This window comes from Stenella coeruleoalba (assembly GCF_951394435.1).
Source record: "Stenella coeruleoalba genome assembly, chromosome: 13".
In the NCBI taxonomy this organism is placed as follows: Eukaryota; Metazoa; Chordata; class Mammalia; order Artiodactyla; family Delphinidae; genus Stenella; species Stenella coeruleoalba.
The window spans coordinates 81238860-81383038 of NC_137159.1; the positions used below are offsets into that span (position 1 = coordinate 81238860).

At 42.0% G+C, this 144179-nt stretch overlaps 1 protein-coding gene across 1 annotated transcript; it reads right to left on the reverse strand.

The window, feature by feature from the left end:
• Positions 1–26198: 26198 nt before the first annotated feature.
• Positions 26199–27009, reverse strand: LOC307196354 (gamma-aminobutyric acid receptor-associated protein-like). Its single transcript, XM_079941216.1, has one exon. It carries the CDS (start codon positions 26973–26975, stop codon positions 26607–26609), a length of 369 nt encoding a protein of 122 aa, XP_079797342.1. The 5' UTR covers positions 26976–27009; the 3' UTR covers positions 26199–26606.
• Between the last annotated feature and the right edge of the window lie 117170 nt (positions 27010–144179).

A 144179-nucleotide genomic window follows, 5' to 3' on the forward strand; every position in this document is an offset into this window, starting at 1 on the left:
ACCAAATGCTGTTGAAAGATCACATAAGAAGGGTATTGAAATTGTCTATTAGATTTAGCAACATGAGTATGTCAGATTCTTTCAGTATATATATAAAGCCACAAGAACCCTAGGTTAGCTTCGTTATGACTTAATTGCTAGAATAAAGGAAAATAAGGAGCTATGTTAGAAATAGTCACCTGAAAAAAAAGAAAAAAAGAAAGAAATAGTCACCTGAACAATGAAATGGTCACCCCAAAACCAAGAGGCCTTATAGAGGAGGCTTTACTCAGAAAATGAATTGACTCAAGAGACCACTTTCTCTCTGGTCCCACGTGTAGTCCTTCAAGAGGATATATGGTTGATGTGGGGTGGTTTGCAGTATCCAATGTGGATGGATGGTTAATGGTAGTCAGTGCCACACCATTTCTGAGGATTTGACCACCTCATGCTCATACTGGTAGCTTCTCACTAACTTCTAGGCCAGTTAGCCAAGGTCAGGAAAACAGGATGGGTATCAGAAGCTGCATAAACGTCTGCAGTAAAGTATTTCTTGCATCACCAAAAGCTGCAAGAGTCTCTGACAAGAGCCTTTACTCTTTCGTCTACCTTCCATTCTTGCCACTCAACCCCTTTGGGAGTAGCAGTACTTAAAACATTTTTCCTAAATATACTTCTTTTAAGTGTTTTCCTTTAATCATCCATGTATAGAGAAATGCTAATTTTACAGTGTAATTTGGGCTAAGTTGCACCTACTTTAAAATATGAAATGATTTGTATCTATTTTAAAACATGAAGTGAACTTTATTTTCTTAAAACTTTCTGAGCACGAAAGCAATATTAATTTTACTTTTTTAGTTTGTAATCTTGAACCACAGGTGAAGAGTTTTGAATTAATTTCTGTAATTGCCTGAAATTAATGAAGAAAAATAATGGAGACACTCTAAAATTTGACTTGGAAATTACTTTGGTTTAGGAAAGCAAATCTGTGCACTATCACTTTTGAAAATGAATAGAAAGTGTTTTAAAACCTATTCAAAACAATAATTATGGTCTATTGCACTTGAAACAATTAATTAACTTGTTTTCCTGTTTGGCCGTACTGAGTGAGAACCATTGCTATTCAATTTATTTTAATATAATTTAAAATATCTTGGTTAACTTTTTATTGATTAAGGTATTTCTTTCTTTTTTTCTGATTCTGTAGCTGTTTAGTCATATGGAGGAATTATAAGATGCTTTTGAGCTCCTTTGTTATTTCCTTGCAATCAAGTCTCTGGTGTTTATTGTATTACACATGTGTGCATAGAAAACCACGGTGGTTTTCTTTTTCAGATTTCCTGTTGAAAATCATCTTTTTGTCTTCAAACAGATCACAGATCCACATTGTTAAGCATAAATGGAACATTATAGATCTAGTCTAAATGTGAGCTGAGACCAGAGAATGCAGTCACTATAATAATCATATGATGTTTGCAGAGGTAGTTCTTCCCCATTCTAGATATTTCCTTCCACATGGAGAGAGTTTATTACCTTATCACTCCTGATCTCTCTCCATTCTCCCACTTAACTCTGCCCAGGAGAAGGTAGTGAGATATCAGACTGAGGTGCCTGAAAAATGAAACAAAATATTCATATCCTTTCCTTTCCTCTTTCTCTTGGGAACAAGAAGATCCAGAGATACAAATGTATCTTTGTTGCTAGAATCCAGCTCGAGACACACTCACTGTTTTTCTTGCTGCCTGTTCTAAAGGAAGATGAGTCTCACTAATTTTGGCATTAAAATCAGGAAGCATGCTTTCCATCCCAGTGATAATGGTAGTAATTTGGTCTCCACCTGACAATTCTTTGTCTTATTTGTCGTTTGATTTAGAACTAAAGTGGGGAAAGAGGAATGTTTTTATCGGGCCATTCAAAGACACCAACAATAACAATGATATTTATTAAGAATTTCTGCATGCCAGAAACCTTTTTAAAGTTTTTGTATATTTCATGTAATCTCCATCACAGCTCAAATAAAAAAAAAAAACAGCCTTTGGATTTGATAAATAGGTCATGGACTAGCAAGGTCTATTTGCAGAGGGTTGAAGAGTGAAGGACAGGAAGCTGTTACTTTACATCACTCAGGTCATTAAATCTTTGCATATGAGATGTGACTTCCAGTCTTTCATTATTCTGTTTTCCCTTTTCTGGAGTTTCTTCAATTTGTGAATAACCATGTCATCCTCCAACATTTAGACTGGGCAGATGATACCATATGTGGTATGTCCACCAGAGAATGGAAAAGACTGTAACTTACCTTATTCTGAACTTTCTGAACTGCCACTGAAGCCACCTAAGCCACTTAAGTTTGTCCTAAAGTTTTGTGGACATCTCATTATATATATATATCATATATTATATCACCTCATTATATATATTATATATATATATCACATGAGCAATAGCAGCTAAACAGAATGATATTATATATATAATATCATGTAATATATATATATTACATGATATAATATATCATGTAATTCTCATGTGATATATATATGTGTGTTAGATAATATATATAAATCACATGAGCATTACATGCTTATTTTATTAAGCAATCAAGCAACAGAATGCAAAAATATACAAAGTTAAAAATCAACTTCCCATTCACTTTAATTTCACTCTTCCGTTTAGCTGCTATTAAACTCCCAAACTGGGGTTACTAGGGAAAAGTGTTTTTGAATTTTTACTTTTACTAGATAGTTCTAGATTAATTTTAGAGGCAGTATAGCAATTCACACCCTCACCAGCCCAAGAGTGTCCAGGCCTTTACATCCTTTTTATATTTTTGTCAGTTTGAGAATTGAATATCATATTGTTTCTTTAATTTGTGTTTATTTGACTACTAGAGAGTATGAATATCATATTATATGTTTATTGGCCATTTTATTTTCTCTTCTATAAATTATTAGTTTAAATAGTTTGCCCAAATTTCTATTTGTTTGTTTGTCTCTTTTATGAGCTTGTAGAAGTTCTGCATGTATTAAAATATTTTTCTATCATCTGTGTTGCAAATATTTCCCTATCTCTCCTCTTTTGACTTTTTTACAATTTGTCATAAAATTCTTACAAATTTTTATTTCTTTTTAAAATTGGTTGAAGTTTGTTTCAGCAGAGTCCACAAAAGCATTAAGCATGAAGTCAAGGAAAGTACAAGCTTCAGGTACGTGCAGACGTGGGGCATACAGAACCCTGGGTCTGCCATTGTTCAACTGCACATGCCATTGAACTCTGACTGATATGGCAGAAATTAGGATAGAATTGCTACACTTTAATGGCTTGTTACTACGTTCCAGGCTCTATGCTTTATGTGGATTATCTCACTGAATATTCACACAACCTTAAAAGGCTCCATAAGCCCATTCACAGAGCCCTTGTGAGGATTAAGAGTAGCAAAACTCAAAGTGACTGTCAGGGGGCATCTGCAGGATATTGGGTCTCTGCAATAATTGAACTAAACATTAAACGTTGCAGTGGTGCAGACAATAGGGCAGAATGGGAGATGTGTTAATTTAGTGCTAGGTTATTAGAACAAAAGTCATAGGAAATTGGAATCTACCATGGAAATGAGATCTTTACCTAACCCTAGTTAAAACTCGTTAGTTGTAGCTGAAGATAATTTTTTTAATGAAGTTACAGTAAGAAATGCATTATACAGGATACAATCATTCTGGAAAGAATAGTATTATTTAACACATTCTCCATGTGATATGGCTCCAGATTGTAAAATGACTTTTCTTTATTGAGTTCACTCAAATCCCACCTTGGGTACAATGTGCTTACAGATCTGCTTCTAAAAATATCCCTTTGTATTTTGGAACTTATAGCTAGTCTACTAAGTGGGGGGAAAAAGAGTTGCAAGCTCGTCATTCTCTTATTTCTCCTAGGTGAATTGCTAAAAAGCACATCATTTATTATCTCTGTTCTGCCAAATGGAGAACGTTTTTCAAAGGCTCAAGGAAATTACTTGAATGTAGGATTGTTCAGGAGCCATACTCAAAGAAATACCCTTTTTCCACATCAGTTAAGAGTGGATGTTCTGTTTCTGAACAGATATTCCTACATTCTTGAAGATTTTTTTTTTTTGCCTGATGATCCTGGATTTAGTGCCAGACTATGGAAAATCCCATTACAATCAAAAGCAGCCATAACACAGCCAAATGGTTTTTTATGAAGCCAAACTATACTGAGGTTTTGGTGAACTCTCTTTTTTCTTGCAGGATATTCTTTGTGTATTTCAGTAGTCTGAGTAGAAGTACAAATCCAGAGTATGACTTGAAGGTATCACTCAATTAAAAAAAAAAAAAGTTCTCCCATCTCCCAGATGGCTTTATTTTAGAGAAAGAGTACAACAAATCAAATCCAACACACTTGGACAAGTATGTACCAATTCACGCAGCCAGAGGAGATGTTTGTATTAACTGGCTGTCTTTAATAGACCTATTCTGAGTAGTGAAGTATAGGAAAAGAGTGACTTTTTTTCCGAATCTAAAATTGACAGCATGGAGGAGGCAGCCCTTTGCACCTGGTCCCCAACAAACCAGCCTCATGTGTGCCTCTGTGATTTTGCAGATACTGTTCCCTAGAATTCTCTATCTCTAGCCTCTCTAAAGTCTACTCCCCACCCTCCACCTTCAACACTATATCATATTCAAAGCACAGATTAAGTAGCATTTCATTGGGGAATATTTTTTATTTGGCTGCTCTAAACAGCCTTACTGTATCGCCATGTACTCATATCATTTAGATATACTCCTGTTTTCCCTACACACACACACACACACACACACACACACACGCACACACGAGAAATTTTTGCTAAATCTTGAAATGCTTGATTCCTAACAGTTCAGAATATTGTCACTTTAATTGTTACAAAAATTAAACATTTTTTAAAATGAATTCAACTTGTAAATGTGTACATGTGTAATAACAGTTTGCTTTAGCTACGAAATATATGCCTACTATGAAAACTTAAAAATGAAATCTGACTTTAAATTTATAAATGGTACTCAAAACAAGAGATGCTGATTTCAAATATTCTACTTTTTAATCCCAGTTTTGAAGGCAACAACAGGCTTCACATTTTCTAGAAATATTTTTGAAACTTTTGGACCTCTTTGATTTGGGGTCTCATATCTTCCTCACAAGTTTCATCTCTTTAAGGGGTATCCATGTCTATTGCTAAAGGGAACCCACTCTTCAAGCCTATGTTTTTAGGATTTCATTTTATGTTAGTTTTCTTTCCTTGCTATAACAAATTAACACATACTAAGAGGCTTAAAATCACACAAATCTATTATCTCCCAGCCCTATAGGTCAGAAGTCCAGGTGGGCTTAGCTGTTGCTCTGTTCCATATTTCACAAGGCTATAATTAAGGTGTCAGATAGCTGGGTGTTTATCTGGAGGCTCTGGGGGAGAATTCACTTGTAGGCTCATTCAAATTGTTAGCAGAATTCAATTCCTGTGGTTGTAGGACTGAGGTGCACATTTTCTACTGGCTGTCAGCTAGGAGTCTCTCTCAGCTCCTTTGTCAATTCCCTTTTTCTTTGCAAAGTAACATATTCCCAATTCCAGGGATTAGCACATGGGCATCTTTGGAGAGTCATTCTGCCTACCACACACAATATTCACAACATGAACCCTTTATCATGTTGTTGAAAAAACTTCCAGCTCTTGTGTCCCTCTGCAAAATAGCCATGACAGGCTGGCTTTGCTGGTACTGGTGGTTTACAACCATACATTTTGCTTGCACTTTGGAACATAAGCAAGGGGAAAGGGTGCTTCTGTTTGAGGAAAGCATGGGGAAAAAAATCTACCTTCCATTTTTATTTGAAAGGAAACTGGGGTTTCAATAAATATTTGTGAGTTATTGCCCTACTGCCAATCACATCTTAATTTGGGATGGCAAATACTCTTAGCCTGGTGCCTGGATTTATTTTTAGCAGTTGTTCTGGATCATTGGAATCTAATGGAAGAGGAATGAAGTTCACCAATTGCTGATACAAATAAGTGCACAAATAATTTTTTTAACCAAGGGATTTCACTTAGACATTTACTGAGCAACCATCCTGTTGTAGGCAATGACCTTGGCACAGGGTTCAAGGATGTATAATCTTGTGTGGAAGCTACATGTCTATATTCCTCATGTTGTAAAAGTAAAATATTTTGACCCTCTGGAGTTTTAATTATTGTCAATGGTTGGGCACAGGAAAGCATGAACATCTTCAGTGTTTGCAGTACTGTAGTGTGAGTAGTAAAATCTTTCCATTATACAATCAGGAAGCCAAGCCTCCAGGTAACTTACCTCTGGTCATCTAGCCTGGAATTTAATTGCCAGTATCACTGATTCCAAAAGCAATGTTCCTTTTACTAAATCGTATTTAAAAATAGAGACTGGCTCATTTTGAAGGCATGATAAAATGTTAGGGAAATCTTTTGGACTATAATCCTGGGCATGTTTATTTCTAAGCCTTGGAAGAAGTCAGGAGCAATGAGAGTGGAAAGACACGGTCGATCCTCCATCTACATTTCTCTGGTTCTTTAAAAATTAGGCTTTTTCAAACTAAATGCCAGCATGTAGCTTATTGTCCATTTTTCCTGCTTTGTCTATGTTTTTTTGCTCCTTAGAACTGAAATAGTGTGGAAAGATGCCTGCTGTGTTCTAGTCTAAAGCAGAAAAACACAGCTGTTTTTCAGCTTGCATATGTACATATAATATTTAATTTTGTGGTCTTGATAAGTAGCATCTATTTGTTTTTAAACAAGTCCAAGTTCAGCAGTGCTTACCTGACGTGTATGATGTTGAACTGAGTTATTAAATTCGTCTATATGAGAATAAATTTGCTTTTGTCTTTGCCTTGGTCTCTTATACTGCCTGCCCAGCCTTTGACATATAGTCATTAGTCCTTATCTAAAGGAGGCAAAATGTATCTGAAGACCACACAGAACAAGGACCCTTCCCCATGCTTTTCTCCTCTTCCTGCCCTGGAAAACTAATGGACCACAACACCTGCTGATCCTGCCTCAGCATGGTCTTCTGGCTTCTTCCACACCCACTTCTGGAATCCAGATGTCAGTGGGGTTTGAATCTGGAGTTACGAAAAACCTGAGGCAGAGTTTCCTAGCTGATGTCTAGTCTGCATATTAGACAATGTTCTCCCCAAGCCCCCATCCCCGGCATCTGCTTCGACATCTCCTTCCCACCCTAGAAACATTCTCTCTACTTTGCCTCTCACACCAAAGCCAAGTTCCTCAGTTTGGTATTCCAGGCTAAGTTCCCTGAATCCTCCACTTTTTCCCACTTTCCCTGATCTCAACTGATAGCCAGAAACCCCTAGAAACAAAAAACTTGACCTTGAACAAATACTAACACTGCCAAGCTCAATTCCTTATCCTATAAAGTGAAGAGACTAAATACGGTGATCTGACATTCTTGGCGAATCATTGTGATCCCTGTTAGGTTAGTTCCACAGCTGAGCTGAGCTAAATGTAGGTCCAACTGATAAATTAAAGGTACAATTCACAAAATAAAGCTATATTTTGCAATATAAGTAATTTATTTACTATATTTAGCAATGTAAGGTATATTAAAATATAGGTTCAATAAAATATAAGTACCGTTGATCACCAACGGTAAATCTGAAAAGATTACTTTGGAGGTTTTTACCATCTTTTTTGAAAATGGAAAATTTTAAATACATACACAAGTAGAGAGAATAGTGTGGTAAACTCCATGTGTCTGTCACCTAGTTTCCACAATTATCAGCCCATGGCCAATCTTATTTCATCTAACTCCACCACTCGCATTCTTCTTTGATTATTCGAAAGCAAATCCCAAGCATAATGTCCTGTCACTATATAAAATTCAATATATAAATATATATCTGAGATAAAGTTTTTCAGAAACATAAGCAAAATACTATCCTCATACTTAAAACATAATTTCTTAATGTTATTAATTACCCAGTCTTGCCCAACCCTCCTCTTGGGGTATTTTTAATGACACATTGAGTGGAAATCTGCTTCCCAATAATACACAAGCCCCACTGAACCTTGCTCTACACCACACCAGAAAACTCAGTTAATTCATCGACTTATAAACAAATGACCCAGACTTACAGAAAAAGCAGTATGGGTCCAGGATTAACCCATTAAAAGGTGTCCATGGTTGTGTTTTTGGTTTTGGTGGGGTTTTGGGGGGTGGGAGAGGGGGGAGATTTGGTTTGTTGCTTCCTTTTTAAGAAACAAAATAGTATCAGAAATTATAGAGTCAAGACCAATAAAAACAAATGATCTAAATTGGAAGGAGAACATTTCATGCTAAAATTCTGTGATTTTAATAGGTATGGGGTTCGTAGAGAAAAGAAGCCAGTCCAAATTAGGGAAAAGAACGAATTAAAGAATGCTTTATAAAATGAGGTTACAAATTGGCTCTCCCAAGGGCTGAATCAAGCCTATAGAAGTGTTTTATTTGACTCAATAATTCATATAAAAATACTTATTATTTGTTCACTGTGCCAGCTACAGTTCTAAGTGCTAGAGATACAGCAGTGAAGAAAATCAACAAAAAATGTCTGTCCTCATGGAGCTCACATTCTTGTCTATAATTTGAATGCATGAGGTGAGCCATGTACCTCTTAGGGATTTTCTTTTATGTTTTCTCTCTTTTTCTAAATTGATTAAGAAGGATTTTAGGGAAGGCATGCCCTCCTCAACTGGGTCACAGGCCACACACTCTCTTCTTGTTTTTGACCCTGGCCACCAGCATATCAGATTCATGGATATATGAATTTTTTAAGCATTTGACTTTGTGACACCCTGTTCTACAGCAAAGCTCTTTTGCCTTCAAATAGGTTTAATTAATACTGCTATTCATTAGTGGTCCTTTATCATTTGGGGGAAGAACTTTTCTATCCAACATGTAATGACTGAGCCTCTAATGTGTGCAGAGCTCTGGGCCAGAAGCCAGAAATACAGAGAGCAGTAAGTCCTGGCCGGCGATGTCCTGGAGCTCCAGGTCTAGTGGGGAAAACAACCCACAAACCTCATCCTGCTGTCATCTGACAACTACTGCATAGCCATGCAGAGTGATGGGGTAGGTAGGGAGTCCATTCTTTCTGGCACAGGGAGGGAAGGAAAAAGAAACTTACAAAAATTTCACTCATCTTCCAGGGCAACAGAAGAGATAGATATTAAATGTACTGGTATCACATTTATAGATATCTTATTAATAATTTAAAAGTTTGCTTCAGAAAGGGCTACCTGTCCATAAACATGTTTCCTTACCTACATCATTCTTCTATTTTTCCATAAACTTCTGCAAATGTAATTTCTAGGTCTACTTTAATTCAGATAATCACAAATTATAAATGAACGGGACCTCCATTTAATGTATATTTTTCTTCAGGCTGTTAATGCTCACTCATATCAAGTGATTATTTCTTCAGAAGGATGAGAACCATCACAAATACTGTAGGAACATTTGTATGGTCATAATTTTAATTAGAGGCAAAGATACAATTTCTCCTCCTGAAGATGAAATGCCTGCTTTGGCTTTACCCTTCAGCAAACATAAAAGGAGCCTCACCGTGGAACGAATATAAAATTTCAGAGCTGAATGGATACCTGAAGTCATAAGTTCCCATCTCCAGTTTCCAGATGAAAAAGTTCTTAGAGCATCCAGGAGAGCCAGAGGTATCTGAGGAGATTCCAGAGTTTCAGCCTCAACGCCATCCTTTGCTGGCAGTGTTCAACCAAGCCTGAAGGCATCCTTCCTCCTGCTCACTGATCAAACATGCTAGCTAGGAAGTAAGACCATTCATTTCTCCTCCACCCTTCCTGGAGAAAAAGTATCAGACAGTATCCTCTCCCAGGAACAACTTACGTATTGGAAGTCAGTTGTTTTGGTAGCTCCATGATAACAAACATCTGAATGTAAATGATTGTGCTTGAGTCTTAAACATTCCATTTAAATATTCCACTTATTCCATTTAAATATTCTACTTTTTGCCTTCATATGACCCCAACTCCCTAGAGCTTACTGGAAAGTCTCTATCTAATGTAGCTCTCATGTTGCTCGTCTACAGACCTGCTGCAATTCCTAAGCATTCTGTTTTGAAACAGGAAATGACATTTATCTCTTTATTCTAATAATGGCTTGATGAGTATTTGACCCATCCAGGTATAAACTCATACTAATCAGGAAATGAGACAGTTTGACCAAGACAATTATTTGTTCATCCCTTTTAAATAGATGATGCTAGTTATTTGAAATACCTGCAGACAAGTACATAAACTGGGAATCTCACCTCTTCATCCACCAACACTCAATCAATCCCCAGTTTCTATGATTCCACTTCCTACCATATCAGATATCTCCTTCTCTCTAGCTTTATCATCACTGACTTAAGATATACTTTTTTTGCCTTTCACCAAACGTACCTCCTTTGCTTCATTCCTTCCACTGAAACTAGAGGAACCTTTCTCAAATCCAAATCTGACTATGCCATTCCCCTGTGTAAAGACAACAATTTTCCATATCCAAACTTCTTGGCATGACATATGAGATTCCTCAAGGAATCCTGTTTATTTAGATTTCATCCTCATTTCCCAACACCCACTGTGATTTAAGCCCCAGCAGCACCAACCTACATATGTGCTCCAAACCCACTCTGGGGTTCTACGCATCCATTCCTTTCAAAGTCCTCTCCAGACCTCCAGCCACGTTCTCGTCTCTCCACCCTTCTACTGGTTTGGCCAGACTTCTCCAACCTGGGACGATGTATAAGGTCACATTCCCATTAAATTCTCACACTACAAAGGAAGAGCTCCTCCTTCGGACTCCAACCTACCTCTGGGCTCCCAGTTCCTTTCCTATTTCAGGTGTGCTCTGGAATAAGTATCTCATGTTTTCCCACTTGACTGCATTTCCAGACCCCATGCTTTCCCCTAACCACAGCAATACCCTGAGGATAACAGAACAACACAGAGAGTAAGTTGCAACCATTCAAAGATCTGACAACTTTCAATGTCTACAGACTCAAATCTACCATCTGTCTGTTCTATATAGGGCTCCCTCTGTGATGCTGGCCAGTCTGCAAGCTGCTCTGCCCACCATAAAAGTTCCTAGGGCCTGACCCTCATTATGGTCTCAGAGAGAAAAGAGGGTCACCTTTCTCTGGTCTGAAGCCAGCCTTCCCACCCTACTTTCTTATTCCCAAATTTGTCTCATCCTAGGATGAATGATAGTGGGAATATCACTTCCCCCGTTGGGGAACCCTATTCTTATCCACAGGGGTGTGGTTCTAAATTGCAGCCCCAAAAGGAGAACAAAATTCCATCAGCACATAATGGCTGAAGTCCAGTACATGTTGGGTTATTCAGTCTTAAATTCTGTGCGTAGGATGTTAAGAGTGGGACCGTGAGTCTCCTGTTTCACGGTCTCCAGCTAGAGGTAAACAGAGAGCAAACGTGCATGCAGTTCCCTGTGCCCTGGGGGGCTCGCCAACAATGAACCTCAACTGACCTGAATTCCAATGAATACATGGAAGAGGTAGGCTGCCAGTTTGCAAATTCTTCCTGTTTTTAGGGAGAACCATATCTCTGCAAACTTTGTTGCAACTTCAGGAGTAATACTTTCTTTTCATGTGTTCCGGGGGTCATTGTGACACTTCTTCATTTGCAGAAGAGACAGATTCATGGTGCTCAGAATAAAATCCCCTTCCCCCAGAAAGCTGTGAGCACCCGGACTTTGACTATTCTCCAGTACCCCCTTTTGCTGCTCTCTGCTTTGCCGTCTGGATCTTCAGCTTCACGGGTCCCCCTTCAGTCCTTGAAAAAGGTAAGCAGCTAAATGATTCCTTACACTAGAGCCTTTGCACATGCTGTTCCCACTGCCTGGGACACCATTCCTCCCCACCCTGCTACTCATCCCTGAATCTTGCAAATTCCAGATGACCTTCTGAGACCTCTCCTCTAGCATCCTCAGACAAAGTCAGGACTGTCTCTCTCATAAGTCTGTGCTTATCCTTCATGACGCACATAATGCTTGTCTTTCCAAACAGGCTCCTGACCTCCAGCGGGGGAGGAACCACATCGTTTCTGTTTGCCTCTCCCCTGCGCCTGGCCATAACAAGTGTACATAATTAGCAATTCTGAATAAAATGATTTTCACCAACCAATGGATTATCCTGGTCCAAAGGTAAATTCTGTTTTCCTTGGTGGATAACAAATATTAGTTTGAAGCTTTGAAATGTCAGGTTTTCTTTTCCTCTAACTGTACCTATTTGACATACATTTGGGGCTTCTTTTCAGCCACGGAACATTCCGTTACACTTAATTCAGAGATTTATTCTCCCACAAAATCTCCAGCTAGACGTGACACAGATCTTCAGTAAGCTTTTCTGTCATTTAGGCAGCCTCCTCCTTGCCTGCAGTACTCCTTCTGCTCCACTGCCAAATCTTACCTGCATTTCAAATCCATCTTCAGTGTCACCTCCTCCATAAAGTACCCCTGGTTCTATTCAACCACAAGTTCCCCGCCCCTGCTTTGGACTGGAATCCCATGGCATTTTCTTTAAGGATGCCATCACACTCTACCACATGTAATCATCAGCTGGGGAATGGTTTGACTTTTTCTTCCTCACTCCATTAGCTTGTAAAGTTGCACTGTGACACTTGAGACTGAAGGCAATGGAGAGCTTGAAAGAGATATGATGTTTTCTATGAGTTCAATTATGTTTGTTATATTTATTTGTTTTATTTTTTAGATTCTACATATAAATGAGAACATACATTATTTGTCTTTCCTTTTCTGACTTATTTCACTAAGCATAATACCCTCCAGATCTGTTCATGTTTTTGCAAAGGGGGAAGGGCAAAATAGGTGAAGGGGATTATGAGGTACAAACTGCTTGGTATAAAATAAAGAAGTTACAAGGATGTAATGGGAATTAGGGATGCACAGGGAATATAGTCAATATTTATGATAACTGTGTATGGAGTATGATCTCTAAAAATATCAAATTTCTATGTTGTACAAATGAAACTAATACAATATTGTAAGTCAACTATACTTCAATAATAAAAAGAAAAAAAAAGAAGCATGATGTAATGAAAAAGACAACAGCTCTGCAGTAAGAGTAACTTAACTGTGTCTGAAACCAACTCGCCTTATGACCTTAAAAACGTTATGAGCCTGCACAGAGCTAGACTTCCTTAACCATAAATTCTGACTATTATTACCTACCTCATGGAGCTGTAAATGTTAAGTGCAACCATGGTTGTAACATGCCAGGGGCCCCTGGGCACAGGCTTGTGTCCCTTCCTACTCTTGTTGGCATTGGTAGGCATAAAGAGCTCAGAAGAGGGCTTCCCTGGTGGCGCAGTGGTTAAGAATCCACCTGCCGGTGCCGGGGATGTGGGCTTGAGCCCTGGTACAGGGAGATCCCACATGCCGCGGAGCAACTAAGCCCGTGTGTCACAACTACTGAGCCTGTGATCTAGAGCCCACGAGCCACAACTACTGAAGCCTGCGTGCCTAGAGCCCGTGCTCCACAACAAAAGAAGCCACTGCAATGAGAAGCCCACGTACCGCAAGGAAGAGTAGCCCCCGCTCTCAGCGACTAGAGAAAGCCCATGCACAGCAACGAAGACTCAATACAGCCAAAAATAAATAAAATAAATAAATTTATTTTTTTAAAAAAAGAGCTCAGGAGAATCACTTCCACTTTCCTGTTACTGGATGATAATTATATGACTTGACTTTTGCTGAGGCTTTCTCTAGTTGGAAGATAAAGACATTCTGGCCCCATATTGCAATTTCTATTTCCAAAAACTGAAATTCTTGCTCAGTTAAAAGGTTTTCATCAGTACCTGTAGTTAAAAGCATGTCACTTCTACTAGTATAAAATAGTAACTCCTTGAATTGAACACCCAGGCCATATGAGAACACTTTCGTTGAAACAGGCTCCGTGGGATAGGGCTTCCTTTGATTTCTCTGGGGACGTTCTTGCCATAATTTGACAGATAGATCTAGTCTATTGGAAAAGCTACTAGTTTTTGTTGGGCAGGTGACAAATGATTAAGTAACCATTTGTGATTATGACATATATTCTGATCTCAGAAACTGCCTATCGTCTTTTTTTTCCTTCTGATATTTTTTGCTAATCCAAATATGCAGAAACAGTGACTTTTAATTTATTTCCTGGCTACAGATAATATAGAATTCCTTATGCCTCTTTGTGCAGTCTCCAGACCCTTCTTGTCTAATCCATCACACACAAAAAAGCCATTTCTGGGACTCTTTACCTGGCCATTTCTGTTCTCTCTACCTGGAATTCCATTCCAGAATCAACACAAATTCATCTTTGCCATGAAGAAATACCTGACTTTTGCCCTGGCCTTTTAAAATTACTTTTGAATCAATATAATTATAAATAAATGAGTAAAATAAACTATTACATAGTCCAAGTTTGTACCACTCACCACATGACAGGCCAATAAATCGAGAGAAGATTTGTTGGGGAAATGAATAGCGATTTCATTCAGGAAGCCAGCAGGTGGAGAAGATGGTGGATTAGTGTCCCAAAGAACCACCTTCCCTGAGTTAGAATTCAGGTTTCTTTTATACTAAAAGGGGAAGGGGATGTGGTTGGTTGTCGCACACTTCTTGGTGGCGGAATCCTTTGCTCTTGCAGCTCTCCACTTAGCTCAGGTCATGATGTTCCTGTAAACCTCCAACAAGACAAATGCTATTCTCTGTTCTGCAACTTTTTATCTCTATATGAATAGAAAAGTGTTATACCCTTAACAATGGGCTCTCCTGTATATTTCAGGCTATAGGCAACGTTCTTAACTTGTAGCAAAAGCAATAGAATACAAAGGTTAAAGTAAAAGAAATAGATCTAATGTGGAGTCAGATTTGGTCTTCCTTATTATAAAACTATTCCATCATCAGGTACATGTATATCTATTCTCGTTAAATTGTGTGTGTGTATTACTAAATTTAATTCTCATTTTATTCTGAATACTTGTGAACCCAGCTCAGCTACTATGAGGTAGTAGGTGAGCACATTTTTTTATCATTTTTAAAAAAACTATATAGTATCTGCTATCCTCCAAAGAAACAGATCAAGCAACTTCTAAGACCCTTAATAGATATTCAGGAAATATTTTTAATTGGATGAATGCATAGCTAAGCTACCTGATAGGGTAGTCACTAGCCACATGTGGTTTAAATTTAAATTAATTTAAATTAGATGAAATTAAAAATTCAGCTCCTAGCCACACTAGCCTTATTTCAAGTGCTCACTAGTGTCTAGTGACGGCAGTATCAGTAAGTGTATTTCTGGGATGCATCCATCATAACAGAAAGTTCTCTTGGACAGTCCTGGATTCAATGAATGAATGAATGAACAATCCACCATGAGGCTTTCAATGAAGCCCCTCTCCACCACTCTGCCTGATTTCTCACATGGAACATTTTGCCCACTTTGGAGATGAGCTTCCCAGGGCAAGCTTCACAGCTTGGATTATTTAAAAAGAGCTCAGGAAAGCAGTGAACACATCCTGCAGGTGTGGTTACTTCCTTTCCACAGACCCATCAACCACATTATGACAGGAGTGCTTTCCAGCTCCAATTTGTCTAATTCTCAGCTGTTCTGTTAACAAAGAATGCCTGGCCAGAACATGTCAGTCATCTCCACAAAGAGTTATTTCCGTCTTCTCTCTTTTTCCAAAACTGCAAAGATTGATTTTCGGCAGATAATCTTTTTTGTGTATTCCTGCACACAGACTGCAGCTGTTCTCAAATGCAACATCAATACATGTTTTATGAGTCACTTTTTTTTGTAATGTCTGAAGCTAATCATTTTTATTATGACACAAAAAGTATTTGCCTTGAAATCTCGAGTGCCGTGTTCCTCGTTCGGTCTTGCCGTGAGCGTGGCACTCCTTGGAATGTCTATTGTGTTGAATCTCAATTTCATAATGCAATGATGCAGCAAGGTATAAACATAATAAGCACCTTTCTTTTAAAAAAGAATGAAATTTTGCCATTTGCAGCAACATGGATGGACTTGCAGGGCATTATGCTAAGAGAAATGAGTCAGAGGAAGACAAATACTGTATGATATCACTTATATGTGGAATCTAAAATATACAACAAACTGGTGAATATAATAATAAAAAAGAAGCAGACTCACAAATATAGAGAACAAATTAGTGGTTACCAGTTACCAGGGGAGAGTCATGACAGGAGGGGCACCATAGGAGCAAGAGAGTAAGAGGTACAAGCTCTTGGGTATAAGATAGGCTATAGGTATGTATTATACAGCATGGGGAAATATAACCAATATTTTGTAATGACTGTAAATGACAAGTAACCTTTAAAAATTGTATAAAAACAAAATATAATAATAATAAGTCCCTTTCATATTGGGCTTCTGCCTTAGCCTAAGTCATCTAGAAAACAGACCTAAGACTTTATTTGGGAGGTGCAAACCCAGGGTAGAGAGAATGAAGGAGAGGCAGGGTAAAGAAACATGGGAAGCCAGGTTGAAGTTACCATGATTCTGCTTCACCATGAACCCTGAAGATACAGCAGGCAGCCCAAACTTGTGTTCCCCAGGCACACAGGACTTGTCAGGAAGACTGCAACACAAATCTGCATTTTGGAGTAGAACAGGGGGGAAAGGAAAGAAGGGGATGTATCAACCTAGGACCTTCCCATCTCCTCTTTCCGTTGATCTGTCCATTCCATGAAGAGTTAACACCTCCAAGATTCCAGGTTGCATTGGGCCCTTCAGCAGCAACTCAGATATCAGATCTCAGCCCTGTGTGGGGTACTTCATCCATGTCTGGAAGTAGACAGGCATCTCACTGCAGATGGGCTAAGTGTGTGGCCATATGGGCCAGGCAGGCTCAGGGGTTCCACTGCCTAGGGCTGTGCCCATAAGTGAAGTCTGGGAGGTGGGTGGTGCTTTAGAAGGAAGGACAGTCAAGGGAACCCAAAGGGGCACATGATTTCTTGGTCCAGTACAGCTTCTCTCATATGCTTACAGGATTCACCTTCAGGTGTAGGAAGTATTACTTTTTAAAGGAAAATATATTCTTCTCCAGACTCTTCAAAGGGATGCCATTTTGAGGGGAAAAGCCTCAGAGGTGATCAAATCCTTCTCTTCATATGTCACATATACAGAAATTGTTGTTGAATAATTTGGTGTTTGACAGACTTAAGTCCCCGTAACCTGGAAAAGTGAGTTAAATGCTTCTGTCTCTTCTCTGAACAACAGGAAAATAATATCTACACATCCATTGGTGAAGAAAATCAGCCTAAACCTGGAAGGCTTCACTGGATTTGATCCTAATGAGTCTGAGAGCCTCCTGGGCAGCTGGGGCCATTAAAACCTGAAAGCATGAAGAGCAGAGTCTAGATGGGTCTAGATGACCTTCAGGTAGGCGAGTCCTGGGGCTGCAGGGAGATGAAACATGAGGAATGGCACTTCCTAGAAACTAAGGTCTGTGCTTCAGATAACTCTGAGTGTGAGGAAAAGGAATTTCAGTGACAGGAAAGGAGGCCTGAGTTCACAGAGAGGAGGTAAGAGCATTGTGCATGGTGAGGAAGGTCCCAGGGGTCCCCAAAGACTGTGGGATTCAGCACTCAGGGGACAACTGAAGGAGGGGCCAAAAGTGCCCCCAGCTTGGAGCAGTGAGAGGAGCACTGAAGCTGTTTACACAGAAAAGTGATGTGATCATTTTTGTGCTTTAAGTCAGGGATCCCCATCCCCCAGGCCATGGACTGGTACCAGCCTGCAGCCAGTTAGGAAACTGGCCGCACAGCAAGAGGGGAGTGGCAGGCGAGTGAGCAAAGCTTCATCTGCTGCTCCCCATCACCTCCCATCGCTCGCATTACTGCCTGAACCATCTTCCCTGCCCTCCCCCACCCTGCCTTCCATGGAAAAATTGTCTTCTATGAAATGGGTCCCTTGTGCCAAAAATGTTGGGGACCGCTGGTTTAAGTCACTCTGGCTGCTGCGTAGAGAATGGAGTTGGAGTGAATTTTCTGGGCAGAAAGACCAGTGTGGAGACAGTTGTCCCAGACCCAGTGAGAGGTGATGAGGGTCTGAGAATGGCCCAGGTATGGTACACTGGCCTCACAAGGGAATGACTTTATTTTCAGATATGTGACAGATGAGCACACCTGAGGTCACCCAAAGTCCCTAAAATAGTGAATGGAAGATGCTGTGTCATCTTAGAGCAGTAGGACCAAGAAATCTCAATTTAAACCCTTAACTTTATAGGTGGGAAACCTGGGCCCTGGAGAGGAAGAATAGCAGGAAAACTGGAAACCAACAGTCGAGTCTCCCCATTTTTATCTCCATGCTCTCTTCACTGTCTCCTGCCCTCAGTTGTGATCACTATGGCTACAGTTAAGTCAAATTAACCATTCCCCATCTCTTCTCTCAGAATCCCAGATTGTGCCATGGAAATAACCTAAAAGAAGCATCATTGTCCAGGCAAGTGGACATAAGAAGGCTTATGAGATCATCAACAATTAGAATATTTCACTAGGGTTTGTTTGGAGATGTGGTCCATGGACTCATTTGAGATACACCTTTTTGACTTCAGCAGTGTATACGTTACCCTCTAAGAATGATGTCAAGAGACTGACACACAGACTCAATGACAGAATCTCCCAATTTTTAGGCTACCATAAGTAAGAGTTTTCTAAGACATCACAGACAAAATAAATAAACTTTCTTCAAAAGCAGGCACATGGAGGAGACCTTCAAGATGGCAGAGGAGTAAGACGTGGAGATCACCTTCCTCCCCACAGGTACATCAGAAATACATCTACATGTACAACAACTCCTACAGAACCCCTACTGAATTCTGACAGAAGACCTCAGACTTCCCAAAAGATATATTTTTTTTTCCTTTTTCTCTTTTTGTGAGTGTGTATGTGTATGCTTCTCTGTGTGATTTTGTCTGTATAGCTTTGCTTTTACCATTTGTCCTAGGGTTCCGTCTGTCCATGTTTTTTCTTGTTTGTTTGCTTTTTAAGTAGTTTTTAGCGCTTGTTATCATTGGTGGATTTGTTTCTTGCTTTGGTTGCTCTTTCTTTTTTTTCCTTTTTTTAAAATACTTTTTAAATAATTTTTTTTTTTTTTTTTTTTTTGCGGTATGCGGGCCTCTCACTGTTGTGGCCTCTCCCGTTGCGGAGCACAGGCTCCGGACGCACAGGCTCAGCAGCCATGGCTCATGGGCCCAGCCGCTCCGTGGCATGTGGGATCTTCCCAGACTGGGGCACGAACCCGCATCCCCTGCATCGGCAGGCAAACTCTCAACTGCTGCGCCACCAGGGAAGCCCCTAAATAATTTTTTATTTTAATTATTTTATTTTTTTCTTCCTTTCTTTTTTTCCCCCCTTTTCTTCTGAGCTGTGTGGCTGACAGGGTCTTGGTGCTCTGGCTGGGTGTCAGGCTTGTACCCCTGAGGTGGGAAAGCTGAGTTCAGGACATTGGTCCACCAGAGACCTCCCTGCTCCACATAATATCAAATGGCAAAAGCTCTCCCAGAGATCTCCATCTCAACGCTAAGACACAGCTCCACTCAATGACCAGCAAGCTACAGTGCTGGACACCTTATGCCAAACAACTAGCAAGACAGGAACACAACCCCACCCATTAGCAGAGAGGCTGCCTAAAATCATAATAAGGTCACAGACTCCCCAAAACACACCACCGGATGCAGTCCTGCCCACCAGAAAGACAAGATCCAGCCTCATCCACCAGAACACAGGCACTAGTCCCTTCCATCAGGAAGCCTACACAAACCACTGAATCAACCTTAGCCACCAGAGTCAGACACCAAAAACAACAGGAACTACAAAACTGCAGGCTGCAAAAAGGAGACCCCAAACACAGTAAGTTAAGCAAAATGAGAAGACAGAGAAACACACAGCAGATGAAGGAGCAAGGTGAAAACCCACTAGACCAAACAAATGAAGAGGAAATAGGCAGTCTACCTGAAAAATAATTCAGAGTAATGGTAGTAAAGATGATCCAAAATCTTGGAAATGGAATGGAGAAAATACAAGAAATATTTAACAAGGACTCAGAAGAACTAAACAGCAAACAAACCATGATGAACAACATAATAAATGAAATTAAAAATTCTCTAGAAGGAATCAATAGCAGAATAACTGAGGCAGAAGAACGGATAAGTGACCTGGAAGATAAAATAGTGGAAATAACTACTGCAGAGCAGAATAAAGAAAAGAATTGAGGACAGTCTCAGAGACCACTGGGACAACATTAAACACACCAACATTTGAATTAGAGGGGTCCCAGAAGAAGAAGAGAAAAAGAAAGGGATTGAGAAAATATTTGAAAAGATTATAGTCAAAAACTTCCCTAATATGGGAAAGGAAATAGTCAAGTCCAGGAAGCACAGAGAGTCCCATACAGGATAAATCCAAGGAGAAACATGACAAGACACATATTAATCAAACTATCAAAAATTAAATACAAAGAAAAAATATTAAAAGTAACAAGGGAAAAACAACAAATAACATACAAGGGAATCCCCATAAGGTTAACAGCTACTCTTTCAGCAGGAACTGTGCAAGCCAGAAGGGAGTGGCAGGATATATTTAAAGTGATGAAAGGGAAAAACCTACAACAAAGATTACTCTACCCAGTAAGGATCTTATTCAGATTTGATGGAGAAATTAAAACCTTTACAGTCAACCAAAAGCTAAGAGAATTCAGCACCACCAAACCAGCTTTACAACAAATGCTAAAGGAACTTCTCTAGGCAGAAAACACAAAAGAAGGAAAAGACCTACAATAAGAAACCCAAAACAATTAAGAAAATGGTAATACGAACATACATATCAATTATTACCTTAGATGTAAATGGATTAAATGCTATAAGCAAAAGACATAGAGTGGCTAAATGGATACAAAAACAAGACCTGTATATATGCTGTCTACAAGAGACCCATTTCAGACCTAGGGACACATACAGATTGAAAGTGAGGGGATGCAAAAACATATTCCATGCAAATCGAATCGAAAGAAAGCTGGAGTAGCAATTCTCATATCAGACAAAATAGACTTTAAAATAAAGACTATTACAAGAAACAAAGAAGGACACTACATAATGATCAAGTGATCAATCCAAGAAGAAGATATAACAATTATAAATATTTATGCACCCAACATAGGAGCACCTCAATACATAAGGCAAATGCTAACAGCCATAAAAAGGGAAATCAACAGTAACACAATCATAGTAGGGGACTTTAACATCCCACTTTCACCAATGGAAAGATCATCCAAAATGAAAATACATAAGGAAACATAAGCATTAAATGTTACATTAAACAAGATGGACTTAATCGATATTTATAGGACATTCCATCCAAAAGCAATAGAATACACTTTCTTCTAAAGTGCTCATGGAACATTCTCCAGGGTAGATCATATCTTGGGTCACAAATCAAGCCTTGGTAAACTTAAGAAAATTAAAATCGTATCAAGTATCTTTTCCAATCACAACAATATGAGACTAGATATCGATTACAGGAAAAAATCTGTAAAAAATACAAACACATGGAGGCTAAACAATACACTGCTTAATAACCAAGAGATCACTGAAGAAATAAAAAAATACCTAGAAACAAATGACAATGAAAACACGATGACCCAAAACCAGTGGGATGCAGCAAAAGCAGTTCTAAGAGGGAAGTTTATAGCGATACAATCCTACCTCAAGAAACAAGAAACATCTCAAATAAACAACCTAACCTTTCACGTAAAGCAATTAGAGAAAGAAGAACAAAAAACGCCCAAAGTTAGGAGAAGGAAAGAAATCATAAAGATCAGATCAGAAATAAATGAAAAAGAAATGAAGGAAACAATAGCAAAAATCAATAAAGCTAAAAGCTGGTTTTTTGAGAAGAAAAACTAAATTGATAGACCATTAGCCAGACTCATCAAGAAAAAAAGGGAGAAGACTCAAATCAATAGAATTAGAAATGAAAAAGAAGTAACAACTGACACTGCAGAAATACAAAGGATCATGAGAGATTACTACAAACAATTATATGCCAATAAAATGGACAACCCAGAAGAAATGGACAAATTCTTAGAAAAGCACAACCTTCTGAGACTGAACCACAAAGAAATAGAAAATATAAACAGACCAAACACAAGCACTGAAACTGAGACTGTGATTAAAAATCTTCCAACAAACAAAAGCCCAGGACCAGATGGCTTCACAGGCAAATTCTATCAAACATTTAGAGAAGAGCTAACACCTATCCTTCTCAAACTCTACCAAAATATAGCAGATGGAGAAACACTCTCAAACTCATCCTTTGAGGCCACAATCACCCTGATACCAAAACCAGACAAAGATGTCACAAAGAAAGAAAACTACAGGCCAATATCACTGATGAACATAGATGCAAAAATCCTCAACAAAATACAAGCAAACAGACTCCAACAGCACATTAAAAGGATCATACAACATGATCAAGTGGGGTTTATCCCAGGAATGCAAGGATTCTTCAGTATACACAAATCTATCAATGTGATAAACCATATTAACAAATTGAAGGAGAAAAACTATATGATCATCTCAATAGATGCAGACAAAGCTTTTGACAAAATTCAACACCCATTTATGATAAAAACCCTCCAGAACGTAGGCATAGAGGGAATGTACCTCAACATAATAAAGGTCACATATGACAAACACACAGCCAAGATCATTCTCAATGGTGGAAAACAGAAACCATTTCCACTAAGATCAGGAACAAGACAAAGTTGTCCACTCTCACCACTATTATTCAACATAGTTTTGGAAGTTTTAGCCACAGCAATCAGAGAAGAAAAAGAAAGAAAAGGAATCCAAATCAGAAAAGAAAAAGTAAAGCTGTCACTCTTTGCAGATGACATACTATACATAGAGAATCCTAAAGATGCTAACAGAAAACACTAGAGCTAATCAATGAATTTGGTATAGTAGCAGGATACAAAATTAATGCACAGAAATCTCTTGCATTCCTATACACTAATGATGAAAAATCTGAAAGGGAAATTAAGGTAACACTCCCATTTACCACTGCAACAAAAAGAATAAAATACCTAGGAATAAATCTACCTAAGGAGACAAAAGACCTGTATGCAGAAAACTATAAGACACTGATGAAAGAAATTAAAGATGATACAAACAGATGGGGAGATATACCATATTCTTGGATTGGAAGAATCAACATTGTGAAAATGACTATACTACCCAAAGCAATCTACAGATTCAATGCAATCCCTATCAAACTACCAACGGCAATTTTCACAGAACTAGAACAAAAAATTTCACAATTTGTATGGAAACACAAAAGACCCCAAATGGCCAAAGCAATCTTGAGAAAGAAAAATGGAGCTGGAAGAATCAGGCTCCTGGACTTCAGACTATACTACAAAGCTACAGTAATCAAGACATTATGGTACTGGCACAAAAAGAGAAATATAGATCAATGGAACAGGATAGAAAGCCCAGAGGTAAACCCACGCACATATGGTCACCTTATTTTTGATAAAGGAGGCAAGAATATACAATGGAGCAAAGACAGCCTTTTCAATAAGTGGTGCTGGGAAAACTGGACAGCTACATGTAAAAGAATGAAATTAGAACACTACCTAACACCATACACAAAAATAAATTCAAAATGGATTAAAGACCTAAATGTAAGCCAGACACTATCAAACTCTTAGAGGAAAACATAGGCAGAACACTCTATGACATAAATCACAGCAAAATCCTTTTTGACCCACGTCCTAGAGAAATGGAAATTAAAACAAAAACAAAAAAATGGGACCTAATGAAACTTCAAAGCTTTTGCACAGCAAGGGAAACCATAAACAAGACGAAAAGACAACCCTCAGAATGGGAGAAAATATTTGTAACTGAAGCAACTGACAAAGGATTAATCTCCAAAATTTACAAGCAGCTCATTCAGCTCAATATCAAAAAAACAAACAACCCAATACAAAAACGGGCAGAAGACCTAAACAAACATTTCTCCAAAGAAGATATACAGATTGCCAACAAGCACATGAAAGGATGCTCAACATCACTAATCATTAGAGAAATGCAAATCAAAACTACAATGAGGTATCACCTCACACCAGTCAGAATGGTCACCATCAAGAAATCTACAAACAATAAATGCTGGAGAGGGTGTGGAGAAAAGGGAACCCTCTTGCACTGTTGGTGGGAATGTAAATTGATACAGCCACTATGGAGAACAGTATGGAGGTTCCTTAAAAAACTACAAATACAACTACCATATGACCCAGCAATCTCACTCCTGGGAATATACCCTGAGAAAACCATAATTCAAAACGAGTCATGTATCACAATGTTCATTGCAGCTCCATTTACAATGGCCAGGACATGGAAGCAACCTAAATGTCCATCGGCAAATGAATGGATAAAGAAGATGTGGCACATATATACACAATGGAATATTACTCAGCCATAAAAAGAAATGGAATTGAGTTATATGTAGTGAGGTGGATGGACCTAGAGTCTGTCATACAGAGTGAATGAAGCAAGTCAGGAAGAGAAAAACAAACACCATTTGCTAACACATATATATAGAATCTAAAAAAAAAAAAAAAAAGGTTCTGAAGAACCTAGGGGCAGGACAGGAATAAGACACAGACGTACAGAATTGACTTGAGGACACGGGGAGGAGGAAGGCTAAGCTGGGACAGAGTGAGAGAGTGGCATGGACATATGTACACTACCAAATGTAAAATAGATAGCTAGTGGGAAGCAGCTGCATAGCACAGGGAGATCAGCTCGGTGCTTTGTGACCACCTAGAGGGATGGGATAGGGAGGGTGGGAGGGAGACGCGGAGGGAGACGCAGAGGGAGGGGATATGGGGATGTATGTATATGTATAGCTGATTCACTTTGTTATAAAGCAGAAACTAACACACCATTGTAAAGCAATTACACTCCAATAAAGATGTTAAAAAAAAAAAAGATTCCACATATAAGGAAAAAAAAAGCAGGCACGTGGGATGGGAACTGTATGAACAATATGGAATTATTAACGCTACAGACATCTAAGGCTGCAGAAGGTATTTTGGAAAATGGGGACAGTAATCCCAACAAAACAGGAACTGCCTTCAAGGAACATAATGCCAACTTGTGGAGACAAAATATGCATGCAGAGTAGCCAGAATGCAAAAGAGAAAAGGACTCTTATGCCCTAAGAAATGTAGTTACCTATAAAGTACCTTAAGACAAGAATGTTTCCACTGGAAGTTTGAGACAGCATCTCTGGAGGATGCTGTTCCTGAAGCAACTATGGACCAATGGTTCAGATTCTGACAAGTGAAGGTGAAGAAAGAAGACACTACAGGAAAAGCTGGAGCAAAGGTCTTGAACTGGGGAATGAGGAGGTCACTGAAGAAAGAGGAGCATGCAGTATGGTCTTTGCTTCAAGGACTCTGCCATCTTATTTAGGATAAGTCTTAAAAAGATATTAATCTCTGAGGGGCAGAAGAGTAAATTAAGTGAGGATGCAGGCTCTACAGGCAGACTGTCTGGTCGTGTAGGCTCACAATGTTCATTTCTTAGATACATGTCTTTAAACAAGTGACTTCGTCTATCTGTACCTCATCTGTGGAATGGGGATGATGAAATTACACCAGAGGGGTACAAAGTGCTTAGTAGAGATCTGGGCACAGAATTAGCATTGAATAAAATGTCATTATCATCATCATTATCATCATCATCATTTCATCTGGGATCAAATCAAAACGTAGGCTTAAATACTCGTTGCCTAGTCTTTCCTCTAATTTGTTGCTGATAACATTAATCTTCCCAATTCAACAATGTTCAGAAAGAGTTTATTGAGCTTCTAGATCTTCACTGCCCAGTGGAAATCTCTTCTGTGACGAGCTTGCTCTAGACCTATGCTCTCCAGTATGATAGCTGCTAACCACGTGTGGATACTGAGCGCTTGAAATATGGCTCGTGTAACTGAGGAACTTGATTTTTAATCTTACTTAATTTTAATTAATTTAAATTCAAAAGCATACTGATTTGGTTATTCGAAAACTTATTTATTTATTTTTTGCTTGGTGGTTTCCTCTTTATTAAAGTGCCTCCTACCTTCCTCCCACAATTTCAGTCCCTTCCATCTACCCCCAAAAGAGAAGGGAGTGAAAAGAAGGGATTGTTGGGGTTCTGAGCCCCTTGGGCAGTTAGAAAGGGAAGAGAAACCAAAACAATCACTGGATGTGAAAGAGATTGACAATCAAGAAGTTTAAAGCAGAATGGGAAAGGTGGTAAAGAAAGGGGAAGAATGGAGAAAGAAGAGGTACTAGAGGCCATCCCCCCCATTAACCCTTGTGTTACGAGGAGCTGGAGGAGAGTCTCAAACATTAGGAAGTGCAGGTCCTGAAGACGGGAGGTGGTGTATGACCCTCAAGGAGGAGTAGGTCAAGGAAAGAGGGCCCCCTCTCTCTTTGTAGAATGGGACCCCCCACACACCTTAGGGACAGCAACTGCACAGACCGTAGACACTTTCATCACTGGAGGCAACATATAGAAAGAAGTCTTCTTCATGGTGTTCCTGGTATAGCTGACCCATCCCGGCACTCGTGGGTGGAATGACATTGTTGACAAAGAAAAACAAGGCATCCTCAGCTCGGAGATGAATTCGCTTCTGGATCAAGAAGTAGAACTGACCAACTGTAAGATCAGAAGGCAGCAGGCATTTCCTTTTGTCCAGGTCTCCTATCCGAGATCTGGGAGCCTTTTCAATGATCACCGGGAACCGGTCCGGGTATTTCTTTCGGATCTTCTCGCCCTCAGAGCGCCGCTTCTCGAAAGGATGCTCCTCTTTATACACGAACTTCATCCTCCGGGGAACCGGGCTGAGGGAACCCCGAGATGAAGGCTGTGACGTTTTGGGGCGGGGCGGGGGGGGGGGCGGCAACGCGCGGGCCGAAAACTTTTATGTTTAGAACAATTTGGGTATGTGAATCTACACTTATCGTTGCATAGTTTACGAAAACTAAGTATAGATAAAATATTTACAACGAAAATGTAGCTTCCAAATTGAGATATTCTGTAAATAAAGTACACACTGGATTTTGAAGACTTAGTAGGATAAAAAGAATGCAAAGTAGCTTATTGACAATTTTTATTTTGATGGTATATTAAAATAAGATTTGGGCTATATAGAGTTTAGAAAAATTATCATTAAAATTAACATCATCTATTTCTTTTATATATATATATATATATATATATATATATATATATATATATATTTTTTTTTTTTTTTTTTTTTTTTTTTTTTTTTTGCGGTACGCAAGCCTCTCACTGTTGCGGCCTCTCCCGTTGTGGAGCACAGGCTCTGGACGCGCAGGCTCAGAGGCCATGGCTCACGGGCCCAGCCGCTCCGCGGCATGTGGGATCTTCCCGGACCGGGGCACGAACCCGTGTCCCCTGCATCGGCAGGCGGCCTCTCAACCACTGCGCCACCAGGGAAGCCCCTCTTTTATATTTTTAATGTGGCTACTAGAAGAAAATTTTAATTACATTACAGTATACTGCTATTGAATAGAACTAAACTAAATCAATAAATTCAATCAATGCATTACAAAATAAAGTTCAAAATTATTTTTGTGTTTAAATAAAATTTTAAGTGAATGAAAAATAACAGTAATGCTCCAGGCATAGCAAATAGATTAATATGGAGTTATTTTACAAGTCTCATGTATACCAATGTCTTTATATGTACACATTTGAAAATCAAAAGTATTCTCAAAACTACATCTTTAAACATAAAGATTTGGTGAAATGACTAGAATTTTCAAGTGCATTTTTCTATGGTATCTATAAACCAGCTATCAGCTGACCTTGTTCACCCAAAAATGTGGGGAAATGTCTCCTCACTCCAAATCAAAGGATTCCCATACTTAGATTAGAAAGAACATGATAGTCACAGGGACCCTCGTAAACTGAATTCTAAAGATTGTTTTTTGTGAGAGTAAGAAAGAATAAGCCTCACTGAGATGATTTGAGCAGCCTGGTCCTTGAGGCCAATGAGCCTAAAATAGCTCTGTTAAGAGATGACTGTGATGGCATTGGGGAAGAAGAGGTGTCACTCAACTGTCAGAGGCCAAGATGGAAGTAATTTCAGCTGCTCACTCCTGTTGCATTCTTGGAGGTCATTCCATGGTCTTCCCAGGAAAGCAGGATAAATAACACTTGCCTTAAAAGGGCGAATAAAGAAGGGTAGGAAAAATAACACTTGTTTTGATCTGTATTAGAATTCCAGATGCATTTCTACTAGCTTGGGCAAATTACTTCACCTCTGGGAGGCTCAATTTCCTCATCTATAAAGTAATAATACTATGCATCTCAGAGTGAAGCTGAAAAGATCAAGTATTCAATATGTTAAAGTTCCTGACACATAGTAGCTTTGGTGGAAAGACTCTATGTTGGCCCCCATGACTTATTCCTCCTATTCTTGCCCTTGTATAACTCACTCTTTGTGACTGTAGGTGAGACCTGTGACTTGCTTCTAACCAATAGAATACAACAAAGGTGACAGGATTTCACTTTCTTGATAATGTTACATAAAATTGTAAGGACTGTCGTGATGAAAGACTCTCTTCCCTCTTGGCTTTGAAGCAACAAGCTGTCACGTTGGGAGCTGCCCTAAAGAACAAGGCACATGACAAGGAACTGAGGGAAAACTCTGGCAGCCAGCCAGCAAGAAACTAAGCCCCTCGGTCCAGCAGCTCGCAAGGATTTTAAAGATGACAACAACCATATGAACATGGAAGTCAATCCTTCTCCAATCGACCCTCGGATAAGAACTCAGCCCTGGCTGACACTTAGTTAGCAGCTTTATAGAGAGCCCACCGAACGCATGCTCAGACTCCTGACCCACAGAAGCTGTGAGATAATAAATGTGTGTGGTTTTAAGCTTCTGCGTTTGTGGTAATATTATTCTGCAGAGTAAACCATAATACAGTGGTCTCTCCGCAATCTTTAGCTCCCACACCACGGGACTATCCTATCCCTGCACTGGCATGGTGAGTGCGAAAAATGTTATTGATATCATTTATTCATTATCCTTCCCTTTCAATATATCCATAAAAGAACTTTAAGTTTTAGAAGAATTTTAAAAGTGTGTGTCTGTGTGCGTGTGCGTGCATGCATGTATTTGGGGAAGGGATACAGACACACTCAACATTACTTACATGATGAATTGTGCACTGTAGCCACTGGTCTTCCCCTGAATTAGAACTAGTGACAAGTGCCAGCATCTCCTCCCCAGACTATGAATATAGCTGTTAAGGTATATGTACGCTCTGCACCTGTGTCAGCTTGCCTGCATTTTAGCATTTTAGCTTTGGCAAGTTCTTAGCCTCTCTGATTGCCCAGCTCCTGTCTCAAGACTTATACACAAACTGCTTCAGTGCCTTTAGCTGCTCAATTTTCATTTTACAACAATTGCCCAAGGGACCTGGGCTTCCTTGTCCATTCTCTTCCAAATGCCCTCTACTTGACTACCGTGGTGGGAGGGACAATCCCATCCTCCTTGTACGCTCGGTGGGAGGAAGGTCAAAGTTCTGTCTGAATGATTTCCCCCTACTTCTTACGTGCCCTTTTTCCTGTGCCTATTTACAGTGCCTCACTTTTTTTTTTCCTCTTCTATCTCACTTCCAGATATCCCTCGAGCTATAGGAGCTGGAGACAAATGTTCTCTTTTTCTGGTAACATTCTCCTTGGGGTGAGAAACCATTTCACGCTCACTAGACAAAGTTTATGCCTATGCTTTGGATATTCAAGATGGGGTGAGATTTTCCAGACTGTTGCTTTTTTCATTTTACTCAACACAACAATTTTATTAGTTATATTTATTATGTCTACTTGGGAACAGAATTAGAATCAAAATTTCACCACTATACTTCCCAGACTGAGAGTGATAAAGTTCGCCATAGTTGCTGATAGTCAAGGGCCTCAGAAAGTGCCATGCATGTGCTGTGTGTTTAGCATGCCATACTGCAGCTGGTTCTTCTTGACTCCTACAGGACGAGTTCTGTAAGAATCCCATTTTACAGATGAGGAAGCTATTTGGACGTTTGTGAACTTCGGCTGGTCAATGGTAGAGCTCCTTCAAGTTGGCTTTGAACTTTCAGCTTTTGCTCTGCTGGAAGAGGTGATTTGGACCCTGAAAAGAGGCACTGAATCCTGAACAACTCCATCATCAGTAAATCCCAGAATTGTTTCCATTACTCTTTCTTGTGATACCAGTGTCCTATTTTTCATTATGCACAAAGTTTCAAAACTGAAGTCTGTTTTTACTTCAAGATGTTTCAGAATCATGGTGAAAATTGTTTTGGGTCATTCTTTCTAGATTTATACGCAGGACCACACAGGTGAAGGTGATAACCATCTCCGAAATTATGATGAAGACCTCCTCTTATAACACACAAAGTGACTAAGGTCATATCTCGGCAATGCTATCGTGAGAGCACCTCCTCCCCTTTTCTTATTCTTTGCCCTTCTTTAAGAAATGTAGAGCAATTTGAACTTCTGAAAGATAAAAGTCAGTAATAAATATGTTCAATATCTATAAACATCTGTATTAAATAGTTCTCTTAATTTTAATAAACTGTACAACATCTGGTTCCATAGAACACTTCAAAATTGCCCTCAAGTTCTTGTCTGACAAAATCCCTCCTGCCACTTTCAATTTGTATTAAAAAACCAAAAAAAGCACGTACATCCCCAACTCGCTGAGTCATTTGATAAAAGCAACAGGGTGCAGTTTGTAAGCAGATGGAGAATTCAGTGAATGGGCTGGCCGAGGTCACAAGATCTCATGACCCCTACAATTTCTGTCCCATGGCTGCCAGGAGTAACACACACTACTGAGGGGCAGATCAATCGAAGTCGCTGAGACAGAGAGCAACACAGATTTTCAGTACTTTCGAGGGCAAAAGCACAGTGATGCCTTCTTATTTTATCGTGAAGGAGGTCATAAGGGTGAGTGTGTGCCATGACATGGAAACTGTGTGGCCACCAAATGATTCGCTCCAGCTCCGTATGGGAAGGTCCTTTTATTAAAGCCAACAGAACCAGAAAAGGTTCTGAAGAAGAGTTGCTCTGATCTTACACAGGGAGAGTGTGAGGCAGTGAGTGACCATGAAAGCAGATCTATTGCTGCAGAAAAGGTCACACAAGTCCGCCAAGTTAGTGACACAGTTGTCAGCTGCTGGCGATGCCTCCAGCCTGACTTCGCATCTTGTGGGGTAAGATGAGGTTGAGGTTGAAGAGGAAATTTTTATGGGAAGAGATGATAAGGATCGTCTAGCCACCATCTAGCCATCTGCTCTACCTTTTCCTCAGTAAAGGAACTGCAGCTCAGAGAGGACAGTGTCCAAGATGGTGTAGCCAAAGTTACATTCAGATACAGGACAGTAGGTCCCTGCCTTTGAGATTTGAACTGCGATGTCCCAGATCTGGGAGGAGAGATTAAAGCGAGGGTTTAGCGTTAGTTAAAAGACTGTGGCCGTCAAGATAATAATCTGTTTGTGTTAAAACCTCACAATCCCTCTGCTGGCTGAAAAAGAAAAAATTTTAAGTATATTCATGATTTATTGGGGAGGAGGGCAGGTGTCAGTTAGATACCATAAAAGTGATTACTATCCCACTGGCAGTGTCAGGAACCCTGCACAGCCCAAAGGGCTCAGTTGCAGCTGCAGCAGGCTGCTCTCTGCATTCTTGCTGACAAGGCTGTAAGTGAGCTCGGAGAGGCCTGTGGGTTGAGTGGAGGTGACTTGTGAATGCAGAAACCTGCTCTAAGGAAACGCAGTAACATTCCCATCACATTTTTAGCTTCAAGGATAATAACCATGAACTGCACAGCCAGTTCTCCTTACAGGGGGCTGATGAGTGCTTGCAGGGCCTCCAAGCAACCATTCCTGCGCTCCAAGTGGAGCTAAGCAAGGAAGGAGAGGAAATGGAACTTTCCTGAGGTTTTCCAGTCACTCAGTTATATATAATCCTTTATGGGAAATGCTTCTAAACATGGAAAGTATGCCAAGGTTTTATGCCTGACATCGTTTCCTGTTTTCTACTAGTTTTTGTTTTGCGTTGCTTTAAATCAATCTGGATTTTGTTTTTCAGTGTGCTTTGTCTTTCTTGCCCAACCAGGCAAGCTTTGTAATTAAATGACAGTAACAACTTGCAGATTTTAAAGCGTTTTCACAGACCGTATTTTGTGTGGTCCTTATAACAACCGCGTGAAGTATGTATTTTCTCCATCTTCAGATGAGGATGTTATTCAGAAAGTTTCAACAACTGGCTCAAGGGCACTTGTTTATTTGACAACACGTTATGCTCAAGCCCAGGCCTCTGACGCCAAATCCAGACGCTTGGCTCTGTACGGTGATGCTGCTCATTAGGGGAGCTGCCCCCGCCGCATCCCCTCCTATTGACCCAATGCTTCTTTAAAGATGTGAGTTAGTTTGCTTCTATCCCCTGTTCTTTGTTTCCGATTCTTCCGTCATTTTGCATTCAGTCTGTTTCTGGTTTTCTCCCTTAGACGGTTGGGCCATGTGTAAGACTTAATTAATTGACCATATGCTCTTTGCCAAAGTGCTATCCATCAGTCCGTGAAGAGGTGCTGCGGGCACACTGGATGCAAGGCCCAGAGCAGGCAGAGAGAAGACTGAACTCAAAACAATTGTGTTGCATTCATGGGGAAACACTCCTGACTTACAGACAGAATAAACAACATGGCCTCTGCTCCTGTTAAAGGGATTATGAGTTGCTGGAGGAACAAGGGAAATGGGAACAAATGCAGCATTAATGAGGAAATCAGTTCAGGACTCTGGGTGATAGCCAGCCCAAGGAAGGGGAACCTCCATGGAATGGGCCTGGTCTAGCTGCCATGATAATCTCCCTACTTCTGTCATAGCCAAATACCAACAGTGACTCAAGCTTGCCACGCACTCTCAACACACAATGTTTTTCTCCTCCCTTGGCCCAGAATGCTCTTATACTTTATCTTCCAGAATAACCCTTTTGCCTCAGTCTTCCCCTCTGGACCACTGTTCTTCCATATCACAGTAATTCCTGTGCTTATTTCCTCATTATGTGGACTTCTGTCTTTCCCACCATAGAAATAATCACATTTTACTAAGACATGAATACATTAACAAAAAATTTAAGATAATAAAACTAATGCTTTTGTATACACTAACAGATTTGCTTTGTTAACATATAACTGAAGATTTTTAATCTCTATGTGATAAAAATTTTGTTTGGGTGCTGAAATCATATTGGCTGATAAAATAAGTTAGATAACTGTTTTCATACCTTCTGCATCATTTTGTTTAAATCACTGTTCTCTAAAGTTTAGTAAAAGTCACCTGAAAACCATGTGAGCCTGCATCTTTTGGTAAGGAAATCTTTGATTACCTATTTAACTTAGTAATAGTTATAAGCTTACTCAGATGTTTTCTCTTTTTTTCAATGTATATATGATTTCTTTCTAGAAGAATATCAGCTCTATCTAAATTTTTGAAATTTATGGGCATAAAGTTGTTCAGAATATATTCTTTTTTTTTCAGAATAAAGAGGAAAGAAAGAAATATATATATATGTATATATATATATTCATGTTCTTTTTTTTTCCTTTTTTTAAAAATTTATTTTACTGAAGTATAGTTGATATACAATGTTGTGTTAGTTTATGCTGTACAACAAAGTGATTCAGTTATACATATATATAATTTTTCATATTCTTTTCCATTATGGTTAATTACAGGACATTGAATATAGTTTAGAATATATTCTTATGCATTTAAAATCTTTACTATTTTTATGCCCTCTGTTTTGTTTTTAACATTGTTCATCAATGACATTTCTCATTGCTTTTTTAATAACCTTATGCACATTGTATCAGCTAAAGTTATGCTCATTTTATTAGCTAGTACAAAGAACAACACTCTAGGTGTGTTGAAAAACTATACTTTCCCTATTTTTAAAGGAAAGGCAAGGAAAGACAAGCACATCATACTTTATTAAAAAGCATTTACTAAGGGAAACTCATGGAAACAGGAGCAGGGGCAGGTGTTTGGGTGCTGTATTAGTCAAGGTTCTCCAAAGAAATAGAACCAATAATATGTGTATATATAGAGAGAGATTTATTTTAAGGAATTGGCTCATGTGACTAAGGAGGTTTTCAAGTCTAAAATTTGCAGGACAGGCCAGCAGGGAAGAGTCAGTGTCGCAGTACAAGCCCAAAGGCAACCTGCTGGCAGAACTTTCTCTTGTTCAGGGGAAGTCAGTTTTGTTCTGTCCGGACCATCCACTGATTGGATGATGTCTATCCACATTATGGAGGGAAATCTGCTTTACTCAAAGTCCACCAAGTTAAATGTTAATCTCATCTAAAACAGGCTCACAGAAACAACCAGAATAGTGTCTGACCATATGTCTGGACACTGTGGTCCAGTCACATTGACACATAAAATTGAACATCACAAGTGCCCAGTTCCAACTGCACTCTGGAGAGCACACAGAGATCCATCATGACTCTACGTCAGTCTGAAAAGAGAGGCCCTCCACCTCCTGAACTGTAGGGCCCGTAAGCTGCATTATTGGGGAAGCACAGCCCCTTCCCTGGCATTATCAGGGGCTGGCACCCAACGGCAATATGATGTGGCAGAACTTTGGCCCCTACCGCTGCTTTGCTGTCTCATTCAGCAGTTAGAAAATCTCTGGCCTTTACCCTGGCATCTTTAGAGACCTGGTGTCCAAGCTTTCCACTGTCTTCTGCCACTGTGTTTTCAGCGAATCAACATTTATTTATTTTCCTCTTTTCAAACATATTTTGCATTGATAATAATTTCTATATTCCCTAATTTATTTGGGGTCTTAAAATTTTTCTTCTCATCTAGTGTTTGGGAGTCTATAATCATAATTCTAGTTTCACACTTACTGTTCTTAATTTTTAAATGTACACTCATGATATATAGATAGATAGATAGATATAGACTTTATATATGTATAAAGTCTAAAGTATGTGAGGGTTTTTTGTCTTTTTCCAGAACACATATAAATTATCATGTTTTAATGGCCACTGATCACCACTAACCTATCATTGTTATCTAGAGGCTTAATTTTGCACTTTTTAATATAAAACAGTTACTTTTATAACCAATAGTTTCTGACATATTTTATTAATTTATATATCCCCTCATTATTATTTCTTTTACCCCTGCCTTTGTTTAAGTGTCATCCTCCTGCAGTAGATCCTTTATAAATATGTTTAATGAAAACTAACAGTAATAAAATTCTCTGGTCCTCTTACACATGAAAATATAATTGTTTTGTTCTCAATACTGAGTGATACTTTTGCAGGGTGTAAAATTCTCAAAGCTTATGTCGATCAGTATCCTTCAGTCCCAAAGTTGGTAAAATATGAATCCAGTTGTTTTCGTCATTCAGGCATTGTTTTGTTCTATAAATTTAGCTCAAGTCAACAGTAACTTTCTATGTGGTTCTAGGCACTTTCCTAATGTGTTATCAGTAGTAAGATTAGAATATTGCTTGGCATTGATGATCCTTTACAATTAAAGGTTAATATTTCCAGTTGGACAAATCCAAGTATAACATAAATAACAATATTTATTTATAAATAAATAGCTACATAAATTTCTATATTAAATGATACACAGAGATTTAATATAGAAATGATCAAGGTTGGAGGGCTGAGATGGCAGAAGGGCCCTTGTAAAACCCAAAAGTTATAGGAAATAACCCTGGGTAAGTTATTAAGAATATTTATTCTGTTTGTCTTACACTATGCACTGTTCTGTGAATTATGGAACCTACTGTAAATAAGACAAATAGAATTACTGCTTCCCAGGAACTAACATTCTAGCAAAATAGGCCATGACAGAACATATTAGAAAATAGTCAATGTGGTCACCACCTATAAATAGTAGTAAGTTTCCTTGCTTCATGGGAATAATGGAAGAATATAGTTGTGCCCCAGATGTAGAAGGGCAATGTATTGTGCAGGCGATAACTACTGCATGTCCTGTGGTTCATGATAAGGCAAGAAGTGCAAAAATTCTATCTAAATAAATAGGAGGGGGTCTTGTACCTAAGACAGCAAGAGCTGACAGTCGGGGACTCCCTAAGTCCAAACAATTATCAGCATTCACCCTGGAACCTAGGAAACCTGGACACCGGAAGGTCCCACATACATTTTGTCATCCATTTTCAGTTACTGTGTGTGGTCTACCCACTTAGCATGGCTTAGAGAGCTCTTTCTATTATTTAAAAATCTTCATATGCCTCGATGATAACAAAGACTGGATTTTATGTATGGTATTTCTAGAACTAAAATAAAGAAGAATTTGTATCTCAGAACAAACATATTTCATGAAATAAACTATCTGGGCAATTCATTAAATATCACTTGGATTGAGTTGCTACTCATATATAATACCAAGACTTTATTCTATAACTACCAGATAAAAACTTTGATATATATCTTCACAGTGATGATCATTTGACAGCATTGATTTTAATAATCTAGAAATGTATGGTTCTTTATGGTGATTTTAACCTCTTTTTCACTCATATTCTTTTTTTTTTTTTTTTTTTTTGCAGTACGCGGGCCTCTCACTATTGTGGCCTCTCCCGCTGCGGAGCACAGGCTCCGGATGCGCAGGCTCAGCGGCCATGGCTCACGGGCCCAGCCGCTCCGCGGCATGTGGGATCTTCCTGGACCGGGGCACGAACCCGTGTCCCCTGCATTGGCAGGCGGACTCTCAACCACTGCACCACCAGGGAAGCCCCGTATTCTTAACTGGTACAGAAACTTGCTCTTGGGAAAATCATGAAATTATTCATACATTTTTTATTTCTCGAATTCTAATATACATGATGGCAACTTTCTGTAGATTAAATGCAAGTATGAGATAAAATGAATGTGAAGAAATGGATTCTGAGATAGACAATTTTTCATTAATATTTAATTGGTTGCAAATTTTGCTATCTCAAAAAGTTTCTGCTCTCTGCCTCAGTAAGTAAGTTCTGTCATTATTCAGTGTAATGATAGCTTTGGGGGAATTTTCCCAATAAAAGCTTAGGAGGGAAAAAAAGGAAGCATAACAATTAGTGATAAAAGCTTAGTTAATAGTTCTGTTTCCAGACCTTCTCAGACTTCTGATCATGTAAGTTTCTATGACCTATAAGGGTAGGTTAGATGAATGTTCATAATTGATTTAGACAAGAGAGAGGGTGTCAGGAAAGCAAACAGATTTTTCTCCACTTAACAATTTCCCTCTCTGTCTGAGCATTTCCTGAATTCTCTGTTTCACTCGTCTGTTTAATATATACTGTGTATATGGAAAACATCTGCGGATACTCTGTTCTTGCCAGTTTCCCAAATGTTTGCTCAAACTCAATACGAGACATTCTAGAGCCATGTTTAGAAGCATTTCCCATAAATGAAAGATTCATTTTTGACCCATTTAGATCCAATTTTGTTGAAGCATTTGAATTCCTGACATGATTGCTTTCTATCTGTATGGTTCCCAAATGTGAATCAATGCTTTGAATTCTATTATGCATAAGGCATGATGTATTTTCAAAGGGCAAGTTGCCCTCTCCACCTTTTATAATGTGTCTTTCTTCTGTGTTTTCTTATATATTGACTGCAGGGCAATCGGATATGACCTAAGATGTACCAGCTCGTGCAAACATTTTCCTACAGCTCATACCATCAGCCCCATGAGACGCTACCAATCTACTTTGAAGTAACTAGCCCTGTGACCATTTTAAAGATGAGAAACTTAAGACTTAGAAGATTAATGTGTTTCCCCAAACACTTGGTTCCAGCAAAGTAAAAAACGAAGAGAACTTCTGTCTCCTACTTCAGAGTACTTTTCATCATAACAGATACCCCCTAAATGTTGTAACTCCCTCCTTTTTGATGGAGTAATTGTTCTGTTTGAGAAGAGGGAGACGACTGTCAAATCAGATTCAGTTCCATTACTAGAAAAAAAGGGAAAAGGCTCAGCTACCAAATGATGAAAAATTCTCCCCTGTTATAGACTGTCAAGCTTCTAAAAATATTTCACCACTAGCCTCTTCTTTCAGTGAAGACACTGAAAGCTCCTAGTAGAGGTCAAAAATGGCATCTGTGGGTAGGAGTAATTTAGATGATGATCCCCTTGGCACCCAGAGTAGATCTAAGTAAGCACAGTTGGAGGACTGAGTTTGACCATTCACCTAATCATTGCGTAGTTGTCAGTTAAACCTGTTCTCCACTCCTGACACTATGATTCATACATGGATATATAGCTGAAAATAAAACCAAAAAAACCAATAGTGAGATCATTATAAATAAATGATAATGATAAAACAACGCAGTGTGATTATCCTCTAAGATGATCAAATTTCGCTCCTTACCACCTGTTTTTAGAAGTAAAAGTTTATTGGAACACAGCTATTCCTGTTCCTTTACACCATTTTCCATGGCTGCCTTCACAGAACAATGTCAGAGTTGAGAAATCACAACAGAAATCATATGACCCGCCAAGCCTAATATATTTACCATCTGGGCCTTTCTGGAAAACATTTGCTTATCCCTGCCCTAGGCCATGAGCCTTATACTACAGCAACATCACACTCTCAACTTTTTCAGAATCTCATGTAGTTCCAAATCTTTTTACAGGTGTTTCCCTCTGCTTACATATCATTTATGATAAGGTTCAGTTGTAATTAACAAATCCTACAGTAACGTAAGCTGTGAAAAGAGCGAAGTTTATTTCTTCCTCACATAAAAGCTGAGGTAAGTAGCCCAGGTCATTCACCCCGTCTTTCAGGGCATCAGGCATTTGTGAACTGTCCTTGCTGCCATCTGTGGGTATGGTCCTCAACCTCAGGATCCAAGATGGTGGTGGGGACTCCAGCTGTCACTTCTAACAGAGTAGAGGAATGGATAAAGAAGAAAATGGGGGGCTTCCCTGGTGGCGCAGTTGTTGAGAGTCCGCCTGCCGATGCAGGGGACACGGGTTCGTGCCCCGGTCCGGGAAGATCTCACATGCCGCAGAGTGGCTGGGCCCGTGAGCCATGGCCGCTGAGCCTGCACGTCCGGAGCCTGCGCGTCCGGAGCCTGTGCTCCGCAACGGGAGATGCCGCAACAGTGAGAGGCCCGCGTACCGCAAAAAAGGAAAAAAAAAAAAAAAAAAAAAAATAGAAAAAGAGCACACAGCTGATCTGACGGAGTTTCTTGGAAGTGATCACATAACATACCTATGTATCTCATTGGCTGGGACTTAGTCACATGACTCCACCCAGCCGCATGAGAAGCTGGGAACTGCAACCTCGACCCAAACCAAACTCAGAGATTCTAGGACCGTAGCATGGATGATTTTTTAGCTGTCCACCAAAGATTCCTAGTGCCTTTTCATAGTGTCAAGTTGTTGCTGGAAAGTGGCTGTCCAGCCAAGGACTTGATTTCTCAGCTTCTCTTGTACGTAAAAGCACTCAGTGGACAGAGATGAGGTGGCTACTTCCACACCAAGGCAACTCAGAGGCAGATGCCTCCTCTCCTCACTTGGAAGTCAGATGTCGAAGATGGTGGAGCCACAAGATGGAAAGAACCTAGATCTCCCATTTACTGCTTAGAGGAGAGTTTACCCCTTACTGATTAGAAAGGCACATTTTAGACTTTATGTGTGCAAGAAATGAACTTCTGTTGTGTTTAGTCACTTAGATTTTAGGGTTTATAGTATTTCCCACAGTGCATTATAATATTACAATACTGTGTTCAATATTAATGAGAATACCACGTCAAATTCTCATCAATTTTCTATACTCTCAATCTCTGTTGCATTGCCTGGTACCATAGGATAGGCTGAATACACGCTGGGTACATTCTCACTGAGTAATAGAACCATGCGCAAATACTGTGGGGACACAGAGGAAATAGTAGTTAATTCAACCTGGGAACATTATTTTTCAATTCAGGGCCATATGTGTAATAATACTCTATGAAGCATGAATATTCCGTTGGATACATTTTCCAGTTAATCTCACATGGGCCTTTTTGTTCTGTCCCACGTTGCACATTCAAATACTGTTGTCTGTGCTGCCTCGATAGACACCTCGTATATTTTAAAGAAGAGACCCTAGACTCTGGGAAGATTTATGAAGAGTGACTTCAAGGAGAAAGATCAACTTACAGGCAATAGGGGTTCTCGTTCAAACCCCGAAGCGGTGACTGCGTGGAGAACAGCAGGGCTTTCTTCATGCCTTCATTTTAAAATACCCACACTCGATCCCTGTGACAGCCAGACACTTTCCCACCAACATGGAAACCCAAAGTGTTGATAATTCTTAATGGCAAGGTGAGTTTCCAAACAGAGCTTTTCCTTCATAAGTGGAACGAGTAGATGAAAACTTGGCTTGGCCCACCTCACTTTTCTCTACCCCTTCTCTTTTAGCAAAACTTTCTCATCCTTGCTCTTAGCAACCTAAGCATTTCCTCGTATTCTTGTTAGAACACTGCATTATGTTTACGTGTATTCGTAATGATTGTCTCTCCTCCTAGAATTTGTCTTGAAGATTGAAACTTCTTTCTTTTTTTATTGATTGATTGATTGGTTGATTGATTTTTGCCTGTGTTGGATCTTCGTTGCTGTGTGCGGCTTTCCCTAGTTGTGGCGAGTGGGGTCTACTCTTCGTTGCATTGCAGTAGCTTCTCTTGTTGTGGAGCACGGGCTCTAGGCGTGTGGGCTTCAGTAGTTGTGGCACGTGGGCCTCAGTAGTTGTGGCTCACCAGCTCTAGAGTACAGACTCAGTAGTTGTGGTGCATGGGCTTAGTTGTTCCACAGCCTGTGGGATCTTCCCGGACCAGGGCTTGAACCCGTGTCCCCTGCATTGGCAGGTGGATTCTTAACCACTGCACCACCAGGGAAGCCCTGAAACTTCTTCCTTATTCACCCTTAATTTTCATTTGCACAGTGCCTCCTATGTAGTTGCAAATACGAGACTTATTTTGAACTAGTTGTCCCTAAGTTAACTGGAACACTGGAGGAGAAAAACTACGTCTGGTAATGGGACGGGAAGAAAAACAAAAAGCACAAAATCAGAGAAAAAGAGTGAGTCCCAGAGTCTCAATATGGTGAAACAAGTTCTGGGCTAAAGGCAGGAGGCTTGGATGCTGGTCCCAGCTTGGCCACCAACTGAGTGACCTTGGACATGCCAGATGACCTCTCTGTCTCAAGATCATGATCCTTAATATGCTGGTGTTAGAGGAAATGACCTCTACAGGCCTCTGGTGCTCTACAGCTTCCTTCGAGAGAGAAAAAGGCCACAATTTAAAATAAGACAGGGCCATGCGTGTGAGCCCCCCCCCCAAAATAAGGGGAACCATCAATGAGGTATGAAAGGCAGCCCATCTTGCCCTCCCAGGGGAAAGTGAGCAGCCTCTTGTAATTCTAAACTTGAACATCTCTGTGGCCATGAAGATATGTAAAGACGGAGCCCAGTGAGATCTGCCACGAGGGGAAGAGTGCTCACCTGCCGAAGCACAATCAAATCCTTTTCTTCTCCCTGTAACCTTCTGTCTGACAATCAACACATCTTGGTAGGCAGCATTGGCCATAGCTTTGCAACTAGGGAAAGCTGGCCAACCCTGGGGTCGCTCCCCCAAGACTGGAAAGGGCAACGTGACTGTCAGTTACACAGGGGCCAGCATTCTGCATCCTCTCCAGCCAGGCCTTGCGAGGCTATGAAAGGCCGGGCTTGGTCCAGAGACACAGGGATTGTTTGGCTTAAACAGGAAGCTGGGTGAGAGAGACCCTGCTGCAGAGTGGACCAGCAACCCCACCTGCACTGCTCTGGATGGCGTTCTCCCATGGCAGAGGGCTGGAAGGGCCATGGTGAAGGCAAGGCTCTGCCCATGGGGGAAGTCCTTTCTGGATTCCGTGAGCCCCAGAGTTTATGTAAAAGCCAGGCAAAGAAGAGAGCCAGAGAGCTTGGTATCGGGTTTGAGATGACTCCCCTCGGACTCCCAACTGCAGTCACTTGAGTCTGTCTGCTGTTCTCAGATGAAATAGACATGGTCCTGCCTCAGGACCTTTGCTCTGCTGTTTCTTCTGTTGGGAACGCTTTCCCCCAGATTCCACTTGCTAATTCCTTCACCTCCTTCAAGACTTCATTTAGATGTCACGGCCCGTACAAGGTGTACCCCCAAGCACACTGTCAGATACCACGCCTGCCCTGCCCCCCCCGCATCCTCCCTGGCCACCCTGCACCCCGACCCCTGTTCCTCCTTACCCATGTCTACTTCTCCTTTTGGATTCAGAACTTAACCACTTTCTCACATGCCATAGAAGTTGGTTTAGTATTTCTGGTCTGGCCAGCCCCCTGCCCCAAAATGCATGCTCTTCATAATCACAGGTGTCTAGGAATCCTTGTTTTGCTCACCTGCTCTAGGGCCATGCCGTTGATGAGCAAATAATTAATAATTATGATGTAATGAGTTTGATACTCTTCTTTGATAGGCCAGTTCCCTGAGTTTTTCCCCGAGATAAATATGCAGTTGCAGGACTTTCTTCGATAAGTACAAAAATAGCCCCACCTTGGGAAAAAACTGTTGAGGCAACAGACTAGTAGAACAAGCGTGGGCACATCTCTGTCCTTGGCATCCACCGAGGAGCTGCGAACCATTGCCTTCCTCTCCCTCCTCCTTTGCCTTGCCTCAGAGGATGCTGCCCAACAGCGCGATCTTGGCAAAAGATCACAATTCTGAGAACTCTTTAGAGTGGCATGTGGTCTTTTCCTCCTCCAATCATCTAGCCCAGGGCTCTTCACACTTTAATGAGCACAAGAAGCACCTGGTGGGGCTGGTCCTTGATAAAATGCAGATTCTGACTCAGTAGGTCATGGGTGTGCCCATTCATCATTTTTAAGAAGCCCTCAGACGATGCCAGTACTGCTGGTCCAAGGACCATACTTTGAGTGGCCAGTTTCTAGAGCACCGCCCATGTTTCTGCTCACGGTCCTGTTTCCACCTTGCCTACATCATTGTTTTTCATTGAATTATAGTTCATTTACAATGTTGTGTTAGTTTCAAGTGTACAGTGAAGTGATTCAGTTATACATACATATATTCGTTTGCAGATTCTTTTCCATTATAGGTTATTACAAGATATCGAGTATATTTCCCTGTACTATACAGTAGGCCTTTGTTGTTTATCTATTTTATGTATAGTAGTGTGTATATGTTAATCCCAAACTCCTAATGCCTACATCATTTAGAAACACAGCTTACCGCCCCAAAGAAGCTGGAAGACCATGTAAAGTAGTTGGAAGGGTATGTATTTTGGAAGCTGAAAAGCATATATTTCATCCTGGACCTTCCTCTTAATGGTTTTGTGACCCTGGACAAATTAACCGATCTTTCTGTTAGTTTTCTCCTCTTAATATGGCCATAATCATTATCGCACAAGATGATTGGCAAGGATTAAATGAGATCACAGGTTTTTGATCCCTTATCCAAAATACGTACGGCCAGATGTATTACAAAATCCAGAATACTTTTAGCTTTAAAAAAAGTAATACGGCGCATGTGCAATATATTATGTGACAGCCCCCAAGGGGTCTGGGGCAACAATGCTTAATCAAGTGTGTTAATATTTATGCAGTAAAATATGTGAAAACGACACCAAACAGGACGACTAAGCATTATAAGCAGCTAAATTTCTCTACTCAATATTCTGTAATAAGCTACATGGGAAATGAAGCTGAAAAAGAATGGCTATACAGACATGTACGACTGGATCAATTTGTTGTATACCGGAAACTAACACAACATTGTAAATCAACTATACTCCAATATAAAATAAAAATTAAACTAAAAAACTAAGTAGCTAAAGTTCACATCAGGTTTTGCTGCCAGATATGTTCAGGCCAGGTAAGAGATACCAAAAAGCTTTCAGTTTTCAGAGCTTGCATGATTTCGTTAGTATGGATAAAGGGACTGCACCTGTGCTCCACCTGTGAGTGCATTATCTTTTTCGTTGAAAGAGCAGGACACACTTATTTCTTCCTGTGTATCATAGGCTAAGAAGGCAATGCCTCAGAGACTGGGACCAGACGTGGAGCAGTAGCAACCTGGGGCACGAGGTAACCAAATCAAGGTAGAAGCACATAAACCAGGACCAGGTAGGGTTCAAGGTCAAAGCCACACCAGCACCTAGAATACCTCCATACTGAATCCTGTCAGCACTCTTTTAACCACATGTGTGTGCGTGCATGCACACACACAAACACACACACACAGACGCTCCCATTCACACACCTAAAACCTTCAGAACCTGGGTCTAGATTCAGAAGTTGGGGTCTGGCAGAAACCGGAGGCAAGAAGCCAGATAATTTCTGAGAAAAACACACCCCAAGTCCCCCTTTAGCTCATAAAATTAGATGAGAATCTCTCCGTGGAGGGCTTTCAACCACCTTTCTTAAATATCTACTTAGGAAAATGAGCTAGACAGAAGAACAGTCATTTCATACCTCCTAGTTTACGTGGCGATAAGGTGTTTGCAGGTGCAGCTCATTTATTTTTTCCTGATGCTCTTAAAATGACAGCTCTTTGTGAAGTTGAACACTTTACATGGCACTAAAAATAAAGAAAAAGTAGTTACTTGTCAAGTGGTTACTTGTCAAACCCAGGCTCTGCCATTCTCTCATTTTTTAGGACACAGGCTTCATAACCATAGCTCATGGCCAAATCTAAGTGTAGACAAGATATAGGGCCACCCGTGTCCTGTGGCTTCAGTAACACGGTGTGCAGACACTGGACACGTGCTGCAAAGAGAGATAAAGACACATCCTGAGCGTCTGGCTGAGGGGTCGAGATCTGATATGAGTCACAGGTTCTCACCCTGAAATGTACTATATTCTGCAACAAAAATTGGACTCTGAGGTTGTTTCGGAGACTAGTTTGGAGAGTATATTAGGAGAGGTAGTTTGTGTGCTGGTTGTGAGCTTGGTTTCTGTAGCCAACTTACCTGGATTTGATGCTTCACTCCGCTGCTTGTGAATTCTGGGACCTCTATCTAGTCGTTTCAGCTCTAAGATTCAGTTGCCTCCCATGTAAAAGAAGGATAATGTGGTTAAACAGCAAGGTCCTATTGTATAGCCCAGGAAACTATATTCAATATCCTGTGGTAAACCATAATGGAAAAGAATATAAAAAAGAATATATATATATATGTATAACTGAATCACTTTGCTGTATCACAGAAATTAACACAACATTGTAAATTAACTACACTTCAATAAAAAAATTTTAGAAAAGAATGTATCCTAAGGAAATAAAGGAATTAAGCACAGAAAAAAAATAAAAGAAGGATAATAATAGGACCTATTTCATAAGACTGGTGTGACTGTTAAAGGATTTGATATACATGAGGTCTGAGAAGAGCCCATTGTAGGTACCCCTCCATTTGTTGCTTCTCTTGTATTAATCTAGCTCCTGTGTCTAGACTGGATTGGATGGAAAGCCAGTCCCTGTTGACTGACCTTCTCTGGAGGATGGCGGTTCTTCCCGACATGGAGGGAGATCTTCTGGGTGTGGATGGGGGCATCCTCACTCTGCTCTAGAGCTCTGAGTGGGTCCTCGCTCACAGGATAGAATTATCTACCAAGCCCCACGCACTGTATCTCACTAGGTAGATATTCGTGATCCCCATTTCATGGATGAGGACAGATGCTCCATGGATTTAAGAGACTTGCCTAAATCCACACAACTAGTAAGTGGCCAGGTCACATCTGGAAACTATGTCTAGACATAGTCTCAAATACCAGATCCTCTCCATCAATTTCAGCCTCCAGAATTGTACACAACTTGTGGAATCTTTATCTGGAAAGTTTAAGGACACACATAGGATCACTACCTTTTTCAGGAGAAGGGGACAGGGCAAGGGAGGAGGTCGATCGTGAACCGAACAACCGTAACACAGAAATAATGACCAAAAAACACATGAGGTATTATCACCATCGTGTCCTTACATCCAAGGCATGTCAATGACAAAAATGTGGATCCAACAGAATAGCAAAATACAGGACAGAGCTTTGAACCAGATCAGTCCAGCTTTCCAGATAACTCATAACTCCAGCCTCATTTTCTTCATTTACAGTCCAGTCTGCAGACCACGTCTGGGACCCCTCTGAGCTGAGTCAGAGTGGAAGCTACTGACCAGCAGACAGCGGTCCAGTGTAGACTCCCCACACACACATAGCTCTGGACCCCATGGAGCCAAGAAAAGGAAAACACTCTTCCTTTCAATAACTAAATAATTCTGCTTGGGGCCCCTGGAGAGGTGCGGCTGGGGCCTGTGTGGTCTAGCAGAGGGTCTCCTTGGCTGCCCGAGGAAAGAGAGATGCTCACCTACCCCTCATCTATGTGATGGGGAGAAGCATGCAATTGCTCCCATGTGTCCATGGCCATGGGTCCTGCCAGCCGGGCCATAACTCAGAAGCAGCACCGCTCAGCACAAGCACTTCCAAACAAGTAACCTGTAGCCTGCATTGGAGCCCCAGCCCAGAAACCAAAAATCTGGCTGAGAATGCATGGGACACCTCTCAGCAGAGTTCCAAGTTGGAAAGGATCATGACAGATGTGGCCATAATGTCTCTGCAGAAAAAAAAAGAGACACTCGGGGTCATTCTCAAACAGTCTTGGCAGGTTGCAGCTCTGCTAAGCCAATGCAGTACACGGTGCTTCAGGTCTCTTGGCAAGCTGATGGAAGGGTGTTTGCATGGAGAATAATACATTTTAGTAACAAATGCCCGGCATGTCTGCAAATATTAAATTAGAGGCAGCACAGGTGGGGGCAGGCTGGCGAGAGAGGGCGCATGGCTGAGCTAATGGCCTTTCTCTGGCTGCTGCAGGCACTGGAGAATGTGACTGCAGGGACCTAATGAATCTGATAGCAACTCTGAGTCCAGGCTGGGAGATGACTCATCAGCCAGAGACTCATTAGCTCAGGGTCAACCAGGGACGAGGAGGTTCCTTTCAAAAAGAGAGGCACAGGCGTCCAGGACCCTCCTTGAATTTCAATAACTCCTTTAAACAACTAGAAACTGCCTCTGCAAGACTGGATTTACATTCTCAGAAGAAGAGCTTTATTGCAGCTCATTAGGAGCGGTCTTCTTGATTTCCAATAAGATTTGGGGAATTTTAAAACTCTGGGTGTTAAGTGGAGTCAGCGTTCTTTTGTTTCATTCATTGTTTTTGTCCTGAAATGCTGCCTGCTGCATCCCATGTTCCCACAACTCTGGCCACAGATGCTCCTGTGGGACCTGAATGTGCAGTGTCCCCGTCAACATTGGTAACATCAAATGCCCTATTTGCATTTGTAAAAAAAATGTCATAGTAGGATTAGAAACATCAGTCAGAGAATCATGTTAATAGTAAAAGACAAAACTCTCCTTCTGAGGATGAAAAGGGCACATGCAGCTCATCTTCTCCAATGGAACCACTGCTCCGGTCCAGCTCTGGTCCACTGGAGGGGACCTCTTTGCAGAAGTTGACATTAGAGTCCTCCTTCCTTAAAACTCGTTCTCTCTTGGTTCTGGTGACACCATTCATGTCTTGTTTTCCTCCTGCATCTCAGACCATTCTTTCCAGACTTTTCTTTCAGGCTCCTCTTCTCTGCATCCCTTATAAGCTGGTGATCATCCAGTTTCTTCCCCAACTCTGCTGTACTTCTCTGCATTCACCCTCAAGTTTTCGATTTCCATTTCTACACTGATGACCTTCATATCTACTCTCTAGACCCATCCTTCTCCCAAACTCAAGTCCCAGGGAGCCAACAGCCACTCTTTCAGGGTATCTATCCCACAATACATCCTTTCCCTTTGCCTCTAATCCTGCTGCCATCTTGCATTTCCATCATCTGCTAAGTCAAGTAATCCACAGACCTGAGAACGGTTCTAGACCATGCTCTTTTCTCCATCTGCCTCAAATATTGTGACCCTGACAAGTGGTACCCCTGCCTCTAGCCTCATTCCTTTCCTTACACTTTTATAAAATGAAACTCTGATCATATGAGGTCATATGTAACCCTCCTTTAGGTCTTCCGGGTGCCTGGGGAACCATTTCCAAACAGAGAAGTCCATCATATGAGGCCCTAGTAATCTAGTCCCTGTGTTATTTATCACAGCAACTTGCCTTTAATGTTAATTCTGACCTCCAGTCAAGCATAACCACTTATAAGTCTCCCAAATTGCCTTGTTGTGTCATAGCTCTTCTTACCTTGAAGCTGAAATACCACCACCACCCCTTCACCCTTTCTCTCGTGTAGTCCCACCTTCCATCACAGATTCTATCATGCTGCATTGCACATGTTTACATGTCTTTGGTTCTGCTACCTCCCAGCTGTGTGACCTTGGCTAATTACTTCACTCTTCTCATCCATCAAATGGGTATAGCAATACCTACCTCAAAGGCCTGCGCTCAGGATTAAGTGAGTCGATATGTTTAAAGCCCTTAGAATGGCATCTGCCAGAGTGACCGGCACAGGGTAGGTTCTTAGTAAATGTAGGATCAAAGAGATGGAATAAACGAACGGATACTAGTACTTTTGTCGGTCTATGTATGAGTTTGCCAGGGCTGCCACAGCAAAGTACCACAGGCTGGGTGGCTTGAACAGCAGAAATATATTTTCCTCACAGTTCTGGAGGTCAAGTTCTAAGGTCAAGGCGTCAGTGCGGTTGGCTCCTTCTGAAGCCTCTCTCTTTGGCTTGTGGATAGCCATCTTCTCCGTGTGTATTCACGTGGTTTTCCCTCCTTGTCTGTCTGTGTCCTAATCTCCTCTTATTATCATTATTATTAGGACACCAGTCAGATTGGATTAGGGCCCATACTAATGACATCACTTAACCTTAATTACTTCTCTGAAGACTCCATTTCCAAATACAGTCACATCCTGAGGTCCCGGAGGTGAGGATTTCAACATGTATGTTCTGGGGGGACACAATTCAGCTCATAACAGCCCATGATTCTCAATTTCTGCAGATGTTTTGCTTTAATCCCTTGAGAAGTTAACAGAGAGACCTGAAATGCCCAGTGGTTGACAGCATGACAGTGTGATAGCCCAGTGCTGACATGAATAAGCTCTGAGGCCTTGGGTGAATCTCACTGCCCCTGTAGGCTTTGGCTCCCCACCCTACAAAGAGGGGAGATGGACCCTAACTGATGAGTTATGTCTCTTCCAGCTCTGATTTTCTGTGATTATATGTATAATAAATGCACATCCCAAAAGTAATTCAGAACATTTCCTCCCTTGCACGTTGGTACCAAGGATCTCCCACTCCTACGTCTGGGTCACTGACTCATGAGTTCCTGGCGGGCGTGGCTCATCTGTTTGGAGATGACTTACTTCTTTTCACCTCACCAAACACTAAATCTGAAACATTTGTATATATTTTTTTAAATTTCATCTTTTTATTTGTTACTGTGTGCTCATTTTGCTCTAAAGTTTCAATGTTAATTTAAATCTAATATAAAATCTTGTCCAAATATAGAAATCAAGAGAGTACTAACCTTGAGGGGGTGAATATTGACTAGGAAGGAGCATGAAGGAACATCCAGGATAATGGAAATGCTTGAAGTCTTCTCCACTGGGTGCTGGTCACACAGGTATATATGTAAAACTTCCACCCAGCTCTCTACCAGACAGATTTGGGTACTTCCCTATATGCCAAGTTGTTCCCCAAACAAAAAGAAAACAATAAATACCATCAGAATATACTGCATTTGGTGACAGTCACTGTGAAAATGCTGACTTACCAGATTTTCTCTGAGAAGCTGATACTGTCTTATTTGAAATCTGAATCTTAAATCCTGTGATCCAGGGAGGGAGGGAGGGAGGGAGCGAGAAGGGAGTGTGAAGTCTTTTCCAGGATTCTTTCTACATATCCCTTGTCTCTAAAAAGTGAGAGGAAAGAAGAGTGTCTAAATGAACTGAGAAAGGGCCAATTCTGTGGGGTCTGACCTACACCCATATCCAGAAATGCTGGAGAGATTAGGTCTCCAAGAAAGGAGAGAGAATGTAGGTCATCAGAGAAGGTTATTAGGAACATGTAAAGAGTCCCAGCTCCCTTCTGGAAGGAGTTTCTATGGAGATGAAATGCCATGGAAATTTGGGTCTGTCTTCTTGCTCAGCGCATTCCTCACCCCAGCAACTGCTACACAGTCAGAGGAGGCTCAGACTCCCTCTGTTACTTCAGTCCCTTGAACTGGGAAAAAAAAAAAAAATACACACACACACACACACACACACACACACACACACATACATACATGTACTCACTGTTGATAAGATCTCTAAAGGGGGAAAATCTCCAAGTTCCTTTGGCTCCTCTCTCTCCCTGAAAACTTGGTGTGATGGTGCCAATCTGGACACATCAGTGAGAACCTCCAACATCCTGTGAAAAATAAAACTTTCTTACTTACCAACCTTGCTCCCTCCTGGGGCCTTGGACCCATTGCTGCCTCCACGTGCTTGGAAAGTAGCACTGAAGACAAAATTATTTTTCTAGAGTTAGAGTTATGCATACAAAGTATTCGTTATTGTATCAAGGACCACCTCTTAGGGTTTGCCGTCAGGTGAGGGAACTACAATGTTGCCTAAGAGAGCAAAGTCATAAGGCATGTTTTCCAACAAGGCAACTAAATGTGTGTTGTCTTTAGCTTCATATATATGTGTGACAGGGCAATAGTCTGAATTATTCATACATAACCTGTTGTCTTTCTGAGTACTGAACCTCAGCCATGGTTGCTCAGGATGCCCTCCTTCCAGAGGGGAGGTTAGAACTTCTTACAGATGAGATGCCTGTTTGCCCCACAGTAATAAAGAGTTAGGTTCATGCTAAAACCTGGGCAGAAATGTTTATAGTAGCTTTCTTAATAGAAATGGAGAACAGATTCATGGTTGCTAGACATGAAGGAAGGAATAGGAGTAGAAGGGAATTGGGTGTGGCTATAAAAGTGTAACAGGAGGGGTCCTTGTGGTGATGGAAGTGCTCTGTATTTTGGACATTTCTTTTTCAACGTCCAGATCCTGGTTGTAATATTATACTAGAGTTTTCTAAAATGTTACCATGGAGGGAAAATGGATACAGGATCAACCACGGGATCTCTCCGTATGATGGCTTTCAATTGCATGTGAATCTACAGTTATTTCAAATAAAAAAATTAATTTAAAAACTGAAGAAAAGAAAGAAGGGATGTCTCTGACAGGCAAGACAGTATCCTAGGACATCTGGCTTGGTGAGCGTGGACAGGTACACCCATCTCCAACCACCCCTTAGGGTTTGCTGCAGAGTAAAGGGATTGTGAGGCTACCTGAGACACCAAAGGCATAAGGCTTCCTTGTTCCTTGACAGAAGGAGGATCTGACCCAGGGAAAGCCAAGCTCCCCCTTCTCAACCCCAGGGCATGGGGGGAAGAGACAGGGAGAGAGAAGAAGGAGAGCACGTTGTGTTGCCATGGTCTGTACTTTCCCCTCCCCGTTCTTTTTATTAGAGCACAAGGGCTCCCTGGCCCTCGTTCTCCTCTGAGAGTTCTGAAAGGCTTCAGCAACATGAGCAGAGCAGTGTCAGCCTTGGGGCTCGGGGTCCTGGGGAGACGAGGGTCCTGAGCCTTGCCGCTCTGAGCCACCTCATTGAATTAAAGCAACGGCAGATCTGAGATTGCCAGCATGGCCAGCAGCCACCAGGAGGGCAGAGGATGGGACCAGAGCCCCAGCTCGAGAAGCCCAGCTCTTCTCTTCCGCCAAACACACTGACCTGCCTTGGCGAGGAGCTGGGAGGGGAAGAGGAGCTTCCTGGGTGGTGGGCACATGGATGTGCTGGGAGGTTCTCCATGAGAGGGTGCAGAGACCCCACTCTCCCTCCAAGAGCTCGCCCTGTGTGTATCCCTCATAATAAAACTCTCATCATAAGTATAGCACTTTCCTGAGTTCTGCGAGTTGTAATATCAAACATTAGAGGTTCATGGAAACCCACAAATGTACAGTCATTCCGTCAGAGGCAGGAGGCCTGGGGACCCACAGCACAGCTGATTTCTGAAGGAGGGCCGACCTGCAGAGGTCTAGGCCTAACACGTGGAGTCTGATGCTGACTGCAGGGCCCGCGTCAGGACTGCATTGCAGTACACCCAGTTGTGGTGAAAACAGAAAAGAACCCCATCCCAAGCTTCAGTTCTATGAACAGGCTTCTCAGCAGGTCAGGAGTTCCCCTCTCTGTGCCCCACCACACTCTGCAGGGTTTCTACCCTAGTTTCTGGAATGTACTTAGGAATTCATTCGTTTACATGAAGCCTCCTCCCACAAGACTGAGGCTACTCTTGGGGAAGGACTAGAGGCAGATTCAGGCTTCATGCAAACTGAGGCCTTTATCATGTAAAGAGGGGCCCTCTTTACATACATGTATTGTACAAACACATGTGACCACGTGAACACATTGCAAGGGCCCCTCCCCAAGCCTCATCAGTGAGGGGCCCTGAAGCTTAAGCCGCGTTAACTTCACAGCAAATCCTCTTCTGCATCTAATTCCTCCCTGGCCTCTAGCTCACAGTGGACCTTCAGAACCTGTTTAGTGAATGAATGAAAGATTAAGTTTGCAGCCACAAACACAGACACAAGTAAGAATAAGGCATTTCTTAACCTTACATTTAAAAAATGATTTGACTCCTTCTACGTAGATGACAAGGGCTCTTTTTTCCCTTCGGGGCTGACCTCACTTGCTATTTTTGTCTGAGTCCCTGAAGTGGGATTTGGAGGGATTTATAGGCTGTGATGACCAGGTCTAAACACACAGAAGTGGTGAATTTGGTCATCTGCTCCTTGCAGCCAGATTAGAAAAATCCCCCCAGGAAACTGTGGTTTCATTTCCATGTTAAATCACAAAAGAACTAAAGAAACAGAGCTACAATGCAAATTTAGGGCACATTTTAAGTATAGAGGGATTTAAGGTCTTTGTCTCAGAGCCAAAAGCTTTTTCTCCGTGGAGAATCCAAGTCATTATGTGGCCCTGGCATTTTCTGGGGTTTCTCATACGATAGTTACAGGCTTTTCCACAATCATCCAGCCTTGAGACATTATGTAGCACTTTCTGCTTCTCAAGCCACAGTGAATTCTAGAACCTTGAATACCTCCCGCATTCACTCGTTCTTTCCCTTCCTGCTGTCAGCACCCTGGGGAGGCCCCTGAGGCAGGTGGGAAGTGGGTAAGGAGCACTGGATGTGGGATATCGTGGATCACCATCCTGCTTCCCACCGTCCCTTTCTCAGCAGCTGCATCATCAAAACTTCTCCAAGCCTCCGCGTATCCATAAGACCCTGGTACTCAAGAGCTTCCACCATCTTGGCATCTTCCCACACTTTTGGCACCATTTCCAGCTTGCTTTGTATAAAATAGGAACCCCAAATGTTCATCTCAGGTAGGTGAAGTGTGACACCTGCAAAGGAATTTGAAATCCCTAGCCGGGCCTCTATCTCTGGCTCTGGGATAAGACCCCACTTCCGAGGGGATAAACCCATAAGGGGCTCCCTATAACCTAGGAAACTGATGGCACTCATGGGCACCTGAGAACAAGTGGAATGTTCTGTTTGGTACCAAGCTGCAAAAGACCCAGGGAAGGTGGAAAGGTCATCCCAGGAAATGCAATTAGGAGGTGGAGATGTCACAAAGATAAACGTGGACCGGTCAGACAGTAAAATCAAGAGGTCATGCGCAAGATAGGGAAATAATTCTGTGGGGAAGAGGAGGCCCTTTTAGCCTCTGGGGTTCTAGGAGCTCATTACTGAATAATTAAAACGTTGTTGACTCAATCATCAACCCCAGAAGGAAATGAGCTCCTTGGACATCCTTGCCCGTGTTGACCTTTCGTGCCTCTGAATCTCCTCCCCGGGCAGAGCTGATGAAACGGTCATTTGTGCCGGGGTCACTGAGAGTTCAGAGCAGCCTGCAGTTCTCAATTCAGAGCCAGAAGGGCTGGATGTGTTTCAATTAGGTTCACAAGACTATGAAGTCATCCTGGATCCCAAACAGTTGATTAAAAATCATCACGTTCCATTTTAAGAGAACTTGAGTGTTTTGAGGGGAGCGAAAATTCTAATGATTTTTATATGATTGTCTCATTCTAACTACTCAGGAGATAGCAAAGGAAACTAATGTTTTTCCAGCTCCTACCACTGACAACTGGGTACTGTGCTCATTGCTTTTCCTGTTACTTCCTGTGATGCTAACATCAAGTCTTGAAGGCAGAATCCTTACCCTCATTTTAGAGATAAGGAGACTGTAGTTCCAAGAGCTTAAGGTGACTTATAAAAACCATGCAATAGCACAGGGAGACCAGTTTGGTGCTGTGTGACCACCTAGAGGAATGGAATAGGGAGGGTGGGAGGGAGACACGAGACGGAGGGGATATGGGGATATATATATATATGTATAGCTGATTCACTTTGTTATACAGCAGCAAGTAATGCAAAAATGTAAAGCAATTATACTCCATTAAAGATGCTAAAAAAACAAACAAACATGCAAATGGTAAAGACATCATCTAATTCTAATCTTGGGTCTGGTCAACTGCAAATTCCACACTCTTTCCCTTGTGCCCAGGCACCAGTTGGCAAGGGAGCTGAAGCCCAGGCAGAAAACCCACTTCCTTCTCTCTGGGACCGCCCTGTCTTCTTTCTTCTGGGTCTGACTTTCTTTGGGATCCACGTGAAGTGGTCAGGTGGGCAGCGCTTGCAGCAGGACCAGGTCGTGTGTCTCCTGGGTACTGTCCTGGGTGTCGTGATGCTCAGGGTCCGGGCTGATGCTGTGTGACCAACACCAAGGGGGTTTTCAAAGTCAAAAGTGCACTAGGCTACGGGCAAGGCTAGTTTACACCATTCAGTCCCTCAGAAAACTGCTGCACTCTCATATTTCTTAGGGGAATATGCTGTCGTCCATGTGTTGATAGAATGCTGGCTGTATTTTTCCACCTACCTTGCACTTGGGAATATATTCCTCAAAGGAAATAGACAAAAGCTTTCACACATTTTGTATAAAATCTCACCTTGGGGCTCAGGTTTCCCACCGCCACGCTTCCCTCCACACTGTTCTGCCTGCCTGGGTACCCGTCTTCTTCCCTCCTCCAGATAAACTCCTTCTCCTGCGTACTCCTTCCTCCGTGAAGTCAGACCCGCATCTTCAGCAGGACGTCACCTCTGCTCTCTGACCTTTGACATCAGCTCCTAGCCTGACACTTACCACACGGCCTTTGTCCTTGGGTGACGGCTGGGGGCCGCCAGCTCCTTCCAGCCCCCGGCTCTCCCCTGTGTCTCTCATAGATCCTGGCAGTTCCCACTTGAGGTAACATACAAAGCAAGCACTGTGCATCCAGAAAGACCCACTTGCCTCAGTTGCTCCATTTCATACAAGTCCCTTAGCCTTTCTGGGTCACTCCTTCGGCCTCTGCAGGGGCCTGCCTGACTGGGTGTGGAAGGAGCCATTGTGGCATTTGTGGGTATGAACCTGTGCACAATGAACTCACTTGCCATCAGTCCTAGAGTCTGGGACACAGGAGGCCACTGAATTATAATCCTCCTGGACCCACAATGAGGCCTTGTTTCCTCAGATGCGGCCCTGTGTGCACCTGGCCAGTTGGTCTCTGCCGCCCCCTGGGCTGCCGGTTGAGGCAGTGACGGGGAGGCATCCAGTAGGCTGGCCCAGGCAGGACCCACCTCTGGCAGTCTCCCCACAACCTCTGGCTTTGGGTATTTGAGAAAGTGACTTTCTCCTGAAATCAAGACATACTAGAGAATGGGCTACTCAAACTTACAGACAACTGAGACAAAAGAAAAGCAGTGGCTGGTAGGAATTTCTCACTTTCTAGTAAGAAAGGAAATGCTAGAAGTTCCCATGGGATCCTCCATGGGGACTGTGGGCCTGGCCTTTCCCCGTGAGTAAAGCCTCAGTAGGAAATGCATTCAGCACCTGAAGTATTCTGGGGGGACCCAGAGTTGCAGTAGAACTCTCTATGTTTTCCCACAGGTCAGCATCCTCCAGAGAGAGCACCTCACTAAGAGAGAAAGATGACTTCTTTTGGCTCCATCGCCGGCCTGCCCTGGTGGCCCTCCAGAGCCTTGTGACCAATCTTATTGCTGTTCTAACGTGCACTGCTGTCCTCCCAGTATCGTTTCTTTCAGATATATTTTACTTTCCCAAACAAGACAGTTCCCTACATCTCATTTTATTTATTTATTTATTTTTACTCTTCTTTCAGCTTTGTTTTTTTTTTTTCTAAACATCTTTCTTGGAGTATAACTGCTGTACAATGTTGTGTTAGTTTCTGCTGTATAGCAAAGTGAATCAGCTATACCTATACATATATCCCCATATCCCCTCCCTCTTGCGTCTCCCTCCCACTCTCCCTATCCCATCCCTCTAGGTGGTCACAAAGCACTGAGCTGATCTCCCTGTGCTATGTGGCTGCTTCCCACTAGCTATCTATTTTACATTTGGTAGTGTATATATGTCAATACCACTCTCTCACTTTGTCCCAGCTTACCCTTCCCCCTCCCCGTGTCCTCAAGTCCATTCTCTAAATCTGTGTCTTTATTCCTGTCCTGTCCCTAGGTTCTTCAGAATCAATTTTTTTTTTTAGATTCTATATATATGTGTTGTCATACAGTATTTGTTTTTCTCTTTCTGACTTACTTCACTCTGTGTGACAGACTCTAGGTTCGTCTACCTCACTACAAATAACTCAATTTCATTTCTTTGTATGGCTGAGTAATATTCCATTGTATATATGTGCCACATCTTCTTTATCCATTCATCAGTCGATGGACACTTAGGTTGCTTCCACATCCTGGCTATTGTAAACAGAGCTGCAATGAACACTGTGGTACATGATTCTTTTTGAATTATGGTTTTCTCAGGGTATATGCCCAGTAGTGGGATTGCTGGGTCGTATGGTAGTTCTATGTTTAGTTTTTTAAGGAACCTCCATACTGTTCTTACATCTCATTTTAAATGACTAATATTCACCTAGTCTTTTCCTATTCACAAAATGCCTTCATAGACACGATTACATTGAACTGTTGCGATGCACTGTGAGCAGGGGAATGTTATTTCTGTTTAAAAGATGAGAAGATTAAAGTGCAGAGTCATGGGGTCCATGGGAGTGACTCACTCAGGAAGAGCAGAAACAGGATTCGGACCCAGTTCCTCTGACTGCAAATGCCTTGTTCTTTCCATCGATTACATTTGTACAACACTTCTTGTTTTCAGAGTGCGTCTGCCAGCTCTGGGAACAATGCTGGGAGTCAGCATCCTGCCTGCTCCCAGGTTAAGCTCCAGTAGCAAGTGGAAGCTTGGAGATGCAGTAGCTCTATCTGTCCATCGCGCTCTGTCTGGGCCTCAGAATCCTTCCTGAAAACAGGAGTCGGCCAATCAACATTTTATGAAAAAAAGAATGAAAAGTATATATTAACTTACTCATCCCGAATTATACCACTAATAGATGTGAAAGCTCTGAATTGAGCCCTGTTTTCTTGAAGTTAAGCCTAATTACAGTCCTAATCTACATTCTGTTTTATAAACTGACTGCAAGACCGTTTTTTCCTATTATTAGAAGCAGTACTTCCCTTTACAAATTCCCTCAAAGGAGGGAAGTCAGGAAGGTAAAATAGTGTTTTCTTGTGTACCATGCCTTGTCATTCCAAAATCACCACAAAGGGGGGTGCCTTTGAAGTGTCCTCTTTGTACAGACAAGTAAAAGGAGTCTGAGAGAAATGGTATAACTTGCTGAGGATCACGATGGGGGACACACATCCACCGAGTTGCCTGATCATGTAACATTTACAGCAGCTACTCCAAGGAACGTGGAGAGGGGAGCAGCGACAAGGGTCTAGAACCCTCCTGGGGGCTGCGACAGTACTAATCTCTGGATGAGTTTGCTTCTCCCATGTCATAAAAAATATGAACAGATTGAGTAGTAGGTCTAGCCACTATTAAGCAATCAGACAATTATGACTAATGTGCAATTATTGAAGGGCTGACACGTAGAAAAGCTTAAGGTGCCACGATAGTTCAAGGACATGCGAAATACCACAGATGTACCACATTTAAGGAAGCCTTTGCAGAGACCATGGCATCAAGGCCATTGTACTGGAAAGGTGGACATCTCCAGTTTTCAGCACCCACTGTCTGTGACGTGAACGGAGAACTTAACCTCGCTTTTCCCCAGCAAATTGGGGTGATAAGAGCCTGCCTTCGAGGGCAGTATGGTAGCAGACGAGCTCCTCTCAGAGGGCTTAGCTTGGCAGCTGGCACTCCACAAGACTCAGCAAAGTCTCTCTGTAGGAATAATGAAGGCACCATGTAATCACCATCCAGGGTGCAGGGCGGAGGCCCTTCCTCTTGGCTGTATCTCAGAAAAAAAGCTCAAGGATCTTACGTGAATCCTTTCCTGACTGCCGCCCCACCCCAGAAAGGCCTCCTCCTCCACGCGCACACTCCTGTGCTGGTGTCAGGCTCCCTTCTGCCTCGTTCAAGGTCTTCCTCTTGGCAGGCAGCATCTTCATGGATCTCTCCATCCTCAGTGCCAGCCCGGGGCCTGCCACATCTTAGGCCCTCAGGAATGATTGGCAAACATGCCAGAGATTCAGAGATGCATGAGAAAATGGACCTTCATTTTTCTGTGCTCACAGTGTAAATTTTAGATTATCTAAATGGTGATTTTATTCTATAAATATTCACTGAGCAACTACCAATGTGCTACACAGGGTGTAGGTTCAAATTCCAGAGCTAAAATTCTGTGGCCTAGCGGAAGGGTAAGAGAAATAAACCAATAATTACGTTAGATTACAGAGCTTCGGACCCTCCAGGACCTCCAGTCTCCCGAGTGAAAGAAGAATCCAAGTTGACCCAAACCCTTAGGTCATCATCCTGTGACACATGTCATCTCTTTCCTAAAGCTGCCATCAGTCTGCACAAGGAGAACAGGCATGTCATTGAACATGCGGGGGTAGAAGTCCCAGCCTGGGGCAAAAGGAACATGTAGAGAAGAGGGAACAAACCCGGCCTCCGGGGGAAGGACAGGGTGGTTACAGCCCAGGTGAAGATATGTCAGCCAAGCCATGTCAGGAATTAAGCTGAGGTCCTGGAGCAGGAGAAGGGTGATCACCAGGTCCCCGGGAAGGGATGGGCTGGGGAGAGTGAGCATTTATGTTTCAGTGTGGCAAGGACTCGGGCCAACTTAGAGAAAAGAGAGTAGAAACACATAAGCATGGCTTCTGCTCCTGTGTCTCTGTCCTAGCCAGTACAGGGCTATGGTCACGTGTTCAAGAGCAGGCTGACGTAGGACAGAGCATCATAAATGAGTGGGGGGAGTCTGTTGTTGAGGGATTCACTGATGGCGGGAGACATGTCATAGGAGAGGAGATCACAGCAAGCCATGGGAACAGCGAGGAAGGCCTCATGACTTCATTGCAGGAACTGGCCAAGGGCAGAGCAGCAGACTCAGTGGAGGAGACGTTTGATCTTGGGGTGAGGATGGGGGTGGGAAGTGGGGAATGAAGGTAAGTTTGCCACTGAAGGAAGAGAAAGAGAGCCTTCAGTGGAAAAGAGAACTAGACGATCGAAGGCCTGGTGTGTGAAGAAACATGGGTTAGGGAGGAAGGTGACAGGCCCCAGCCACAGGGGGGGTGTGACAGGAGCAGCAGAGACGAGACTAGGAGAGCCCCATGCCTGGTGGGACAGTTCCCTCCCATGCACTCCGCCAACTTTGGACTTTGTCCCACAGGCCTCTGGCACTTACCCTAACACTGTCTATAGTTTACTCTTTCATCATCTTTATTGTTGTCCTTCTTCCCTTCCCTAAGGATGTAAGTTCCATGAGAATTTTATTCACTGATAAACCCCCAGTGCCTATGACTAAACCAGCACATAGTACCTGCTCAATAAAACTTGCTGAATGAATGGATGCCAAGTGCTCGGAAATGTACAGTGTTTAAATGTCACCTATTGCTAGCTATTCTCTCAAATAAGCAAATGACTTATGCTCTTGAATTGCATTCTTAGTCCATTTTTGGAAGAGCAAGTAAACATGAAGGCAGGGCTCTTACAATTTTATTCTGCGTCTGATTTTCCTTTCAATGATTTTCATGAATGTCCTCCCCTTCTTCCCTCTCCCCACTCCCCACCCCCATGAATTTCTTTGCGGGTGAGAACAAACCCTTTCACCAGTTCCTTCCGACACGAGAGGCCCGACCTAGGGCATGTGAGGATAAGGAATGCACGGAGCGTCAATAGAAATATTGATGCCGAGCTTCCTGCGTGTCAGGCTCTGACAGCTTGCCTTCTGTCTCAAAACTATGTTCATGTCAATAAATCTGCTAAACTCCTCCACCAACCTGCTCGCTCTTCCCACAGTGGAGAAGCTGTGAAGAGTGGTTGTTCTGGCTTAAAAAAAAATAGTACTACACCCCAGAGCACATTGGAAGTGCACCTTGGTGGAAAACTGCATCTTTGAGAACTTTGTACAATTTCACCCGAGCTCAGAAAGTGAGATGCTGACCCCAAAGTGCTACAGGAGCTGAGATTGTATGGGAGGTGGGAAACAGGGTGTGTGTGTGTATGTGTGTGTATGCAGTATGTGTGTGTGATGTGGTATGTGTGATGCGGTGTGTGTGTATGTAGTGTGGTGTGTGTGCAGTGTGTGTGTGATATGGTGTATATGTGTGTGTAGTGTATGTATGATGTGGTATATGCATGTGTGGGTATGTGCCTGTGTGTGTGTATAGTGGGTGTGTGTGATGTGGTGGGGGGGTAGTGTGGTGTGTGTTTTGCCTGTGTTTGTGTGTGTGTGTGTGTGTGTGTGTGTGTGTGTGGTATGAGTGTGTGTTTATGTGTGGTATTTTTCTTGGCGTGGGTCATAATGTAATGATGGATCCAGTTATGTTTCTAAATATCAGCTCAGGTGGAGGTACTGCCATCCTGATGAGGCTTTCCCATTTCTGAAGAGGCATGTGGTTGGTGGAACAAACCACAGGCTTTGGAAACACATAGGCTCAAAGTCAGATCCCAGCTTCATTCATAGCTGTGTGAAATCAGACATGTTATTTAACCTCCTTGAATCTCATTTATCACATCTAAAGACTGGGGGGACTATCTCTTGGGTATTTACCCTGTTGTAAGGGTTAAATGAGAAAATGTTCATAAAACACTAAGTTCCATATCTGACACTTAGGAAGTACTTTACTGAATAAGCTGAGGACTCTGTCCCATTGATCTGATACAACCTAGGTGTTCCCTATATGACCACATATAAGGCACACATTACTGTTACCCAGACTGGTAGTGATTATGGCAATGAGGGGAGGTTGGCAGAGTTGAGAGAAGAAGGAAAGGAGAAGGCCAGGTTTTCTTATGTTCAGTTAGAGATTCCATTGGTAGCTTCTGCTGAGGGCTCCCACCTTAACAGGACAAGGCAGTGAAGCTGGAAGTCCCCTCCACTCTCATGAGGGTGCAATCCCCTTATGGCAAGAGAAGGTGCCCACTTCAGTTGCAACTGCTATGAGTCCTCATCCTAACATCCTCCTCTCAGCCACTGTGCAGTTGAACTTGAAGCAGTCCCTTCCCTTTCTGGGCCTCAGTTTTCCAAATTAAAGGAAGTATCTGGATCAGATTGAGAGATCCCTGCAGGATCTCCACAGGGAGTACGTGTGCAGCTGGAGGGGGAATGCAGGGAAGGCAGTCCTGGGACCACCTTGGCTTCAACGTCAGCAACTCCATGTTTATCTTTTTTGGATATGGGGCTCCTGCCTCCCATAGGAGATTTAAAGGTAACAAAGGACACCACCTAAAGCTAAAATATAAGCAAAACAAAGATAAGCAAATATGAGTCCAACTTCTGTCAAGATAAAATCACTTTTCCAAAAAGCATCAATGAGGTTGAACAAACCTGCCTCAAAGAGCATTTCAGTCCTCTGGAAATCAAGCAAAATCAGACAACAAACTGAGAAGCATTTCTTCAGAAAACTACTGAATTTCTCGAAAGGTCAACAGGAATTTATGGTGTTCTTGCCCAGAGCCACCGCCATCTCCATCTTCAACCCTATCAATAGCTCAAACAGGTTGGTGAGGCTGTAAAAATAATAAGCTTTGCTACCATTCCCAAAAGGGCTCACTTGATTTGCGGTATTGCCAGTGCAAGTGGTAAGGAAACAGGAAGAGCAGGTGGCTGAGCTCCTTTTAGGGTAAGCAATGGACCAACAGACTAGGCCAGGAATAAACTAATAGACTAGCCAGGAATTTCACAGAGAGTCATGGGAGTTGAGGCAGCCATGAAGGGCCGTGACAAGCTCTCACATATCCTGGGTTGCCCACAGGTCATGCACATGTACAGCAGAGACAGGAGTAGGCCCAAGGCACCCACACCTTCCTGGCCTTCAGAGCTTGTGTGCTTACTTGTGCAGAAGAGATATGAGAGGTGAGTGAGTCGGGCCAAAAGGAAAGTCAGAACAGACTTGAAAATGTACTGTCCAGCCCACATACAGCACACACAAAACTTTCCATGGGATAGACCATATACTGGGACACAAACCACATCTCAGTTAATTTAAAAAGACGGAAATCACACAAAGTCTATTCTTTGACAACGAGATTAAATTAGAGATTGACAAAAGAAAGATACCTTGGAAAATCCTCAATATTTGGAAATTAAACAAAACAATACTATAAAACCCAGGGGTCAAAAAGAAATCACAAAGGCAGTTGAAAATATTTTTTAGAAGAATGAAAATTTTAAAACAGCATACCAAAATGCATGGGATGCAGCTAAAGCATTACTTAGAGGTAAATTTATAGCTTTAAACACCTATATCAGAAAAACACCTAAATCAGTAACCTAAGCTTCCATTTTAAGAAAGGCAAAGAAGAGCAAATTAAACACAAAGCAAATAGAAGGAAGATTAAAGTGGAAATCAATGAAATAAAAACAGAAATTCAATTTTTTTTTTTTTTTTGGCGGTACGCGGGCCTCTCACTGTTGTGGCCTCTCCTCTTGCAGAGCACAGGCTCCGGACGCACAGGCTCAGCAGCTGTGGCTCACGGGCCCAGCCACTCTGCGGCATGTGGGATCTTCCCGGACCGGGGCACGAACCCATGTCCCCTGCATTGGCAGGCGGACTCTCAACCACTGCGCCACCAGAGAAGCCCCAGAAATTCAATTTTTTAAAAGTTATACATTTGACCAGACTAAGATTGACAAACTCTTAGCTAGACTGACACAGAAAATAGGAGAGGAAAATGGAGGCAGAAAGGAGGGAAGGAAGGAAGGAAAGGAGGGAGGGAAGAAGGGAAGGAAAAAGGAAGAGAGGGATGTAGGGAGGGAAAACCCTAGGAAAAAAGAAAGAGAGATCAGAAAGGAAGAAGTAAACTGTCTTTTTTCACATATGACACAATTCTATATGTAAAATATCGTTAGGAATCCACAACAAAACCGTTAGAGCTAACAAATGAGTTTAGCAAAATTGCAGTATACACTAGCAATGAGCAATCAAAAAATAAAATTGAGAAAATAATGCAATTCACAATAGTATCAAGAAGAATAAACTATTTAGAGAAATTCTAGCAAAAGAAATGCATGATCTGTACTCAAAAACTACAAAACATTGCTAGGAGAAAGTAAAGAAGATCTAAATAAATGGAAAGATATTCCATGTTCATGGGTTCAAAGAGTAAATATTGGAGAGATGGCACATCTCCCTAAATTGATCTACAAATTCAACACAACCTCTATCAATATTCTAGCAGACTTATTGGTAGAAACTGACAAGAAATTTACCTACATTTACATGGAAGTACAAAGAAGAACCAAAACAATTTTGAAAATAAAAAACAAAATTGGAGAGCACTACCTAGTTTCAAAACTTACTATAATGCTACAGTCATCAAGACAGTATGGTACTGAAGGAGGAATAGGCATATTGATCAAAGTTTGAAATTAAGTGTCTAGAAATAAACTCTTGCATTCATGGTCAATCAATTTTCAACAAAGATGCCAAAGTAATTCAGTGGCGAAAGGATGATCTTTCTAACAAATGGTGCTGGGAAAATTGGAGAAATATATGCAACAAAACAAAACACCTTAGACTATTGTCTCATGCCACACATAAATTTAGCTTCAAGTGGATTGTATACTAAATATAAGAGCTAAGATGAAAAAAACTTCTGGAGAAACACATAGGAGAAAATCTTTGTGACATTTGGTTAAGCAAAGAATTCTTAGACACAATACAAAAATGATTAGGCCATAACAGAAAATAAAACGATAAATTGGACTCCATTAAAATTACAACTATTTGCATTTCAAATGACACTAAGAAAATGAAAAAAAATAAGCCATACATTGGGAAAAATATTTGCAAATCATGTATCTGTTAGAGGACTTGTGTCCAGACTATATGAAAAATTATAATTCAATAATAAGATCCCAAACAACCCCAAAAAGTAGTGGGCAAAAGATTTGAACACTTAAACATTTCAGCAAAGAAGCATACAAATGACTAATAAGCATATGAAAAGGTACTTATCCTTAGTAATTAGAAAAACTCCACACCCATTGGAATGGCTATAATAAAAAGGCAGGCAATATCAAGTGTTGACAAAGATGTGGAGTGAATGACCTCCCCATATATTGCCGGTGGCAATATAAAATAGTATAGCCCCTTTGGAAAACAGTTTGGAAATTTCTTAAAATATTAAACAAAAACTTATCATGAAAACCAGCAACTCTACTCCCAGGATTCTACCCAAGAGAAATGAAAACATACATGCACACAAAGACTTATATATAAATGTATATATGGTATTATACTATACACCGTCCATCACACAGTAAATGTATAAAGAAATGTATAAAGCTGCAGAATAAAATACTACTCAGCAACAAACCTCAGAAATATTACGCAAAGTGTAAAGAAGCCAGAACAAAAGACTACGTATTATTCATTTATATGAAATACCTAGGAAAGACTAACTTATTAAGAGAGCAAAAGTACATCAGTGTGTGCTTGGAGCTGGGAGTTGGGGTGGGAATTGATTGCAAACAGGCTCGAGGGAATTTTAGGGGGCGATGGAAATGCTCTAAAACTAGACTATGGTGAAGGGTGCACCACTCTATAAATTTTCTAAAGCAGTAAATTGCACATTTTGTAGGCGAATTTTACGAAATGTTAATTTAAATAAAGCTTTTAAAAAAGCAGATTGGAAGCTGTAAAAACAAAACCAAAAAGCCTTTGAATACCATCAAGTCGAACATTTTTGAGTCTTTAATGCTACAGGTGGCTTAGACTCTGGGTCCCAGCTCATTTCAGCCCATTCCCTGAGGTCTAAAACTTTCCAGTTCTGAGAAAATTCCATGCTTAGCTTTCCCTGATTTTTTTAATTCCATTTGCTAGGCAACACTCACCTCTTTTTGCAACCTGTAGTTTATACATTTCACAGACTATCTCTTGCATGCGTCTGCTTCCAAGTACAAGCTTAGCCCACCCTAAGATTGACCTACACAATAACTACTTTATAGTCTAATAATGCTTTCAGCTGCATTTTTAAGCAGAAAGCTCTGTTTGCAGAAGAGTTATTATTTTGTGTTATAAAATTTACCAATTAAATTGAGTGCATTAGACCCAATTTAAAAGAGAAGAAAATGCTCTGGTATTTTCAGATAAGGCTCTTTTTTTTTTTCTTGGCAATAACGGAGCTACTTTCTCCATTTCCCAAATCCCTCTAGGGAAGGAAATATGTTAGCAAAAGAGCTAACCTAGAACCGAGTTTGAATTTGGGCTTGACAATGGCTCCTTGCACATAGATTCTACAAGAATGTGCAGCTTTGGGGAGGATTACTACCCTCTTTCCACTTCCCACTCTGATTTGCTGGACCTCTGGGAATGGATTCTGTCTAAAGGCAAGGGGAGATTTTAACTGCAGAACCAGAAACCACCATATATTGTGAGATTCTGATATGTAAATCGTATGGCAAAGAGCTGCAGCAAGATGCCTGAGCCCAGCTTTCTGTAGAGATCTTCACACTAATTTGAAAGCTTCACCAATGTGAAAAGGACATCGTCTTCTTTTCAAATGCACGTCCTGAGCTTGCATGGTGGCCAAGAACAGATCTCATGCTCCAACTCAAGTAAAAGAAAATAGAGTCTAAAGTAAAAGTGACTTCATTTAAATCATAATCAGCATGTCACATCTGTCCCCATTCTCATTCTCCTGATCAGATTCAAGTTCAAGAGAACCTGGCCTCAGCACGCTCTCCATTAATCCTCCAAAACCTACCTCTAGCCTTGCTCATCTGGTCCATTCTCCTCCTTACTGCAAGAATAATCTTTCAAAAAGTTAATCTCTTCCCTGCTCATTTATTCCTCATGACCTCTCCCTGCTTCTAGGAGAAAGTCTAGACATCCAAGCCTGGATTCTACCCTGTCATCCACATTTTGACTGAAGCTTCACTGCTAAGTTCAGGGCTCCTTGTGCAGTGGATGATCTGGGGTCAATGGCTTGCCTGTTCCTAAACGGTAAGTACCTGGCACTCATCCTGTACGTTCTGCTTCTTCTGAAAGTATTTACTCTTGCTTCACGACTCAGCTGCAGTGTAATCGCGCTGAAAACTTTGCCAATTTCTCTCCACCCAGAATCCATCACTTCCTTCTCTTTGTCCTGTGGAACTTCACAGATATAGCACACAAAACATTTCTGTTCCAATGCAATTTAAGTGTTCACATATCAGCACCACAGAAAGACCACACACTTCTCCAGATGTGGTACTTTCTCTTGTTTATTTGGTACCATTCATTTGATAGAATAGGAAGAATAAAAATAACAAGTCATGAGGACTGAAGAAGAAGGGGTTAGGGTGACTCTCAGCCGTGTAGCTGGGAGGAAAAGGCAGGAGGTGAGACAAGAAACTGAGGTAAAGAACACAGGTACAAAGGAGGCTTTGAGGAAGAAAGGAGAAAGTATATTTGTGACATGGGGCATACAAAGAGCCTGGGGCAACCTCGTGGAGCTGTCAAGTGGACAGACTCATCCCTGAGTCTGAAATGCAGGGGAGAGTCCAGGCAGGTTTGGAAGTGAAAGCTTTTAAAAGTCATCAGTTTGGGGAGAGATCTGAAGCTTCAGATGTTGATAAGATCATAATCTGAAAGTCTGTAGAGAGCAGGCATGAGAACTATAAAACCCTGAGTAATTGAAGAGTAGACAGAAGAATTTAAAGAGCAGAAGAATTCAACGAAGATGCAAGAAGGAAAATTCAGAGTGAAACTTCCAAAAGTAGTAAAGGAGAAAGTTTTCCTCGGATGAATCCCTTCCAAACAATCATCCTGCAGAGCCCCACGACGTGAGGGATGGGCAGTCACCTGGCTGTGTTTTGGGTTCTGGGAGTTTGACTTCTTTTTCCATAGCCTTTCAACCTATCTGCCTGTTTTCAGTTCCATCTTTATGATCAGAAATACCTGATGTTCCCATGAGATTCTGAAACACATTCTGTTTTTCCTTTTTTGCTTTTCCCATTTCCTCCATAGCATTAAGCTTTTTCAAATCTGTTACATTAAATTATCACTTGCCTCGCAGCTTTCCAGATTCCAAGTCTTTTGCTCTGTGTTCCTTTCCCATTCTGTTACTCCTGTGATTAATGCCATGTCAACAGTGTTACAGGAAAGAGCTGGGGTAAATGTCTATATTCAAAAAGCCACCTTTAAGGGAAATCCAGCTTTTAATTCAGGTTTTCAGAAGTCCAGCTGGTCCTGTCTCAAACACTGAGAATTTTCCTAAAACCATAGAAATTGTGATTCTGAGATGACTGTAGAATCTCCTGAAGTCATAGCATCTAGACTAGTTATTTCTAGGCAAGCATATTACTAAGCTAGCAGATGCTCAATAAACTCAACAAGCACTTATCAATCATATTGACTGATTTCTGCCAATAACCAAGATATTTTTGCCAAATCCCCAGCAGACAGACAAATCCATATTCAGATCTTAAAACAAAAAAAAAGACTACTGATACTTCGAGAAATAGCAGTGATGATTTTTGAACACTTGCTCTTTACCAGGCACTGAACAATTCTATCAGATAATTATTAACCCCTCTTAGCAGATGAGGAAAGAAGGGATAAATAATTGTTCTAAGACTATACCACTAATTGGTGTCAAAAAAGACACCTGGAACCTGTATTTTTTTCTCAACTAAAACATCAGGTTATAAGTTAGCACCCAGAGGAGACAAACTTCCTTGTACTATGGGAGGGCCATTTTTATTTTATGGCCACTCTTCAGGTTGGGTTTGTGGTAAGCTGTGTCCATAGACAGATATGACCATTCCCCTAAGTCAGGTCTAACCTGAAGGGCAGGGCACGACCGAGGCTATTCCCCCAGTCTAGTCCCTCAGAAGAATTAAGATCCCTCAGCCCAGCACTTAATGGGAAGGCTTTGTGTGGGCAACATTTGGGGAAGCAAACTTCATTTGTCAATCTTGGTTGAGAATCCTGATCAGTGGCTACTCAGTCTGGCTGATGATAAACTACAGGTTCTGTGGACCCACCCCAGGCATTAAAGAATATGAGAAGCAAGTCAAAGAACAAAACACAGAAAATCTCTCCCCACATGGAGTTTATCTTCTACTGGAATAAGATATTAGAACAGAGAGTCAGACACAGTCGCCTAGGGAATGTGAGCCCTTGGGTGCGGTGATACACTTCTGATCAGAGACAGCAGATGCAGGGGAGCAAGACCCCCAACCCACCAGGCATACTTGCCATGTAATTGTCAGAAACCTATAACCAGTAAGCCGATGAGACTTTCTAAAAAATGTCCTTATCCATTTCAGTTTTATTTTCTCTCTGAACATAGGGTTTTGAAATGTGGAGAACTTCAGCAATTCGGACAGGAAACAATATAAAAGGTCTGACAAGCAGTGAGCATGGGGTTCCTGCATGGCAGTGAAGACAGCAGTCACACAGAGGGACCCATGAGACTCCAGATGGAGACCCAGGAAGGCAGTCATCCTGCTGTGTCACTAGCCCCTCTGCAGCCAGACCGTGTCCCTCTAGAATTTTCTCTATGTTTCTGGAGGATCCTATGTTTTGTTTCAATAAGAGCATTCCTGTCCTTACAGAGTGGTTCTACTACTGAGTTATTCGTATTCCCTAATGCATCTGGAGATGCGCCAGCAGTACTCGGACTTGGGAAATTTATGTGGCCTGTCTTCCTGGAGCGTCTATTTTATTTAGTGGAAGAAATTTTAAGAATTACTCTTATATCAAAATAGTGTTATATTATGGAATGGAAGGCAAAATTCACTGCAATAGTTTTAAAGAGGAAAGGAATCATTTTAAAGAAAATTTCCAAAAGCGGTGAATGCTTGATCTGCAGACACCCAGTTTCTCCTGCCTTTAGATGACATTTCATTGATTCATGCTCCCATCATCAGATCCTGCCCAGGCTCCCGAAATATGCCAGGCACAGTGAATGAGGCAGATGAGATCCGTGTCGTCATGGAGCTTAGAGTCTGGTGGAGTTAAGAGGACACACAATGCCGACCCTGAAGTAGGAAGAAAGAGGGTAACAGATAGTGAGCTGGGGGAGGGGGATGGCTTTCCCAAAGGGAATTTGGGTAAGCCTCATCAGCGCCCAAACCTGACTGTTGAGATGGAGCCAGCACGTAAAGATCTAGGCAAAGAACAGAGCAAGCAAAACCTCCCCGAGACAGGAGGGAGCTGGTGCCTCTGAGGACAGAAAGCAGAGCCTTGCACCTGAGTTTTAGTACATGAGGGGTGGTGGGATGTGAGGAGTCTCATTCCGCTTGCTCCTCAGATGCCAGCATCATGATCACCTGGTCCGCATAGAAGAAAATGCAGGTTCCCTGGCTCCACCCTGCACCTGCTCTTCTAGAACCTGAGGGACAAGGACCCAGGACTCTGCATTTTAAACCGACTTTTCGAGGGTTTCTCACACACACACTAAAGTATAAGAACATTGTTTGAAAGAAACTTAAAACATTTTTGAAACACAGTAATGTCAAGTAGGGTGACTCCACTTGGGAATTTCTTCATAGATAAGCCCTTGATGTTATGCAAACATTAACAGGGTTGTCTTCCAAAACGCTCTCCTATCTTCTTTCCTGGTGAACCCAAGACCTTCTCAGATATTCTTTATCTAGTGTAACTTTTCAAGGAACATCAGGTAGGTGATTGGCTCAGACAAGATTGGGCTATTATTTCAGAAGAGCAGAGCCCTGTTGTACCTCAAGACCTTTGTGGCAGCCTGTTCTTCGTTGGGTTTCTTGTATGAAATAAAGAAGAGCTGGGACTGGATTGGGCAACAGCTGTTCTCATGAATCAACTATTTCTGAATTTAGAAAATTGCTCTGTTCCACCAGACTATCTTCCCAGCTGGTTCAATGAAGACAAACAGAGTCAATTATTATAATTTTGTGCAGTTGTGGGGCTTTTTCTGTAAAAGTTACAGTATTTCTATATTTTTTACATTAGAGATAAAAAGAGATGAATGACTTCAATTTTCTTGGAACTTCAATTACAGGGCTTGAATCATCCCAGAAACAAGAGAGAAGTTGAGAATTCTGAACACAGAGCCATCCTATTAAAGATGATCTCGCTATATCAGGAAAGTACACAGAGCTGTGGAGTGTGCCAGGAAACACGGATTTACTCTCATTTGCAATTATTTTAGAAGTTACCTTTTGATATTTACCTACTTCCCAGGAAGGGGCGTGTCCGTGAAACCAGCCAGAAGACTCGCTTAGATGTAAGAGTGGTTGAGATTTACAAAGGGAATCAGACGCTGCTAGGGTTTTAGCTTCCTGTATCTCTCACCTGTTCTACAGGAAAGGAAGAGGAGGGGGCATCAGTCATCACAAAGGGAGTTTAAATGAGGCTTATCATCAAATCTTGGAATATGATATCTAATGTTTGCACAGAATTTTCACAGTTTAGATAGCATTTTCACTGAGTTTATCCCTTTGATGCCCACTAGACTCTTTCCCATGTTGCACTTCACACAGATGTACTAAACTGCCCAGTTTGCCCTCCTCCATACCTGAGAAAAAAATATTTAACCCCATGTAAGTAGCCTTGACGTGGGAGGGAGGAGACCTGAGGTCATTATGGATACCTTACTAATTTGATAGTTGCCTCTCTCGTCCTAGATTAGGAGAATAAACAGATAGATGATTAGACTCAGATGATTTTATCTGAAATTAACTTATTCTGAGTGGAAGGATATTTTAGGATATATGTACTATAGAATATGTATATATTTTGCATATACATTTATGTATTTTGAAGTCTCATCCACTATTTCAGAGAATGTTCATAACAGTTGGATTCAATCCTCTCCGTTGGCCAGTGAAATGGACACATGGTTTGAATCAGCCAGCTCTTCAAACAGTTTGGGCCCGAAGGATTCCCAAAGACGTTTGGCTCAGCACTTTCCTTCTTTTTCTTTATACATGTTTGAAAAATATAATTTTACACTAGCTTGATTTATACAAAAGGTAGTCAAGAGAATAGAAAGTTCCACTTTTGTTCCAGAGCCAAGTTACCGTTGTGAATCAAGTCCACAGAAGTGCCCATCTGACATGTGTTTCAGAGATGCTTCCTGCCTGATGGCTTTGCAGGCTTGCCCAGCTGGCTCTTTGGCTATGAGCAGACACCCAGGGCAACATCATCAAGTAGGGCTCTAGGAGGCTTTGGGAATTGGGGGAGCAAACACTCCTTGAATGTCAGTGTCACGTTGCACTTGTGACATACGAGTGTTTCCTTCCAAGCTTTGGGAGGTGTATATTCCCTCTCCCAGTCAGAGGAATTCTATTTCTGAGACTCTACAATAAACAAGGCTTCAACTTAAGAAACCTGTGATCTTATGAGTAAAAATAGGGCTTAGTATTTGGAAGTGAGTCTAGAAAAGCCTTCAGAAAAACTGCCGTGGTCACTGAACTGAAACAACTGTGACAGGCAGAGACACTGAAGATAATATGAATGACATACTTCTTAAGTAAAACTTCAATATAGATACTTTGCATTTAAATTTTATCTACATATGCTATTTAACTACTTCGTTTCTTTTCTTTTGGTGCCTGGCGTTTCACCTGAACATTCAGTGCTTTTATGAATAGATAGAGAGAGACACTTATTTTTTATCAGACTTTCTGAAAACATGTTTCAAACTGAAACACTGAGTGATTTTATCATGAACCATTTAACCTCACTGACTTAAAGCTCAGAAAGACTGTATAAATAGTTTGCATGAAGGGAAATCACAAACATTTAAGGTTATAGAAGGGCTGGGTTTGAATCTGTATTTACGCAGTAAGTACTCTTGGGCTTTGTAAAGAAGAGAGAGAGTTTCCGATTGAAATAAAGAATTTTTTATTACTTCACAATGTAATTAATCCAAGGTTGAGATGGCATTTGTGCTGTCCTTGAATATTAGAAAGTACTTCAAAAAACTAGTGTGGGGAAAGGGAGGGATTTGGGTGAAGGGGAATTGTGCGAGCAGAGCTGCCAGGCACGTGCGAGTTCATTCAGGAAGGCAGTGATGGGAGCTGAGTCTTGAGTGAGAGACTGTCTCTTCGTTACGGAAGCTCTCACGGTGTGCTTTGCAGGATAAAACATGGGGAGACGTGGAACAGGCTGCATGGTTGAGGTGTTTCCATCAGAATGTTGCTAGAATGCCCCCAACTCGTGTGCCAGGTGGTGCTCTGGACTGTCTCTTGTGACCTTGACGTGGCCATGACCCCTTTTAAGGCCTCCACATTGTGGGAGAGGAGCCAGGACTGCATTTCTCAGATGCCTTTTCTCCTGTGGTTCCAGGTGCCAGGGAAGGGCACTCCAGAGAGACGAGGAAGCCAGAGAGAAGACCACGCCAGCATTCTGCAAAGGCAGCTTCAGCCAGTAAGTGTGCAGAGGGAGGGTCAAGGCAGAGTCCAAGTGAGCTTCACTGCTGCAGCCTGTGGCTCTGGCGTACCTCCTTCCCTCCTTCTCCCAGCCTTCCAAGGGTTTCCTACGTGGAAAGCATGGGTAGCTCTGTTTCCTGACTGAAAGCTAACTGGCGCCTTGGATGGGAAGCAACTGGAAACAGGAAGAGACCATTTAAGAGGCAATTCATCATCCCAGTGTAGTGCCAGGAGCCTCCAAGCTGGAAGCAGATCTCTTTTTCAGCATCTCATTTACTCACCATTGGTTATTCAGCCACTCGGAGTCAAAGTATAGCCAATGTCAGCTTAGGGGCACTGTGGCGCTCAGTCCCCAATTACATTTTTAAGCCGATTTCCCCTTTGCCCTTTCCTTCACTTGGCTTTACCGAACTGATATTTATATTGCACCTATTAACTTCATTGGGTAACATCATCATTCAAATCCAGGAGGCACACAGCCTCAGAGAGGGCAATTTTGATCCACTTTGAGAGTTGAGCACTTTCTCATGTCAAGATACCAATCAAATTTGAGAAAGAGTCCCATCAGCCCAGTGCATTAGAACCTCTTATAAAAGTAGAGCCGATGCAGCTCTTCTCAAATGCATCCTTTTCCAGCTCTGCTGACTAAGTTAGAAAACAAGACACGTTTTCATACCAAAAGGAAGAGGAAGGGCCAAAGAAAGTGGGCCATGGAAACAGTTTTTCATAATTAACTTAATTATTAGATGGGTATCCCAGGAATCCTTTCTCTGTCTCCCTCACACCATGGAAGTTTGATGTAACAGTCCCATTTTGCCTGTGAGTAGCTCAGGGAGAAGAAACACCTGGGTCAAGGTCACACTTCTGGCTGGGAAGTGGCAGAACCGTTTTCATCAGGTTCTCCATTCTACCCAGAATCTCACGTTCTCCATTGATCAAGTTGTCCTGAAACTCAGCCCAACCGATGAGCAGGTTCCTCAGGACAATCTCCACAGATGAACACATGGGAGGGCAGATGCATGTCAGATGTGTGGAAACAAGTGGAGACAGCTTGCACAACACATTTTAGGTAGGATGTATTTTAACTGAAATCCTTGTCTGCTTCTAAAAGTAAGATGGAGAATTGGAAGTACATTCAAGAGAGTTGCTCCATAATAGGTTCACTTTGCCCATCCTGAATCCAATATTGAAGAGTTCTCCGGAGAAAAATTCACTAGGAAAGGCCAGAAACAGGCTCATTGTTTTTATTACCCTTTTAAAGACTTCGTTTTAATCCATGGGTTGTAAAATATGCCCCATTCCCTGAAATTATAGGATGGATAGAGACTGAGAAACTGGCCCAGAAAATGGACCTGACCTGCCATAGACGGTGATGCTCGGTGAGGTCACTTTAAATATGCCCTTGACATTTCTACTGAAAAGGCCAAGTTTCCTCTATTATTGCTATTCCCCCTAGAGTGTGGATATTCACCAGCCAGATCTCAAAGTGTCCTGAGGTTGAGAAAGCAAAGTTGGGAGGGTCCCAGCAGCCACCTGGAGATCACACCCTAATCCGGGGTAAGGACTGGCTCATTTGGAGCTCTCTCTGTATTGCAAACAATCCAATATGGGCCTCTCACAGTTGTAAAAGGAATTTCTTCATTTGTCTCTGTTTTCCTGGAGGGCTCTCTATAACCCTCAGAATGAAGCTCAGACTCCGTGACTAGGCTTTTGGGGTCCTGTGCACTATGGTCCCTGCCTCTTCTTCAGCCTCATCTTCTGATGCCCACTCCTCCTCCCCTTGCCCCCTTGTAATGGGGAAAAACAAATCCATATTGGACTCCATACTGGATCTGTTTCTTTTACTTAACCTTTGTATTCTGTTGCTTTACTACAAGTTAAGAATGTTGCCTAGAGCCTGAAATATACAAGGTAGCCCATTCTGAGTCTTTGACCTTAAAGGTATAACACTTTTCTATTCATACAGAGATAAAAAGTTGCAGAACAGGGAATACCATTTGTCTTATTGGAGGTTTACAGGAACATTGTGACTAGACCTACGTGGACAGCTGCAAGAACGAAGGATTCCAGCACCAAGATGTTTGCAGCAACCAACCACACACACACTCTTTTAGTATAAAAAAGCCTGGATTCTAACTTGCGTAAGATGGTTCTTTGGGACACTAGTCCATCTAGATGGACTAGATGGTGGACACTAGCCACCATCTTCTCTGTCTGCTGGCTTTCTAAATAAAATCACTATTACTTGCCCCAATAACTTATTTTTGTTATTTAACAAAATTTATTGGCTAGTTGCATGGTGGGCAGTATGAGTTTGGACTCAGTAACCTCTGCCCCCAACAAACCTTGCAATCTCTCCACCACTTCCCACTTCCCAGTTCTCAAGCTTGTACAGCTTTCTGAGCCCCCCGACACCTTAAGCTATGACCTTCTCATGTCTCTGCTCCGGCAAACTCAGTTGAACAACATCATCATTTCAAATTAACCTCCAAAGCGAAAGTTTTTGAAACTCCCCAGAAATGATTACTTTTCCCTCTCTATGGATTTTCCCTGCAGTCACTGAATACCAAATACCTCATATTAAATGATAGTACATACCTTATAATCATTTCTTCCCATGTAATCCTCCAGATCAAGACCACATGCAATTCATTTTATGGTCTCCTGCCTGTCTTTGCGTTTGGCACATTTTAGATGGAGGATTCATGATTTTTGAATAGTTGCCAATTAATGATGTGCCTAAAATGATGCCTTTAGTGCTTTAAGGATGCTTCCCAGGGAATTCCCTGGTGGTCCAGTGGTTAGGCCTTAACGCTTTCACTGCTGGGGTCTGGGTTCAATCCCTGCTTGGGGAACTAAGATCCCACAAGCTGTGACCAAAAAAAGAAAAAATGAATTTTTTAAAAAAGACTATTAAAAAAAAAAAAGATACTTCCCAGATCTGGGTTTCCAGGGAGGAGAAGGCAGCTTCTCATCATCTTCTCTATTTTCTCCTTAGCCTCTCATCTTCTCTTGGCCCCAGGAGAAGGAAGCTCGCTGGCAATACCTTTGAAGATGAAGACTTCCTGCCATTGGCTCCCAGCAGAGCCAGTGCCTGACACAGCATTTGTTGAATTGGTTTGTATTTCTCAGAGAGTCAGGAGGCTTTTAGAGTTTGGAATGAAAATTTCCTGTGCCCCTATTTTGACAAAAAACGTTTTCTTGACACTCACCTCTAAAATCCTCCAAACGTGCCCCCAGATATTGGCCAGCGCTAGAAGCCCTGATATCAGAAGATGGAGTTTCAAGAGGACACACGCAAAGTCTAGAGTGAGGATTGGAAAAGCAAAAGAACGATTTCCAGGGGAATAACTGAAGCTTGGCAAGAGCGTTACTGACAAAGGCTCTGGCTTATGGCTATAAAGTTAAGAAGAAAGAAAGAAGAGAAAAAAGAAATCCAAATCCCATGTCTGCACAGGAAAAGTATTTCTCTTTGCTGGAAGGTCTCAGAAGGATCGGGCATAATTAGGAATAAAAAAACTGTCACTGTCTTTTCAACTTCCTACCTGATTACTAATTAGCTTGACTCTATGCTATTAGAAGAAAGACGTGAATAATGTTTAGAAGCCTTCAGAAAAGGACAATGTTATGACAACAGAGAAAACCAACTCCACTGACACAGAGAAGGATGCTTGATTTCTGAGGTATATTCATGTGCACGTGCCTTACAAATATTTATCGTATATCATGTAAGAGCAGCTAAAATTGGCCATGGTAATCAGGGTCTCTGTATTTCTGCACTCTAATTTGTAAAGTAGACCAAGAATACCTGCCTGCAGGCACAGTCATGTCTTCATAGTGAAGCAGCAGTGCCCTAAAAGGGCTAAGGCAGTCCTGAGGGCTACGGGGTGGGGGGAAGAGGGCCTGATGGATCCATTGAATTGATGCTAAATAATCCCTCTCTGGGACAATCAGGTCAGGCACCAGGTCAGTTTTAATTAACGATCATCTACTGAGCCTGGCACGCTGTCCTAGATGCCATGGAGAATACGAAGGTGTCACCCAACCCAAGGCTTCATAGAGAATGTCCAAAGCAAATCCATGTGGCATGCCACCAGAATTAATACATCAGCTACTCGTAGGTCTGCAGTTGCGTTGAACCACACCACCTCCAGTCACTCAGCCAAAGATGGCGTCAGTCATTCAGATGTCTGATCCATGAGAAACACTGGGGTATGTTTTTAGGTGAGTGAGTTCCAACCAGAAAAGAGAAGACAGTATCAATCCAATTAGATAGATGTTTTGTTAACTTAGTCCTGAGCCTGTGTACAGCACTTCAGAGTTTCTAAACCACTTTCTTGTATGTGATGTATCCCCTCCCCACAGGAAACCAATGAGAGAGACTGGCACAATTTGAAGATAGACTAAAAATCAGAAAAATCAGGTGAGTTCTGCAAAGTCACGGGTGGGACAAAATATCTTCATGGGTGTCAGACCTGGGACTCGCACTGCAGGGTCATCCTGATGCACCAAACAACAGCCACACGAAAGTAAGTCCTTGCTTGTCAACAACCCCTACTCCCCCTCCCGTTCTTCTCTTCCTCCTCTTCCCCCATCACTGGATTATCTGGTAACAGCACATGAGAGAGTTTTACTATGGCTCAAAATGCATTGGCAATTCCTACTACTTCACACACACACACACACACACACACACACACACGCCCTCTTGCCTTATTCTTGTAGCTGTATCTAGTCTCTGTGTGCCAGAGAGATCTGGGTGAATTCATTAGTTCTGTTCTTCTGAGATTCTGTAGTTGCACAGAGAATGGAGTGAGCCTAGCAGTTTGAAGACAGCTCCTAAAAATCTACACATTCTAGATGTTTCCTACTGTCTCAAACAATCATCTGAATCAGTAGATTCCAAACTTTTTGATCATCCACCCGATCAGAAAAAAATACGTTGAGCGCAGACTCCTTGACATATGATAATTTACTGCATTATAAATTTGGCCTGTGTATCTGTAAATCGATGCCTGTGCCAACATGTGATATAAACAGTGAAACATTCAAAAACTAGAACATTTTAAAATGAAAGCTGCAATGAGAAATATTGAATTTTTATTTTCCTTATTTCATTTATTAGTAGAACAAAGAACTTAATACATAAACATTTTAGAGAGACGTATACAATTCAATAAACTATTATTTTTTTAAATGTGGATTTAAGTTTTCCATACAGAAACTGGTTTTAATTTAGATTTATTTCAATCCTTGGCTTTAATGGTTGCCACAGATGAAAAAAATACCTCAAAAGAAAAATATATACAAAACAAAGAAGTGCATTGTTGTATGTGCTTTAATAAATCATGTCACTTACTTTCCAATCCTTTCCACTGATTATGCAAAGACTTTACTGAAATAACTACTGATGTCAGTTGGTAGTTATAGCAAACTAATATAAATGCCATATGTATCTCTCTCAAACAAGTGAATTCAAACAAATGAGTTCAAACTCCATTTCAAAACCCATTGAGGATGTCCTAACTTGGTAGTAATTCTGTTGCCAAGTTTTATTTTTTAAGTATGCAGGCGTGAGCCTATTTAAGTGATTTATTAGTTTTAACAGCAAATCACAAAACAGTAGAATCATACCTAACCATGCATGTCCAAAATGTTCTCTTCTCATGAAGAACTTTTTTCAAAAGTCTGTTATGAAATTCACATTTTAAACATACTATTACCTTAAAAGGAAAATTAAATATATGCCCTTCTGTCATCTATCCTCTCATGAGAAAGTCAGGGCATTTGGAATATGTTTTATGTTATTGCTATTAAAGAAAATGCATCTTTAGATTCTAAAAGACTTCTAAGTTATTTGCAAAGAGAAAATCATAAACCTTCTGTATGATATAAAAGATTAAAATGGCTACCTGCATCTCAGTGCAAAGTGTTGCAAATGTTATTTAAAGGCGTTGTCATTAAAATATCTACCACATCGATCATGGTCTTCTATCACAAATTAACTGCAACGCACCACAAGCCTCTGATAAGTGAATGAACCAGCAATGACACCAATCCACACTCTGACCTCGTGTGCCCCTTGGAACACATTATATGCTTGTTGGAAGCCCTCAGTGTCACCTTGTACCCTACATATTTGTAAAGCTTAATCATTCTGACTTTTTCAAACATAAAATACATCATATTGGAAGTCCTGACATGCTCTTCCCACACCCAGTGGGTCATCCTTCGCTTTCTCTGGGGTAGAGGGCCCCACTTTGGAGATCACTCGTCTAGGTAACTCCTGCCTCACAGTAATTCACAACATCCATACCCGACCATGGATGTTTAAAATATGGTCTCTTGTCCTGGGTGGGTTTCCAAGAGTCCATCCATCTTTATGAATTCCGTGTAAAGCATTTCTTGGACATCCATATAAATATATTTTTTTTTCCTGGAGAGGCCATAGTTTTATTATATTCACAAAGGGCCCCTGAATCCCCGAAAAGTTTAATTGCCACTAACCCAGATAATTAATACAAAAAATGTTTTATCCTATTCAATTATTTAGATAATCGCACTGATTTTCAACCAGACACAGTTGAAACCCATTTTGGTCACTTAGACCCTGAAAAGGAAAAAATTCCCAAGGGATGGAGGGATGTGGCTCTGCTATGAACACCCTCCTTAAGGATGAGATAGGGAGGCCGTTTGGAGACACAGGGCCTGCGGGACCCCACAAGATGCCCTAGTCCTGCCCTTCCCACGCAGGTGGGTTCAGTGATTTGTCAAACTTGAGGGAACAACTAAGTGAGGTTATAGCCTAAGAGCCATGACCTCCAGCTGGGCTGTCCTTCCCAATGCATGATATTAACCACCAAAGTCTCTCCACTGAAGTCACCTCACTTCTAGAAACTCCTAGCCCACAAGATGTCAAATCTCCTGTAAGAAAATCTGTTTCCCTGGACTACACTCTAAAATTAGATTTTAATCCTTATTTTTCTTTAAGGGGACATCGAGGAGCCCAGGGCCGAGAGGAAACCTTGAGCCTCGGAAGACTTTGATTTCCTGTTGGTTAGGCAACTGCCCTGATTCGAATTGTTATCTTCTTTCATGGATGTGTAGATTTCCAAAGAGGAAGCCTCTTCCGGGCAGCCTTCCCCCAGCAGCAAGTCAGAGGATGGCATCTCCTCTGTGCTGTTCTGAGATTCCCCTTGGCATTTTCTATGTGGGCTGTTAGGAACGCTCACTTTGGCCCCCTGGACTGTCCCCTGTGGGGGCAGGGGCTGTGTGTCCCCTGCCCCCAGCCCTGCGCCTGGCACTTGGGGTCAGTAAATGAATGATGGTGATCACAGACCTTGGTCCCAAAAGGGAGTGCTTCTTGGTGACTGACACCGGCTGACATAGACCCACCTCCCCGGGAATTACACAGGAAGTGGGTCTCACAGTAATACTGCATTCACTGATTCCTCAAAATTTCAATAGCACCTCTTTTTTTCATCTTTACATTGTGAGAAATACTGTCTGCCCGTCACTGAATCCAGGCATTGGCTTCTGCAGGCTGTGTCATCACTTCTCATTTGGTGATCACAGAGCAAAGTACCTGTGAGATGATTCTTGCCTTTCACAGATAATTTTATATTTTGAATACATTTTTTTCTCTCCAGCACATAAAGTGCTAGTACACTTAGCCTTAAATGACCTGAGGATGTCAAATTACAAGCCAGTGTCTTGAAGAGCACCTCACATACCATGATACAGACATAAAGACTTCAAAACAACTGTGGCCAAAGAGACAGCAACACTAGAAATTAGAATGTTCTTGAACATTCTGGGGTCAGGGAGCAAACTTCATAGCAACCCAGCGCCTAGGAAAGGACATCCGTGAGAAGACCCGCTGCTTCCTACTTCTAACCCTTCCTATATGGAGGTATTCACTCGTCAATGTGCATTAATAAAGGAGAGTTTGATCAGGCGCTGAACCACGTCTGAAGAGTTCAGACATAAATCACATACTGCTCTTCCTCTGGGCATCGATGCAGTACTAATAACAATAAAACAACCACATTTGCTCAAGTACATACGCTACACCAGGCTACCTACATTCATCATGTCTAAATCTCAAAACAACACTTCAAGGAAGGTATTAAGGTAGAAATAAAATCAGCTCTTTTTGTTTGGGGGCAATCTGAGTGACATACACCATATTGTCCTCAGAATATCTCTTCCACTGAGCTCAGGTAATTAACCAAACCTTTGTCGTTAACTTCCTCTGTCCACACGTTGCATTTTCTCCAGGAGGCTTGGGTGACACCACTGTGCCCAGTAGAGTCCAGGGTGGACAGACGTGGAAGAGACTCAAGGTTCCCTCACTGCACACACTCACACACACACACACACACACACACACACACACACACACACACACACACACACACCCTTCTCAAAGTGAGGACCTCTTCTCTGCAAAGCGGCCGCCATGTTATTTTTCTATCTTCTCCAGAGCTGAAGCTGTACTGTGCATGTTACCCAGTCTGAAGCTATGCAGTCAGCTAGTGCATCGAGACTGAGCGTGCTGTCACAGGTCTGGGAGCATCCTTTCCTGGGAAGTCTGCATATCCTAAGTTTCACCTGTAAGCTCCAGCCATGAGAAATGCAAAGGAGGAAGCAAGGGAGGACAGACAGAATGCAATGCTCAGGCTACGAGCATGCAATCTCCCTTTAAGAACAGGGGAAGACTCTGCCCGGTGATGAGGAGAGAAGAGGGAGATGGAGAGAGGGTTGGAGGCCCACCGCCTCCCTCCACCGTTAGCCCACAGCCCCACAGGGACCAATTTACTTCCTCGTTTACGCTGGGCAAAGCAGCCAGAAGATGTCAGTGCAGCAGGGTTTGCAGAGAGCAGGAAGACTCCAAGCAAGGAGGATGTGGTCCAGCTGTGGGAGAGGGTACTGCAGCATGACAAGGCACATCTGTGGAGCCCCCACCAGGCTGGAGCTCCTCCGACTTCCCAGAGCCCAGACCTCCGCCAGGCAGTCCTGACACTTCCTGCTCCTGCCAGATCGGGTCCTCTTTCATTCCTGTCTCTCGTCATTCACACATGTGCATTTATTCCTGCACGCTTACGTGTTGAATGTCTGCCCTGTGCCTGTACGCTCATCTAGACGCGTGGGACATGGCAGTCAATAAAACAGGCAAAAATCTCTACCTCTGTGGGCTTCGGTCTTACTGGAGAGAGACAGGCAGTGAATATGATCAGTCGGCAAGATACTCACTAGGGTAGAGGTGAAACTGCTACAGAGAAGTATGACACAGGGAGTGTTGGGACCTGGGGGGAGCAGCTAACCGAGGTGTCCAGGGAAAAGACTCCCTGCCCAAAGGGCACAGGTGTAAAGACCTGGAGGGGTGATACCTGCCAAGCGCTGGGGGAGGGTGCATGCCTAGAACATTCAGGGATGGCAAGAAGGCCTGTGTGGCCAGAAAGGAGCAAGGCAGAGGGGAAATAGAAGAAACCAGAGAGGTAGGAGACACCTAGCACCTGTGGGGCCGTGTAGACCCTTGGAAAGGCTTTGGGTTGGCCTTAGGAAGGAAGCCATCACAGGTGTGAGCAGAGAAATGACATGATCTGACTTATTTTTGATCACCATGGCAGCCATGTTGAGAACGGATGAAAAGGCACAGAGGCAGAAGCAGGGCCGTCAGTTAAGGGCACTAATCGAGGTGAGAGATAATGGCAGCTTGGCCTGGTCCTTCGCCACGCTGATGCTGAGAACTGCTTGGATGCTGGGGATGCTTTGAAGGCAGAGACAGCAAGATTTGCCAATGGGTTGCATGAGAGACTGAAATATAAACTGGAGGTAATGTGAACCAAAAGTTTATTAACCTGAGAACCTCAAAGAATGGAGCTGCCTTTTCCTGAGATGGGAAAACAGTGAAAAGAGCAGCTTTGGGGGAGAAAATCAAGGATTCAGTTTTATACCCATTAGGTTTGATAGGACCGATACAAGGAGGAGGACAAGGAAGCAGCTGGGCAGATGAACCTCAAGTAGGAGAGAGGTCTGTGCCGCATACACGAATCTGGGATGTGCCAGTGCATAGACGGTATTTAATTCCATGAGACTTGATGGCATCACCTGGGAGTGAACATAGATGGAAAAAGGAGAGGTCCGAGGACTGGGTGCTGGGGTCTCAACACGAAAAGATCGGGGAGATGAGGAGACTATAGTGGAAGAAAATGAGCAGAGAACAAATCCAAGTGCAGAATTTATTTCAAAGCAAAGGGAAGTGACCAACTGTATCTGAGGCTGCTGGGCGGTCAACTAAGATGAGGACTGAGAGTTGACTGATTGATTTAGCAACTGGGTATCCTCTTGTTGGTGACCTTCCTGTGGAACAACAGGAGAAGTTTTCGTGGAGTGATGGGGGCAAAAGCCAAATTAGAGCATCACGGTGGGGCTGGCGAGACACTCATCAATCTCACTTCCTATTCCTGGGCACTGAGGAGGACCACGGCTTTTCCCAGGCAGTTTCATAAGTAAGGAACACACTAAAATGTACTCCTAGACACATCGTTCTTAAATGACCTCTTTGCTTCTTCAACACATTCTCCAATCTCTCTCTCTCTCTCTTCCCTGTCCCCTCCCTCTCCCACCATCAGCCTTGAATGGGAAGGTCAAACCCTCAACCTGATCTTTGCTCTGAGTCACTTTATTCAATTCAGGAGTGTTCTGACAATTTTTCACTCAAAGCCTGATTAAATCCTCTATCTTGTCATTTAGAAATGGAAACAGTTGGCTTTTCCAATCCTGTCAGACCGCACATTTCTGGACTTCATGTGCTTTTATTTTTGCTTACAAACTGGCCAGTTCATCCAGAGCACATCTGTTTTGAATCTAATATCTCGCGCCCTCAGTCAACAATAGTCTCCACGCTTCGCTAACGTTCGGCTTTCCAGCTTTATCTTAGAGCTTTACCAAATAATGCGCTGCTACATAACATGGATTTTTAACTCGCCAATGTGTTATATCTACTCTTCTCATCTCTAAAATTTCCAGTAAGCCAAAGTCAGCTATTTTAGTTTTTTAGCACAGCAAAGACCTATACCAATGTCTGCATTAGTCAGGACAAGTAATACTAGAGGCTGCAACAAAAACCGTCCAAATGTTAATGGTTCAGCAGGAGGAGGGTTTGTCCCATTTCCTTTTCCTGGGTACACTGGAATACTACATCCTTCAGCCTCCCTTAGAGTTATGTTGGGGCCCTGTGACCTGGATCTCAGGCATAGAAATGTGAGGAGGGGGATTTTTGCCTGCCCACCAAGACCCCCGTGCGATCCTGCTCACCCTTCACATTGTGGTCACCATGGAGGATGCATGTTGAAGAGGGAGGTGTCACAGCAGAAGTACAGACTGACAGCCTGGATCACCCACTGGAGGAGAACCACCCAGGAGAGACATCAATCCACACCAACTAGGATGTGAGAGACAAAAGAAATGTTTATGGTCATTCATTGCAGGATTACTGTACTATCCTGACACAACAAGGGGAGAAAAATTGAGGCAGTGGGTTAGGACATTTTTCTTTGAGGACATTTTGGTGTAAAGGAAGGGGGTAAATAGAATGATAGAGGGGGAAGTAGATTAAAAACAGAGAATTTTGTTTGTTTTTTGTTTTGTGTAAGGGGAAAAATGACTATGTTTGCACGCTTGTGGGAAATATCTGGTAGAGAAGAAAAACTGATGGTGAGGTCAGAGGACAGAGAAGTGGGGTGAGGGGATGGAGTCTGGAACCCACATGTCGGGAACGGCACTGTCTAGGAGCACAGACAATTTATCTGTGCAACAGAAGAAGTAGTGTGTACGGGCACAGATGCAGGTTCATAGGTGGGTGAGTTGATGGCAGCTTGCCCAAGTTTTCTGAAAACTTCAATTTTCTCAACAAGATAAACAGCTGAGATTGAGGATTGGAAAGGAGACATCACAGATTTGAGGAGGAAAATGAAGGTGAATCATATAATTGTCAAGGACTGTAAGACTGCGTATGTAAGGCAAGAGAATTATAAAATATTGGCTGGGTTGCTTTAAGGGTCCACTTGAAATGAATGATCAGGAATGTAAAGCAAGACCAGCTTTTTTTCTCCAGGCAAGTCCAGCTTCCCACTGGTTATACTGAAGGGCCATGGGATTTCATTTGGGTACATAGGGCAGTGACAGCAGAAGGGTGAGAGACAGTGACAGAACAATGACAGGCTGAATAGATTGAAGGACCCTGTGAGGTTAAAGGACCCTTGGAGTCAAAGATACTAGAAGGAAGGAGCTGAAAAGGTGATCAAGGAGAGAAGGTCGCTTACAATGGGAGTTATGGAGAGTAACGGTTGGTACTGGTACTGGTCGTGGTGAGATCTTGCATGTGAATGTGGGACGCACAGCTGAGCTGGGTGGAGGAAAAGGAGGAAACAGAGGAGAGGAGGCCAAGGAATGTTAGAAGGGTCATCTAGATGGACACCGAAATTGCCCATGGTGGGGATGTTTCTCATATGAACCATGAATCCGAAGCTAAAGCAATGATGGGGGAGGGACCTAGGGGTTGGTGGATGGCTTCAACAAGGAGGGCAGTGGGGATGTACACTGATGACACAGAGATCCAGCAAGGAAGGTTAGGATATAAGAAGGAAAGAAAGGCCTGGAATCTCCACAAAGAAGCGAGACTCCTAGGCAACAGAAAACAGTCTTATTCAAGTGCACGAAACTCCCATTTTATGCCTGGAATGAATGAGTGAATTAATGATTGTGTCAATCAACTAGTCCAAGCCTTTCATTTTAATAAGGAGGAAACCTAGGTCTGAGGGGTAGAGTTCCTTGTTTCAGACCACTTGGTGAGTTCAGGCCTCCTCTAGAGGGAGCACAGTGATGGTTGGACGCAGTTCCTGGACACATGCCAACCGGGTGGAATACCAGCTCTGTGACTTAAGGCAATTTCCTTAGCTTCTAGGACCCTGGTTCCTCATTTTAAAAAATCATAGATAATAAAAACACCTGCCTCGCCAGTTGTTGAAAAAAAAAGGGGGGGGTTAATATATTCTCAGAACAATGCCTAGCATTTAGCAAATAATCTTTAGGTGTTACTACTATTATTAACTAAGAACTGTGGTCAGTCTCTTTATGCCTGAAGTTTTTAATTCACATGTCCCCATGTCTTCCAGCTGTCTGGGCTCGGCCTTTCTTTGTATCCAGATCAAAGGGCCTAGATCCCCATTCCTCGTGCAGTGGGAAATCTGGCCCCTCCCCCAGATTTCCAAGGATTCCCAAGGACTTACTCTTCTGCCAAAGGCGAGCACACACACACACACACACACACACACACCCCTGCACACACCTGTTCTCTCCACCCTTCCTATGAGCCAGCAAGACCCCAAATTCCTGCAAATTCCTGTTACTTTATTATGCAGATCAATTTTCACTGTCAACTGCAACCATAGACTACGAAGATGAGTCCTACCTTTGTTTATACTAAGGTCTGCTCTTGTGTATATGAAGGACTGACCCACCTTTTTAAGATTATTTTGTTCGTTTTCTAGCACATTCAAGTTTCTAAACAGGGCTCCCTCCTGCTAACAAGAATTTATCTGCTGGTCAGGTACCACATAAAGCACTAGCCAGTGTACAAACCTCTGAAACAAGTAAGGAATGTGTACGAAGGGTCTGAGGGCCAGGACCCTGGATGGGAATAGAGCGTGGTTATGGAAGTGTCAGAAGGCAGGCTTCATGTCTGTGGGCTCTCTGCCGCTCCAGTAGGAGCCGTTGGAAGGAAAGAAGCTCAAAAACATGATGGATGATTTTAAGTCAAGGTCAAGAGCACACCTTTGGCCAGCACCCATGCCAATTGTGGGCTGACCCTCCAGTGAAGGGCCAGGCACAAATTCAAGCCACACAGCCCTTCCTGTGACCTGCAAGAAATGAACAGGAGAGGCACATTCGTAAGAAAAAACAAAGCAACACTTCCCTGCACGAGCTACTTCTGGATGTCTGTGTTTCACTATCCCTCAGAGAATGGGGGAAATGAGAAAAAGAAAATGAGCAATGTTTTTTTTTTAAGGAGAAAAGGGGGAAATGAGAGAGCAGCAGCGCTGGAGAGATGAACTTTTGAGGGGCTGGGGACCGGGGACCAGGGAGCGAGTCTGTTGCTTTGGGCAGGAGAGTCCCTCCTCCTCTGTCTCACGGCTCATCAAGGGTGAATTAAGGACTCTGGTGTGATTCTAGGTGACAGCACAGTATCGATGCAACTGGCTCCTTTTTAAGTCTTCAAAAGAGAAAACAATCCTCTTTGAGAAAATTCAAGCAGAGTTTGATTTATTCTTTACTATGGATAATCCATTTAAAGTAGGAACTAATTTGTGATATCAAAAATTAAATCCAACCTCAATGCACGGATTAAATCTTCACTTTTCTCTCTTAAATCCAACTATCAATTCTCTTATTTGAAATACACATTGGCTCCATCCACCTATTTCAAATACAGCCTCTGTCACACAGCTGTGCAGGAAGAGTCCCTCCAACCATCGTCAGCCCTGCACACACTGGGGAGCGGGTGTCATAAGGCAACTCTCTCTACTGGAGAAGCTGTCACCATTTCAGAATGAACTGTAGTCTTTCTAGCTCATAATTTATGAGAGAGAGAAAGACGGGTGGTGGGGGGAAAGGAGAGGAAAGAAAGAAGAGAAGGGAAGAGCATAAAGAAAAGAAAAGGAAAGGAAAGGGAAAAGAAAGAAAAGAAAACTCTTATATGTGACTACCCTGAGTTTCATTACCTAGACGTTTCTTTAAAGACATGACATTTTTTCTGAATGTTCTAAAAACAGATGCTATGTATCAGCTAAAAATATGATAATTAACAAGTATGCTTTGAATCACATAATAGCAAATGTCATTTTCCCGTAAGATAGGAGTGTCACTCAAAAGCTCAACAGAAACCAACAGCGCCTAACGGGTGCCCAGAGGGCACTTCCAACTTGGCAAGTAGATTGCAGTCTCCTTTGGCAAACAGTCCATAAAAGTGCCCAAGAGCATGTGCAGCCTTGGGGCCCTGCTTGGAGGGCAAAGAGATTTTTCCAAAACCTGGCTCCCTGAGCTGGGATTCACACGCAGCCTTCCTGCTATTAGGAAGCCACCTGCCATCCTCTCGGCTCAGGTCGGATGCCCACAAAGGACAGAAAACACCACTGTGGCGGGTTATTTCTGTTAATAGCTTCCAATTACAGAGGACACAGGGATTTAGTATCCTGGTAATCCCAGTGGTATCCAAAAATAAACTCTTTCCGGCCATCTTGATTAATTATTCCTCTGTGGATGAAAGTCAGGAAACACCGAGAAGGGAAGTTTGTGGTAAGTCATTCATTTTATTTCATTGAGCTTTTGTTCCCTAAATGCCTGTTCCTTGCCAGGCAATGTGTTGAGTGCTGGTGACACAGAGAGATGTCGACACACAAGCAGTCGAGGACGACAGAGTCTGTGATGGAAGCCGCTCAGGAGCTGGAGTGGCACAGAGGCAGGGAGAACGGAAGGAAAGCGTAACACAGGAAGAGATTTTCGGAGTTGAACCTTGAAAGATGAGCCGCGGTTACCCCCGTTACTAGTAGAAACATGGAGACAGGGCTGTGTAGGCAGCCCTGGGAACCCGTGGGTATTCCCTATAGGATGGTGGTGATCCAGGGCACTCTTTTTCCTTGGTGAGGCACCTTCAGAAGAGAATTATTGTCGCACAGGGCACTGCAGCATCAGTATTAGTCCTCTGTCCTTTTTCCCTCCGAGAAGTACCTGTCCTCCATGCATGCCCTCACTCAGCAGACCCCCATGTGGTTCAGGCTCTGCAGACAAAGAGGTGACCGTGCCTTCAAGCTGCTCATTATCTAGTTAGTCAACAAATTCACGTGTGTGTAATAACATAGGTACCTGACCACCGACAAAACTTCGAGAAAGAGATCAATGCCACAGGGGGTGGGCAGGAAAGATGGAGCGCATCCTTGGGCATCTTCATGGTCCTCCTGGACCTCTGGTCCTCACCCTGGACTTGACATTGCCCGAGGCTCAGCCAATCAGAACACCGTTAATGGCTCTGCTCTTTTCAGCCTGCAGGATGCCCCTCAATGGGCCCCAGCTGAAGTGAATCGGGGTACTTCCTCCTTTGTACTAGTCCTCAAATGTGTGTTCTCCCCTCACTACTCAGAGTGTGATTTGGGAACCAACAACATCAGATCACCTGGTAGCTTTCAGGCCTCCTCGAGAAACTCTGGAATCCGAATCTTCATTTGAAAGATACGGAGTGGTTCAAACTAACAGTAAAGTTTGAAGAGCACTGGTACTCAAATTTGGACGCACATTTTAATCACCTGAAGAGTTTTAAAAAATAAAGGTGTCTGGGTCTCATATCAGAGTCTGATTTACTTGTTAAGGGTACAGTTGGGCATCATGAGTTTTCAAAACTCCCCAAATAATTCTAATATGTAGCTAAGTTTGAAAACTCCTAAGTTACCTCTTTAGTCTGACAGCCACTGGCATGGATGAGAGGTGCCTGTGGTTAGTCCAGAACAGGTGAGGAGGGAGGAAGAATAAAGGGCGTTGTTAGAGATGGTCTCTAATTCACCTCTAATTAGACAGCCTCTGCTCTAATGCCCTCACTTTACAAGACTCCCAGAATGGGTTGGTGACTTGCCACTGTCATAAAACAAGAAAATCAAAAGAGATAGCAGTTCAGGTGGGGGAACTGGAGAACGCAGTTAGCAAGACCTTCAAGCCTCCTAAGCTGTTGACTTTGAGCTGTTCTCATCCCCAGTCCCCCTCTTTGGTGCTGAGCAAAACCCACAGGTGCCTCTACTCTGTTACCTGCATCACTTCACATGTCACCTTTTTGTAAGCCATAGATGCCTTCATGGTTCCTGCAATTCACCTGCATATCTGGCTCTGAGTTTCCTGATGGTCAATCCAGAAAGGAAGATATAGTCAGTCTTGTCACCAAAAAGTTATAATTGCCCCAGCTCCTCAAAGGAAGCCAAGCTTTTCCTGACCTTTATCTTTACAGAAGAGTTTCTTGCTTCAGGCTCCATATAGAAGGAATTGAATGACCTAATGCATAGTACTTCAAAGACATCCCTACAGTAATAGTTTTCATAAAGCTATTATGTATAATATCCCTGGATGTAAGCCAAGGAAATACCATTAAAATGCATGAAAATTCTGCTGGGGACTAAGAACATATGGTCCAAGTGCACAGCTTGATGCAAGAATAAAAATTAGCACACTAGAGGAAAGGATAAACAGCATGCCCTTCAAACAAGTCCTCATAAATATCACTTCCATTACCCGGGCTTCTGATAAGGCGGTAGAAGATTGAGGTTTAATCCACTGGCCCGCCATGTCATTGCCCTGTGTCCTGGGTTGCAGGAAAAGCCTAAACAACCAATGTAAGGCTATCATCCATTTATGAAAGTTCATAACTCTATCCAAGACTTGTGGGAGAATGGAGAATCGTCCATTTCTGTGTAAAGCTGGGCCACGGGTATATCCAAAGGATAATCCAGGGTTTTTCTCAAGAGTTTGTCTCCATTAGGGCACATGAATATATAAATGATGGATCAAGTCCTGAAGTTCTATACACCATGTTTGGTGCATAGAATGTCTCTGTGCCTTTCCTTGGCACTTGTTTCTAATTGCTTACAGGATCCCCGGGTGATACCATGTCAGAGGGCTTGGTACACAGGGAATTCTTGCAGAGAAAATGAAACTTGAAATAAATCTTGAAAGATGAGGAGGATATCAATAAGTCAAAATAAATGAGAATAATTTGGAGTGAAGAAAATAACTGAAGAACAGTGTTAGCTTTAGAGATGAGCATTGCTGGACTCCTAGACGGAGAGTGGGAGCAGCCAGGCAGTCTACCTGCCTAATAGGAATAGTTTGTATGGGGTAGTCATGGGAAGTGCAAACCAGTTCTCTTCATTCCAATATCCACTCCTCCCACCTTCAAGAGCTCAGCTTATAGAAAGACCATCACTGGGTGGTTCAAGCTAGAAACTGGGCATCATTTGGACTCCCTTCTCTTGCCCCTTCGCAGGCTACTGGCACTATGTCAATCCTACTTATGGAACAACTTTTGAATCTATCCCTTCCAACCACCTCTACTTTCCTCAGTTCAGACAGCGTCATCTCTCACCTGGTCCATTGCAAAAGCCGCCTAACTCATCTCTGCCCCAGGCTGCCCTCCACTTTCTAGCCAGAACGGTCTTCCTAAATGTCTCAGTCACCATCTTTTGTTTTAAGAAACGTAACCCCACTCCAGCTGTTTAGAATAAAGAGGAATCTTTTAAAAGCCATAATGGGAAATCTCAGGGACACAAGAACAGAAAGGGCATGGGCTTTTTGGGAAAAGGAACAGGGAAGAGCCAGGATTCGATGCCATTCTCTCTGACTTTGGAATCTGTATAATCACTCTCAATATTGCCTTTATTTTCCCTTTTCTCTCTCCTCTCTCTTGACTAATTTCCCCTCTTGCAGTATCCCCAAATGGCTTCCACCTCAAGACTAGGAGATGTTAGGGATTCAACACTTACCATCAACTGACTAGAGCTTCAATATCTCTTAGTTGAGATCCCTGAGAGAGAGAATCTGATCAGTGGACGATCAGCCAATGAATCAGCTTGGCTTGGTCCATTCCCAATTCAGAGGGCAAGCTGCTCACATGCCATGAACCAAGGTCATTAAAATCTGGTCTTTAGCAAGATGTGTGAACAAGTCGCCCATCCCACAACTATTTATTGAGCACCTACTATGTGGCGAGCATTGTACTGGGAACTGCAAATAAACTGTTAAAAAAACAAAACTAAAGCACAATGTGATAAGTGCTATCAAGGAAAAGAAACGGACACTGCAAAATAGACTGATGGGATAAGAGAGTGGAGTCAGGAAGGTCTTTCCAAGCAGATGATAAATGTGCTGAGTCTGAGAGGTGAAAGGATTCATCAGCACAGGAGCCTGAGAAAAGCATGTGCGGCAGAGAAGAGAGAGGTGGGAAGACTGTGTAAACTTCAAGGATAAGAGGAGGAGGTTGTGCATCAGGTGATGGGACGAGGCTGAAGGGGACGCAGTGAGCCTGGAGTAGTCAGCAAGATCCAGACCTGGAGAGACCCTACATGCTACAGGAAGACGGTTGAAGATTATTTAGTGAGAAGTCACTGAGATGTTTTAACATCTTAAATGTTAAGATGGTGATATGTCCACGTGATGGGATTTGCATTTTCAAAGATATCTCTGGCTGCTGTGTGAGAAGGGGAGCTTGGGAGGCATAAGTGGAAGAGGGAAAATCCACTGGGAGATGGTTGCAGGAGTTTGGGTGAGAAACGATGATGGTTCTGACTAGGAAGCAACAAGGGTGACCGAGAGAAGTAGCAAGATGCGAGGTAGCCTTTAGAGGTGTGATGAATGGACTTGGGATGATTTGAATGAAAGAACTGAGGAAGCGAGAATCAAAAGGATTGCTAGCTTTTTGGATGAGTGATTGGATGATAACACCCAGAGGGGAAAGTTATGGGTGGAGGGGGCCAGCCAACATGGCCACCCCAGTAGAACACAAGGTGATGGGTCATCATCCTCTGCTGAAACACTCTTGTTGCCACCTCGTTCATTCATGACAATGTCCAGAGTCTTTAGCATGAGGTTGAAGTTCCCTCACCATCTAGCTCCAGCCTAACCTCTTAGCCCTTCCCACTCCAGCCTCATCCCTGCTGCCTACATTCCAGGGATATGTCTGACCCTGTGACCCTCCTGTGCCTTTGCACAAGGCTTTCCTCTTCCTGAACTGCCCTTTCTCTGAACTAATTGACTAACAAGACCAGTTCTTTAGCCAGCAACTAAGAATGCATTTTGACGCTTCCAAAGTAACTGCTATGTCACTGACCCTACCTGTAACAGTCTGCGGTTACCTCTTCCAGGGAGAAGTCTAGTTTCAATGTGTGTTATTTCTGAAATGCAGTAAAACCCACTAAACTGAAGTTGTTGAGTTGTGCGACCTCAGTTCCCCTGTGTGAAAATAAAGGGTCATGCTTGGTGATCCCTATGGGTTTTCCAACTCTAACTTTTATGAGTCTTTAATGACGAATGAAATTGAAGAAGATGAAGTGACAGACATATCTGTATGCTCACTGGAGCGAAAATTGGAGACCAGTCATCACCTCAGGGGATTAGTCATGTCATAAGCAGGAACTATGCGTATTTTTAAATCCCTAAAGAATACATGCTGGGAAGAAAAAATAGTAATAGATAATATTGATTGAATTCATATACTTGCCAGGGGCTCTCCTAAGCATTAAAAAAAAGATGGAGGAAATTATCCCAAAATGCAATGTACTTTGTTTGCCGTGGGTGATCTGGAAAGCACGGCAGGGGAGCTGATATGTGCATCTCATGGAGATGAGCGATCCCAAGGGGGAGCCTGGGGCGCCCGATTCCTGTATCACACAGTCATTTTTGCAACTTTGCTGATTTTGCTGCACAAATGACTCAGGCTCAAATAGCATGAGGAACTGGTGATTTTGTTTTTAATTAGAGGAAGAGGATTTCAAAATAGAATCATAACTGAAGATGGAAGAGGTAATTATCATTTTTGAAATCATCTGTGAATCCAGGGAAGAGGCACCATTTTTTTTTAACTTTTTGAGAGTCTCTATTTTGGAAAAATAACAAGCAGCCCCAAATGGAGGGTTCTCAAAGACCAGATGAAGAAACCAAGTCCAGAATTGGGAAAAGATGTTTCCGAAGTGACATCAGCAAGACCTTGTGAGCAATTAGATGTGGCTGGTGAGGAAAAGGAAAGTGGAGAGGATGACTCCCATGTTTCTGCCTCTTTTCCTGATAGGGAATGAGAAGAATTGAAAGGGAAGACGAGTTCTACTGCAGCATTTGAGACCTCTGTAAAAAATGCAAGTGAAGGTATTCAGGAGGCAGTTGACTTAGGTGAGAAAAACTCGGCAAGAACTTTGAATGCAGGATGTGAGAGTATGTGGGTGGAAGCCGAAGCCCTGGGAGTGGATAGAACTGAGCCGGGTTCATTAACTCCTGCGTTAACGATAGCAGTTCTATGCCCCAGACATAGCGCTCACCACACCACATGGACAGGTAATGGTCAGAAGCTTCGCTGCAGAAGATAGAAACCTAAGACTAACTAGTAAAGTTTCCCCCATTCCTTTTTCTAATATCATCAAGGCATCCTTGAAGTACCGCATTTCCTCTCAGAAGTTCAGTTTCTCCATCTGTGAAAGGAGATAAATAGTCCCCCAGGGACCGAGTGGCTCAGAACATGTGACTGGAGTGTGGAAAATAAATTAGGAAAAATTAATTCAGTCTCAGTTCCCATTTCCAAACTAGAGCTATGTCATTTGCACTCATTCATTCATTTGAGGTACATCTATTAAGCACCTGGTCTGGGACAGGCACAGGACAGAGGTGACCGAGGGTGCGGAATCAAGGAATGTACAGTCTGCAAGGGGGACAGAGACTTGATCTCTCTTCCGGAGGCATGAACCAGGTACTGGGAACACTCAGAGAGGCGTTGATTCCTGGCCTGGGGTGGTTAAGAAGGTCCATGAGCAGGGAATTGTTGATGCGAGTTTCAAAGGGTGAATAAGGGCTCACCATGCAAAGCTGGGCAGACAGAAGTCTTAGGAAGGAGGCATAGTACTGAGGTGAGGAAATGCAGAGCGGGTTTGGGTGCATTGAATAGTCCTGTGCAACTGAATCTCAAGACTGGTGAGAAGTGAGGCTCCAAGTACAGGTGCTAACCAGCCGTGGAGGGCTTTGGGTTTTTTTTGTTTTGGTTTTTGGTTTTGGTTTTTTTTTGCGGTACGCGGGCCTCTCACTGTTGTGGCCTCTCCCGTTGCGCAGCATAGGCTCCGGACGCGCAGGCTCAGCGGCCATGGCTCACGGGCCCAGCCGCTCCGCAGCATGTGGGATCCTCCCGGACCAGGGCACGAACCCACGTCCCCTGCATCGGCAGGCGGACTCCCAACCACTGCGCCACCAGGGAAACCCCGTGAAGGGCTTTGAATGTCACACCAAGGCTTGGGTCTTATCCAACTGGAAGGGGGCAGCGTGTCATGACCCTGGTCAGACAATTATTCAATTTCCTAATTCTAGCCAAGGGATGAGAGGATACTGACTTCTCCTAAACAGCATCTCCTCCAGGGCACCCCTTTGCCTTGAATCTGGCTTATTCTTCACTTGTCATCGGATATAGTTTTTAATGCTGGATGAACATTATAAACATCTGGAGAGCTTGAAAAATAATGATGGCTAGGTCTCACCCTGAGCAATTACATCTGAATATTTTCTGTAAGGTTCAGTCACCAGTGTTTTTTTTTTTTTAAGATTTCCAGGTGTTCATAAGATGCGGCCAGGGTTAAGAAGTAGTGCTTTAGAGTCAGACCTTCTGTCACCAGAGGAAATGGCCACCAGCTACAGTCCCCATCCTTCTGAGGTTGTCTCTATAAGACTCGTAAAGGTCAAAGAGCCAAAGCAATCATATTATTCAAAGAGCATATTTGACAAACATTCGGAAAAACTCAAAAGCGCTTGACTTTAATAGGTTCCTCATCCTCAGCGAGCCTAGAATTTGATGCAGATGAACACACCCTTTAGTTTTTATTCAAACAAAGAAAATCTAGGCAGCAATCCACACAGCTGAACCCCTCCGGCCCCTCTGTCCGAGCAGATGCCCTGGACTGCTCAACTGTATCCTTGCGCCTACCTGGAAAACTCACGTGAACCATCTTCCAGCGTGGGAGGCCATGAAATGTTTTAGATGATAGAATTTTTCTGATACTTTTGATATTTATCAAAACAACAACCAGACGAACATGTATCTTGTGAAAAGCTTCAATATGCATTGAAGCTTTGCCTCTTTCTGCCCCAGATGTAACCTGTAATATCCTTGAGATACACTCATTAAATACAATAAATAACTCATGACTATTAACATAAGATATGCATATCCACTGGAACATGGCGCTTACATATCTAATAAACGTGACTTTTAAGATTTCGGTAGGACTTCAACACTGACCCAGAAGAAGAACGTATAACTTCAAGCCTCACAGTGGGGCAGAGGCTCATCTTTGAAGGCAGCCGTGGGAAGGAATCACATCACCTTGGTTCTGACCTCTGCCCTAAGCTGACACACCACGTGACTTTGCACAAGCCCCTTTCCTGGGACTCAGTTTCCCTATTGGTATAAGCGGGGTGGGGGGGTCGGACGTTCAAAACTCTTTTCCAACTCAAAAATTTCATCTTTACCAATCAGCAACTTTGACTAGGAAGGAAAAGTCCTTTCCTTGGTTTGTATCACAGCTGTTACTCGTTCTCCGGGTGATGCTAAGTCACAACCTCTTTTTTTTCTGTAAATGGGGACAGAATGCTTTACTGAGCAGAGCTCGCAGGTAAAGCAAGGTGCCTGAAATTCTAGGGGCTCAATGAAGCTAAAAGTAAAAACAGGCATCCTTGGGCTTCCCTGGTGGCGCAGCGGTTGAGAGTCCGCCTGCCGATGCAGGGGACACGGGTTCGTGCCCCGGTCCGGGAAGATCCCACATGCCGCGGAGCGGCTGGGCCCGTGAGCCATGGCCACTGAGCCTGCGCATCCGGAACCTGTGCTCCGCAACGGGAGAGGCCACAACAGTGAGAGGCCCGCGTACCGCAAAAAAAAAAAAAAAAAAAAAAAAACAGGCATCCTTTACCGAGTGCCGCTACGTACTCTGTATTGATGATTTATCTGCATGATCCAGTTAATCAACAGCTTAAATTTCTCCGGAACCCATCGGGGTTAGAAATAAATTGACATCATTTCCCAGTTGTCACAATACAGCAGTTTTACAGATGAGGGCAGGAGGCTGGGGAGGGTCTACAGATTCCCGGCGATGCCAAGATAGGCATCAATGGACCCAGGACTCGAACAAGGGACGCCCCGATCCCAAACTGGCTGCTGCCACGGGTCTCTCCACAGCTGGTGCCACCTCCCTTTGTCACTTTCAGAAAGTCACTTCGTCCTCGGGAGCTCCCCCTAGCCCCCACCTCTGCTTTGCTCACAGAGTTGCCATAAAGGGTAATCAACTGGGAAAGCACCTTTTAAACTGTGGCGCACACACACAAGTGAGCAGCTACTGATACCGTAATGACTTCTCACTTGCTGAAAAAGAACGAAATAATCATGAAGAATCCTCATGTAACCTTCTTTACAGAAGAATCCCTTTTAAACCCAGAGTTTCAATCCACTTTCTGTCAGATCTGCTTGGGGGAGGGGAAAGGGGCAGGGAGGAGAAGGGCGGCCCCAGCTCCAGCGCTGCCCGTGACCCCCGCCTGCACTGGGCACCCTGCGTGCCATCTCACCAAGGATTCCCCACCACCTGCGCACGAGATGCTCTGTATCTGCCTTTCGGGTCACGAAGCAGAGACATTACCCCAAAATGCAGCTACTAAGCAGCCTAAACGAAATCCTGTTTGAAGTTTGTCATTAAGTGATGGGGTTTCTAAAGCCCTTCTGAAGCATCCCCTACATCCATTCAACACGAGATCTTGTAAAACACTGTCTTCTCTCCACAGTCTTTTAAGAACAAAGTCTTAACATCCAGACGCGTGGCCAATACCTCAATTAGGATGTGACCTCAGCACTTATATCCTGCAAAAAATAGAATACAGTTGTCCTGCCCAATCTAGGGTAGAGTCCTCCTGAAATCCAGCCCCCACTGACCCTGCTCCCCGGTCTTGGATCCTGGAAACGCTTTCCCCAAGGAGCTTGTGAGCGACAAGGCTATTATGGGATGGCGTAGGCACTCAGGGCACTCAGCACCATGACTGCAGTGAACGGCAGTGGTTATTTTCCCCATTAGAGAAAAGGCCAAGCTCTACTAAACAGCCCGAGTCCATTAAGAAGAAATCTAGGTCATTTCTGATTTGAACAGACAGTGTGATCCCCAGCGGCGAAAGAACAAAAATGACTACTTCAGAGAAATGCATTCCCAGTCGTAGCCACCCCCTTGACTAAATGACAGGGTGAGATCTGTCTTTGTACCTTCCCAAGCATCTGTAGGACAACACTTTTGACCCCTATTTTGTGAGTCGCTGTTCTAGGCTCCCTGGGGGAGCAAGGGAGCAGGAAATTACTGCCTGGCCCAGAGCAGCTCCCTGATCAGTGGAACGGATGGGGTCGGATACAGGACAGCACTCCTTATGGGGGAGGAGATGAAAAAGGCAGGGTGGTGGCAGGAGTGGGGGGCAGAAAAGTAGGAGCTGATGATAAGAAACCTTTAGATTGATAACAAGGGCCCAGGCTCTATCCCCCAAGGCACATTAGGGAGCTACTGAAGGGTTTATGCAGACACCTCAATTGGGCATATCTGTGTTCTATGCACATCGTATTCTCACAGACATTTGAGTGATATTTATGAGTCCTGTGGCTTCTAGCTGAGTTGATGCTTTTTCAGATCCTAAAAGGATTCCACGTACCATTGGGTGCACTGGACCCACAAGTGAAGATCCTCATGGGGCAAAGGTGTCCAGCAAAGTCCTCAGCAGGGCTGAAGGTCCCTGCCCATCTGTCATTTAAGCCCAACCCCATCTTCTGAACTTCAAGGAATCTCTTTCTTACCTAAATTGGTTTAGGCTTGGTCTAGGCTTGTCTGGGCTTGAAGGTGAGCCTTCTCTAGTGTAGCAGCTGGTGGGGAGTCGCAGGACCCCAAGCCCAGCGCCACTATCCCCCTTTGCTGCTGCATGGCTCCTCTTATAGCATCCTCCACGAGGTCCAGCTATACCATCAACTGACATGTGCCTGTGCTTGCCTTCTTGTGGGAAGGGCACCCGTGTGGGGGGCAGGAAACCCTACCTGCTCTTGAAAACTCAACGACTGGAAAGTTGTTCTTAATATTGAGCTGAAATCCATCTGCTAGTTACTTACATCCACTGGTATCGGTTTTACCCTTTAAGGTCATTCAGAACACACCGGCTTCCTCTCCAATGGGGCGTGTTTATTTATCGGATTCTCCCTGGAACTGTGAGGTCCTTGGGGATGAGGTTGGTGCCTGACTCATGTGGAATCCCCAGAATCTGGCACAATGCCTGACATACAAAAGGTCACTAAATGGAGGCTGAATTAATGGATGTACGCGGGATAAACGGCATTAACAAACGCATGCCTGATAAAATATGCAAGTGAATGTAAAAACAATATTTGTAGGTCACATTCTTGTCTTATAACTTCTCACGATCCTCTCATGATTCTTATTTGTAGGTCAAAGACTCTCAAAAATAAAACTGGGCGCCTTTGAGCTAAGACCTTCCCTTGGTAGCCCCAATTCAGGCTGAAATACTCCATTCGAGTAGGAGAACATGTGACACTCTCAGAGCCCATGTTCCTTTATGACTTGGGTCAGTGTTTGAAATCTACACTTTCTCACCTGGGGAGACTCGGAGGAAATGGCATACAGGGCGCATCCACCTGGCGTGAACCATGGAGGGGAGAGGCATCCAGAGGAGGTGACCTTCCTTCATTATCCCTTTGTTACACCTTTCCCGTGCTCCCCGGAGAGAGAATCCTCCCTCCTCTGTGCTAACACGAACCCTCTCAGCTTCTCCCCTCATCGTTGCACAGCTCATGCGGATGGTACCGACCTGCCACGGGCGGCATCCGGCAGGCAGCAGCAGGGGTGACTCTGTGTGGCCAATGTATCTTTATGCCCTTAGCCCAGCACAGGGACTAGCAAACTCACCAGCAGACTGAACGTTCCCAGTGGAGGCACTGAGAATTCTCCCATGTCCTGCCAAATGCAAACAACCGCGGCCGTGCGTCTGCCCTTCAGAGGTGGGATTGCCTTGTCAGGTGCCTCTGACCAGAAGGTTCCTATTTCCCTGTACTATTTCTACAAATGACGAACGTTTTCATTCCCAGCAAGTGGGTCCCAATTTTCTGCCAGGGCTTGCGGTTTTTCTCTCTGCTTTTTTTTTAATATTTATTTATTTATTTGGCTGTGTGGCATACGGGCTTCTAGCTGCAGCACGCATGCAGGATCTAGGTCCCTGACCAGGGATGAAGCCCGGGTCCCCTGCATTGGGAGCACGGAGTCTTAACCACTGGACCAGCAGGGAAGTCTCTCTCTCTGCTTTTTGAACCCGCCCATCCACTGCTTGATTCCGAGTGCCTGGAAGACATTAGCTCAGCCATTTGCGCATATGAAGCAAGGCCATGAAAACCACATCATGTCACTTTGCCCCTTCGTCCCTTACACTTGGAATGACATCTAAACGCCTAACTGGGGCCTGCAAGACCCAGCACGATGGGTCACTGCCTCCTCTCCAGCTTCACCTCCTGCCCCGCCCGCCCCCCCCACCTCCGCCAGCCCTCTGCTCACCAAGCTCCAGGCATACTGGGCTTGCTGTGAGTCTCTAGAACATGCTACTCTCGGCACTGTGGCAAAGGCCTTCTGCTCGCCAATCCCTCAGTTGGGAGCCACTCTCTCTGATGCTTCCAATGCCTGGCTCTTCTCATAGTCGAAGTTTAAGTGTCATGTTTTCTGAGCCCTTCCTCAGGCAATCTTTCCAAAGTAGAATCTTCCCTGTGTCTCTCATAGCATGGTGACTGTTTCTCCTGCAGTGTGAATTTCAACAGTAATTATTCTGTTTATTACTTGCCACCCCTGGATGGTGTGAAGCACATCTTCCTGGCATTCTGTCGTGTCTCCAACTCCCCACATCATAATAGAACGATGCAAATTAACATCTCCTGGGTGCTTATGTGGGTCAGGCACTGCCCCGTGTACTTCTGGGCCATTGTTTCTTTTAATTCTCACCACAACACTAGAGGGAATTACTATGTCCACTTTATAAATGAGAAAATGAGATCTTAAGTAAGTTGCCTGAGGTCACACAGTAAGTGACTTAGTCAGGATTTGAATCCATGCTGTCTGGTTTCAGAATCCATGGCCATATGATTATAACCTAGAGCTATAGCGTTCAATAAATATGCTCTGAATAAATAAATATTAAAAGCAACAATGGCCGATCTCATAACCTGTATGGTTGTACATTTCTAGACGATAAGAACTATGTCATATATCCCTTTGGTGTTTTCCAATACCCATTACAGTTCTGGGAATAGAGCAACTGAATTGATGACTGCAAAAAGCAGGAATTTAGGGGACTTCCCTGGTGGTGCAGTGGTTAAGAATCCACCTGCCAATGCAGGGGACGTGGGTTCGATCCCTGGTCCGGGAAGATCCCACATGCCATGGAGCAACTAAGCCTGCGAGCCACAACTACTGAAGCCAGCATGACACAACTACTGAAGTCTGCAGGCCTAGAGCCTGTGCTCCACAACAAGAAAAGACACTACAATGAGAAGCCCACACACTACAAAGAAAAGGAGCCCCTGCTCGCCCCAACTAGAGAAAGCCCGTGCACAGCAAAGAAGACCTAACGCAGCCAAAAATAAATTAATTTTTAAAAAGCAGGAATTTAATAATAATGCAACCTGTGGCACTGGTCCTGAGTATAGTGACACCAGGCTGCTCATATGGAGCAAACTGCAGAATGTAGAGCATGTGCAACATTAGTTCAGCTCTTCTCTGTACAGGCTCGCATTTGCTCCCAAGTCCATGTTCCTCAGCAAGGCACGTGTGGCCCTCCGTGACCTGCCCTTGCCTCACTCCAGGCTCATCCCCCAGCTCTGTTCCCACCCACGTCATCTTCAGTAGCCAGAGAATCTAGAGCCCATAGACCTTATCCTGTCGAGGAACTTGGTCTTTAATTTTTAGGTAGAGGAACCACTGACAAGTTTTAGTCGAGGGATCTAGCAGATTTAAGTGGAACACAGCAGACCAGATTGAAACTCATGGCCCGGACCACCACTAGGAGTGCACGGGGCTTACACCCAATGTGTACTCAATGAATAACTGTGGAAGGAAGAAAGCCAGGAATAGAAGGGATTGCCCGTGGAATAATCCAGCCGAGTGAAGACAAGGGATTAGTTACAGACCATGGTCTTTACATTTCAGCTGCAAATATAATAGCATCCTAAGAGTGGGGGATTAAAATAAATAATTTGGAAGGTGCCCATCAGGTTGTGCCATTTCTCTGTCATCTCTTCAGCAAGTCACCAGACAAAAACAGAGGTGAATAAGATAGACTTCTTAATATCAAGGAATTCACAGGGCAAAGGGGACCAAAAAATCTGACCCTGCTGGGAGGAAAAGCCAAAGATAAAGTGAAGTGAACACGACCCTAGGCTGGTGCCAAAGAGACCTGAGTTCTAGTCTTGCCTCGGAGAACTTTAGTAGCCTGCTCAGTGTGGTCGAGGCAATTGAACCTGTTCCTCACATTCCAAACCTCAGGCTCTTTACAATAAGATTAAATCATCCTGTCTATGAGTCAGCCCATCCCCCACCTTGGAGGACCGCAAGAGAGTCAGACAAATGGAACACTAAAGAGCTGCTCATCTCAAGTGGTTGTTGTTAATCATTGCTCCCGTGCACGCCTCAGGCTTGGAAAGAACCTGCCTGCTGCTCTGGGAGCAGAACCCTTCAGCAACTTCACATGTTCTTCCTTGTGGGCTCTTTTTACTGAATCAAACCACTGGGAAGCTTGCATAGTAAATGGGTTGGTCCTCAGTGTCCCCTGAGGCCAGAGCTTGGAAACTTCCATCATCCTTTCCCCCTCCAAGTCTCCCTCACCTGGTCCCTTTTCCTCTCTGTCTTCCCCTCTGTTGGTGCAAGCCACCTATGGCGATTTCTACACAGAAATAGATGTTTTAAGTTACTTTACTCATTACAAATAATGGCCTGGTTTTTGTCTTATTGTGAAACCAATACATATTAAAAATCGGTGGCATGGGTCTCCATTTTTTTCTCATATGAAATCTAAGTTCTCCTCCAGTTCTGCCAATATGTCCTTTCCCATCTTCTGAATTTGGGGCTGCAGCACTCACTCCCCCTTTCATGGTTGGCCTTGCTTTGAAAGTCCTGTTTTGAGCAGAGGTCAACATTCTAAATAACCATCCTCAATTCTCTAATGATGTGGTTCAGTTTGTCCCTACACTGTGGGAAATGAGGACGGAGGTTATGGTATGGTTCCTCCCCTCGAGATCCAGGAATACTAAGGTCTCCCACAGACCTGCAGCTGTTCTTATCATTTCAGACCCCAACACAGGCATCCTCCCCTCACCCCAAATCAGAAGGATGCACATGTCCGTAGGTCCATTCTCATTAAGAGGTCACTCTGATTACAGCTCTTCCAGGACTCATATTTCATCCTGAAGAATGTAGATCCTTTGTCATTTCTAACACCCAGGCAGAGCAAAGGATATTTAAGGACTCTGAAATAGCATGGCAGGAAATTGAGATTCACTTACTGCATATAAAGTGATCAAAAAAATCCCCTCTTTCACTATCTCTTTTCCCCTTGGGTCTGTGGTTCACAAACTGCAGAGCATAAATCGTGGAGCAAACCATGCTGGAATATCAATAAAGCCACATCAACCCAAGGCAGGAACTCAGCTTGCAGCATGAGGATTTTTTTTGTTTTTAGACATTGGTTGGCAGCCAGGTTGATGAAAGGAGAAACCAAAGAGAATAACAGCTTTGCAGCAGCAGCAAAGGAAGTTAGGATTCAGGAAATGTTATTCATGTGCCTCTCTGTCAATTCATAAGGGATGGAGTTGCATGTGGTAAATAATGGAAATGCCAACATGATGCCAGAGGCCACAAGACCCCAGGTCCAGGTGGCCCCCAAGGGTTATGGGTTGATTTGCACCCCTCTTAAAATTCATATGTCGAAGGCCTAATCCCTAGTGCATCAGAATGTGACCTGATTTGGAGAGGGTCTTTACAGAAGGATTCAAGTTAAAGTGAGGTCATTAGGGTAGGTCCTAATCCAATATGACTGCTGATGTTATAAAAGGGAAATTTATACACAGACACTCATGGAGAGAAGCTGATGGGAAGAAATGTAGGGAGAAGACAGCCTTCTTACACGTCAGAGAAAGCCCTGGAACAGATCTTTCCCTCATAGCTCTCAGAAGGAACCAACCCAGCTGAAACCTTGATCTCAGACCTCCAACCTCCAAAACTGTGAGATAATGAATGTGTGTTGTTTAAACCACTCAGTTTGTGGAAGGCCTATCCAACGAGTATACCAAGCTTCCAGAAATGACAGAAAAGGAACGAGAGAGCTGCCATCTTCTTCTGCAGATGTCACCTACCTTAACTCCCCAGTCATTACAGATTCTTTCTTTAATTGCCCCCACTCTTTGTCATTTTTCAAACAATTTTGCCTACCTGTAAAAGTGCATGTATAAAATAACCAATTTTTTATTATCATTCTACAATAATCAAAGAGAAAACTGCCATCAGAACATCTGATCAACATGAAGAGAAACTGTGACCATCTTGAACTAATACGATTTCACTTAAAGACAAAAACACGTGAAATTGACTAAGTTTGAATAGATTCCTCATGGGTAAGTGTAGCAATTCCATCAGGCTTTCAGAAATGTGGGAAATACTTCATGAATCTCCTTCCTTCTCCCCACTACCATATATGACCTTCATGGGCACCAGGTGGAATTAAGAATCTAGACCTGAGAAAGACATATATCATATGAGATTGCTTATATGTGGAATCTAAAAAAAAAAAAAAGATGCAAATGAACTTATTTACAAAACAGAAATAGACCCACAGACATAGAAAGCAAAGTAATGGTTACCAAAGAGGAAAGGGATAGGGAGGGATAAATTAAGAGTATGGGATTAACTTATACACATTACTGTATATAAAGTAGGTAACCAACAAAGTCCTACTGTATAGGACAGTGAGCTCTATTCAATAATTTGTAATAACCTTTAAGGGAAAATAATCTGAAAAAGAATATATATATATATATATATATATATATATATATATATATATATATATATAAAACTAAATCGCTTTGCTATACACCTAAAACTAACACAACATTGTAAATCAACCACACTACAATATAAAAGAATTTTTTAATAAAAAAATGTTTTTAAAGAACTAGGCTTATGTTTCTCAAGGGCTAGTGGAAGACATGTACAGAATTAAAAGCCCAATAGGTTATTTTCATAAGCCACTGTCACCACTCCCACACCCCAGCTCAAGAACATGAATTTCTTCCCATTATTTTTTTGAGAGATGCCACCACTAAGTCAATGTTTCAAGAACCATACATGAAACTCATACTGTGAGCTCAAGATGTGCCAGACATCAGATGATTTCATAAAATACAGTCTTTTCCCTAAGTAGCGCCACATCCTGTGAAAGATTCAGACATTAAAACAGGCAATGACAATGCTGGGCTGTGTGTGAAGTGAACGCCAAGGAAGGACTTAGAGTCAGACTCAGGGAGTCAGCAAGCTCTTCTGAGAAGTGCCTTCTTTTTTGTTGTTGTTTTTAACACCTTTATTGGAGTATAATTGCTTTACAATGGTGTGTTATTTTCTGCTGTATAACAAAGTGAATCAGCTCTACATATACATATAGCCCCATATCTCCTCCTTCTTGCGTCTCCCTCCCTCCCACCCTCCCTATCCCACCCCCCTAGGTGGTCACAAAGCACCGAGCTGATCTCCCTGTGCTATGTGGCCGCTTCCCACTAGCCATCCATTTTATGTTTGGTGGTGTATAGAAGTCCATGCCACTCTGAGAAGTACCTTCTAAGCAGAGTTAGCCAGGCGATAGCAAGGCAAAGAGGATGGGATGAGCAAAGACACAGGGAGGTGGAGCATGTGTGTGCAGGCATGCGTGAGAAAGAGAGAGAGAGAGAGCACATATGTGCCCACATGATACAGGCACGGTGGGAATGGGAGAAAGAGTAGACTTGTGTCTAGGGGACAACAACTATAAAGAGCTTGAACTGATGGAAAGCCACGTGTGATGTGCTGAGGAGCATGACATGAAACTGGACCAGATTGTGGAGGGCTCTTTAGGTCCATCTAGTGAGATCAAGTGGTGGACACAAGGCCACTGGGCTAGTTACCAGAGATAAGTGGAGTCTTCTTTCTCCCAATTCAATGCTACCTCCACTAAGCAACAATGGCTTACGGGTATTAGTAGTCATGGTGAGACATTACATGCATTAAACCATTTAATCTTTACCACAATCCAATAAAATAATTATCCTTATTACTAACCCCACTTCTATGATAAAAACCATGAGGCATGGGGAGTTTGAGTATTGCTCAAAGTCACATAGCTGACAAGTAATATTAGCTGTCTTAGTCATTATTTCATGGTTCCTCTGTACTATCTTCTATGATGATAGTATGTACAGAAAAAGGTCAGCTTTTATGATATATTTGAAATAGCAGGAAAATATATACAAGCAACCTTGCAAGATATAAGTTGATCTTTATTGAGGAGAAGAGTACCATTTTATCCACTTATTTCTCAATATGGTGAGAATGTACACTAATTTCAGGGATGTCTAACATTCGTCTTCAGTGGAAATAACAAACCAGAATCCAAAATGATTCCTCTCTCACTTTAGCCTTCCAACTCCCACAGTCCAACGTCCAGAGGAGCATTTTGGTCGGATGTCATTTATATGCCCATGCATCTACTTTGAAAACAAAATATATCAATTGCGCAGTCACATATAAAGGGATTCTTTTAAGAAGGAAATGTGATTTGAGAAAAGGAAGACTAACCTGCAACACCTTTCTGGATTGATAAGCATCAGTTGTTAGAAAAGCTAGGATTGGGTAGAGGGATTATACTTGAAATGCTATTGTGAGCTCTAATTCCCTGCTGTGCTGTATCAGGGCTGTGGTGGAATGCACAAATATACTATATTGGAATAATGACTTCCAAAGAATTAATAAAGATAAAAAACAGTCATCACTGTTTTTAACACAATGCAGAAATTTATATGTGTTCCAGGCTTGATGCTCTGTGAGGTGGAGAGAACACAAGAGAGTGTATTCCTTTCTTGATGTACAGCCATGTGGAGGAAAGCAAAAACCGAGAGGACAAATAAGATGTTGGCTCGACCGAGGCAAGGCAGAGTGGAACAGAAGAAACTACAAGGGCAGTGAGCAAAGACTGGAGCGTTCAAAGTGCAGAGCAGTGACAGAAGTGGAGATCGTTTCTCGAAGACTGACTGACTTGGCATCGGTGCTTAAGGTGTTATTGCAAGTGCGGAGTTTGAAGCTGTGGGGAAGAATTAAAAGGCTGTGGTGGTCTCCTGAGAATTGGCCAGGGTCGGGTGTTGGGTCTTTATAAAGAAAAAGGCTGTCTCTGTCTGGAGAGCATCACAGAAGTTCTCAGAGGGAGTCAGTGTGTCCTCCCAGTTAAAGCCCAGCTGTGTCAACCCTTCTGCATTCAAATCTATGGACCACTTAATGTTTGAGCTCAAGCAATTACGTCACCTCTATAGGCTTTCGCGTCCTCATCTGTACATTTATAATAAATCATAGTCCTGATTTGATGGAGATTTGTGAACAGCAAGTGATATAATTTCTATAAAACTCTTAGCACAGCTCGTCCCGGAGTTAATACTCTTCAGATATCAGCCATGATTATTATTATTTGAAGAGCTGACATTCGAGCCAGGCTATGAAAGATGAAGAGTATTTTGCTAGGTGGAAAAAGGGTGGGGGAGGACATTCCAAGGAGCCAGATTAACATCGGAATTGATTTTCCAGGCCAAGAAGAAAAGTACCTCTTTTGTGAAAAGTTCCTTTTTTTAGCTTGACTGTTAGCAAAAGCAAGCCAAGAGTTTCACATGGGAAATGGGATCTGAAACTCCACCTTTCATTCTGAAATTCAGGAGATCTAAGCTTGCATTTTATTATTCTCAGTCGTTAGTCTCTTCTTTTCCTTAACCTCGGTTCCACCCAACCCCAAGTGCTTTGCTAAAGCACTTTGCTCTCAGGCCAAGAAATGAATAAATTATTTTGGAGCATAAAGGATTGAGATAGGGATGCTGGTAAATGAAAATAGAAGCTATTCAAGTTGATCAGCCCTTTGGTCATTTTGTTTGTCAAGCATGTATTGGGTTTCTACTCTGTGCCAAGCATTATGCTGGATGCAGAGGGTATAAAGGTACTTACATCATCGTTCCTGTCCTTGAGGGGCTCTGACTAGTGAGAGAGAAGGGCAGGTAACCAGACATTTCAATTTCAAAGGACAGAGGGAAGAATCAATGTAGACAATAAGCCCAGCCCAGAGGGGTAACGATAAGCCCAGCCCAGAGGGCAGAGGGGGAAAGTCACATGATATTTAAAATCAATATTAACAACCTTTAAATCCCCCTCTTGAAAGAGTGTTGGAGTTACGACCATGTAAGATGGAGCTGTTCGCAGGTATCAGCTGGCTTGTGCGAGCAAGTATGCATAATAAAGCCCAATATATAAGCTATAGCGAGCTTCTTTTCAACTGAAAGCCACACCCGTTAGAACCTTTTCCTCCCATCCTGTGTTTCACACTTTCAATTTCCTCCTTCTGAAAGATAAGATTTAATCAGGGCTGAATTAAATTAGAAATGTTAATGCTGAGATAATTACCACTACTTTTGGAAGAATTATCTTTAATAACACATTTCATTCATCAACCCTAAATGCAGTTTTGATCCTACCCTCTCCTGATGTGAGGAAGTGCTGGATTTTCTTACTGAATTGGAGCTTTCAGGCATTCATCACACACCAAAGGCTTGTATCTGCCATAGAAAATGATGTCCAGCCACTTCTCATTTGAGTGCGAAAATTCAACGTGCAGATGCACAGCTGCTCAAAGATTCTTTGACTTTAATGAAGATGATTCACAGAGCTGGAGGCAGGAAGGACAGATTCTGAGGGTGTTGTCAGTCAGGGAAAGCAGGAGAAGAAATTTCAGTTAGGTCTCTTGAGCTGTCTCCATGGGACAAGTCACCTGGGACAACATTTTTCCATTCAGTCTTACTGACTCTTTTCCAAGTCGGAATGTAATGCGCACAAGCACAGAAGGCAGAATCAGACAGACTTGCCCCCTGGCCCGCACCCACCAGCTCTGACATTACTAGAATATATGTTGGCTAAATTCATTAAAACCATAATTTTCTCATCTGTAAAATGGGTTAATAAAAGCTATCCTAAAAGGTTGCCATTATGATAACATAAAGAAATAATTCCCTGACTGCCAAAAACACTAAGAAATAAAGTAAGTGACTAGCAAACACTGCTATTATTTCCTTATTTATTCCCATGATAGGTTGAGAGCAGGATCCATGCCTCACACTTCTGGATGCCCTGTGCTCTAATGCAGCAGGGGCTTGGGGACATTTGAACAGTTGTGAGCATCTGTATCTGTTAACTCATTTAGTACATTTCAAAAGCACTTTGTTTTAGAAATTTTAGTAATGTTTACAGTGAAAGAACAACGACTACGAGTAGGCAAGGAGTATACAAAAGTGTATACGAAACGATCTTAGTCAAAGATGGTTTCCATTGCAAGAACAGAAACCTACTGAGGGCGTTCCCTGGTGGCCTAGTGATTAAGATTCTGGGCTTCCACCGTCGTGGCCTGGGTTCAATCCCTGGTCGGGGAACTGAGATCCCACAGGCCATGAAGCACGGCCGAAATAAATAAGTAAATAAATAAATAATAAAATAAAGACGCCTACTGAAACTAACATAAGCAAAATTCTGAGTTTATTATCAGGGTCACAGAAGAGTCTCAGAGGATCCAGTGGGGACACAGGGCTACCCACTGACTATGGCAGGGGATTCCAGGGCTTTGCCCCCCTGATCCCTTCCACAGGATACAATGACGATGCTCTCCAAACCCATGACCTTGGTAGAGGGTTAGAAATTGCTTCTGTGTTTACTGACCTTATCTGTCTCACCAGGGAAGGCTTTTCATGATTTCCTTCTGATTTTGCAGGTTTAAATACTTGAGAATCAAGTTTTGGTAAGTGAGCATGATGACCCAATAGAGTGCTCATCACTTCACTTTTGGAAAGTGATGAACAAACTGTAACAGAGAGTCCAATACACTGGACAAAGGTGCTCTGCTGGAAAACAAATGGCACAAATAAAATAAAAAATGTAAAGGGCTCTGAGGAAAGTATTCTTCATTGTCAGCTTTTTTTAATTGTTTTTATTTTTTTTTAGCACTTTGAATATAACATCCCACTCTCTTCTGGACTACAAGGTTTCTGGTGAGAAATTTTCTGATAGCTTTACCAGGATTACCTTGTATGTGATGTGTCTTTTTTTCTCTTGCTGCTTTCAAAATTATTTGTCTTTGACTTCTGAGAGCCTGATTATAATGTGCCTCAGAGAAGATCTCTGTTTGGGAGTCTTTGAACTTCATGTACCTGGATGGCTATAACTCTCCCCAGATTTGGGAGATTATTACTTTAAGTTTTCTGTTTCTTTCCTTCCCTATTTTCCTTCTGGTACTCCCATAATGCAGATATTGTTTCACTTTGTGATACCCCATACTACATATACGCTTTTTTTCACTCTTTTTCATTCTAATTTCTTTTTTCTCCTCAAACTGCATAATACCAAGATATATGTCTTCAAGTTGCCGGATTCTTTCTTCTGCCCAATAGAGCCTGATGTTGAAGCTCTCTATCATATTTTTCATTTAATTAATTGTATTTTTTAGCTCCAGAATTTCTGTTTGCGTCTTTCTTATGATTTGTATCACTTTAATTTTTCATTTTGCTCATGTATTATTTTCCTGAGTTCATTGAGTTGTCTATCTGTATCCTCTTGATTCTTGCTGAGCTTCCTTAAAATAATTATTTTGAATTCTTTTTCAGGTAACCTGAAGATCTCCATTTCTTTGGAGGTAGTTACTAGAAAATTATTATGTTTCTTTTTCTGTGTTACGTCTTACTTTGGTAACACCTTACTTTTGTAAGGTGTTATGGTCCTTACTTTTTCATGTTTCTGATGACTTTACATTGATGTCTGTGCATTTGAGGGTGCAGTCACCTTTTCAAACTTTTGGACGGGCTTCAGTGGGGAAAGACTTTCACCTGAAGGTGGATGCAAGGGCACTGACTAAAAGGGCTGCAGTGTCTTTGGTTCTCAGGAAGGCACAACCATGTAGTTTCCATGCAGCTCTGTCAGCCAAGGTCAATATCAGCACAGCTAAATTCAAGATACATGGAATGAGATATTGATAGACAAATAATTACCATTCTGTAAAATAAATAATACAGCAATATAGGCAGTGATGTGAAAAACATAAATGAGATAGCTAATAATTGTATATTAGAGGGTTTTCTGACCAGATAACTTTTAAGAAGATTTCTGAAACCTGAATAGGTAATTCTATAACAACTTAAATACAATCATCTATATAAGTCCTTAGTTGTATCAAAAGCAGAAACACTTTGATGAGTGTTAAAAAACAGTTTTCATCTGTAGTTTATATATACATACATTCAGTTCTCAAACAAACATGTTGTAAGTGTTCATTGTCTGCCAAGTACAAGACCATAAGACATGGTCCTGCCTCCAAGAAGTTCATATTCTAGGAAGGGAGACAGAGAAGTCAACTGAACAACATAACAATATGATATATGCTGAGAAAGATGTATGTACAAGATGTATATACAGGGAAGGAAATAGGTTTAGACTATGGAGGTCAACATAGCATAATCTTCTAAACACATTGAAATATGGGCAATATGCTACATTAGTATCTTACAGAATTACAATACACTGTAAGATACTACAATAGGAGATACTGTCACACAAACCTCGGTTACAGTCCCAGCTCTCCTGCTTACCAGCTGTATGATTTTAACTGAGATTTAACCTCTTTTAGTCCCAATTTCCTCAGCTGTAAACTAGGAAAAGAATAAATCACCTCACAGAATCAATCGAGGTAGTGAGGTACAATTTATTAGAAAACACTCAGTAGATTTTAGCTATTATTTTTATTGTTGCTGTTAATAACAACTTGTCTACCAATTAACTTAATTCAAAATGAAAAGAAATATTGACTAACTGGCAACCATCCAGCATACTACCTTGTTGTCATCAGAGTAACGTAAAGGATCAATGTTGGGTCCTTTGAGATCCTAAGGGAGATCTCATCTCTGTTGCATTCTTATGCTACAGAGCAGGAATACAGACATAATCAAAGTAAATCTGACAGTAGTTTTAGCACAGAGATACAGTTGACACCCAAAGGAATCCTTGTTTGCCAAAGTGACTCCTCCCTGTCAAAGCACCTGACTGACACATGACCTATACACAGAAAGTCCTCAATAAATTCTTGCCAACTGGATGAATGAATAAACAAATGAAAAAGAGAGGGCATGAATGAACAAGTTTATGAATAAGTCTTTTCCTCTCAGGCAAGTTTCCGAAACTGAACAAACCATTCAGAGTGAAATCTTCACCATTCTTCAAAGTAAGAACTTCCAGCACATACTAAGTCCTGTCATCTCAAGTAAGGGGCTTCCATATACATTATCTTCGTTCACTTTCTCAACAACCCTTTGGATAGTATTTGCCCCCATTTTATAAGTTTGGAAATGGAAGTCCAGAGTGATGCCATGCCTTATCCAAAAATTAAACTGCTGAGTTGGCAGAGTTTGAAGCCAGCTAAGTGCATTCTCTGTTTAGCGATGCAGCTCTTAGGAAAGCTGTGAACTCAAAACCTCTCCACTAAAAGTGCCCCTCTTTTACTTTCACTTTTCTCATTTAAGGCTCAACTGTCTACCAGTCACCTCTTCTAGAAACTAGGGCATCAAATGAGACTCTACATTCTCCCCCCACTGCCTTTTATTTCCAGTGAATTACCAATAGCCACCAATCCCCCCATCCTAAAAATCTCAAATATTCCCTCCGTCCTCCAGCCTGCATGCTACTCCCTTCATTCAGCCCACTGTCTTCTTTCTCCTCATCTAAGTTAATTGCCTTACAACTGATGTGGAGCCTTCTAGCTCCTGGATCTTAAATCCATCCTCCAAACAGCAGTCACAATGGTCTTTATGGAACACATGAGTGATCACCTCACTCACCTGTTTCCTGTTCTTCAATCACTCCTTTTTTCATGCATGGAAAATATGCATGACATATGAAGCTCGTCATTTTCTGATTCTTCCCAATATGTCCATCTTCATCCCCTAATATTGCTCTACCCTCACCATCACACAGTGCTTACCATATGTCAACACTAGGTGTCAAGAACTGTTCTAAGAGCTTTACATACAATAACTCCTTCAATCTCATAACAAAGCTATGATATAGTTGCTGTATTAGACTGTGAAACCTATAGGAGAAGAACGTGCGTGACCATATCTTATTCAACTACCCATTTCCAATGCCTAGCACAGGCTGTTGTCCATAGTATATACTCAGTGAACATTTGCTAGACGGGTGGATGGATGGATGGATGAATTTAATATGAGGCAAAGGTGTCTAATGCTGATACTAAAAATAATCTAAAATTAGATACTACAGCAACACTGGGCCCAGCTAATCAGAACTCTGTACTTTTCCTCTCTTCCAGTTTGAAATCTCTAAATCAATCATATTTTCAACAGGCTGGTTAAAATATAGATTTATAAAAACTCCAGAAATTAAAAATGATAAACTGATGGTGAATGAAAGTAAAATATTGCTTGTTCTCTCCTTTCCCAAAATCTTGTGAAGTCTTGCCAAGCAACCCAATGAGAAGACCACCGTCAGTCGTGAAGTCTATGTGTCCAGCCATTTGCATTCAACCAAGACCAGGGAAGGTAAACTTACCGTAAAGAATAGCTGTTCTAGAATCTTTCAGTAACTGAGCTGTTTTGCATTTCCCCTTCAACATGAACTGATGCTAATTGGGAGAAAAATCAACTTCTGTTTTGTACTCTAATGGGAGGATAAGAGTTATACAACCATGTATTCCACTGATTAGAAATTCCTGCGCATTTTCTGCTCCACGCTAGCCATTTGGTAGCATTTTAATTTAACTTTCCACTTGCATGTTCCCCATTAATATTTATGAAATGATTACTAACTGCAGCTCAGTCTTTGAAAACTGGATTTGAGGCATTCGGCAAAATACATTTGCTAGTAGTTGTGAACAAATAATGCTATAACGAGCTGTTATGAGGCTTTCTTTTCTTAATGTATCTCTTTTTTTTCCTAAAGCTAAGATAATTAAAAAGCAGTGTGGGCCTAATAGGCAGGTAGAAATTTTAATAATTACATAAAACATTGTATATTACAGGAATCCTTAGACGAAGTCTAATTCCTGACTTGGAGTAGAATCTGCAGTGTCTCCAATGCCCATGAGATAAAGACAAAGCTTTATTCTCAGGACCTACACGAACCCCATAGTAAGAGCTAGGATGCTTAATGACATGTGTAGTTGAGAAGTTCTTTTTCACGTGTTTTTTATTTTAACCTCACAACCATTCCATGAGTTGGGTGTTACCATTTTTGTTTTACAAATTAAAGATTTTTAGGTTTAAGTAGTGTTCTTTATTTAAGAAATACTGTCCGAATGGCAGCCCTGTGCCAAACTCTGCATCCAATTCTTTCATCTACAGGGTACATGTTGCAGCCTGTCCATCCAGGAGCTCACGATCTCTGCAGGACCAAGACACCCCAGTAAACAGATCACTGCAATATGGTGAGGGCAAAGATGGACTACAGTAGAGGTCTGTGCAAGGTACAGTATAAAACCAAAGAGGAACGAATCAAAACTGAAATGGGGAGCAAGGAGAGGGGCTCTGGAAAGTCAAGAAAGTTTTGAAGCTAAATCCTGAGGACTATTAAGCCAATACAGCACAAAGGCATAAGCACTTATCCGGGAATAGCATATTACCTGATTCAGGACAGCAGAGAGAGTTAGGAGAGGCTGCTTGGAAAAGGAGGCAAGAACCAGATCCCAAAGGGCCTTCTGCTGGGTTCAAGTTTCATTGTTTCACTGATACAGAATCATTAAAGAAAACGAAGCAGGACAATGAAATGACAGAATATGTGGGCTGGGTGGGTTATTTAGCACCAAGGACTGACTAAATCAGAGATTAAGGGACCAGAGGCCAGCAGACCAGGTAGAAGTTCAGGGAAAGAGTGATGAGGGCTTGAACTTGGCCATGGGGCAGGGACAGTGGGAATAAATGTCAAACTGCCAGAAATTGGCCAAGCCCGTTATTGGTCCAAATGTTGTGCCTCTAAATGCCATGCCCTGCACACCACACTTCACTGTCTTTGTAAGACAGGCTTTAACAACCATCTCTTATAGGCACAAAGAAACCAATGAGACAGCATCAGAGCAGGATGAGACCCCCACTGGATATCAAAGCTGAATGACTATGTCTATAATGAGGCAGTGTTATATTGATCAGAATCCACCTCAATAATCTTCCATGTGCAAGGCTGGCTTTTAGCAAAATCGGAAGAGGTGAGCCCTTTGGCTTTCTCATCTCCTTCCTCTCTGTCTGAACAAGAACACTTTCACTGATAGCAGCTTAAAATGTAACCTCACTCCAAGGTGTACTGCCATGAAGAGCACTTGAATACTCAAGTTGAAGAGATTTCATCTCCAGTGGTGGAAATCCTGGAGCTTTTAGGGATACTGGGGAGATTGGGGGCCACACTAGGGAGCCTTGGTCATGCACTGTTCTTCCTGCTTGTATTAATCCCCACCTCTGTGGTACATGAGGGCTTCCAGAACAACTCCTTCGCTCCCATGAGCCCAGTTCTTCCTTCCCCTGGCTTGGGCTATTTGAGATTCATAGCTCTATATTATTATGTCCCCTAGAAGTTTGCAGGTAAATATTATTTTATTTGAGACACAAATTCATGGAGTCCTTCCCAATATTATTAGTGGATATTGATTAAAAAGATTTGTACAGGGGCTAGTTGGCTAAAAGGAAAGAGAACATCGGTAGCAAGGGGGGAAGGACTTATGGAAAGAAAGAGTTTATTATTCAAGTTGCAGGCATTGTTGAGGTGGCACTGTTTGACAAAAGGTAGAGCCTCATTCACACACACACACATATACAAACATGCATACACACACACACACGCACATACACTGCAAGTAGGAAGGCACTGGATGAATCACTCATTTGTTGATGACTTTCCATTACAAAGATACTTGTTTTTATGGTGGCCATATTTTTCAAACCAAAATCAAAACTCATGTCCTAAAATACTTTCCCTTTTATTATTTTTAGTAAAATAAATCTATTTAGTAAAACCCGAGTGGTCATTACAGTTTAGTTCACCTGAATCCCAGATGAACAGTGGGTTTTACTACCCCAATCCCCTCCTTTCTTCCTTAACAGGACTTGCCTCCCATTTAACCCAAATGATCATAGCTCTTTGGTAAAAATGCCTCTTCTCTCTTCCTCCTCAAAGCCCTTGTTTCTATTCTACTCTGTCTTCTTTTAATGCAGTGGAAAGGCATAATGAAAACTGCATGGGATCAGGAATTGGACGGATCTGAGACTGAATTCCAGCCCTGATAATTACACATTCTGTGACGCAGGGCAAGTTCTTCCACATTTTTGAGCCTTGGGTTTCTCATCTGTGAAATGTGGATAACAGAGCCCCCATGAAGCCGCAGAGACATTGTAAGCGCTCAATAAATATTTGCCCTCATTCTCTCTCTTTTACCTTCATTTTCACAACCTTGGAAGTCTTAGTCCCATTGTTTCAATTCCTGTGTTCTTCCTAATGTTGCTGTAGCCCTTTGGGCTGCTTTTCCATCAATGATATTTTCCAAACACACTTCAAGATCCAGTTCCAAAATGACTCCAGTCCTATAAGAGATGTCATATGATTTTCTCTTTTTAATATAAGCAAATATAACGTCAGAATCCCATGGACTATTTCAGATGAAAATACAGCATTCCACAGGAGGCAAGAGTTCATTTTATTTCTCTTTTTTTTTTAAACTCAACGTTTCTACATCTCTGTAGTTTCTCTGAAATCAATAAAGCAAAACCCATTATTTTCAATGCTTATTTTGGTGCCAATAAAAGAGAAATAAGTATATTAATGTTGCAACTTAAAATATTCACAGTAAGGAAAGCAACACTGATCATTTTTCATTTATGCATTTTGAAGCAGTGGATCTGAAGTGGTAATATACTTATGAGCTGCTCAAGAATGATGCAATTATTAACTGGGCAGCATGAAAGAGAATTGATTACCTGAAGAGCTCTTTTCTATTCTTCAGCACCTTGTAAACACTTTAAAAAAAAAAAAACTTTTACCTTAAAGGTGACTCAGTTCAGTTCAACTAACATAGAGACTAAACTAAATATTTTGCTTGTTAGAAAAACCACATGTTCCTCTCCTCACCCCTTCTTTCCCGAGCTAATGCTTTATTATTCTTCAAGAGCTAGTCCAGGTGTCTAGCTGCTGTCTCCTCCAAGAGTCTTTCTCTGATCTTCGCAGCTGGGTTAAATGCTGCTGCTCTCACCCAGGAGGCTGTGTGCTGGTTATTGTCACAGCACTGCTGCAGTACAACAGAGTTCCCTATTTCTTCACTTGTCACCCCAATAAATGTGACCTCCTTAAGGAGAGGGATCATTTATTTTATGCCTACGTCCACAGCACTTAGTCCAGTGTCTGGCCCATATAGGCATTCACTAAATGTTAAACAAACCAATAAATGGATGAGTCAATAATGCATCAAAGAATGAGTTGAAGAGTCCGTTTAATCAAGCGTTTTAGCCAAAGATACACAGAAGGCATCCATTGAACTAGTGCCAGCGAACACATAACTAACTAGAACAAGATGCTGGATGACAGAGAGTTTAGAAATCCTATAGAGATGACTTTCAGTACTATTTGCAGACCTATGCTTCCATTAGCAGCTGCTATAATGTGCTTCTCGCACTTAAAAAAAATAATAATAATGTATTATAATATTTCTATACATTTGTCCAAAGCTTTACATTTACAAATAATTTTCAAATATGTCATCTCACATAATTTTTCCCATTTTGCAGAAAAGGAACAGAGCTGAGAAGCTATAGAACTTTCCCCGGGAAGTAGTTCTGTGGCCTCCCAAACTCTTTATGACGCCAGGGTTGATACTGGTCTAACACCCCACTGGAGGCTGACAGTGCTGTTTGTGATTATTACTAGATTGAATTCTGTGGTAAGACACACATGTTTTTCTGACAGTTGATGACAAAGAGGAAATTTGTCAAAAATAAATTAACCAAAATGATGGTTTCTCAGGCAAAATCTTCTTCATGCAATGATTTTTGTACACAAAGGGCCAGTATTCAAACTTTTTATTAATCTTTTAGCATTTTAATCCATTTCTCAGAAAGTATTTTACTTTTTCATTAATTCCGTATATCTTTTATATTGTTGTAGAATTTATTCTTATTTTTTACACTTTTCCTTTTTTATTTCTAATTTACCTCCAGATAATTATGCTAACCCTCACTTTTCTAAAAATTGCATGACATTTCTGATTTTCATCTAAATGAAAAATTTTCAAAAGTAGATGCTGAGAATCACAACTTCAAATGCTGATAATTTCTTAGCACTCCACATTGACTTTTTAAAATCTATCTTAAAGTAATTTGTCCATTCTCTAAGCTCTTTTACTAAAATGAATTTTAATTTAAAGAAGATATATATATATATGTGTGTGTGTGTGTATATATATATATATATATATATATATATATATATATATATACACACACACACACAATGGAATATTACTCAGCCATAAAAGAGAATGAAATAACACCATTTGCAGCAACATGGATGGACTGAGAGAGTATCATACTAAGTGAAGTCAGACAGAGAAAGACAGATATCATATGATATCACTTATATGTGGTATCCAAAACAAAAAAGAGAGAGAAAAAGTACAAATGAACTTATTTACAGAACAGAAACAGACCCACAGACATAGAAAATAAACTTATGGTTACCAAAGGGGAAAGGGCGGGAAGGTTATATCAGGAGTTTGGGATTAACATATACATACTACTATATATAAAATTGATAACCAACAAGAACCTATAGTATAGCACAGGGAACTCTACTCAATATTTTGTAATAACCTATAAGGAAAAAGAATCTGAAAAAGAATATGTATCTGTATATATATATATATGAATCACTGAACTGTAGACCTGAAACTAACACAACATTATAAATCAACTAAAAATGGTACAGATGAACCAGTTTGCAAGGCAGAAATAGAGACACAGATGTAGAGAACAAACCTATGGACACCAAGCGGGGAAAGTGGCCGGGGTGGTAGTGGTGTGATGAATTGGGCAATTGGGACTGACATATATACACTAATATGTATAAAATGGATAACTAATAAGAACCTGCTGTATAAAAAAATAAATAAAATAAAATTTAAAGCTTCAAAAAAATAAAATAAATCAACTATACTTCAGTTAAAAAATAAATTTTTTAAAAATAAAATTTATCAGATATAATGCCTATTTCACTTCTTTTGTTTTCACCACATTAAACTGTGTTTATTTTATATTCAACTAAATGTGAACGTAAATTTTGCTACCACTTTCAGAATTAGAGCCTAGTCTGAACATAGAGCAAGTTGAGAACTGATTGGTTCGGTTTGGAATCTAGTTCACCAAATTCAAATGAGATAAATCCAAAGAGTCAATGTCAGGCAGGTAAAAGGTAAAGACAGACAGAAGATAAGGACAGTGGAGCCCAGGTCTAGAGTACTGATCAAGTTGGCCATTGACATACTGCATCAGGGTAACCAGGCCCTGTAGTTCGGAAGGGGGAGGGGGTCCCATTCCACATGTTCAGGGCACATGGAAAATGGGCGCCAAGCTCTCAAGGAAGCTTGTGCACCAGGCCCCGTGGCTCTCTCAAAGGGTTAACAATTATCTCATGCAGTTAATGTACCCATGCATATAACAATTTATCATTTTCCACACATATTCTTTAGTGGCATCTCATTTGCTTTGAAACCAACTTCTGGGGAGGAGAGAGTAAGTATGACTGGTTGCATATACCAGATCTGACCATGCCAAGCTCTTTGAGATGTTCCAACCAGTGACATTCTTTAGTTGATTTTCCTCTCTTTGCAAATGTAAAGGCCTCTCATGGCTAAGAAAAGCAAATACGGCAGCTGCCGTGTGCTCAACCCCCTCACTAGGTAATATAGAATTTTCAAAGTAAAATTATTGATTAACATTTTCTGTCACTTTGCATATCTTATCTCATTAATCACCAAAGTCTTGGTTGCATTTGTTTGTTTAAGCCTTACACATAATTTCAGAGTACGGAGAATAATGTAATGAACATGGCATCAGAATTCTGCCCTTATGAAGATCACCGTCTAACAGGGGAAACAGACCATTAATAATTAAATACACAGATATGTGATGTGAAATTGCCAGAAGAATGGTTATGCCCATGTCATGTGAATGGGCAGCAGAATGTTGGCATCCTCTTTCAGGTTGCTAGCATTCTTTTTCTGCCTGTTTCCCCATTATTATCTTCCACTTTCTGAAAGCTCCTGGCTTTGTGAACTCACAGCAGCAAACCATGAATGATAGATGAGAAGAAACAATCTATCCTTTCCAACTATTAAACTGTGAGAGTTCTGACAATGTCCCACTTTCCCAGACAAGCCCAGTTATTCACAAGAGTACCAAAACACAAAGATGTTAGTTTGGAAAATAAAATTATTTCAACAAGGGTGAAGGAAGAAAATAAAGAGAGAAAGGGAGAATTAGAAAGAGAAATAAACAATTTATATTGCAAAGGGGATTTTTTTTTCCTTCCATGTTTTCAACCTTTTTATCTATAAGGGAACCTGAGAATAAAAATTGTTTACACACACACACACACACACACACCACCTGCTCTATCTTCTTTACCTGCTATGTGATTTTTTTTAAAAACTGGTCTATTTTATTTTCCACTGTGGTCATTTCAATGCAAACCAACGTCATGATGGAATAATAACAATTTCCTAGTCAAAGAAAACAACACACAACTCAACCATCCTGACTTATACCTACATAAGCCTCTTGAGACTGCTCCTGGCTCTGGCAACTCTGAGCCTTTCCTGTGGTTTTTGTCCTGGGCTTGTTATTAAAGGAACGTGGAGGGATGGGATGGGAGGGGGGTCAGGGAGCTTCAAGGGAGCTGGACTGCTCGACCCAAAACCAACTCCCTCCCCTCCACACAGAGAGACACAGAGTTCAGAGTTTTGTCTTAATTCCTGCTTTGCCATTTATTTAAACTCTGTGAGCCCAATTTTTGTTTACCAGTAAATTGGGGGAAGTAATACCAGCTTAAAGTCTCATGTTAAGGATTAGCTATACTATATGCAAAGCATACAATGTCTGAAACATAATGACATGAAGTAAACGTTAGATATTAAATCAGGTTTTTTAATATTCAAAATTAGAGATTCAACCTTCCATGATTAAGGATATTAGTTATAGTTTCAGTTATTCCAATAAGTGCCTTTTCTTGGTTATTACACTTAATTTTTTTCTATAAAATGAGTGTTGTAACTCTAGTGTCTGAAAATGAAGTAATAGGTTAGCCAACAGTAAAAAAAAAAAAGAGAGAGAGAGAGATAATATTCTCTTATTTCTTTTTGATTAATATCATCAATCAAAATGATATCTTTAATGGAAAATGATTCAGAGAAATCAGCTCGTGTTGCAGTATGAAAGGCGCTCTAGCACTGAGGAAAGAGTCCAAGTCTGGGAGCCAGGCAGACGTGACTTCAATTCCAGAACTTGTCCTTTCATTATCATTTAAATTTTGCACTTGAGCAAGTTATTTAGACTTTCACTGTCGTTGGATTCAAAAAAACCATTGATTCAGATCCTAGAACTGTTTTGAAGGTGAGAGAAACTGTGATAATAGTATAAATTCTAAGAGCTAAAATTTCTTCGTCTGTTAAATGGACGTCATAAAAGCCACCATCATCTTTTGCCGGGACACCTAGAACAGCTCCCTCTGTTTTCACTCTTTCTCCTATTCCTACCCTGCTCCCCCCCATTCATCTGTTGTCTCCACAAGATCCAGACAATCTGCTGAAACTTGTAAGTTGCAGATCAGGGCGCTCCTCTGCTCAGACTTTACCTGTAGCCTCCTAGCGCAGGTAAAGCAAAATTCAGAATTCTGAGCATGGCCACGAGGCTGCACGGTCTACCCCCCAGACACATCTCCCCTCCCTGTCCCTTTTCTCTATGTTATCCGGACACACTTGACACATTGGTCCTCCCTTCTCCAAACAAGCCGAGCTTTTTTCTACCTCAGGACCTTTGCACTTGCTATTCTCTGTGCCTTTTCCCCCAGACTATTTATGGCTTAATTTTTCCCTTCAAAAGATTTCCCTTCAAATGTCACCTCTAAAAAGACCTTCTCTGACCCCTTTACCTAAAAGAGCCAGCCCCTTTGTCTCCACCTCCTTGTCACCCTTTTTGCCCTTACCCTGCTCTATTATTTTCAGAACACTTGCCACTATCCCAAATTACATCACATATCTGTGTATTTAATTATTAATGGTCTGTTTCCCCTGTTAGACGGTGATCTTCATAAGGGCAGAATTCTGATGCCATGTTCATTACATTATTCTCCGTACTCTGAAATTATGTGTAAGGTTCAATATGTATTTGTCGCCTGCCTTAAACAAACAAATGCAACCAAGACTTTGGTGATTAATGAGATAAGATATGCAAAGTGACAGCAGAGTGCTTGGCCCTAAGTGGGTGCTTAATGAATGCACTAGAAGGAGAAGCTCCTTGTACTGATTCCAACATACGTTGCTCCTTCACCCAGCATTATTATGGACACTCTAATTCTCTGATAATCTTAATAAGTCCCATTACAGTTGTGTGAGAACACAGTCAAGGAGAACGGAAAAATAATAAGGAATGAAGGTGCTCGTTCAAGTACAAGGCAAAGACTGCAAGCGTCCAGGATGAAGATAAACTAGATCAGGGCAGAGTGGAAGGCACACCTGAGGCCAGGGATGAGAAAGCGGGTGGGGCAGGGGCTAAGAACTGGCCACAGTTTCACAGCAGGCTGGGCTGGGAAGAGAGAGGTCTTACTTGGAAAGAAAGAGTTAGGTAGTAACTCCTTGGGAGATGACCTCAAGGCTCTGGGGATACAGGAGGGCCAGTCCTGAGTCTGAAATTCTTTGAGGAGATGGGAGATACCTTTTACTCTTCCCCACATGAAACTTCTTTTGTCTCCCTACCTTCTTACATCAGTCACCTGTTGATCCTCCCACCTCAATGTCTGTGCCCCCTCCCCAGGTCATCGCCACTGCTCTGCTTCAGGTGCTCACCATCTCTCATCTCACCTGGACAATCGCAACAGCTTCTAAACATGCCCTGCCGTCAGCCTACCCGGCCATCCATTCCAGATTCCCACTCCCCAGTCCATCCTCCAAGATGGATACTGTCTCTCCATCACTCTTCCAACGAGATGAAATTCAGACTCCTGAGTGTGCCACGCAAGGCCTTTTAGAGTCTAGTTCCTGGCTTTCTCTCTTGTCTCATAGTCTGCTATGTCCCACCACAAGTCACATCCTCCAGCCTGACAAAATGACTAGCTATTTCCCAAATACACATGCTTTTTCTTCTGTCTTCGATTCTCCTCCAGTCTTTCCGTACATGCTACACGCCTTTCTGAGTGCTCCCTTAGTCATATCCCTGTACCATGTATGGGAGTCAGAGGCACCCACGTTTTTATCACCACCTCTCTCTCAGAGAAAACAGTGGTAGCCTAGTTTTGTCTAATCTGATTACCGACCCCCCTTTCTCTGTTAATCATATCAATTGGTGCATGTCCTTCTCAGAGTAGGGCTGGGCAGAGGACACAGGTGAGCCTATGAAAATACTCCATCCTGTGTCCCTAGAGAATTATTCTAGGATGGAGACATGTCCCAAGCAGGGCTTGCCCGTTCTTTCCCTGGGATTGATAGTGAGGGTGGAAAGATAAGCATCTTTTGTTTGGCTGTTATATGAAGATAACAGGATGTGGGTCCTGGAGGTCGGACCTTGTTTACAGGATGAGGCCAGACACAGACATGAAACATGCAGAGCTGCTGTGGGGTAGAATGACACAAGGCTCTGAAAATGCCTGGCACAGAGAGCGACGCGGAGAGCTGATTCAATAAACAAAGTGCACCCAGAAGTGTTTATTGAATGATGGACAGATGGATGGGTAGATGTAGGACAAATAAAATAACAGTGGAAGGACAGAAGGACTGATGAGGAGGTGTGCACCTGTGCCATGATTAGGACCAGATGAAGAAAGTACAACCGCACAAAGTGCAGAGTCCCTCTTCTTTCCTTTGTGTTCAATGCTATTCTAAACAGCTCGGCGCCTTCCTATTTGCTGTGTGAAGCCAAGTTGAACACGTTGCATGATGCTGGGAGCCTGTGATTTTCCTACTGCTGCCATTGTTTAATCAGACGAAAGAGTTTTCAAAAGGTCTCATCTGTGCATGTTTCTAAGAGCTTTTTAGGATTCATCATTGACCATCTCAAGCTCTCTCTGCATAGCTCTAATTGACATTATACTTCGATTGATCACCACGGCTGACTTTATTTTTTACACTTTTAATTATATTATCTTCTGAAAGGGAAAGTGTTAGAGCTTGAGTAGAATTACATTAAGTTGAAAAATCTGCAGCAAAAGATTTCAAAGATTGATGATACTCATCATGGTCACAGGGGTGTAAGGAAGGGAACCCACCTACTCTGCTGATGGGAACTGTGTACCGGCAAACTTTACTGGAGGACAACTTGGCAACGTGCGTCAGAATTGGAAATGCCCTAGCAATTCCTTTTAGGGGAATTTTTGCTTAAGGAAGTAAGTGAATAATTGTTCAAATGTATATAGAAAGTATATTCATTGCATCATTATTTTTAATAGTGAAAATCTAAACTGTCAATGTGGGATTAGTTAAATAAATTAGAGTACATCTAGGCAATGTAATATTATATATATGCTAAAGGATAAGATAGAGATATAGATACACAAATACATGGATATAGAGATATAGAGATAAATATAGAGGAATATATAAGTGTATGGGTATGTAGACAGATATATAAATAGAGGTAAGAGATTTTCCTGACATATTTTTAAATTTAAAAGTTAAATGACAAGCTAGTGTATATTACTCCAATTCTAATGCAAATAATATAATATTCGCATATATGTATTTATACACATCAAAAAATCTAAAAGCTAAAAATATCTTTGCCAAACTATGGCCCATAGTTCTCTCAGGGAAGTAGGTCATAGAGAGCTTTCATTTTATTTTTTAGACATTTTCTGTAGTGTTTGATTTCTTAATGGTTATTAGGTATATGTTAATAATAAGATAAATAGTAAAGAGATTTCTCTTTGGGGACAAATAGCCTCCATGTGTTACTCTTTATTTGGGGGGTACGTGCTGATTACAGTACTGCCCATATTTTATGAAATGTATCTATGCAAATATGAAGATATTCTGTGTCCATGGTAACAGCGCATCCAGATGTTTACGAACACGTGTAGCTCGCATATTAGGGTTGGCTCTGATATTTGGTTTGAAACAGATACAACTATAGATCATTAGAAAACATACATTTATTTCTTAATAAATTCATCTCATGATATTATAGAGATAAAACCAACTGCATTCTAAAACCCAATGTGAGAATGTATGTAAACATTAAACCCTGGAATCAGAAAAGCTTGTGTGTCTGGAAGCATGAGAGAGAAATCACCAGGGACAGGCTGATCATTTTTAACATAAAAGGTGAAAATTAAAACTGTGCAGAAAAGTCAGCATCAGTGTGTGACTGAAGGAGGTGGAGGGAGTATGGCCAGAGAGTAGAAGTTTCCATGTAACCCTGCACGCAGTTCAGACAACTGAGTTTTTTTGTTGCAGTTTTAGTTTCTCGTTTTTTAAAATCTGTTAAAACTTGTTTTGTCCTTCCATTTTAATCTAAGGCAATGGACCTTATTTTGAGAGGAGCATGGTTGAATAGAGCACAATTCCCAAAGTCACAGGACTGAGCTACACATGAACTTCACGGTCATGGCCACATTACTTCATTCCTGGGACTCGGTTTCTTCCTTTATGAAACAATGGGACGTGGCTCCTTCACCGAATTCCACGTGAGGAGTTGTTTCTAAAGGGCATTGTAAACTGAAAAGCACTTGCAAAGATGTAAGCCCTTTTTATTTTTGTCTTCATTTCCCTTGAAATCTCCAGAGACCACGCTGGCCTCTAGTTTTTAAGAGTTTTTTTTTTTTTTTTTTTTTAAAGTCTCCTTGTTTGAGTCCAGGTTGAAAGGATAAAGGATTTAAAGAGAGACTTAGGTTCACGTCTTACCTACACACCTTACTTGATGAATGTGTACAGATAAGCCAACGTGAATGTATAGACAGACATCCTCTTCCAGAAACTGTAGTGTGCGGCTCCAATAGGACAAGGTTGTGAAAATGTCTTATGAACTGTTATATGTCATACAGATGTCAGCTATTATTAGTAGCATAGGTATTGAAAGTTGTTTTCTGTTATTATTTTTTTTTTAGTTTTCTTTTTTTATTACCATTTTTTTCTTGAAGTATAGTTAATTTACAATGCTGTGTAAGCTTCAGGTGTAGAGCACAGTGATTCAGTTATACATATATATCTATTCTTTTTCAGATTCTTTTCCATTATAGATTATTACAAGACATTAAATAGGGCTCCCTGTGCTACACGGTAGGTCCTTGTTGTTTATCTGTTTTATACATAGCAGTGTGTATATGTTAATCCCACACTCCTCATGAAAACCAGAGTAGGACGGTAGTTAGAGTAATAAAAACAGATTTTATTCAAGAACTATTGCAATAGGGGAAAAGAGACCTTCCTTCGTATGGAACTAGGCTCAATGCCAAGTACAAGAAGGAAAAGTAGGGATTTACAGCCAAGGAATAGATTTGGGGCATCGGTCCAGGAAAGTTAGTAAGAGGAGACATCAAGGTTGGAGGTGGGGAGGAGTTCTTCCTAGACTGAACAAGCAGGACTCTTGCTGAAGTCAGGGCAGAAGGACCAGATGCTGCCTGGGCGGGTGGTGAAGGAAGATGGATATGATCAGTACCGAGGGTGGGAGATTCCGGCTAAATTGATTCAGCAGGATTCTTGTTACAACTGGGCTCTTGAGGACAAGGCCCACAGAGAGAGCCTAGTCCAAAAAAGGGCTCAGAGAAGGCTGTCCAGAGGTTGGTCAAGGAAAAGTCTTTGCCATAATATATGCTAAGTTGATGACTCTAATGTTATGTTAATGATATCTGTTAACATTGTATACGAGGGTTACATAGTGATGATGAAACTCAGCATCATAGTGTAATAACCTACCAGCCTTCAGATTCAAGGCTCTCAGAAAATATGTTCTGATACCGGAAGCACATGTATCGTTATCTGAACCTCTACCAGGTGCCTTGGAGGGTCCAGGTTTTTCTAGGAAACGCAGCGTTTTGGAAGGCCTTGTACGTAGAAAGGATAAATGCTGCCCCACTGGAGTGTTTCGGCAGGCACAGAGAAGGCCTTGCATCCCCTGCCATTTCTTTCTCACTGCTGGAATCTGCACCACGAGGGCCTCTGACAGAAAACCAACGCGGGGCCTCCCTCCTTGAGCCAAGAGACACATGCTTGGAAGAAGCAGAGGCAGAATGTTCATCCTGGTGGATCCCAGGCCAAAACCTTCGCTGGCCCTTCATGCCTTATTGCTTCTTTGGGGGCTGACAAGGAGGCTAATAACCTAAAACAATGTACGTGAAAGCGCTCCGTAGTACATGAAGAGATTCTACTGAGGCTGGCTTTCTTCAAAGTTTTTATTTTCATCGTTTATTCTAAATGACCCCACCTTCAGCAGTCTGTCAGGCATGCTCCTCCCACTGTTCCCTTCTACACTGGGAGGAAGTTTTGAACAGGGCCGTAGCATCAGCAAAGCCAGCACTGTGACCCTTATCATCATGATCTGAACTTGGCATTATCCTTTAGTCCAAAGCATCTGCCTGAAAGGTTGTGGCAGGAAGCAACCAGAGAAAAGTCAGACTCCAGCTTCAGCCTGTCACTCACTTTGCTCAAATTAAAGCCATTTGCATTTCTAAAATGTATTAGCTCTATTCAAAACCTGCCACAGAAATGGAAATGGTCTTAGGGGAGCAGCCATTTCCTAATCAGTGATCCTGGGGTGGTGAAGCAATCACTGACTTTGAATCCCAGCCTAGATTTCTCCGCAGGAGACCCCAGATGCAAGTTTCCAAAGGTGAGTGAATGTAGATGCCACTTGCCTTCTCGGTGTGACTAATTACCAGGGTCGTGGCACCCAGAGCTGTCAGAGCTGATTAGAGAGCCAGAAAAAAGGGCTTCCTCTGGAGGATATGAAACAAAAGTTCCCCAATGATAACTGCAGACCAAAAAGCCAGAGTTAAATCTTCTGGGAACACTCTTGGGATGGGAAGGGCAGAAGCAAAGCCACTGATCCGAAGTTGAACGGTTTTTAAAACCCTAGTTCCATAAAGGAAAGGAATAATGAAGAAGCCCAGAAAAACAGTCAGTAGGGGAAAAAATAAAAATATTTTTACAGAATGAACCACTAAAATTGCTACTGGGAATTCATACCTCTCAAACCAGCAGTGACCTTGAGCTCATCATCTATCACTTTGTACGTGTCTATGGACAGTGCCACCCTGGACATTACCCCAGACATTAGCCATCACCCCGGAATCAGACAATTGTCCCCATATCTGTTGATGCTTTAGGGAGTCCCCAACCTTTAATCTATGTTTCTTGGGGCCAGATTGTTCTAGGGTTAAAACTAGGCTCAGGATAATAAATTACAGACAAAGATTCATGATTTAATGCCATCATTTCTTTTATTTCCAAAAACGTATCCACTTGCTCTTTGTTTGAGCATCATCCACGCTGTGTGCCCATCAAGCCACCAGGTGGTGGGTGAGCCAGGCTGACTTTGCAGCGGCCACATTGGAACAGAGCAGGACCCTATGGGGACTCCCCCTGACAGGCCTTTCCCCCCCATATCCTCTGCTTTAGCTCCTCTCTGAAGTACCTAGATATTAGTATTTGATGCAAATTTCCTGAGTTGTTTTGCAGATGTGAACCCTCCCACCACCAAATGGAAAACGTTAACTACTGGATGACCATGAGCACGTAGCCCCAGGCCTCCTGGAGCCTCAGGACTGATACAGTTAAGCCCTGTGACACCACCCTGTTCCCTCAGCATCAGCCAATCAGAGAATTGTGCACGAGCTGATCACGTACCCTGAGACCCACCCCACTACCCAACCTGGCTTTTAAACATGCTTTCTGAAACCCTTCGGGGAGCTCGAGGCTTTTTAGGGCATGAGCCACCTCGCTTCCTTGCCTGGCCTTGCAGTAAACCTTTCTCTGCTCCAAACTCCGACGTTTCCGTTTGTTCGGCCTCACTGTGCATCCGGCACGTGAACTTGCGCTAACAGCATGTCCATGTGGCTTGGATATTTGCCATCCACCCCTGTTTCCACAGCAAATTTTGTGACGGAGAAGATGCTTCTGTGAGGAAAACAGCTTTCTCATGAAATAAATGTGGTACGAATAAAGTTTAAAAGATTTCTCATGTAAAAATATGCACGGGACATAGGTCCTCGTTGATTGAAATTTCGGATAAAATCAGCAAACTAGTCTACCATTTTCTTATCTATTGTAGATGAAAAATTAATCAGTTGATCTAAGAAAGAAATGGAAAATTTTATTCAAGGCAAATTTGAGGATTATAACCCGGGAAGAGCATCTCAGAAAGTTCTGGGAACTGTTCTGCCCGTTAGAAGTCAAGGCGCAGTTATATAAGTTTTCTGAGACAGAGGGCTGTACATCAAATGACCTATTATTATTGAAAGTTTACATGATCCAGATGTAAGCATCATCGTGGTAGGTTACATGACCCCTTACAAGATCAAGAAGACATGCTGTCTTTTAAAGAGTTGTCTATTTGGTGTTAGGAGAATGTCGCTCTTTACAGTTGAGCAGGTATTTTCAAGGAGCAGGTGTCCTCAGTGAGCAGGTATCTTTCCCCACTGGGGGAGGTCTGGTGATGCGTGATGCGGATACACAATGCATAGTCCGGAGAGAGAGGAGGCCAAAGGGCAGAGAAGACTTTTTGCTTAAATTTCTCTTGTCTTGCCATAAAAACATGACTTTTATTTCATACTATGAATTTAGAGATTTAAGAAATTTCTCAGGATTGACCCAACTCTAACTGTTGAGGACCTGTTATGTTTGTCTCACCTGCTGTTTGGGGAATTTTAAACCCTCTTCAAAAAGTCTCTTCTAAATATTTCAGGAAACCTACAGGAGATACGACGTATGTTTTTTCAAGAGCTAATTATCGTGCACCTACCATGTGCTATATGCTATGTCAGGAGACAGGAATGCGGTGGTGAATAAAACAGAAGTGGCCCTGCTCACTCATGGAATAAAATCACATGGCCTCAGTCTCTTTCCCTCCTGTTCCAGCTGCCAGTGAGGCCAGGTGTCTGATTCCCTGGAAATCTCAAACATCGTTGGTGGCCATGAAAAATGCTGTCGTTGTATTAGTTTCCCATTGCTACTGTAACAAATTACCACCACCGTAGTGCCTTAAAGCAACACAAATTTGTTATCTTACAATTCTGGAGGTCAGAAATCAGAAATGGGTCTCATGAGGCTAAAACCAAGTATGGACAGAACTACATTTCTTCTACAGGCTCCAGGAGAGAATCCATTCCTTGCCTTTTCCATCTTCTAGAGGCTGCCGGCATTCCTTGGCTCCTGCTGCATCACTCGGACCTCTGCTTCCATCATCACACAAGGACCCTTGTGATTACAATGGGCTCACCGGATAATCCAGGGTAAACATCCTATCTCCAGATCTTTAGCATAATCACATCTCCACATTCCCTTTGCCATGTAAGGTAACATTCACAGATTCTGGGGATTAGGTCACGGACATCTTTGGGGAGACATTATTCTTTCTATCACAAACCCTAGCTCTGCCAAGGCTGCTGACAAATACTGCTATGACTTCTCTCACATGGGATAAGAGTATCACTTTATGTCATTGGAAAAAACACACTTTCACAAACAGTCAATTCATTCTTCCTAAAATTATCTATTATGTACCTATTATGTGCCAACATTATTCTAAGCTGGGCTTAGTGATCAACTAGCAAGATAATGTTTCTGTCTTAAATAACCCATATTTCTCATGGGGGTAGGGGGTGGGGAGGATGAGCACTAATCAAGTTAAAAATAACAAATATAATTTAAGTGTTGGTAAATTCTATAAAGGAATAAAACAGAGTGGTGTTGCAGAGTATGCTTGGGGAGGTCCTGGGCATGGGAGACCTCTCTGAGGAGGTGGCATTGAAGATGAGACCTGAGACCCGGCTGATGTGAGGAATGAAAGTTCCAGACACAAGGAACACTAACGCCAAGCTCTGGGTAGGAATGAACTTGGGGGGATAGTAAAGATCAGTGTGTCTAGAAGGTAAGGAGCTCAGGGGAGACTGGAGCGAGATGGAGATTAGCAATGCAGGTTGAAGCCAGAACACATCAAGCCTTTGAAGGCACAGTATGGAATTTTGGGTTTGTCCTGGGAGCAACAGGATGCTGAAAGAGGGACATCCAGAGAAAAGTGACTAAATTGAAATTATTCAAAGAACTCTTGGCTACTCTATGGAGAACAGACTATTTGAAGGCAAAAGTGGAAGCAGGGTTTCAAGATGGGTTCAGTAGTCCAGGCAAGAGATAATGGAAATTTGATTATGGATCCTGGAAGCTATGGCTAGATTCAGGATATGTTTTTGAGATAGAATTAATAGGTCCTTCTAGTGGATGAAGATGTGGAAAAAACTCAAGGATAACACTTGGCTTTTTTTCTTTAAAATGTGGATGAATGGTGATGCCATTTACTGAGGGAGGATGCAAAGAGAGAAAAGCACAAATAGATCACAGATTGGGATGGAAAGAGCAACGGGAGTTCCATTTTGGATAAATCAGGTTGGATACCCGTTAGACTTCGAACGGGAGATTCAAGTCAGCAGTTCGATATCAGAGTCTGGAGCTTAGAAGGAGCAACCAGCGAGAGACATATAAATGGAGGTAATCAGAGACACCAATGCATTTGCGTCTTCCGTAGGTTGACACTTTCTGGGTACCCTTCTGCCACCATCAGGTGATGCAAGGACACCCTGACTCTCAGAAAGAGAAGACCCTGGGCACATGGGTGGGGGAGGCATCCATGGCTTATATGGTAACCCCTCTTGGTAACCATCAACTGCAGCTGAGACCCTTTTTTCCATGTCGCCACTGTGCTCCCTCAGAAGGACATTAATTCCTGCACCCTAAAAAAATGATAAGCCAGATTGTGTAGAGAAAACATCGTTGCTTCTTCCAAGAGACCAATAAGGTCACCTGCCGAAGGTTGTCACCCTAAAGTATTGCTTTATTCTACTAAACTAAAGAAGATTCACTTGCCATGAAGGGCTGGTCCTCCACCAGGAAGCTTGTTCACCAGTCGAAATTTAGGCACATGGGCTCTAAACCAGCAGTCCTCAACCTTTGTGGCACCAGGGACCGGTTTCGTGGAAGACAATTTTTCCACGGACCATGGGGAGGGGGATGGTTTCAGGATGATCCAAGCACATTACATTTATTGTGCCCTTTATTTCTATTATTATTACACTGTAATATATAATGAGATAATTATACAACTCACCATAATGCAAAATCAGTGGGAGTGCTGAGCATGTTTTCATTTGCCACTCACTGATGGGGTTTTGATATGAGTCTGCAAGCAATTGATTTATGATGGTCTCTGTGCAGTCACACCTCTCTGCTAATGATAATCTGTATCTGCAGCCGCTCCCCAGGGCTAGCATCACCACCTCAGCTCCACCTCAGATCATCAGGCATCAGCTTCTCATAAGGAGCCCGCAACCTAGATCCCTCGCGTGCACAGTTCACAGTAGGGTTCGCGCTCTAATAAGAATCTAAGAATCTAATGACACTGCTGATCTGATGGGAGACGGAGCTCAGGCGGTAACTCGAGGGATGGGGAGCGGCTGTAAATACAGATGAAGCTTCGCTCGCTCACCTGCCCCTCACCCCCTGCTGTGTGGTCCGGTTCCTAACAGGCCAGGGAGCAGTACCAGCCTGTGGCCTGGGGTTTGGGGACCCCTGCTCTAAACAGAGGCGAAAAGGCATCCACCACTTCTCCCACAATTTTCTAGTACAAAAGAAATTTTTTTGCAGAAACATGGCTGAAATGATGCCTAGGTAGCAGCTTCTACCCAATTCCCTCCACCACAAAATACCTTCGTAGGCAAAGAAAAAGGTAAAAAGTCAGAGCTCACCAGGGAATCAGCCTGACAGGCAGCTCCCTGCCACAACCTGGTTGGAATTTCTTCCTAGTTAGAAGAGATGTTAGAAGGAAAAAAATGGCCAAAGTTCAGTAAATGGTAAATCCCCATTTCTCTAAATGAAAATGTAATGGTCTAAAATGTATGAAGCCATTTCATAAGTCTCCAGTATCACCCATTGGTCCAAAGACCCCAGACTTATAGTAACCAGGTACAGCCATCTCTCATCTTAACCCATCGGGTGATGATTCCTTTCTGCAATCAAAGTTATCACCATCCTGCCAAACTGAGTCTAGAAAATGAAAAAATAACTAGACATGGAGATTACATAGAGTAGCATGTGTACGTGTTGTCTTCAAAGATACCCCAGATGTCAGATGGGAGTCCCTTGCTTTTTGAATATCTGGTTAAAATGGATTCAACCTCCCCCTCCATAGTCCTGGAATGCCGAAACACTGCCTGCCGTTTCTGAGCATCCCAGGGGTGTTAGCATTCTCTAGATCATTCTTTTTCTTCTGGTTCAGCCTGTGTTTATCTAAGCAATGCATCAACCCAAACCCAAAGGGCATCTCCTTCCATGATTCAACAACAAAAATTCCTCATCCAGAATACTTGTGGACAGAGCAGAATTTCCTAGAGATTTGTTTGGTTGGAGGCATAGAGCATAAAGGAGAATTTGTAAAACAGAACGGAGCTGAATCAATCAGGTAAGGCTAAAATAACAAATGATCCCCAAATCTTAGTGGCTTCCAATAATAAAGTTTTACTGTCTGTTCACCCTACGAGTTCATCACTGGCTCTGGCTCTCTTCCCATTTTCTCCTTTGTGGTTGGAGGCTGACAGAGCACTTGCTACCTGAAACGCAGCCAGTCATCACCGAAGAGGGAATCACTCACTGACTCTTAAAGCTTTTGCTTGGAAAATGACACACATCAATTTCACTCATGATTTATTGACCAATGCAAGTCCCATGGCCAAGCCTGAGTTCTGAGAGCGTGAGGATATATAATCCTCCCACAGGAAGTAGCACCAAAAATAGAGGAACAGTAATACCATCTACCACATCAGCATTTTTAAATGCACTAGTGGATATCATCACCTTAAAGTGCTTTTGAAAAACCCCAAAGAGCTAAGTAGCCCTCACCTCCCTTCTCATCCTCTTCCCCACTCTCCAGAACCAAACAACTCTTCCCTTGTTCTCATGCAAACCTCGTTAAATTTTAGTACTTGACAACACAGTACCCCTTTACAGCAACCACTTGTCAAAATATTTCTTTCAAACAAAGGAATGCTGGTGTTAACTGGTAAAATAATATTTTTTTTGCCTAATTATACAAGAAACCCCGATAAATAAGAGTGGAGAGAAGCAGAACGCTGCCTCCTGAAAATGGCATTTTTTACATCATAATTTATAATAGTTCCAAATACCAGGAAAACCACAAGTAGATTTAAAGGAAGTTGTCATCTTTGCAGAGCAGAGGAGTGCCAGGTGAGTGTTTTCTAGAATCTGGGAATTAGGCTGAGATCTGCTCAGGCCCACCTGTTCTCCAGCTGTAGCTCTAGCTCAAAAAGAATTTCAATAGCAAGGCTAGTAAACAGAGAACAAGGCCAGTGGCCATCTGTGGCAGAGATCTGCCCAAGACAGATCTTACCTTTTCTTTGTTTTTTGAGGTTGGTTAAAGAAAAGACCATGTTTTCAAGGGTTTATTGGCTCTGCAAAAGTTCTTTTGTGAAGTGTCTGTTCAAATGATGTGCCCAATATGAAAAAGTCAAATAATTCTTTTTTTTTTAAAGGGCAAGAGATTTGAACAGACACTTTGCAAAACTGGTTGCTCAAGTTTCTAGTAGGCAAATGAATAGATACCAACACTTGTCTAAGAAAATAAACTAAAATTAACAAAAAATACTCTAGTACAAAGTTTTGGTGAGGATGCAGGACAACTGGAAATCTCAACTATTAGGAATATAAATTAGTGCAAACACACTGGATAACTATTTGATTGTATCTACTGAACCTAAATATAGACCTACCCTATAAATCACCAATATCACTTACAGTTTTATCCCCAAGAGGAGTAATTTGTCCATCAAAAAATATGGACAAAACAAAAATATGGACAAGGTTATTTATAGCAGATTTATTCGTAAGTGTCAAAAGCTGGGAGCAAATGATTATCAGTAGAAGAATAGATACATAAATTGTGCTATAGTCAAATAATGAACTCCTACATAACAATAAAAAAAAGAACCACTGATGCCCACGTAGCATGGACGAATCTAAAAAACATTACTCTGAGCAAAAGAAACCAACCACACAAAACTGCATACTGAACTTACATGAAGTTCAAAAGTAGGACAATCTAATTGGTGGTGACAGAAAATGCGCTGATATCAGGGGTGGGTTATTGATGATGAAGGAACAGAAAAGAATCGTCATGGGTCCTAGAAATTGTCTTCATTTTAATCTGTATGGTTGTTACACAGATATGTATAAAATATTATCAGGCTGTACTTAAGATAATTGCTATGTAGTGTACTGCGTGTGTTATCCGTCAATTGAAAACAGTAAGTTCAGGCTTCTTATTTCACCAAAGAATGGAAACCTTGAAAACTCCTATGAGATGGAAATAAATTTTTCCATTTCAAAAATAATCTTGAAGTTGGAAGTAAAATTTAAAAAAAAAAATTGTTTTGTGGTGCATTTTGAAAGATTGGTAAGAATTGGTCAAGTGAAGAAGGAACTCAAGTTTCAAAGACAAAGAAGCAAGAGAGAATAAGAACCATTAAGAGAATTATAAGAAGTGTGGACCCAGCATCAAATACACATGAAAAAAATCTAGATGATTAACATCTTTAGCAACATGCTATTGGGTTCCTAGAAAATGGGAATCATTAAGAAAATAAGAAGTTGCCTAACAGACCTAGTTCAATGATTCATTTACATGAATTAGTATTTTACTCTGGAAAATAAACAACGAAACTGGTGCTCTGTTATTTCTGAAGATTAGATCCAGCAGTTTCCAAAGGGAGCCAGAGCAGTCTGGCTTGAATTTTAGCATCTCCATGCTCGTCCCAGATGCGCGGGCAGAGAATTAATAAGAACACACGTCAGATTGTTTTCTCTGTAACCACCAACAGCCTCCTTAGTTTGTAAGAATGAACTCTTGGGTTCCCTTATTATCATTCCTCTTGCCCTCCTCAACTGTCCCTGGGCAGAATGCCTATGGGACATAGACTAGTGATTTAAAATGTCCTATTCATTACCAAGAATGTCAGCCTTTCAGTGCAGACCGAGAAACCCTGAACTATGCTGGGGACGGAGGGAGCGCTAATAGTAGGCTATTGTTTCAATTGATTACGGCAGCACCTTGGCCTCCTAAGCAGTGACAGACGGAGGCAGGCTTAGGAATGCTTATCTGGCTGGAACAGACAAGATGTTATCAGATCCCGCTTTAAAACATCTCTGTGTAACATCTCTCTTCTTTCAGTGGCCGGAGAAAGTAGGTCAGAGGGGGAGGGCCTGGGTGAGCCACAGAGGCCGAGTTGGAGGTCCTCATACAGGGTTAATCAACTCTGCGACACTACCATTTTCCCCTCTGGTTTTCCCCTTTCCCATCCCTGGTTATAACATGGGGCCCACTCTGCAGTTTCAGCTTAAATTAGGAAGGAAAGATTCATCACTGCAACTGCCTTCTTGATTTGGAGATAGTGTGGTCTTTATCTCCCAACTGCAAAAACCTGATAAGAATGCAGAGGTGATGTGATAATTAGTAACCGATTATAGGAATTTTTAAACTAAACAGATGAAAAGGAAAGGGGGTGGTGCAGGGGGAAAGAGTGTTTGCTGATTACGGCTATTATGTGCCTCACTTCTCTCATGTCTTTGGATTTTGCCGTGAAAAGAGAGAACCACACCAAAATGCCCTTAGGGTTTCACTTTGGAAGACACGGGGGTCAGGACTGACCCTAATGTTTCCTGAATATGGCGGGACTTTGGGAGAGTCTTCTTAAGCTCCATGGACCTGGGATATTCCATCTGAATCAGCAGGTCTTCAACAAGAAGCCCCGATAGGTCGTGCTCATCCTTGAATTCTATGATTCAATGACTTCTAGAATTTGATGAGCTCGTTTTTGGTTTTCTGTTTGTTTGCTTTTCAGAATAAAATACACTGGGGTCAAATCCAGGAACTGAGACAGAGCAGCACGTGCGCCCACATCTGCTCCGGCACCAACCCCCTCGCCCGGCTGAACGCGGCCGGTGGCTCGCCTCTGCTGACTTCCTGTTGGTGTGACTTGGGGTCTCTCTTTAAGGTCCTTAAACCTGCATCCTCATTTGGGAAATATGGATAATACCTGCTTCACAGAGTTGCTGTGTTTTCTGTAAGGCCAGGAAAGGTGCCTGATTTAGACCAGTAGGTTTTTTTTTTTTAACAGTTCCATGAATTTTAATACCTGAGTAGATTTGTGTAACCACCACCATCACCATCAGGATACACAGCCGTTCTATCACCCCAGCAAATTCCCTGTGCTTGCTATTCATAGTCACAACCCTTTCCACCTGACTGATTAGACCAGCAGCTTTTATTATGACTCTCCACCGAGTACTGGGGCGTGGATCTGGAGCCAGATTTCTCAGGTTCAGATCTGAGCTCTGCCAATGTCTATCTGCGTAAACTTGGGCAGGTTGCTTAATCTCTCTGTCTCAGTTTTCTCACCTGTAAAATGAAGATAATGCTACTGACCTCATGGGGTTGTTGTGAGGACTAAATGAATTAATGTTTATAATGTCCTTAAATAGTTTAAATAACTTTTTCAATATTAAATACTTGAATATTAAAATATTTAAAATATTTAAATATTTGACACATAGCAAATGCTGTGTTTTTCAAATTAAATGAAAAACATATATACATACGCATACACTCCCACATACATACAATTCTTATACATATAAATACGATGGCACAAAGCAAGTGCTCAATAAATGTTGGGCATGATGACGATGATTATGATGATCACAGAAATGACTTCTTTTTAGGACTAGAAATGAAGCTTTAGAAACCAGTTCCTACGTGAGGCACTGCATTGGCAGAGGGAAAGGAGACATAGGAACATGTTGCAGAAAAAGCTATGAGGCAGGGTCAGCAGTACTGGCCCCTGGATGCACTCTGGTTGGGGACAGAGGTAATGCAGAGGCTGAATCAAATGATGGCTCTAGATTTCTCTCTGGGCAACACGGTAGATGGTGGTACCATTCATTGAGAGAAAATCTAGGAAGGATCAGATTTGGGGTGAAATAAAGTGAGTTTATGTTTAGAAATGTTGACTTTTGAGGTACCTGCAAGACATTCAAAGAAGCCCACTTACCCAAATAAGAACTGACTAAAGAACAGAGTCCTGCGTAGATCCTGGCCAAGACCAATACCAGCAACCCCGTAAGCCATCCCGTAACTACTTATACTTGGGTTTTAAAAAAGACAAAAGAAAATCTGAGGACAATCAGTGGAGGTGCTTGTCCCCGTCACCTGCCTGGGAAGCGCCCTGAAGGCCAGCAGGTCTAACTTCCTCTTTAGATGGACGACCCGTGACGTTGTTCAGCCATCTGTTATTTACAAAGCACGTTCACATCCCGGATCTTATTTAAACTTGTGAAAGATCACACCCCATTGGATTGACGGGATTTGGAGTTGAGACTAGATCCAGACCGCCTCTGTCCAGAGTTCTCTCTGCTATCAGTTAATTATAGAATATAATTATATAACTATAATATTATATAATTATACGGTATCAACGGGTACTATAACTATCTTACATACCAGATTTAAACCAGATTATCTACCTTAATCGTCAGACCAATCCAGGAGATAGACGCCATCAGCTCCATTTTCAAATAACGTAAAGTATGTGCACAAGGTCACATAGATGCTAAATGACAAATTTGGAGTCATTGAGTCCAAATCTTTGTTATATTTTTTGTTGGATTTTATTATAATAATGTGTAAGTAATAAAGCAAGTTTTTTCAAGAAAAACTAGTCTTCCTAAATTTACATCCTGGCTCTGTCTTTTATTAGCTGTGGGACTTGGGGAAAGTTACTTAACTTCTCTGTGTCTCAGTGCAGTGACCTGTAAAATTTGGACAATAATGGCATCTGACACGTAGGGCTGTAATGAGAATACACTGAGTTAATATTTGTAAAATGTTTAGCAAAAAGCCTGAAATTCGGTAAATTAATTAATTAATGTTTGGTATTACCATGACTATAATTATGATTTCCTGTGGAATCCATTTTTTTCAGTAGAGGTCAAACTTTGGAAATCAGTCCAGTATAAACCAAACCCAATAATTATTTCCTTATTATTTTACATCCACATTTATTACAAAAAAAAAAATCAAAGGTCTTAAGGAAAACAGTGTACACAGGTTAAGAAGGGAGGAAATTAAAGCAAGAAAATAAAGGCAAGACTTGACGCTGTCACTGTCCATTCAATTTATGTCAGGAAGTGTCGTACATTTACAAGATTGGGGTCACGAATTCAACTTTGAATTTCTAGCAGTCCATGCAATGAGGGAACTATGATCAGAGAATCTAAAAGACAAAAGGGGGCTTCCTTGGTGGCTCAGTGGTTAAGAATCTGCCTGCCAACACAGGCGACACAGGTTCGAGCCCCAGTCCAGGAAGATCCCACATGCCGTGGAGCAACTAAGCCCGTGCACCACAACTACTGAGGCCATATGACACAACTACTGAACACCGCACGCCTAGAGCCCGTGCTCCGCAACAGGAGAAGCCACTGCAATGAGAAGCCCAGGCACTGCAACGAAGACACAATGCAGCCAAAATTAAATAAATAAATAAACAAACAAATAAATAAACCAACATGTCCATTTAAAAAAATTAAAATAAAGGCAAAAGAAATGCTCAGAAGAGGCACCACTAGTCTTTAAGGCAGTTCATAGAGGAACTCGTCTTACAACCTGATCACAAGTGTCCCCAGGATAGGACCAGCCCAGCCCACAGCTGCCAAAAGACTGCACAGGAAAACAACACAGAGGACCAACAACTTTGTCATGAGAATAATTTTGTTTCCACCAGAGCTGTGGCCCCCTTTACTTCACAAGAAATCCTTTCTTTCACTTCTGCATTTGTTTGGTTTAGGGGTTTAGCTGTTAAAATATATATATATACAGAGAGAGAGCAATGCCAATGGTTGGAGCAGACATCAGACACCGGTGTTGAAAGGTGTCCCTTGGGCTCCTCTGAGGTCATCCGTGTGTTGCCTTCATTGTTCTTGGCAGGACTGTGGACAGAAGAGCGAGCAGAGACTTTACAGTCAGGCAGCCCCATTGGTCTGGGTCTCCTCGGGTCTAGGGACCCCAGAAGGGCAGGCTATTCACTACCTTCTAACTGTGATGCCCCAGAGCTCTTAAACCCTCCCTATTGCAACTCTTGAAATTTCTAAAAACACTGGGTCCTTCAGTGTCATCTCAGATGGACAGGATATGTCTCCATTTCTCTCAGAATCCCAGTCCTCCTGGCACTCACCTCTGCTTGTTTTTTCCTGAGACAGACAAGGCTATTCCCCAGCTGCTTTCCCTCCTGGCTACCCCCTCAGCTCTACCAGGACTACCAGGCAGAGCCGCATCTCCAGATGTTCCCAAATAACCCTCAGCTTCCTTTCCCCATGGTGTCTCCTTTATACAACTCCACCTAATCTCTGAAAGGATTTTAATGGTTCGTGCCAAAGACGTTAATTTTTTTAGAGTCATAAAATTGGGCTTCCCTGGTGGTGCAGTGGTTGAGAATCTGCCTGCCAATGCAGGGGACACGGGTTCGAGCCCTGGTCTGGGAAGATCCCACATGGCGCGGAGCAACTAGGCCCGTGAGCTACAACTACTGAGCCTGCGCGTCTGGAGCTTGTGCTCCGCAACAAGAGAGGCCGCCATAGTGACAGGCCCGCACACCGCGATGAAGAGTGGCCCCCGCTCGCCGTAACTAGAGAAAGCCCTCACACAGAAACGAAGACCCAACACAGCAAAAATAAATTAATTAATTAACTCCTACCCCCAACATCTTAAAAAAAAAGTCATAAAATTATTAAAATAAGCCTTCTATTTCTCTACTGTAAACACAATTTCTCCCATCTCTGACCTCCTTCAGCATCTGAATTCTTTTAAATTAATCAACATATTCTGCCTGCTTTTGTAGCTATTCAGATTCACAGATTAACTTTTTCTTCTGAACTATGATTTCTTGAAGCAAAACCCATAGAAAATCCATACAAATGTTCCTTATATATCTAATGAATGAATACTTACAAGGTATCTTTGGGATGATAGGACAGTGAGGGGGCATTATTCTGGAGGAGCTCTTCATACAGTGGGTGAGACAGCCCTGTGAGCATGATTTTAATTCACTTTTGTGAACACAATGATAGAGTAAGCCAAGTGCCTATAGGAACATGGAGAAGGGATGACCTGAGACACTTTAGACACATGAATTATTTACAGCTAAATATTTATAGCCAGCATAATAAAAAGGATATGAACAAGCAATGAAAGGAGGTTAATGGGAGACCCTGACAATGAATGTAATAGTTGGTACTGAACATCCTGGCAGCCAAGTTGAAAAGGGAAATTGTATGCCTTGACTAGCTCTGGGTGTCAAATCAAACTCACCAGTTTACAAGGAACGCAAACTTCTATCCTTGTTTGGTCTGACTTCCAACAACACCTCACCTAAGGGACACTGAGCTACATAAAGAAGAGATTAACAGAAATAATAGTTTTAAATAGTAGAAATGACGAATCCAAGTGCATGTTGTTGATCCCTTTGGGGAAAGTAAATCCCCATGAGAAACTGAAAAAGTAAAAAGCTAATGAGGATGTGGAGAAGCTGAATCTTTCATACATTGCTGGTGGGAATATAAACATGGTGCACCCAGGCTGGAAGACAGTTTGCAGGTTCCTATAAAACTAAATATGCAACTACCATACGACCCATCAATTGCATCCGGATGTTTATCCCAGAGAATGAAACTTATATTCACACAAAAGCCTACCCACGAATACTTAATAGCAACTTTGTTTGTAATAGCCTAAAACTGGAAACAACACACGACATGTATATCCTTCAGTGGTGACTGGCTAAACACACTGGGATTCATCCATATCATGGAAAAACACTCAGAAATAAAATGAAACAGTTATTGACACAAGGAACTACCTGATTACTCTCCAGGGAATTGTGCTGAGTGAAAAATTCTAATCCCCAAAGGGTACAAACTGTGTGATTCCATTTATATGACATTCTTGAAATGAAAAATTTATAGAAATGGACAACTGACTACTAGATGCCAGCAGTTAAGAAGGGGCTGGGTTAGGAGGGAGGCGGGGGGGCTGGAAAAGGGCCACATAAAGAGCCCTGGTGGTGGCAGCAACGTCCTGGATCTTGACTGCAATGACCTCAGCATCCAGGCTGTGACATCGTACTATACGGTTCTGCAAGATGTTACCACCGGGGAAAATGGAGTACAGCATACACGGGCTTTCAGGATCTCTTTGTATTATTTCTTACAACTGCATAGAAATCTGCAATGGTCTCAAAATAAAAGTTTAATTTTCAAAACAGTGAATCATTAACATGACACAGACATTTTTAAAAAGTTTGGCGGGTTCTTATAAACTTAAGCACGGATGTACCATGAGACCCACTAATCCCACACCTAGGAATTTGCCCAAGAGAAACGAAAACATACAACCACACAAAAACCTGCATGCAAATATTTGCAGCAACTTTACTCATGGTCTTCAAAGACTGAGAACAACTTGAATGTCATCAACTGTGAATGGATGAGCAAAGGGTGGTCCATCCACGCAATGGAATAATACTCAGCATTAGAAGGAAACTACGAATACAGGCAACAACATAAACAAATGTCAAATGCATTATGCTCTGTGAAATGAGCCAGAGTCAAGCTACTACCTCCTGTATAATTTCATTTATATGACATTCAGGAAAAAGCAAAACTATAGGCATAAAAAACAGATCAATGGCTGCTAGGGGCTGCAGATGGCAGGAAGGTATTGACTACAAACAAGACATGTGGGAACACTTTGGGGTGATGCAAATGTTCTATATGTTGACCATGGTGGTGTTTACAAAATTATATGCAGGTTTTTTTCAAAATTCAGAGAACTGTATACCTAATAAGGAAGAAATTTACTGAATATAAATCATGCCTCAGTGGGAGTTTGGGGTTAGCAGACGCAAACTAGTATATATAGAATGGATACATAACAAGGTCCTACTGTAGAGCACAGGGGCCTATATTCAATATCCTGTGATAAACTGTAATGGAAAATAATATAAAAAAGAATATATATATATATGTATGTATAACTGAAACATTTTGCTGTACAGCAGAAATTAACACAACATTGCAAATCAACTAAACTTCAAATTAATAAATAAAGCCTCAAGAAACCTGACTTAAAAGGTGAGTCATTAGACTTTCTGATGTTACACTGCTGGGGTTCTGAGAAGTTAGAGGAGTGGTGATACACATGCACCCCGCTCATGAAAGATGGGCCAAGTCAAAC

Excerpts from the sequence above, each read along its gene's own strand:
- LOC307196354 (XM_079941216.1), bottom strand. The coding sequence starts at position 26,975 with ATGAAGTTCGTGTATAAAGAGGAGCATCCTTTCGAGAAGCGGCGCTCT.